Here is a 144,179-nt window from a genome sequence, read left to right as displayed (position 1 = left end):
AGGAGGGACTCAATATCCACAGCTGTAACTATGGGGAGGAACCCATGACAAAGCAGCTCATTAAACTTATGACCAGAAGAGGCCTGGTCCCGAGAGAGGGACCCTGTAACTGCAGAAACTGCAACCATGGCAAAGAATCCACATCTGAGATATTCACCAAGGAATGCATCCCACGTGAGGGATCCTGTATTAGCAGAAGCTGCAGTTGTTGGGAGCAATCCACACCAGAGAAGTTTGTTAAGGACTGTGTCCTGGGGGAGGAATGCCAGGAGTTGTCCTCATCCGAGAAGACAGAAGTGGAAGAGCCCATCTGTGAGAGACTGACCACATCTCCGACTCCCTGCCCCCCTGAGCCGTTGAGGGAGGAGGAGGTAGAGATATTGGAAGCACATAGCTGAGCCCAGGAAGAAAGGAGATGTAGTGATCTCTCAGAGGACGAATCCTGACATTCCTCCCCTGCTCCAATATGGGGTCCCTCCCATAGGACACAGTCCTTAACAAACATCTCTGGTGTGGGTTCTTTGCAGCAGCTACAGTTTCTGCCAATACAGGGTCCCTCCCATGGGACGCAATCCTTAATGAATGTCTGGCATGGATCCTTCTCCATGGTTGCAGCCTCTGCAAATAAAGGGTCCCTCCTTCTGGCCATGGCCTCTTCTGGGCATAATTTTAATGAGCTTCTTTGACATGGGTTCCTCCCCACAGTTACAGCTTCTGTGAATATGGGGTCCCTTCCACAGGACACGGCCTACTCTGGCCATAGTTACTGCTTCTGGCACAGGGTCTTTAATGAAGAGAACCACTGCCCCTGGTGCAGGGTCTGCTTTAGCAAAATGAGTTTCTGCCCTTGATGTGGGGTCTTTAGCAAAATGCAAACAAATCTGTGCTTCACCAGTCCTCTCTATAGAATGCAGGGGCATCTTTGCTCCAGCACACCTCCTTCTCTCTTTCCTCAATGACCTTGGAGTCCGTATGGTTGCTTCTCTCTCTTCCCACTCCTTGCACCACCACCAGCAAGAAAAGAAGAAGAGACAGAAGAAGAAACAGGAAGAACCCTCCTCTTCCAGCTTCTTCTTAAAAAGTGATTGTGGAGGCGTCTAATTGGCTCAACCTTAGAAGTGGGTCTGGCTCAGAGCTGGGGAGAGTTTCAAGCAACTTCTTACAGGAGCCATCTTTACAGCCCCTTCCCCCTTACCAGAAACAGCTGTCATGTCAAACTATGACACATAGCATCCTGTAAAACATCATTTCCCTGTTGTCTACAGCTATCCTGATAATTAAGACAGTATGAAATGTTTGCCCTTTTAAATGGGTCTGTGATTTCATCCCATTCTCTAAGTAAGGATATACTGATCAGTATGATGCCCCAGGAAACAGGTTGACTTGCAGAGTTAGGAACTGAGATGCAAGCAGTTGCACTGGTTAAATTATGCATTTTTCCAAATCCTTGTACCAGACTCAAGACCAAATTTCCATTATTTTCATTGCTCACTTGTTATAATGGCGCAAGTAATGGTCATCCAAAGACGGAGAGAAGCTAGGACATGCGCATACAAAGACACACACGGGCAACATAGTAACCAGCAAGGTTGACTCGAAGCCACCCTTCATTTGCTAGCTACTTCCTTATATGCTGCTTCTGCCCATGTGATCACCCGGGGCTCGATTGATTAACCTGCAACATCTGGCCCCAATAAAGGAGCTGCCACTATCTTGCCAACAATTTCATTGCCAAATGATAACCCATCTTTTAAGCCCAAATGACTTGGAATGTTTTCAATATAATAGGCAGTTCAACATTCATTTATCCGATGCCAGAGCCATACAAATAAGTTATACACATTCTGATTAGAGATTTCTTTCATCAATGCTCGCTCTAATCAAGTGATGGCATCAACCACATATAGGGAATCAGAGATGATGTTTAATGGGACATCAGGCCATTTCACAAAAGCTGTAACCACGGCCATTAACTCCAACAGTTGAACTGAGTTGCCTGGGGAGTGAACAGTTAGGTTTTGCCATTGCCCCTTCTCCCACCAAAACACTCCTGCTTTGGCTTGTATCTTACTTGCATCAGTAAAAGCAGTTAGGCCTTTAATGGGTACTGTTGATCTTATTGGCCAGTCTTCCATTTGAAATTTAACAGAAAACAATTTATGGGTGAGATAATGATTATTTATAGCCCTCGGGTATGACAAGAAGGCCCATTGTAATTCATCAGATTGTTGCAGCGCCTAGTTCAAAAATTCATCTGTTATAGGAATGAAAATGGCATCTGCCTCAATCCCTGCTACTTCCAGCAGACATTTTCTGGTCTTTACTATTATTTTTGCAATTGCCTCTATTCTAGTTGTTATTGCTTTTTGCAAGTTATATGGTAAAAATATCCATTCCAAAATCTTCAATGGACAAGTCAGGATCATATCGGTGACTGTGGTTACTGACAATCTTGTTTCCTATCTTTTCTATTGCTTGTATTTGCGGTCGAGACAGTTTTTGCGCACTGTCAGCCTCTAACAACCCTTTTAACAAAGACATTAGGGGCACAAGATCCGCATTTGTGATACCGCATATTGTTCATACCCATTGAATATCACCTATTAGCTTTTGGAAATCTGTTAAATTAGCAATTTCTGTTTCAATTCATAGGGGTTGGAAGGGACCTTTAGAGAACATCTAGTCCAACACCCCTGCAGAAGCAGGGTCCCCTAGATCAGGTCGCATAGGAACATGTCCAGGCGGGTCTTGAAGACCTCCAAGGAAAGAGACTCCACAACCCCTCTGGGCAGACTGTTCCACTGCTCCATCACTCTCACAGTGAAATAGTTTTTTGTTATATTTAAGTGGAACTTTTTGTGTTCCAGCTTCATCCCATTACCCCTTGTCCTGTTGCTAGCTACTATAGAAAAAAGGGATGTCCCAATAGTCTCCCCTCAATTTCCTCTTCTCCAGACTAAACAGCCCCAGTTCCTGCAGCCTTTCCTTGTATGAAAGATGTTCCATTCCCCTGATCATCTTGGTGGTCCTGCGCTGGACTCTCTCCAGAAGTTCCCTGTCCCTCTTGAGCTGAGGAGTCCAGAACTGGACACAGGACTCCAGATGAGGCCTCACCAGGGCACAGTAGAGGGGGAGCAGAACCTCCCTTGACCTGCTGGCCACACTCTTCTCGATGCATCCCAAGATGCCATTGGCCTTCTTGGCCACGAGGGAACATTGCTGGCTCATGTTCAGTTTATTATCAATCAGGACTCCCAGGTCTCTCTCTGCAGAGCTGCTCTTCAGCAGTTCAACCCCCAGCCTGTACTGGTGCATGGGGTTGTTCCTTCCCAGATGCAGGACTCTGCCCTTTTCCTTGTTGAACCTCATGAGGTTCCTCTCTGCCCAACTCTCAAGCTGGTCAAGATCCTGCTGAATGGCAGCACAGTCTTCTGGTGAATCAGCCAGTCCTCCCAGTTTGGTGTCATCAGCAAACTTGCTGAGGGTATACTCTGTCCCCTCATCCAGGTCATTGATGAAGATGTTGAACAAGACTGGCCCCAGAATTGCCATCTTCTGAGGATAAATGTGCACACTGGTGATAATATTACCTAAATATTTCCAAGAGGCATGCATTTGTAACTTTTTTGGCGCGATCACTAATCCAGAGATGCTCAACTGTCACTTCACTTCTTGTAGAATCTGATGCTGGTCCAGGTCTTTTCCTGCAATTAGGATATCATCCATATAATAGTAAAATAAAACATGAGGGTATTTTTTGCGCAGAGGTGCCAGTGCCCAGACAACATACACTTGACAAATAGATGGCAAGTTCTTCATTCCCTGAGGTAAATTCTTCCATTGGTACCGTTTTGCCGGCTGTTATTTGTTAATGGATGGTACTGTAAAAGCAAAGTTTTCACTGTCGTTGTCATGTAAAGGAATTGTGAAAAAACAATCCTTTAGGTCAATCACCAATAGGGGCCATTCTTTTGGAACTATTGCAGGAGAGGGTAATCCTGCCTGTAAAACACCCATATCCCGTGTTACTGCATTAAAAACTCTTAAATCGTGTAACAGTTGCCATTTCCCTGATTTTTTAAGCGATAGTAAAAATTAGTGTATTCCATGGACCAGTGGATGGCTTAATATGACCTTTTTCTAGTTGTTCATTTACTAATTCATGAATCTGGGTGAGCTTTTCTTTACTGAGTAGCCATTGATCAATCCAAACTGGTTTATCTGTGAGCCAGACTAACTTCAGGATTTGTCGCCCATCAATGGCCGCCATTAAAAATTTTCATTTGAGAAACAGAAGCCCACTTGGCTTAAGGCATCTCTACCTAAAAGTATTCATCACATAGGGTCTAATTTGTACATGTCTATTCTCTTAGTCCTGTATCCATACCAAAATCAGGTCTCTGCTAATTTTTGTCATCTGTGTGCCTCCTACTCCAACAACAGGGGTCTCTAAATTCTCTAAAGGCCAGCTTTTCGGCCAATAGGATAACAGAACAACGGTTATATCTGCTCCCATATCCAGTAACACATTGTACCCAACCATTTGTTCACCTTTTGAATGTTGGAATACAACCGTCTGAGTGGGCTTTGCCTGCGAAAGTGTCATTGCAAGTCTTACCTCAGGTACTCCAGTGGATCCAAAACCACCACTCTTGAACACCTGTGAGTGGAACTTTAGCCTTGAAGGGAACTAACTGAGCTATCCTAGTTCCTTTAGGTATATAAACTGGTGGCTGCCAAACTTTAACCATTATTCCAATGTTTCCTCGATAATCTGCATCAATAACACCTAGGAGCACGGAAATCCCTTGTCGAGAGGCGGATGACTGTCCTAAAAGCAGAGCCCTTAAACCATAACCAAGAGGTCCATGAGCATTGGATGGGATAACCGTTATATCCGTATTGTGGATGGTTACATCTACTGCTGTCTCCACATCTACTCCTATGTTCCCTGCAGTGGCTGATCTGAGGCCATCCAGGCAACCACTGGTAACGAAGGGTGTTTCTGTGTCATCGCGCTTGCCCTTTTTGTGCTCGTTGTTCCGTTTCCCTTAGGTGTGTTTTTTTGGCCTCTGATTTCCTTTGTCCTGTCAAACTAATGGTTTCAATGCCGTTGCCATCGCTTCATCTAAATGTGCTGATGATCCTACCCGAGAGCAGGCTTCTATCATGTCAACCAAAGTTGCCGTCCTCAGGAGAGCCTGCAGGATCATGGTTAGCGTTAGCAACTGCCAAGTGTAATCCCATTTCCGCTTTTACTTCGGCTGACATATTTGGTATACAATCCAGAGCTGCTCTTAAACAGTCTAAAAAAATCATAAAAGGTTCATTGGGCTTCTGTATAATTGTTGTGTACGGAGGAACTGGCACCCCTCATGTCAGGGACAGTCTTAAACGCTTGACGAGCCAGTGTCTGTGTTTGTTGTAAAATAGCTTCATACAGTCGGGCTTGTACCTGAGGGTCAGAAAATTGTCCTTTTCCTAACATCATATCCACTGTGACAACTCATCGCAGATCTCCCTGCTGTAACTCTAGATTTTCTACTATTGCCACATCGACTCTTTTTTCCCATTCAGACTTCCATAGTAATACATGAGTGGGCTTCAGGAAGGTTTCTGCTAGTTTCCGGCAGTCAAATGGAGTCATTAACCTGCTGGTAAAAATATGATCTAATAACGTTTGAATGTATGGATTGGTCAAGCCATATTCCATCACAGCTTTCTGGCCTTCCCTAATCAACTTCCAACCCAAAGGTGCCCATTGTCATAGCGCAGGATTATTATGTACTGTTATTACTGGAAAGACTTGCGGAATTAATTCTCCTTCATTACTGCATCATGTGTGAGGCCTCTCCATTTCTTAGCTGGATCATAGTCATCCGGCCAGGGGTCTCTGACCACCTGTGGGGGTGAAACTTTAACCTCCAGTTTAGTTAATTCAACAGTTGATTAGCTGTTGCTTTTGGCTTTTCTATCAGTTCCTCCAAGTGGGCCAAAGTCCATTTCATTTCTTCTCCGTGCCTTATTAATTCTTCCTGTAACAACTGTATTTGTTGATCTTCCCCTTTACTAGATGTTGGAAGTGATGATGGAAGAGGAATACACTCAGGGATTGATGAGCTCAGGGGCAATGGCAGATCTGTAGTATCGTGGGCAAAGCATAACTTTCGTCCTCTGCCAGGTACTCTTTCAGGCATGGCAGCAGGATGGGACAGTGCAGGACAGGGAAGGGTAGGTGGGAGGAGAAACAATGCACGCATTCGGCTCCTGAGACAGTGACCTAGGGGGTTCTGGGAGGGGTGTGTGCTCACATCCATACTCTCCTCCTCTAGAGGAGGAGCCAAGGCACTATAAACTCACCACCTCCGAAGATTCTCTTTGCATCTACTGGGAATGCAGATGCCATAGCATTTTCTGTGTTCACGGCAACAATCATAGCCCACTCAGCTTGTAGCTGTTATAGAATGGATGATACCAGTTTACACAGGCCAACAGCACCATTCAATGTGTCTCGTAGATTTTTGCCAATTTCCCATTTCATATACTTCCTGTGGGGAGGTAAAGAAACCTACATCCTGTCCCCATCTTACAAGTCTTAGCAAAATTTCTCTTTTGAATCCTTTTTCAGCAAGGATATGCTGGAGGGTGTTAATAGGATTTTCCTCTTTGCTTATTGCCCTTCCCATTATACCAGTTTAGTCAGCTGACTTGCCTTTTCAGACAGGAATCCAGGCGATTTTCTGCCAAGGGTTCTTAATCCAACAAATGCGGCTGATTACATCAGGGTCACCAAGTGTTGTAGCACTGCCAGCTATATTCATTCAAAGATGCAGAGAAGCCAGGTAATGCACGTATAGAGACATACACAGGCAACATAATGCCACCAGCAAAGTCAACTCAGTGTCATCCTTCATTTGCTAGCTACTTCCTTATATGCTACTTCTGCCCATGTTATCACCCAGGTCTCAATTGATTAACTTGCAGCACCTGTTTCTGATAATTGGAAGTAGTTTGCCAGCTGCATTAACTTGTCCCTACCATCTTTATTCAAGCTGGCTGGTCCAAGTCATACTTGTACCTACATCTGAGGGCATCCAGGCAGCCATTGGTGTGAAAGGTTGTTTTTGTGTCATTGCGCTCAGCCTTTTTGCACTCATCAATCCGTTTCCCTTGTTGTGAGTGACCACTGGAGAATGGCACTCAGTGGCTCCATGTCCAAACTTGCCACAGTTATAGCAATTACCTTTGAATCTGCCATTGGACCTCGATATTTTGGTTGAGCTATTTGTCCATACCAATGGTCTAGAACAACATTGGTTTTTCACATGTCCCAATTTTCCGCAATTGAAACATTTTGGCTCCTAATGTCCTCTGACTTGTTGAACTAATGGTTTTAACACCGTTGCCATAGCTTCAGACAGATGTCCTGCTTTGTATTCTGATGATCCTACTTGAGAGCAGGCCTCTATCATATCTACTAAGGTTGCAGTGTACGGGAGAGTCTGCAGGACCCTTTTGCAATCAGGATCAGCATTAGTGACTGCTAAGTGCAATCCCAATTCAGATTTTACTTTGGCCTACATACCTGGTACGCAATTCAGTGCTGTTCTTAAACAGTCCAAGAATGTCATGAAAGGTTCATCGTACTTTTGTATGATGGTAGTCTACGGGGGAACTGGCACCCCCATGTAAGGGACAGCCTTAAATGCCTGCCGAGTCAATGTTTGTGTTTGTCGTAAAATGGCTTCATGTAGATGAGCCTGTACTTGGGGGTCAGCAAATTGTCCTTTGCCCAACATCATGTCAGCAGTGACAACTCTTTGTGGATCCCTCTGCTGTAACTCTAGATTTTCTACTACTATAATGTCCACTCTTTTCTCCCATTCAGATTGCCATAGTAATACCTGAGTGGGCTTCAAGAAGGTTTCCGCTAGCTTCTGGCAGTCAAACAGGGTCATTAATCCACCGGTAAAGATATGGTCTAATAATGTTTGAACTTATGGGTTGGTCACACCATATTGCATCACCATCTTTTGCCCTTTCCTGAACAACTTCCAATCCCGAGGCACCCACTGTCGTTGTGCAGGGTTGTCAGCTACTGGTATCACTGGGAAGGCTTGTGGAATAAATTCACCTTCTATCACCGCATCGTGAATAAGGCCTCGCCACTTAGTCGGATCATTGTCACCCGGCTGGGGGTCTCTGACTATTGGTGGAGGCAAAACCTTAACATCAAGGTTCGATTACTTCGTGAAGCCGGTTGAGTAATTGGTTAGCTGTTGCTTTTGGCTTTTCTATCAGTTCCTCCAAGTGGGCCAAAGTCCGTTTCATATCTTCTCCGTGCCTTATTAATTCTTCCTGTAACAACTTTCTTTGTTGATCTTCCCCTTCACTAGATGTTGGAGGTGATGATGGAAGAGGAGTATACTCAGGGACTGATGATCTTAGGGGCAATGGCAGATCCATAGTGTCATTAGCAAAGCATACCTTCCGTTCGCTGCCAGGTGCTCCCTCAGGCATGACATCAGAACAGGACGGTGCAGGACAGGGGAGTATGGGCAGGAGGGGAGGAGAAACAATATGCATGTTCGACTCCCGGATCAGTGGCCCTGATACTTGTCCCCATACCATTGCTGGTGTTTCTGGTGGTGGCCTAGGGGGTCCTGGGGGTGAGTGGGGGGGTGGGCTCACTTCCATACTTTCCTCCTCTAGAGGTGGAGCTGATGGAATTACAAAGTTATCACCTCCAAAGAATCTCCTGGTATTTTCCACTACAGGTGGAGCTGATGGTACTATAAAGTCACTATCTCCAAAAAAATCTCTTAGCATCTACTGGGAACGCAGATGGTGTGGTATACTCTGTGGTTGTATTGACCGCTGCATGGATGGTCGTAGCCTGTTTGTCCTGCAGTTTCTTTAAGATAGTATTATTGTACATAATTCAATGGAGTCCCATAAAGTACTCCCTAATCTTTCCCAATATTCTAACTCAAGTATATTCTGTGGGGAGGAGAAAAAGCCTGTGTCCTGCCCCCATTTCACCAGCCTCTGCAGTGTCTCTTTGTTGTAATTTAATCCTCTCTCAGAGGGGATATGCTGCAGGATGTCCATAGGAGACATTTCTTCTCTGCTTAAAGCATTTCCCATCTCAGTTGCTCACTTTTCAGATGTTTCCGTCACAGTGATCCTAGCGTTTCTTCCGAAAGGTTTGATCCAATAAGTTTGGCGTATCATGTCGGGGGTCACCAAGTGTTGTAAGGGCACAAGTAATGCTCATCCAAAGATGTAGAGAAGTTAAGACATGCCCATACAAAGATGCACACAGGAAACGTAGTAACCAGCAAGGTTGATGCAAAGTCACCCTTCATTTGCTAGCTACTTCCTTATGTGCTTCTGCCCATATGATCACCCAGGGCTCAATTGATTAATCTGCAGCATCTGTTTCTGATAATTGGAAGCAGCTTGCCAGCTGTATTAACTTGTCTCTACCATCTTTATTCAAACTGAGGATGTATCTAGCTGGTCCAAGTCATATTCGTATCCACACTCACTTCTATCTGAACATGTCCTAGCAATACCAGTGATACCAGAGTCCAGATCATTAATGTCCCCATGTTAGAATCATAGAATGGTAGAGGTTGGAAGGGACCTTTAGAGATCATCTAGTCCAACCCCCCTGCAGAAGCAGATTCACCTAGATCAGGTCGCATAAGAACATGTCCAGGCAGGTTTTGAAGACCTCCAAGGAAGGAGACTCCACAACCCCCCCAGGCAGCCTGTTCCACTGCTCCGTCACTCTCACAGTGAAATAGTTTTTTCTTATATTTAAGTGGAACTTTTTGTGTTCCAGCTTCATCCCATTACCCCTTGTCCTGTTACTATCTACTATAGAAAAGAGGGATGTCCCAACCTCCTGACACTCACCCTTTAGATATTTATAAATGTTAATAAGATCACGTTAGTTTTAGATGCAGTGGTCCGCTTGGTTTGACTGTCCATTCTGGAGGGTGAGATGGCTTGATCCTGCTGTAGTGAACTCATGGAGTTATGTCTTTGAGTTTTACTGCAGTGTACATTATAAGAAGGGTCTAGAATTGTCATTTCCTTCAGAGGTTCATCATTCAAAGTCTTCAGGTAGACCTAGTCTCCAGGGTGATATGGATGTGTCACAACATCCAGAGTCAATGATGTACTCAAAACTACATACCTGTGAAGAGAGAACAAAACTTTCCCAAAGATATGACATATTCTTAAAATACTGATTTCCTAACACAACCTGATGTTTACCATATAAAATCTCAAATGGACTAATTAATTGAAATTCTGTTTGACCAACCTGATAGCCTTCTATGAATGCATAACCAGCTGGCTAGATGAGGGGAGAGCAGTGGATGTCATCTACCTTGACTTCAGCAAGGCTTTTGACACTGTCTCCCATAACATCCTCATCAGAAAGCTCAGACAATGTGGATTGGATGAGTGGACAGTGAGGTGGATGGAGAGCTGACTGAATGACAGAGCCCAGAGGGTGGGGATCAATGGCACAGGATCAAGTTGGAGGCCTGTGTCCAGTGGAGTTCCACAGGGATCGGTTCAGGTGCCAGTCTTGTTCAACATCTTCATCTACGACCTGGATGAGGGGACAGAGTGTACCCTCAGCAAGTTTGCTGATGACACCAAACTGAGAGGACTGGCTGATTCCCCAGAAGGCTGTGCTGCCATTCAGCGGGATCTCGACCGGCTTGAGAGTTAGGCAGAGAGTTCAACAAGGACAAGTGCAGAGTCCTGCACCTGGAAAGGAACAACCCCATGCACCAGTACAGGCTGGGGGTTGAACTGCTGAAGAGCAGCTCTGCAGAGATAGACGTGGGAGTTCTGATTGATTGATAACAAACTAAACATGAGCCATCAGTGTGCCCTCGTGGCCAAGAAGGCCAATGGCATCCTGGGATGCATCAAGAAGAGTGTGGCCAGCAGGCCAAGGGAGGTTCTTCTCCCCCTCTACTCTGCCCTGGTGAGGCCTCATCTGGAGTCCTGTGTCCAGTTCTGGGCTCCTCAGCTCAAGAGGGACAGAGAACTGTCAGAGAGAGCACCACCGGAGTGGCTCAAGGACAATCCGCACATTAGTTCTCAAAGCATGATTTCTTCACTGTTACCAGGCCGTGGCCTCTTTCAGACAGAAATTCCTCCACAGAGAAAGTGCTGGGATGAGTCCAGCGCAGAGATACCAAGATGATCAGGGGACTGGAACATCTTTCATACGAGGAAAGACTGTGGGAACTGGGACTGTTTAGTCTAGAAAAGAGAAGACAGAGGGAGGATCTTATTAACATTTATAAATATCTAAAAGGTGGGTGTCAGGAGGTTGGGACATCCCTTTTTTCTATAGTAGCTAGCAACAGGACAAGGGGTAATGGGATGAAGTTGGAACAGAAAGAGTTCCACTTAAATACAAGAAAAAAATATTTTACTGTGAGGGTGACGGAGCAGTGGAACAGGCTGCCCAGGGGGGTTGTGGAGTCTCCTTCCTTGGAGAGACCCTTTATCACTATGGCCGGAAGAGGCCGTGTCCTGAGGAAGGGACCCAATATCCACAGCTGTAACTGTGGGGAGGAACCCACGACAAAGCAGCTCATTAAACTTATGCCCAGAAGAGGCCTTGTCCCGAGAGAGGGACCCTGCAACTGCAGAAACTGCAACCGCGGTGAAGAATCCACGCCAGAGATATTCACCAAGGACTGCGTCACGTGTGAGGGAACCTGTATTGGCAGAAGCCGCAGCTGTTGGGAACAACCCACACCAGAGAAGTTTGTTAAGGACTGTGTTCCGGGGGAGGAACCCCGTGTTGGAGCAGGGGAAGAATGACAGGAGTCGTCCTCTTCTGAGAAGACAGAAGCGGCAGAGCCCATCTGTGAGAGACTGACCACATTCCCCCATTCCCTGCCCCCCTGATCCGTTGAGGGGGGAGGAGGTAGAGATATCGGGAGCAGTAAGCTGGGCACTGGAACAGGCTGCCCAAGGAGGATGTAGGATCTCCTTCCTTGAATGTCTTCAAGACCCGCCTGAGTGCGTTCCTATGTGACCTGATCTAGGTGGACCTGTTTTAGCAGGGGAGTTGGACTAGATGATCTCTAACAGTCCCTTCAAACCCTACCATTGTATGATTCTATGAATAGCAAGAAGAATCAAGCCTTCAAGCAGTGTGGCTAACCACCCCTTTAATGACCTATACCTTTAATTGTGTATACCTTGGAGAATTTGATTTAGCCAGTTATTCTTAGCTGCGTTCCTAATTGCCATATGTCATGGTTTGACATGACAGCCTTTTCTGGTATGGGGGAAGGGGCTGCAAAGATGGCTTCTGCAAGAAGTTGCTCACAACTCTCCCCAGCTCAGAAAAGGCTCACTTCTGGGGCTGAGCCAATTAGACGCCTCCACGATCACTTTTTAAGAAGAAGCCGGAAGGGGAGGTGTCTTCCTCCATCTTCTTTCTTTCTTCTGCCCCTTTTTCTTTTCTTCTGGCTGGTGGTGGTGCAAGGAGTAGGAACGGTGAGAGAAACAACCATGCGGACTCCAAGGTCAGTGATGAAAGGGAGGAGGTGTGCTGTAGCAGAGACTCCCCTGCATTCTATGGAGAGAACTGGTGAAGCTGAGATTTATTTTCATTTCTTTAAAGACCCCGAGCCAGGGACAGTGATTTTGGCCGGAGGAGGCCTTGTCCCGAAGGAGGGGCTCTTTATCACTATGGCCGGAGGAGGCCTTGTCCCGAAGGAGGGGACCTTGCAAGTGCAGAAACTGCAACCGCGGTGAAGAATCCACGTCAGAGATATTCACCAAGGACTGTGTCCCGTGGAAGGGAACCTGTATCGGCAGAAGCCGCAGCTGCTGGGAACAACCCACACCAGAGAAGTTTGTTAAGGACTGTGTTCCGGGGGAGGAACCCCGTGTTGGAGCAGGGGAAGAATGCCAGGAGTCGTCCTCATCTGAGAAGACAGAAGCGGCAGAGCCCATCTGTGAGAGACTGACCACATCCCCCGTTCCCTGCCCCCCTGATCCGTTGAGGGGGGAGGAGGTAGAGATATCGGGAGCAGTGAGCTGGGCCCGGGAAGAAAGGAGGGATGGGGGAGGGAGATCTTAAAGTGCTGGTTGTAATTTTCTCATCATCCTACTCCCTTTTTGCTTTTATTCTGTTCTGTTTCTTGTAGAATAAACTTTCCTACTTTCCTCTCTAAGTCGAGTACTAGAGTCTGTTTTGCCCAGAACCATAATTGGCAGTGAGCCCTCCCTGCCCTTGTCTCAATCCACAACAATCTTGCTTATCTTTTTACTCCCATTTCGCTGGGTCCTCCGCCATCTTAACGAGGGTAGGGGTGAATGGGGGCATCGAGCGAGAGACTGTCGTGGTGCTGTTGTGCTAGCTGGGCCAAACCACGACACCATACTATCTTCTGCTATTTTTCTCATTTCATCTAGTTGTTTTTGCAAGTCATCAGTTATGCTTGGGATGTGAATGCAACAATGTTCCCAATCCAATTTTAGGAAGCCACAAACCCCATGTTCTTTGACCAAGAATAAATCTAAAGTCAGTCCATTCTGTAAAATCATTTTTGTATTGACCCGAACATGTTTATTACTTATTTGGAATCCCTTTTATGTAGCTCTTGAAAGTGTCTCTACCTGCCAGGTCAGATTTTTTTATTAATATTCTGTTTTCCAAGACCATTAGGCCTGATAACAGGAACCTTTTTTTGCTTAGGACTCTTTTTCCATGTAGGACAGAGTCCAAAATCCTCAAGTTATTTATCTAGTCAGTGAGCTTAAGTGCAGATGAGTAGTCCAATTCCTGTCTGAGGTTACCCATGCTGAATATCCTGGTGATGGAATTTCCTGTGTGCAGTTGAATTTGGAGTTTGGTGGCTTACAACTGTTTAATAGAGACAATGTGAAATTCAAGACTGATATATTACTGGTCTTGATCATGGTTGGGCACATCCAGTTAGACTTGCAATTTATCTATCACCTGCTTTCCCCAATGTATTTCCAAAATCTCTCTAATGTCCTAAGTTTTCTTCTGAGATTTGAACATTCAAGGGGAGTAGTCACATTTTCAATGTGATTCTGGGTAACGCAGAGCTCTGATAGTCCTGTTGACTTTACTCCTGATGCTGCCAGAGTAAAATGTCAGAAACCTGCATTTAATGTGCTTGATCTAGGTTGACCTGCAGGGGGGTTGGACTAGATGATCTCTAAAGGTCCCTTCCAACCCTAGCATTCTATGATTCTATGTGGGTGGACAGTGCAGCCTCAAAGCTTTACCAAACATCATTCTATTCTCTCCTGGTCTCCATGGTGTAGCATCTTGTACAACATCACTACCCTGTTGTCTATACCTGTCTTGATCATCAAGATAGCATGAAATGTTTTCCCTTTTAAATGCTTCTCTGATTTCTTCCCACTCCCTAACTCAGGATATACTGACCAATATGATGGTTGACCTGCAGAGTTAGGGATTGAGATCCAAGCAGTTATTGCTGGTCTCGGGCCAGCCAGGATCGGGGCGACGTGCTGAAACATACCAAACCCACACCAGTTTGCTGAAGGGGGAGCATTGCCAAGAGCAAGTGCTACCATACTGTATGCAAGCCCTCAATTTATTGTCAAAGTTACCTAATATCTGGTTTTGATTTTACATCCTGGCTTACATACAGGCTTTTCCTGTTTTCCACTCTCACGCTGCTGCTTCTCACACTCGCAATGGGGCATTCTGTAACATTACCTCATTTGCCAACAATCAGTCTCATACTCTGAAGGTCGGTTTACATTTTTTTTGCCAATTACCAGTTCTTTGTTCCCACAGTCATGCTAGTTAAATTATGCATTTTTACAAATAGTTGTACCAGACTCAAGATCAAATTTTCATCATTGCTTATTTCTGTCTGAGCATGTCCTGCTGATACCAGGGTGCAGATCGCTAATGTTCCCGTGTTAATCTTAGATATAACAGTCTGCTCAATTTGACTGTCCATTCTGGAGGGTGAGCTGGCTTGATCCTATTGTAGTGAATCTACAATGTTATGCCTTCAAGTTTTACCGTGGAGAACACTGTGAGCAGGATCTGGGATGGTCCTTTCCACTTTTCCTTCAGGGGTTTTTTGTTCCAAGTTCTCAGGTAGACCCAGTCTCTGGGCCGATTTGGTTGAATCGCAATGTCCAGAGTCAGTGGTGTACTCAACACTCTGAAGAGAGGACAAAACTTTCTCCAAATATATGACATATTCTCTTAAGATACTGGTTTCCTAACATTCCTGTGTTCATAATTGCTCCTATGACCTGATAAGGTTTACCATATAAAATCTCAAATGGACTTATTTTCTCCTTGAACCTTGACTGAAGAAGTACTCACAATAGCGCTAAAGGAAGTGCTTCTGGCCACTTAGTCTGGGCTTCCCGATAAATTTTACTCATTTGTCTATGAAGACTGATTCATCCTTTCTACTTTCCTGCTTGACTGAGATCTCTATGGAGTGTGCAAATCCCATTTTATGCCTATGGTCCTGGCAATACACTGAACTACTTTTGTCACAAAGTGAGGACCCCTATCTGATGAGAACCCTATTGGAGCTCCAAATCGGGGTACTATTTATTTGAGTAGAATTTTTGCCACTTTCCTAGCTTTGTTGATGCAACACGGGAAGGCCTCTGGCTATCTTGAAAAGGTATCTACAAGTCCCAAAAGATACTTGTACCCATTTTACCGTGATAATGCTAAAAAAATATTATTTACTCTTAATGGAGGTCTTCGAGGCAAATAGGGGTTATTTTGGAGGCATATTTCTCACTTCTTCACAATGCTTTTGGATATCCCTGTCATTCTTACGCTCAGGACCTGAACTTTTAAGGGTTCAATTATTGTCTCAATTCTCCAATGAGTTTCTCTATGCTTCTTGTTGATCAGTTCCCAAATGATATCTTGAGAGACTATTACTTGATTTAGGGAGGTAATCCACCATCTCTCCTGGTTCTTTTGGGCTTTTAGAAGTTCAGCTAATTTATCATCTTCTGGACTGTATTTTGGTGATAGCCTTATCTCCTGGTATATTTCTGGCATTATTAATAGCATCTGTCCTCTGCCTGCTTCCTTGGCATTCTTATCTGCCAGCTTATTTCCAATATTTACCAGAGTATCTCCAAGTTGGTGTGCTTTGCAATGCATTTTTGTCACTTGTTTTTGCAGGTTGATCTTTTGTGTAATAGCTCCTGTATCAGGGACCTGTATTTAACAGGTGAGAGTTCAAAAATCCTCTTTCTTTCCAAATGGCCCCATGAACATGCATGACCCTGAAAACAAATTTTGAATTAGTACAAATGCTATTTTCCCTTCTGAAAGCTCCAAGGCCTTCAGCAAGGCTATTAACTCTGCCTTTTGTGCTAATGTATTTGTAGGTAGGGCTTTAGCTTCTATAACCACAGGTTGTGTTACTACAACGTATCCAGATTTCCGTTCTCTTCTTTCCATAAAGCTATTACCATAAACAAATAAGTCAAATTCAGCATTTTTTAATGGAGCATCTTTCAGGTCTACTCAGCTGGAATACACTTGTTGTATAGATTGCATAAAGTCATGTACAAACTCCTCTTCCTCAGGATCTGTAGTGAGGAAAGGAGGAGGATTTAATGTTGTTGCTACTTTCAATTCAACATCATCCTATTCCAGTAAAACAGCTTGATATTTTAAGATTAGACTTGGAGATAACCAATGACCACCCTTCTGTTCCAACATGATGATAACTGCACGTGGTACAAACACATTCAATTTTTGCCTGAGTGTCAATATCTGGTCTTTTTGAATCAGGAGTAGAGTGGCAGCCACATTCCTGAGGCAGGCTGGCCATCTCTTACTAACATTGTTTGGAGAAATATCCTACTTGTCTTTTCCAGGTTCCTAACTTCTGAGTAAGCACTCCCAGGGCAATTAATAATTTTTCACGTACAAACAGTTCAAATGGTATCTCTGAAGTTGGAAGCCCTAAAGCTGGAGCTCTCAACAAAGCCTGTTTCAATTTCGAGAAAGCATCTCTACATTCCTGAGTCCATCCATACTAAAAGATCATCTCCCTGCATGCTTTGTACAGCGGTTTGGCTGTCAGACCAAAATTCATGATCCACGGGCGACACCATCTGGCCATTCCGAGGAATTCTCAGAGTTCTTGTTTTGAGGCTGTCTCGGGGATTTGGCAGATTGCTTCCTTCCTTTCGGTTCCCAGGCTGCACTGTCCCTGAGAATTGTAAATCCCAGGTAGGTAACCTCTGGCAGAGTAATCTGGACTTTCTTTGGTGACACCTTATAACGTGCTTGTCCTAAAAAGTTATAAAGGTCAATTTTCATGTTTTTAATAGTTTCCTTATTATCGACTGCTACTAGTATATCATCCAAATACTGCAACAGTGTGATCTTTTCAGTATTTTTTTCTGTTCCTATAATCCCTTGGCCAACCAATTCTGAAAAATTGCATGGATGTTTTTGAACCCTTGTGGAAACACAGTCCAGCATAATTGCATTTTTCTGCCAGTTCTAGGATTCTCCCATTCAAAAGCAAACAATTCTTGGCTATTGGTTTCAGGTAGGCTGCAGAAAAATGCATCTTTTAAATCTAGCAATGTGAACCATTAGTGAGTTTCTTGTAAAGTCATTAGGAGAACGTAAGGGTTAGCTACTGCTGGGTGAATATCTTGTACCATTTGATTGATAGATCTTAGATCCTGCACCAATCAATATTCCGCACTGATATAATTGGAGTTTTATGCTCTGGTTGACATTCTCGCAATAGACCAAAATCTAGAAATTTCTCAGTGACTGGTAGCAACCCATTCTTGGCCTCTAACTTAATTGGCTATTACTTTTGTCTTATCAGTCTGATGCCTGGTTTCAGTTTGTTTGTTACCGGTTGTGCTGCCCATGATTGCTCATGAGTTCCTGCAGGGCAGACAAGGGGAGTCTATGCTTTTTCCACTTCTCGGATCCCAGGTGATTCTTCTTCATCCTGCAACATAAACACTTGGGCCTTCAGGGATGAATCTTCAGGTATATGCACTTGACTTTTCCCTTTGTCCAAGGTAATTTCCACTTTGGGCTCAATAAGTACATCTCTCCCTAGTGAGGGCACAGAACAATCATATATATGTGTTGTGATTTGGCCCTGCTAGCAAAGAATCACCATGACAGTCTCTTGCTCGGTGCCTCCATTCACCCTCACCCTCATTAGGATGGCAGAGGCCCCAGCAAAATGGGAGTAAAAAGATAAGCAAGGTTGTTGTGGATTGAGACAAGGGCAGGGAGGGCTCGCTGCCAATTATGGTTCCGGGCAAAACAGACTCCACTACTCGACTTAGAGAGGAAAGTAGGAAAGTTTATTCTACAAGAAACAAAACGGGATAAAAGCAAAAAGGGAGTAGGATGATTGAGAAAATTACAACCAGTACTTTAAGATCTCCCTACCCCATCCCTCCTTTCTTCCCAGGCCCAACTCACTGCTCCCCATATCTCTACCTCCTCCCCCCTCATCGGCTCAGGAGGGCGGGGAATGGGGGATGTGGTCAGTCTCTCACAGATGGGCTCTGCTGCTTCTGTCTTCTCAGATGAGGACGACTCCTAGCATTCTTCCCATGCCCCGATACAGGGTCCCTTTCCCGGGACACAGTCCTTAACGAACTTCTCTGATGTGAGTTGTTCCCAGCAACTGCGGCTTCTGCCGATACAGGGTCCCTCACATGGGACGCAGTCCTTGGTGAACATCTCTGGCGTGGATTCTTTGCCACGATTGGAGTTTCTGCAGTTATAAAATCCCTCTCTCGGTACACAGCCTCCTCAGGCCCTGTGCCAGGGACAGTGACTATGGCCATTAATGAAGTGAATCTCTGCCCCTGGCTCGGGGTTCTTAGCAGAATGAGTCGCTGCCCCTGACACAGGGTCATTATCAAAATAAGTCTCTACCGCTGATGCAGGGTCTTTAAAGAAATGAAAATAAATCTCAGCTTCACCAGTCCTCTCCGTAAAATGCAGGGGAGTCTCTGCTCCAGTACACCTCCTCCTCTCTTTTTTCACTGACCTTGGAGTCCGCATGGTTGTTTCTCTCACTGTTCCTACTCCTTGCACCACCACCAGCCGTAGAAGAAGGGACAGAAGAAGGAAGAAACATGAAGAAGAAGGAGGAAGAAGCCTCCTCTTTTGGCTTCTTCTTAAAAAGTGATCGTGGAGGCGTCTAATTGGCTCAGCCCCAGAAGAGGGTCTGGCTCAGAGCTGGGGAGAGTTTCAAGCAACTTCTTACAGGAGCCATCTTTACAGCCCCTTCTCCTCTACCAGAAAAGGCTGTCATGTCAAACCATGACAATAAGAAATTGATGAGTTAACACCCACTTTTCAATTCCAAATTTAATAGAAAGGTCTGTCCTCCTTTCTCCCTGTGGCACCAATAATACTTTGTTTACTTAAACTACCTTTACAAGTATTTAACACTGAATATGTAGCTCCAGTATCTACTCAAAATCTTAAGTTCTCATTCCCCAACTTTATTGTTACCAGGGACTCCGTTGGGGATGTTTTTGAGTCTTCCTCCTGTCCCTTTCAGTTGATATCTGATATCCCTACATTAACTAGGTTAACATCTGATTCCAGATCCACCTTTTCATTCACTTTTCCAGTGTCTTCCTTTCCTACAAAAAGCACCCCGATTAGGATCTATAGGGGTATGTTTTAAGAAGTTAACCCCTAGTCTTCATCTTACTCCATTACATTCTCATTTACTGGATTCTCCTTTGGGACCATCATCTCAACATTTCCAGCATCTGCACTGTCCTTAACGTGTATTCATCACCTTCTTTGTAACAACTCATTTTCTTTCCATTAACACTCTCTTCATTCCATCAGCAACGTACACAACACCATCCTTTGTAAGGACTTTTTTTTTTTTTCTAAAGCAGTACATAAGCAAATGGTATCCCTTAATCTTCGGATGTCTTGCTTAGTAAATAGCAAATCATTTACACATTGTACATGTACAGTACAGCTCAGTACCTCTCATCTCCAAAGTTCTCAGGTGAACTCAGCTGATGCCAGCAATTGGATGTTCAGAGACAAGAGGCTGATGTCTACAAACACTGACAATTCATTATCAAAATTTTGGAGTTTTGTTCCTCCTTAATATCAACAAAGCCTCTTGCAGTCTTCCCCCTTGGCTGCTGGGGTGTTCCTCTAGTCTCTGTATACATTTATATCTCTGTTCAATTTACTCTTACCTCGTTGCAAACTTTAATCACATATATCAGATTTCTAACAATTGTTTGTCAAATTATGTCTATGGTTGTTTATTATAATCCCAATTAGAGTCATCTTAAGGCCAAACTGATTTTTTTTTTATTATTATTATTTTTAATATTATTTTTTTCCCCTGTCCATAGGGTTAATTCCCCATTCCTGTCAATTATTTTCTCTTTCTCTCTGGACAGAATAACTTTCAATTACATTGACTCAAGATTATATCTTGAACAACTATATAGAAAATAATTTCACACAGCGACCCACATTTTTCTTTAACCTGGACATTGGTTCCTTCACACATATAACACTAGAAGGAGGAGTTAAAACATTTAATACACACTCACACACTGGCTGCAAAATATTTTACAGCTAGTGTGTATCTGTGAAAGCAATGAGGACAGCAGAGGGGAGGGTGGTGAAGAGATTGACTCTGCAGGCACCTTCAATTAAATTACAATTACTGTAGCTAAAATTCCTCCTCGAGGTTCTTCTATTTTTCTTGACCATCACCTTTATGGTGGTTATATGTCCAATTCTTCCATTAAATACCATCAATTCATTTGCTGAGGTTTTTCGTGTTTTGAAAGTTTACCCTCACTCTTTTAAGTGCTGGACAGTCTTTTTTTTACACGCAAAACAGCATTAATTGCAATCTAGTATTATCTATTTACTCATCTTCTTGTTTAGCACATATATTTCAATGAGATGTTTAAAATCTACCAGGCTACTTTTCTACTGGCAACATCACTAGGCCGCCCGCACAGATCACTTAGCCCAACCCCGCTGAGGGGACAAGATCACTACATACACAGTATGGATGATGCTTTATTCCAACTAATTGTTGACACCATGTACTTTTATCTGCTAACACAAGCACCTCCTTTCACTCCACCCTCTGTCCACCTCTTCTGTACCCTCCACCTCTCATGTTACAACCCAAGATCTTCCGGACGCCTACACCATCTTCCCCCTCCCTGTGTTCGATGACTCCAGCATCCTGTGGCATGGGCTAATACATAACGTGTCTGCCCAGCACACGTGCTAGCTGAGCCAACTGCGGGAAGATATAAACAGGTGTTGGTCGTGTTCCACTTCACTGCCCAATCTCACCAATAGTTGAGTGACCTCAGCTGGATCTGTGTCACGGTGAGCGCTCCAAAGAACGCGTCAATCTGCAGAAGAGACTCAGTGGGACCGTTAGACTCATATCTCTGGTCGTATTTGTTTTGCCAGGACCCACTGCTGGGTTCCCTCCTTTTCTACACAAGCACACCCTCGGCCCAGACATCTAAGCTTCCACCCTGACTCCCATTCCCCAGTGTCGATTTGCCGTAATTTGACTGCTGGTAATTTATCTACTGTTACCGGTTCTTGCTCCCTAAAGTGTGCTTGCGCCGGTATGGGTCCTGATCCTTGAACAATGTGGTTAAGGACGTACAGACAGCGCATTAAAATATTGTGTTGCCTATTGGGGGTAATTCTATGTCCCATGCTCTCCCCCTCCCTAAGACGGTTGAGCTGTACTTTTAGAGTAGCGTGAGCGCATTCAACGACCGCCTGTCCCTGGCTATTGTGAGGGATACGGTGTACCAATTTGATCTGCCAGGTTTGACAGAATTCCTGTGTCACATGGGAGATGTAACAAGGCCCATTGTCAGTTTTAATTTGTTCAGGACATCCTAAGACGGCTATACATTGTAGTCAGTGCCTGATCCCGTGGCGTGCTGTGGCTCGATGCATGGGGGTAGCTAGTATGTAGCCACTGCAGGTGTCAATGGTGACATGGAGATGATGGTTGAGATGAAAGGGCTCATGAGTTGTGACATCTGTTTGCCAGATCTGATTCGGGAGCAATCCTCGGGAATTAACTTTGGCTTCCCATGGTAGCGCCGAAGCACATTGAGGGCAAGCAGCAACTATCTGCTTTGCCACTTGGAGAGGGATCTTGGTCTGATGATGTAGAGCCCACATTCCACAATGCAAAAAGGCATGTAGCTGTCTGGCTGCTGGGAAATCCTCTTGGGTGGAGATAGGCCATACATGCGTCGCTGCTTCATCTGCCTTTTGGTTACCTTTGGTGAAAGCCCCTGGAACATTGGTGTGACTGTTGATGTGTATAATAGAACAGGGCACAGCACGAATTTGTAAGGCATTCAATATGAGGTCTGCTATACTGGTAGAGGCACAAATGGTTCGTGCACATTGTCGAACTAGTTCAGCGACGAATCTTGAGTCGGTGACGATACTGAGTGGCGTTGAATGCCGTGCCTCCAGGGCAAGGGCGACAGCCTTGGCCTCTAAATATTGCACCGATTTTGTGGCGTCAGTATGCAAGATTTTCTCCCATCTGTCTCCCTGTTTCTCCCATCTGTCTCCACTGCCGCTGTGTTGGTCTTTGATGAGGCATCTGTAAACGTGTGTCTTTACAGTCCCATGCAGCTCCTTCACAACCTTTATTTCTAGGGGAGCCCATTCATATCTGCCTCCATCGGTCACTGAATCATAGAATCCTGGAATCACAGATTGTTAGAATGTTAGGGGTTGGAAGGGACCCCCAGAGATCACCCAGTTCAACTCCCCCTCCACACCCCCACAGAAGCAGGTTCACCCAGACCAGGCCACACAGGAACATGCCCAGGTGGGTCCTGATGACCTCCAAGGAAGGAGACTCCACAACCCCTCTGGGCAGCCTGCTCCACTGCTCCGTCACCCTCACAGTAAAACCGCTTGGTTTGGGGTTTTTTTGTTTTTTGATGGGGTTTTTTTTTTTTAGGTCATAACTCAAATTTTACTAACAAGCATCAGACTTTTATAATCAGCAGCAAAGCTAACATGTTTACACTACTTCTAATTGGTCCTTTCTCTAAAAGCAAGCTGCACTTTTCTGCGATAAGCCTTGGGGTTTCACATACTGATTCAGCCTTCTCCTTGCTTGAGCTTGTTATCATGTAGACATTCTTTCTTCTTCTTTTCTCACAGAGCGGCTCAAGGACAATCCGCACATTAGTTCTCAAAGCATGGGTTGTTCACTGTTACCAGGCCGTGGCCTCTTTCAGGCAGAAATTCCTCCACAATTCCCCCTTTTTCTTTTTAAGCAACCCATGCCTGGTCAGCTTCTTTTTATACACTGAAAAAAAAAGCACAGGTGACAAACAAAATTATTACACTTGTGCTAAAAGTAAAAATCTATAGCAGCTCTATTTTGCAAGGTCTAATACTACTTACAGCACTAATTAAGCCTTCCGATGTTATTGGGTTTTGATTAGTTTGTTTGCTAAGCTAGCATCCTAATTTGAATAGCTGAGTTAATAAAGCAGATACTTATACATGTCCAGGATGGAATCCACATTCTGTCTAAAATTTTTTGGTATTGCCAGTAAAATTAAACATAACAGAAAAATGTATCTTTATAGATCCCAATAATTCTAACTCCTGTGGCTCTGTTGTCATTGTTGGTAACCATGAAATGATCAAATCCCAGTTGTCAACTTTGCCATTACCCTTACCAATGAGTCCAAAACACAAATCACTTTTTATAAACCTTCTTCACCCTTTACCCTGGAATTGTAAATCCCAGGTAGGTAACCTCTGGCAGAGTAATCTGGACTCTCTTTGGTGACACCTTATAACCCACTGTGGTGGCTTGGCCCAGGTGCCCACCAAGTTGTTCTATCATTCCTCCTCCTGAACTGGACAGGGGAGAGAGAAATGTAACAAAAGTCTCATTAGTTAAGGCAGGGAGATCACGTGGCAATTACCATCATGGGTAAAACAGAATCAACTTGGGTAGAAATGGCTTGATCTATTAACAAATAATCAAAACAGTAGGGAAATGATAAACAAAAACCAATTCTTAAAACAGCTCCTCCCAACCTTCCCTTCTTCCTGGATTTGTACCTCCTCCCCCCCCAGCGGTGCAGGCAGACAGGGAATGGGGATTACAGTTAGTTCATTACAAATGGACTTTGCTACTGCTTCCTTTCAGGTGGAGGCCTCCTCACACTTCCCACTGCTACAGTGTGAGGTCCCTTCCACAGGAGATAGTCTTCTGCGAACTGTCCCAACATGGGTCTCATACATGGGGAAAACAGTTCTTCAGTAACAAACTGCTCCAGTGTGGGTCCCCCATGGGACCACAAGTCCTGACAGCAAACCTGCTTTGGTGTGGGTTCCTCTCTCTCCATGGGTTTGCAGGCCCTGCTAGGAACTTGCTCCAGCGTGGGACTCGTGATCACAGTCTCCTTCAGGCATCCACCCTCTCCAGTGTGGAGTCCTCCATGGGCTGCTAGTGGATCTCTGCTCCACCTTGGACCTACATAGACTGCAGGGGTACAGCCTGCCTCACCATGGTCTTCAACACAGGCAGTCTCTCTTCCAGTGCCAGAGCACCTCCTCCCCCCTCCTTCTCCACTGACCTTGGTGTCTGCAGAGATGTTCTCACATTCTCACTCCCTTCTGCTGCTGCTGCTGCTGCAGTTTAGCATTTGCACAGCAACTTCTTCTCCTTCTCAAATACATTATTCACAGAGGCATTACCTCAGTTGCTAATTGGCTTGACCCCGGTCAGCAGTGGGTCCATCTTAGAATTGACTGGCACTGGCCCTATTAGCTACAGGGGAAGCTTCTAGCAGCTCTTTGTTTAAAGAAGCCACCCCTGTAGTCCTCTACTACTGAAACCTAGCCACACAAACCCACTACACCTGATAGTCTCAAAAAGTTCAAAAGGTCAATTTTCATTAGTATGTCATCCACATATTAGCAATGTGACCTTTTTCCATGATCCTTTTTCCATTCCTCTAATTCCTTGGTCAGCTAATTCCCAAAAATTGTAGAGTTATTTTTGAACCCTCGTGGCAACACAGTCCAGCATAATTGCATTTTTCTGCCAGTTCTAGGATTCTCCCATTCAAAAGCAAACAGTTCTTGGCTATTGGTTTCAAGTTGGATGCAGAAAAATGCATCTTTTAGATCTAGCAATGTGAACCATTGGTGAGTTTCTCGTAAAGTCATTAGGAGAGTGTGAGAGTTGGCCACCACTAGGTGAACAACCTGTACAATTTGATTGATAGCTCTTAGATCTTGTACTAATTGACATTCCTCTGAATGGAGTTTTCTCACTGGTGAAATTGGAGAATTATACTCTGGTTGACACTCTCGCAATAGACCAAAATCTACAAATTTCTCAATGACTGGTAACAACCCCTTCTTAGCCTCTATGTTAATTGGGTACTGTTTTTGCTTTACCAGTCTGGCACCTAGTTTCAGATGAATTGTTACCAGTTGTGCTGCCAGTGATTGCCCAGGAGTTTCCGCAGCCCAGGCAAGGGGAGTCATCACTTTTTCCACTTCTTCTGGGATCCCGGATGATTTTTCCTCATCCTGCAACATAAACACTTGGGCCTCTACGGCCTTATCTTCAGGTATATGTACTTGATTTTTTCCTTTGTCAAAAGTAATTTGTTCGTTGAGCTTACTAAGTATACCTCTCCCTACTAATAGCACAGGGCAATCAGGCATATAGAGAAATTGATGGGTTAACACCTGCTTCCCAATTCCAAATTTCATAGATTGAAAGAAAGGACTGATCTCCTTTCTCCCTGTAACATCAATAAAAGACACTCTTTGTTTGCTTAGACTACCTTTACAAGTATTTAGAACCGAATATGTAGTTTCAGTATCTACTAAAAAATTTACATTATCCTTCCTCTACTTTATTTTAACCAGGGGATCCATTTGGGATGTTTTCAAGTCTTTCCCCAGTCCCCTTCAGTCAGAATCCTCCAGGGTAAGCATATCAGTGGCCTGCCATGGCATCCTTCCAAATTTTCTCTGCTGCAGCTGCAGGCATTCATTTTCCAATGTCCTCTCTGTTTACAAATTGAACACTGATCTTTTTCTAAAAAGCAGCATGCTCCCTGGAGCTCAAGGGTACAGGTTTCCAGATCCCTGGCACTTAAATCCATGAACAATTGCTGTTAGCAGCCTGTGTTCCCTAGATTTTTCTATTCTTCATTTTTCTTCTTCTACCTTTTTCTGGTTGTTATACACCCTCCAAGCATTCTCCAATAAGTTGTCTGGGGATCGAGCATTGTCTCACAATTTTTTTCAGTTTCTTTTTAATGTCTGAATTAGATTGTCCTATAAAAATATGGGCCAGTGAAATTGTATCGGCCTCATTTTCCAGATTTGATGCCTTGAAGAAGCCAGTCAGGACTCAGTAGCCAATGTGACTATTAAGCAGGTATTATTTATTGCAGTGCTGGGGAACACGGGGGATTTCTCCACCAAATGTGCCCACCCCAGCCTTTTGATTTTCAGCTTATATTTACAGAAAACATGAATATTCATCATTTTTTCAGGAAAAGGCCCGTCCATAGTCCTGTCTTGGTCCACCCAAGTTACACCTCTGTCAGGTTTCTTTCCATGTCCTCTTGCTTCCTTCAGTGGTCATTAGGGATTGCTGTTGGATTAAGATCCAAACATTCCTTGCAATGTATCTTTTACTCCTGGGTCCTTGGATAGGATGAAAACTGGCCTAAAAGCTCTGTCATCCCAGATAACAGTTTTATTTAGGGCTAGGCAGGCCTTGTAATTATCAGTGGTATACAATATCCAAATGTTCAAGTGTAAAACTAATGTAATAGCTTCACTATAATAATTTTGTTTAGGTACATACCAGTCTTGAAACTATCAGCGCTACGCAATAGTTATGTTACAAGAAATAGTTGTGTCTCTCCAATAGCTCTGTTTGTGGGTTTACAAGACTAGCAGTTTCATAAAACTATATGTGTGATTTTCTAACTAATATTGTAAGTTTTAATAAGCAAGCTTCCATAACCCAAACTTATCTACCTATGAATCAGATTCAAATCAGTATACTTTCAGGCAGTTTCTATTAACCTCTCATAAAAAGAGGAAGGATCTTCTCCTTTCCCTTGAATGACTTGATAAAATTTTGACCAATTTTGGGGTTTTGGGATGGCATGTCTAACCCCATGCAGTACCAATCTCTGATATTCTGTCAACAGTAACCCATGGGCCAAGTTATTAGGGTCCCAGTTCAGATTATTAGATGGAAAATGAATCTCTGTTCTCCCAGCCTGTGCATCCTGCACATGTACTCGCTCTTCCATTTTTCTGGCCATTTTCAAAATAAGTCTTTTCTCCTCATAAGTCACTAAATTACCTAAAATTACCTGTATATCCTTCCAGTCGGGATTGTGGTTCTCTATTACAGTATGCATTACTTTAGCAACCTTTTCAGGGTCTTCTCAATAAGCCCCTGCCATCTCATTCCATATCCTTATATCTGACGCTGAAAAAAGAACTTTTACTCAAACAGGTCCGTCTATTCCCACAGCCTGCCTAAGAGGAGCCTGAATATTCTGAACTATTCCACATCTTGTTCTCCTCGCTGTGGGGCTAGAATCTTCACTCCCTTCAACTTCTTCATCCCCCAAACCATTATCCTGAGCTGCAGCTGCAGCCCCCAACTCCTCTCAACCTCTGCAACCTCTTCCTGGCGCCCCTCCAGTCTTTCCTGATCGTCCTGCGCTGTATCTCCGCCTGACTCCTCTCGCTCGGCATTCCCCGCCTGCATCCTCTGCAACTCGTCCCAGGGGTAACCCGGCGGGAGGGGCTCGACTAGGAAGCAGCTCTCCCGCGGGGGCTCTGCTCCGGGGCCGGACCCCTCACTCTCCTCCTCACTGTTTATCACATTCCGTGTCCTCACACAGTGACTTACCCGTCTGCGCTCCCAGATTTTCCACCTCCGCGCTCTTCTGAGCCTCCTGATCACTACAAACTCTCTCCTCTGTCTGTGCTTTCCGCCACTCCCCACGGAGGGTTCCTGTGCAGAGAACCAAAGCTGTTTCTCCTCTGCTGCCTTAGTCCGAGTCCTTTTAACCTCCCCCCACGCTTTAAGATGCTGATCCAAACCCTTGGTCCCTGCTAAGGTAGCCTGTAACATCTCCTCCTCCACTGCCGTCAAATTCTGGACACTTAATAACTTTGTGGCTGCCCGTACCGCACACCGCCTCTGCATCCATAGGATGCACCTGGGCATGCATTGAACCCGCACGCCCACATCAGGCGCTATCGCCTTAAGTACCTTAATCACTTGTTTCAACTGTGCCATGGCCGTGGACGTCCTGCGTTCCGCCGATCATGTTAGGGTCACCATATGTTGCTGCTACTGACAACATCACCGGGCCGCCCGCAGGGTCTGGTTGAAGCTGTGAAGGTTGAGGGCAGCCTTGGCTGCAGCGACCATGAGATGGTGGAGTTCATGGTCTTGTGTGGTAGAAACAGAATACCAAGCAGGATCATAACTCTGGACTTCAGCAGGGCCAACTTTGGCCTTTTCAAGCAATTGCTAGGGGATGTCGCTTGGGACAGGGTACTAGAAGGTAAAGGTGCCCAAGATATTTGGTCTATATTCAAGGATCCTTTTTACCAAGCTCAGCATCAGAGTAGGAAATCCAGCAATGGAGCCAGGAGATCCGCATGGTTAAATAGGGAACTGTTGGGCAAATTCAAGTGGAAGAAGAGTCTATAGATCATGGAAGGAAGGGATGGCCACTTGGGATAAATATATGACTGTCGTCAGAAGATGTAGGGAGGCAACTAGGAAAGCTAAAGTCTCGTTGGAGATTTGCCTTGCAAGGGAGGTCAAGGACAAGAAAACAGGCTCCTTGAACTACATTGGGGACAAAACTAACACTAGAGGCAATGTAGGCCCACTGTTGAATAAGGCGGGTGCCCTCATTCAGGGTGACAGAGGATACAGAGAAGGCAGAGTTACTGAATGCCGCCTTTGCCTCTGTCTATACTGCTGGAGACTGTCCTCAGGAGCCTCACACTCTGGAGGAAGTCAGGTTAAAGGAGGAGTTTTGTTTGGTTGATGAGAACTGGGTTAAGGATCAGTTGAGCAATCTGGATGTACATAAATCCATGGTCCCCAATGGGATGCACACGCAGGTGCTGAGAGAGCTGGTGGAAGTTATTTCTAGACCACCCTCTGTCATCTTTAGTAAGTCACGGAGAACAGGAGAGATGTCTGAGGACTGGAGGAAAGCAAATATCACTCCAGTCTTCAAAAAGGGCAAGAAAGGTAACTACATACTAGTCAGCCTCACCTCCATCCCTGGGAAAGTGATCAAATAACTTATCCTAGGTACTGTCTTCAGGCATGTAAAAGATAAGAGGGTCATTAAGAACAGTCAACATGGCTTTTACCAAAGGGAAGTCATGTTTGGCCAACCTGATAGCCTTTTATGAAGATGTAACTAGGTGGAGAGATGGTGGTAGTGCAGTGGAAGTGGTTTATCTCGATTTCAGTAAAGCATTTGACACCATCTCCCACAGCATCCTCATAGCAAAACTGAGAACGTGTGGGCTGCATGATCAGGTAGTGAGGTGATTTGTTAACTGGTTGAAGGAAAGAAGGCAAAGAGTTGTATTGTTCAATATATTCATTAATGACCTTGATGAGGGAACAGAGTACACTGTCAACAAGTTTGGTGACGATACTAAATGGGAGTGAGTGGCTGATGCCAGAAGGCTGTGCTGCTATTCAACAAGACCTGGACAGCCTGGAGAGTTGGATGGGGAGAAATCTAATGAAGTTCACCAACGGCAAGTGTAGAGTCTTGCATCTGGGAAAGAGTAACCCCATGTACCAGTACAAGTTGGGGAATGACCTGTTAGAGAGTAGTATAAGGGAAAGGCAGTCCTGGTGGACAGCAGGATGACCATGAGCCAGCAATGTGCCCTCGTGGCTAAGAAGGCCAATGGCATCCTGGGGTGTATTAGAAGGACTATGGTCAGTAGGTCAAGAGAGATTCACCTCCCCCTCTACTCTGCCCTCATGAGACCACATCTGGAATATTGTGTGTAGTTCTGGGCCCCTCAGTTCAAGAAAGATAGGGAGCTGCTGGAGAGAGTTCAGCACAGGGCCACAAAGATGATGGAGTGGAGCATCTCCCTTATGATGAAAGGCTGAGGGAGCCTTTCACTTTTGTGAATCCCCCTACCCAGTTGCAATCCCAGAGTGACTCACCCCGTGATAGATTGCCCAATGATTTGCACTGCTGGGATAATGATGTCCCCGTAGTAATGTACAAATCTCCCAACCTACCAGTATTCAGGTACCAATTTTTAATATAATTGATGTCATAAAACCAATTCCCAGATTTATTGCTGTCCAAATAACTCATCCAACCAGGGAATCAGGTGTCCCCAAAAATCCTCCAGTACGCTCTAGATTCTTTACAATTCCACAGATCCAATGAGGCTTCAGAAAGCTCATCTCATCTGGAACACTAAATTCTGTTATGAAAATCTGTAACAGGAAAACACTCTCCAAAACAGGTTTTATAGTTTAGAAAGCCAACATTAGTTTATTGCAGTGCTGGGTGCATGGGGGGCTAGCTCCTCCTAGCATGCACACTGAAAAATGAAAGTACACTCCTTATACACTTTACAGAAAAATGAACTACCCACTTACCTGTTAAGCATTCAACACAAGGTGACATTTAATATGATTTGGGGGAGAGTTGAGGAACATAGTAATATATGTTTATCATGTACTCCTTTTAGCTCATTATCATTTTTAGGGTTGTCAATGGGGTGTTAAATGTAATATTAATCTCACGGTTAATAAGCAGTGATCTCACTTTGGGCACTATGGCCTTGCTGAAACTGTTTTGGAGCAATTGTCTTGCTGCTTTAAGGCTCCCTTAAGGCTCCCTCCCTCGGCCGCTTGTCAGGCTGATATTGAAGGCCTCCTGCTGGAAGGTGTCTGCACAACAGATAAGCAGGTACTGACACTTTTAGTTTTAACTCTTTGTTTGCAATTCTCTCATCATTCATCACTCAACTCAAAATTCAAATCATGCTTGTATGAAATAGGAAATGAAGATAGAGTTTTGGGGTCTGTAAACGAGTGAGGAATCTCTAGTCTGGTATCATTACGACCGCCGACAGACGGCAGTGGAGGAGGGGCAGCAGCATCTATGGGCTCGCCTGCGCAGTAGCGAATAGTGAGGGAATGGGTGGAGGATTACTTCCTGCCCTCCTGTCGCAGTTCAGACTTTGTAGTGCGCTTGCGTGTTGGCGGAAGGGAGGAAGGTGGTGTTCGGCCCTGTGTTTTGAACGTCTCGATGGGGGTAGCTCACTATTTGGCAGGAAGGTAACGAGGCCTCTAGCATGGTTGTGAAGCTCGTTGTACGGAGGTAAAGATCCAAATGTGGCAGAGACGAACAGGAGGCAGTAGTGGCGACAAACGAGACAAGAGGAGCAGCTGTCCCTATTGTTGCTGCGGAGAATCTGAGTGGCCTAGTGAGACAGGAGGACTGCTGTGGCTGCAGTCTTAACGCTCTTAGGCCGTCCCCCTGGCACTCCGAGGCGCCCTTCCCCCCAGCAGGTGAGTAGCGAATGCGAGGGATGGGATGGGATGGGATTAGAGGGGGAAGTGCAGACCTGTCGCACCGCCCTTGGCCTGGTTTAGCTTAGCCTAGCCTAGTACTAGGCAGAGCCAGAGGGAGTCGCTGTGGGATGATCTTGGAGCCGCTGCTTCTAGTTTTTCCTTCTCTGAGGCTGATGATATTTATATATTACGGTGTTCCATCTCTTTTATCCTTTCTTCTTCGCCGCTCGCCTCAGCGGCCCTCTCGGAAGCCGTAGAAGACGGGCGAGAGGCGGGCCCTCGGGCTTGTGTTGTCGTTTCTATCTTCCCTTCTTGCGTAGAGCCTCGGCTCCTTGGTAACCCCTGCTTTTCTGGGATCCGGGGGACTGCTGCCTGCCTTTGGCACGGGCACTCACGATATCTACCCCCTCATACGCACACATCTCCTTTGCTGGAGGGGAGGGATCGCAGCTGCACAGTCCCCTCTACTTTCTGTGAAGCTATTGTACTGTGGGCTGGGGCCCGCCGAGGGGTTCCCAGTAGTTAAGCCTCTCTGTCGATAGTGCGCGTTGAGGGAGATAATGCCTCTGCCCTGTCATCCGTCCGCACCCCGCATGAGAAAACGAGGCGAAGGGGTTTGGAGGGGGGTGGTGGGGCTCGGCCGCGCTAGGGAAATTGCTAACGCGCCGGGCTGTCAGCGCTGGGATTGCACACACCACTGCTGCTGCCTGGGATAACCAGAGTGCGTATGTCTGCACGCGCTTGGCTCGCGCTTTGCTGGATTCCTTTGTCTGCTGCTGCTGCCGCCGCTTTCCCCTCCTCTCCTTTCTTTCCCCCTCCTTTTTCTCCTCTCTCCCCGACTCAAAACGCTGCTGCAGCTGCAGGTTTGTAAAGATTGGACCAACACACACAACATGGCTGACGTTAGCCCCGCTCCTTCACCAGGCTCTCCTCTTTCTTCCTCTATCTCAGCTGCTTAGTCTCTCCTTCATTTAGGCTTTTGATTTTTTTACTCCTTTATCTCCCATAAACCCCAAGCAAAGAAAAAACTCACCCTCCTTATTGCACGCATGGCGGGATTTCAAGGGTAAGGATTCTCACTTTGGAGGCTTTCTTCTTTCATTTTGCTGTTTACAACAAAATGAAATTTAAAATCAGAGGGAGTTCGGGAACCTAGCAAGGCCTGGAGGGAGGGAGGGGGAGAAATGGCTCAGCCCTGCAGAAAGGCTTGATTGGAATGTGCATATCTGGGGAAGGGGGCTGGTGCACCAAAGTGCTGGCAGAGATGAAATACTGTATTATGCTTGCAAAATGATCTAGTGCCATTTTTAGGATGTAGCTCAGTATGAGATATCAACTCGGCACAGTCTTTTTAATAAAGACTTGAACTAGTTAGATTAGGCGTGATTTAGTGAAAAAAACCCACAAAACAAAACCAACATACTATAGATTTTTTTGAGGGAGGGGGTTGGTCTTGACATCAAGTTGATCCTTGTCAGCATCTTAAATAGCTCAGAGATCACAGATTATAAAACTGGAATTAACACTTGATAGGTCTCTTCATGTTGCTAGTTTTCTGTCACAGATTAATTTGCCATTGTGTTGACAATAGCACAAATGGAAGGGCTTATTTTTGTTAAAAGAAGTGTTCTTTCTTAAAGGAAAAGGTATGGCATTGTAAACAGAAGTGCAATACTGAACTACAGAACAGCATGTTTCTGACCTCTCCTAACACAAAACAAATGTTCAGTTCAGCATCTCCCAACCACAGTTATTCAGGGTACCCCTTTCTGGCTATTTGATGAAAATAGCTTGTATTTTATTGCCTTCCCCCCCTTTTTTTAAGATGTAAAGCGAAAATAATATTTTAATTTCTTGGGCATATCTAAAATGATCTGCAGGAGAATAGTGTATCTAGGTTTTAACTTAAGGAATGATCAGGGTGAAAAGGATGTGATGCTTTCTGTTGCTTTTTAAACAGGTGTGTTACTGTAACTCAGTAAATGTTTCATTTTTCAAATATCTTTTAAAACATAGTCTTCAAAGTATGTACACATTGATAGCCTTGACTTCTATTGGAGCAGTGCCCTAAAGTAATGTCCTAACTCTTTTCTTTGGTTACTTTGCTTTGGAAAATTCTAGTGGAGAAGTACTGGCATAACATAATCATAGTTTTTATTGAGATAGAAGTAGTTACTGCATTTTAATGCTAGAATTAAGTATCATGTCTTAATAATTGATTTAATTTTTTTTCTCCTACTTTTCCCATTCCCATTAACAAATGTTGATTAACTGGAGGAAAAAAATAAATTATAGTATTGAGTTGACCACAATGTAAAACTTGAGTGGAGTCATCCAAATGGCATTGTTGAATGTGTAGTCATGTTATGGCTCCAAAGCCAACTGTAATACTTCTAGATGAAAAAGTCTGAGTGAAGTCTGTAGCTTGATACGTCAGTGGATTTGTGCAGCATTCAGTTACTCTTAACTATTGTGAACTAATAAAAAATTAGTAAAATGCAAATTAGTTAATCTATGAATGGTGAAAAATGGGCCTCGGATCACTAAAGTAATTTTCAAGTAATGGTGAAATTATTTGAATAATATACAGTACTTAGTACTGTTTTCACCACGTGACAGTGGTTGAATTTAACTTTCTGTCTTAATCTAAAATGTGAATTTGGTGATGGCATGCAGAATTCAGGGAGGCAAATTTATTTGGCTATCAGAGAGGCTGAGGAGTGTTTCTGTGATTGGAGATTGCTTTTTTTATATTTCTTTTGTGTAATGTACCTTGGAAAACTGCTGTAAATACATGTAATGTTGAGATCTTGTTTGACTTGCTGACTTGGAAACTTTATAGCAGGTTGTGGAACCATTACAAATTGTATTTGTTAACTGTGGTGACTGTATTAGATTTAAATTTTACCTAATTGCATTTTAGTATTGGTAATTATTTCAAGGTGGTTGAGATGTGTTGTTTAATTATCTTTTCTGAGGTAATTTTCTTTGAGATTTATCTATAAGAGTTGCTGACAGTATACTGTAAACACAAGTAGGATTTTATAGTATTTTTTATATGGTTAGATTTTAGTGTCCTTTTTTTTTTATATTATTGTTGAATGCTCTTATGTGCTGTTCAAGGTCTGCACCTCCAAATAGTGATGAGAGCAGATCTTAAAATTAGAGTAGCCCTATGGATTTCAACAATACTTAATATGCAGATGAGCTGATCAAGTTTAGATCTTCAGTTGCAGGTGGTAATTTGAAATGAAGAGAACTTTATCTCTCTGTTCACTGATAATATTCCAGTTGTTTTTATATTGATGACTTAGTATCCATTTATAGTGAGAACACTTTTATCATCATCACCTGAGGGGTGACCTCATTAATGTTTACAAATATGTAAAGGATGAGTGTCAGGAGGATGGAACCAGGCTCTTCTCAAATGATAGTCAATGATAGTGTTGACAGATCCGGAATCCGAAAAATTTATCTACACAGGAATGCAGATAACCAGGCACTTCTTTATTATGCAGCGCTGGAAAATATGGGAGATAGCTCCTCCATAGCTGCTTCGTTGTTAGTTACCATTTTCAGGGTTTTTATAGAGCTCAAACAAAAGAATCACATTTGCCAACAAAAGCATGCATAAAATGTCCATCTCTTAATTTTGCCCTTTACCTTGATTGGTTCCTAACTAAATTTCCATAAAATTTCCAAAATCACAGTGACTGGTCAAAAAAAATATCAGTCCGTTTGTTTTAGTAACAACTAAGGTAACAGTTAAGGTAACCTAACGAATACATATACCAGGGTCTTGTGGTTAAGGTAACCTAACAAATACATTTACCAGGGTCTCCTGGCTAAGGTAACAGGTCCCTATCAGGAATTCAAATGAATACTTACTTAAACAATAGATGTTTGAGTTATTTGCAAGTGCTTAACTAATTGATTGAAATATTGCTAGGTGATTAACAAGTGCTTAACAAGTACTTGACTACTTATTGCGATGATAAGTTGTTAACTGAAATAATTGTGTATCTGCAACAATAGGACAAGGGGCAATGGTATAATCTGGAACACGAGAGATTCCAAAGAAATACAAGGAATTATTTTTTTACTATGAGGATGACAGAGCACTGGAACAGGCTGCCCAGATGGGTTATTGAATCTCTTTCTCTGGAGACATTCAAAACCCACCTGGACAAGTCCCTGTGTGACCTACTCTAGGTGGTCCTGCTCGGGTAGGGGAGTTGGACTAGATGATCTTTTGAGGTCCCTTCCAACCCTTAAGATTCTGTGATTCTGTTATCACAATCAATTGTTGAGTCCACTTGCCATCTTTGAAGTAATCTATTTTCACTGTTACTCCTGGCATAGCAGTGTGCAAATCCTTTTTTTTTTTTTTTACTATGTTGTAGCCCATAGTCCCTTTGTACTAACAGTGACAGCTACTTTAATTGAAATGCCTTGGATTCAGACTCTGCAGTTCTGCTTCCTGGGAGTGGTCAGTAGCGCATGATAACCTGGCTAGTCTTAATGTTCCTTTTTGGAGTTTTTTTATTTGTTTGATTTAGCATCAAGAGTTCTGGGGAACTTGTCTCCTGAAGTTTAAGAATGCTTGAACCTACAAGTTTGGAAATGCTTTAGGATGAAAGTGCTCCTGTTTTCAGTCTTCCTGGTGGTTCAGAGTATAGTGGTTTGACATAATAGCCGTTTCTGGTAAGGGGGAAGGGGCTGTAAAGATGGCTCCTGTAAGAAATTGCTGGAAACTCTCCCCAGCTCTGAGACAGACCCACTTCTGGGAGTGAGCCAATGAGATGCCTCCACAATCACTTCTTAAGAAGAAGCTGAAAGAGGAGGATTCTTCTTGTTTCTTCTGTCCCTCCTTTTCTGGCTGATGGTGGTACACGGAGAAGCAATCATGTGGACACCAAGGTCAGTGAGGAAAGAGAGGAGGAGGTGTGCTGGAGCCGAGACTCCCCTGCATTCTACAGAAAGGACTGGTGAAGCTGAGATTTGTTTGCATTTCATTAAAGACCCAGCACCAGGGGCAGAGACTCATTCTGCTAAAGAAGACCCCAAATCAGGGGCAGTGACTCACTTCATTAAAGATACCGTGGCAGGGGCAGTGACTATGGCCAGAGGAGGAGGCCTCCCCTGTGGAAGGCATCCAATATTCACAGAAGCTGCAACCGTGGTGAAGAATCCATGCCAGAGATATTCATTAAGGCCTGTGTCCTGTGTGAGGAACCCTGTATTTGCAGAAGCCATAGCTGCTGGGAAGAACCCACACCAGAGAAGTTTAAGGACTGTGTCCTATGGGAGGGACTCCGTATTGGAGCAGGGGAAGAATGCCAGGTGTTGTCCTCCTCTGAGAAGAGAGAAGTGGCTGAGACCATCTGTGAGAGACTGACCACATACCCTATTCCCTACCCCTCTGAGCCATTGAAGGGGGAGGAGGTAGAGATATCTGGAGCAGTGAACTGAGCCTGGGAAGAAAGGAGGGATGAGGGAGGGAGATCTTAAAGTGCTGGTTGTAATTTTCTCAATCATCCTACTCCCTTTTTGCTTTTTTTTTTTGTTCTGTTTCTTGTAGGTAGTAGAATAAACTTTCCTTATTTTCCTCTCTAAGTCAAGTAGTGGAGTCTGTTTTGCCCGGAACTGTAATTGGCTGCGAGCCCTCCCTGCCCTTGTCTCAATCCATGATGTCCTTGGTTATCTTTTTCCTCCCATCTCCCTGGGGCCTCTGCCATCCTAAAGAGGGTGGGGGTGGATGGGGGGGCACTGAGTGAGAGACTGTCATGGTGGTTCTTTTCTAGCTGGGCCAAACCACGAAAAGAGGTAGTCCTGAATCCCAAGTTCCCTATGTAACTTTGGGTGTAGCTTAAGATGACAATTCCCTTTGAATGTGTATCTCAAAGGCTTTTTAATTCTATCCACTGCGTTACTGGTTGGGTTTTTTGTTGGTTTTTTTTGTTTGATTTTCACAGATTACTATTAGGTCAGAGCAAGTAACGAAAATAGGGAACGTGGGTAACTATTTTGTCTTAAGATGACTATGCTGATAAGGTTGTAAAGTATAACATTACTAGCAAACTGATGTCTATCTCTGGTGCTGCTTCTTAAGGTGATATTACTTTGCCTAGATGTTGTCAGTCAATTGTAAAATGAAGAAGTATGCTTGACTTTTTCGGTAATGTTTATTGACTTCTTCTAAAGCCTACTAAGCTGCCATTGTGCTGATTTCTATCTACACCTTAACCTGACCCCACCCTTTCAAAAAATAGATATTTTTTTTTCCTGAACCCATACTACTTACAGTTAAATGCAAAAATGAACTTTACTAGATCATGACCTCTTATTGAAGAACCACAACCAAAAGATGTATTGAATATCAGACTTTTGGTCTGATATGCGTTAAGATCAACTATTTCTGTTGCCAAAATTATTTTCCTAGTTGAGTATGTATTTTCTCTATGAATTTTTTTTTTTTTCCCTAGCATGTTCAAAGAAGGTAGCTTACCTCCACCATATAATTTCATGCTTGTTATTGAGATGTTTAAATCTGGACATTCCCAGCAGTGTAGAAGAAAGCAATGTTCTGGAATAATTCTCTTGTGATGTTTTGTATTGGGCATAATTGGCAAGGTTGGGGAGGAGCAGGACAGGGCTGCAGGATGGCCTGTGGGAAAAAGTTTTTGACTGCTCTGTAATGGTTACAGTTGTTTCTAGCCAGCTCAGCAGCAACTCCATTGCAGGCTGAAGATGGGCCAAGTGGTGAACTTTGTGACATCTCTGAACATGAAACTAAGAAAAGGCAGTAAATGCTGAAAAAAAGGAAGAAAAGTAATAGCACCACAGCAGAGGAAAGATGAGACAGAAGACCATGCTGAAACAGGAGGAGAGAAGGAGCGTGAGTGGTGGGAAGGAGCTTGAGCAGAGGCAGAGAGGTTTGACTAAAGGGACTGTTGATTCCCTGCACCTGGAAAGGAACAACCCCACACACCAGTACAGGCTGGGGGTTGAACTGCTGGAGAGCAGCTCTGCAGAGAGAGACCTGGGAGTCCTGATTGATAATAAGCTAAACATGAGCCAGTAATGTGCCCTCGTGGCCAAGAAGGCCAATGGCATCCTGGGATGCATCAAGAAGAGTGTGGCCAGCAAGTCGAGGGAGTTTCTTCTCCCTCTCTACTCTTCCCTGGTGAGACCTCATCTGGAGTCCTGTGTCCAGTTCTGGGTTCCTCAGCTCAAGAGGGACAAGGAAGTGCTGGAGAGAGTCCAGCGCAGGGCCACCAAGATGATCAGGGGACTGGAAGGTCTTTCATATGAGGAAAGGCTGTGGGAACTGGGGCTGTTTAGTCTGGAGGAGATTGAGGGGAGATCTTATTAACATTTATAAATATCTATAGGGTGGGTGTCAGGAGGTTGGGACATCCCTTTTTTCTATAGTAGATAGTAACAGGACAAGGGGTAATGGGGTGAAGCTGGAACACAAAAAGTTCCACTTAAATATAAGAAAAAACTATTTCACTGTGAGGGTGACAGAGCAGTGGAACAGACTGCCCAGAGGGGTTGTGGAGTCTCCTTCCTTAGAGGTCTTTAAGACCCGCCTGGACGTGTTCCTATGCCACCTGATCTAGGTGACCCTGCTTCTGCAGGGGTGTTGGACTAGATGATCTCTAAAGGTTCCTTCCAACTCCTACCATTCTATGATTCTGTGACTGTTATCAATAGAGGAACTACCACATACTGAATCTAAACTCATGATCTGCCTGTTGCCCCATCTAGGAGATTGTTTTATGTATGGTGATAGTGTTGGAGAATGAACAGGGGAAAGGAGAGATTTTGCAGAGGCAAGAGATGATGAGGCCAATTGAAAAATGGCTGAATAGCTGGTCCCAGAGGATGGTGATCAGTGGCACAAAGTCTAATTGGAGGTCAGTACTGGGTTCAGTACTGATTGACATCTTCATTCTTGACTTGGGTGAAGGGGCAGGAGTGACTGAGAGGGTTGTGCTCCCAACCCAGAGGGACCTGAGCAGGCAGGAGAAATGAGCTGACAGGAACCTCCTGCAGTTAACCAAGGGGAAGCATACAGTCCTACACCTGGGGAGGAATAACCTCATACCCCAGTACATGTTGGAGGCCACTCATCTGGAAAGTAACTTTAAAGAAAAGGACCCTGGGGGTCCTGGTGGACACAGAGTTGAACATGAGTCAGCAATGTGGCCTTGTGGCAAAGAAGGCTAATGATAACCTGGGCTGCGTTAGGCAAAGCATTGTCAACAGGTCAAGGGAGATGATCCTTCCCTTGTATTCAGCACTGGTGAGGCCACACCTGGAGTATCATATCCAGTTCTGGGCTCCCCAGTACAAGAGAGACACAGACATACTGGAGAGAGTCCAGTGAAGGGCCACAAAGATGATTAAGGGACAGGAGAATCTCACATCTGAGGAAAGGCTGAGAGAGCTGAGAATGTTTAGCATAGAGAGTAGGAGGCTCAGGGGGAATCTTATTAATGTATCTAAATACTCGAAGAGAGGCTGTAATGAAGATAGACCTAAGCTCTTTCCAGTAGTGCCTTGTGACAGGACAGGAAGTAATGGGCACGAAGTGAAACATCAGAGGTTCCATCTGAACATCAGGAAACCCTTCTTTACTGTAAGGGTGACTGAGCACTGAAACAGGTTGCCCAGAGAGATGATGGAGTCTCCCTCCTTGGAGATATTCAGAAATCTATCTGGACATAGAACTGGGCAACTGGCTCTAGGTGACCCTGTTTGAGCAGGGATATTGAACCAGATGACCTCCAGAGGTCTCTTCAAACCTTAACCATTGTGTGATTTTTGTGATTTATGAGAGTGAGCATATTTATTTGTTTGTTTCAGTAACAGAATTTATAACTGGAAGTTTTTAATTGACAGTTAAATTGATTGAATTCCTTCAAAATCACTAAACTTTTTTCCCACTATACATATATGGTTTTTTTCTGTCCTTTTTCAAATGCTATATCAAACATAATGTATACTAAAATTCAGTACAGTGCTTAGATCTGTAGTATGCTTTGATAACTACCTTAAGGTATTAAATATTTGAGGCATGTGTTTTGCTTGTCTGTAGAGACAATTACTCAAAGCCTATACATAGGCAGTCCTTCCAGTTATATAATCTTTCTTTTGAAGTGCAAGAACATAATTTTACTTTTTTTCTCTGCTGAATTCTCACATCTGTAAATTACTTCTAGGTGTTAGTAAATGCTATCAAATGGTGCTCTAGTTCACAAGGGGAGTGTTGTTTTCCCGAGATGCTAGGTATCTTTCTGAAAAAAACCACCCTGGGGTGGGGGTGTGAGCATTGAATACAGTGTGAATTCTTGAGCTACAGATTTTTTTTGACAGTATAGTTAATAAAAATTCCTTGGCTTAAACCATTTTTGCTAATTTCTGAGCAAAAACTGTTCATACACTCACAAACTTATGCAGGTGTTCTCTGAAAGTACATTTTTCCTTAGTCCAGTAAATAACTTTTCACCAAATAACTTGAAACATTTGTTTGTCCTCTTAAATAGTTCAAGATCCCCTGCTTCTCATTTATTTTCATGGATATGCAAATATGTATTAGTTTCAGAGACAGTTCTTTGTGTATTTCTTCTCCACGTTTTAAAAAGCACCAGCAGTATCCTGATCACTATTCTCTGCTTTTTCCTCTCCTTCTGGGAAGGTCTATTGGTTTTACAACTTTACACACCTCCCCTCCCTTTTTTTACTTATGTGGGATGTTTCTTGTTTTCAAATAAAAATCTGAAAGACCTGTACATAAACAGAAAATAACATATGGTGTTATGATGCTGAGGGGTTTAATCTTTTGTAGGGGGGGGGAAACTAAATCCACAACACAACAGTATAGTAGGCAGGTTAAGTTCTCATTTGCCCTTGCTGATGACTTCAGTATTGACTACAACATTTCAATTATGATTATTGCAGCGCTATGATTTCTACAGCTCTACTACTGTTCTACAAGCAACACTTCACTTTAAAGAACTATTTTTTCACTGACTCTTCAAATTTAAAAATATAGAGAGTAGTTAGCTGTAGTTAGAGCTCCTAACATAGTACTGAATTTTCTCAGTGCCTTGCTGTTACTACATTTTATAACTTTGACAGTTACTAATAATCTCTTTAGGCTGAGATTTGCATTAACAACATAGACAGTGAGTAAACAGTTACTTGAATACATTACATGTAAACTGCTTTAATTAAGATAAAATGACTGGTTTCTTAATTGTGCAAAGACAATGAAATGTGCCACTGATTTTAATTCTCTAATCTAGTGAGAATTGATAACCTCTTTGTCTTTTGGTTGGGGGCTTATGATCAATGTATTTATTGGTGGTGTCTGTGTGTATCACTATGCAAAATGCATTCCTCCTCCTTCCCCTTCCCCCCCATCCTTAGATGATTGTCATGATTTTGCCCAGCCAGCAATGAATCACCACAGTCTCTTGCTCACTTCCCCCCATCCACCCCCACCCTCTTTAGGATGGCAGAGGCCCCAGTGAAATGGGAGTAAAAAGATAACCAAGGACATTGTGGCTCGAGACAAGGGCAGGGAGGGCTCGCTGCTAATTACAGTTCCATGCAAAACAGACTCCACTACTTAGAGAGGAAAATAAGGAAAGTTTATTCTATTACCTACAAGAAACAGAACAAAAAGAGAGCAGGATGATTGAGAAAATTGCAACCAGCACTTTTAGATCTCCCTCCCCTATCTCTCCTTTCTTCCCAGGCTCAGTTCACTGCTCCTGATATTTCTACCTCATGCTCCCTCAACGGCTCGGGTGGTAGGGAATGGAGGATGTGGTCAGTCTCTCACAGATGGGCTCTGCTGCTTCTCTGTTCTCAGAGGAGGATGACTCCTGGCATTCTTCCTCTGCTCCAATACAGGGACCCTCCCATGGGACACAGTCGTTAATGAATATCTCTGGTATGGGTTCTTCCCAGCAGCTGAGGCTTCTGCAAATACGGGGTCCCTCCCATGGGACACAGCCTCCTCTGGGCATAGTCACTACCCTTGGCATGTGATCTTTTACGAAGTGCAAACAAATCTCTGCTTCACTAGTCCTCTTCACAGGATGCAGGGGGGTCTCTGCTCCAACACACCTCCTCCTCTCTTCCCTCACTTACCTTGGGGTCCACATGGTTGCTTCTCTTCCAACTCCTTGTATCACCATTAGCCCGAAAAGAAGGAAGAAGAAACAAGTAGAACCCTCCTTTTCTGTCTGCTGCTTAAAAAGTGATCGTGGATGCACCTAATTGGCTCAGCCCCAGATTTGGGTCTGACTCAGAGCTGGGGAGAGTTTTGAGGAACTTCTTACAGCAGCCATCTTTACAGCTCCTTCCCCATTACCAGAAACAGCTCCACACAAAACCATGGCAATGATTTAAGAAAGAGAATTAAGGTTTTTTTTCAGTCAACATTTGGGTAGTCTAGAGACCCAAGTTAATGCCTGTAATATAAGCTCAATACTTTTTGCCATAATTGTAGTTACTGTGGTGTTAATTATGGGAGAAGTTTAGGCACGTGTGTCTCAAATCAATGAATAAACAGATTTATAGAACAGCTTTTCATCTTTTTGTTTGGATACAGAGCTAATGTTGCAATTCTTCTTTCTAAACTGGTCCCTCCATTAAATCTTTTGTGGCTTTTTATATTTTTAGGTGACAACTTCTTATTTTTCATCATCCTTATTGGCTGTTTAATTTTCAAGTGCTATGAATAATAGCTTGTTATAAGAATTTTGAATCCTTATGAATTTTATTGACTTTCAAAATTGATTGTTGTAGCATGAATATGAATTAATAATGTATAATAAACCATTTCTTGTATCTTCTGACAGATTTCTATCCCTCTTCTCTAACTTGGTGGCCTGCCACTGCTGACCTTTAAAGACAAATAGTGATTATGTTTCAATATGTTGCGAGTTAGTTATAAAACAGTTGCAGTAATTGAGTGTAGACCTTAAGAATCAGGGGTTCCTAAAGCATGAACTGTGTCACCTCTGAATGCTGGAAAGACATTGTTCTTTATTGTTCTTCATGAATGAAAATGTAGAAGCCTGCTGCATTAGAAAAAAATTTGTTTCAAGTATATCAGCAAGACATTTGCTCTTACAAAAATAAATAACCTCATACATTTTCAGACTTTAAGAGTCCAATACACTGAGAAGATGTCACTGAAAAACTGAACTAAAAATAAGTTTAGCTTAGGGAAATATTTCAGTGACACTTAAAAACTTATGTCCTATGTCCTTGTTACTTTTTGGCTCACCAGTGGCCTTTAGACTATAAGCTTCATAGTAGCCTGTCAAATGGCAGATCTATTTTTTTCCCTTCACTTTATAATATCAAACTTAATATTGCCTTGAACTTGGCAGGTATGTGTATATTGGTGTTTGCGAACCTGGATAGTTGAGAACTGTTTGAAAAATGCCATTTGACACTCAAAACTTCAAGATTTTGACGTGCAATGATTAATTAAAATAAGACTTCTAGCTAAGTGGTAGTAACTTAGTATTTAGCTGTCATCTTTAACAGCAAGGACATGGATGTTTGCACTGGGCTTTTTCTTTTAGAACAATTGGATAAGTTTTGATTTTTTGAATTGTATTTCCCAGACTTAGGTAACTAAATTAGATAATTAAATTCTGTCTTCACAGAAAGGCTAATGACCTTAATATCATGTATGTGGAGACTTATAGAGAATAGAAAATATAAAAATAGATATACCTTCCTCTATTTTCCAGATATGTCTTCATTACCATTAATCAAACCAACCTGTGTAAATTACAACTACAATAAATTATTTGGGTCAATCTCATTTGTAAGAGAATAAGGAATAACAAAGTACTTGCATCATACTACTTGAAGTTCACTTGTATCTGCTCATGATGGGTACACCTTGACTGGTTGCCAGGTACTCACTAAGCCATTCTAATCACTCCCCCTTGTCAACAGGATGGGGGGAGAAAATAAGGTAAAAAAAACTCTTGGGATTAGATAAAGACAATTTGATGAAGATAAGCAAAGACTGTGCACAGGAACAGAAAAACGAAAAGGTTTATTTTCTACTTCCCATCAGCAGGCAATGTTCAGCTACTTCCTGGGAAGTCCTGTCTAAATAATTTGATATCCTTCTATGATAAGGTCACCTGCCTAGCGCCTGAAGGAAAGGTGGTGGATGTAGGTTTTCTGGATTTTAGTGAGGCTTTTGATATGGTCCCTCATGGCATCCTTCTGGACAAGTTTTTCAACTATGGGATGAATGGGTTCATGGTGCCCTGGCTGAATGGCAGGACTCAAAGGGTGATAGTGAATGGGACTGCATTTGCATGGCAACCAGTCACCAGCAGTGTTCTTCAGGGCTCAGGTCTAGAGCTCATTCCAATCGATATTTTTATCAATGGTATAGATGCAGGAGTTGAATGTTCCCTTAACAAATCTGCAGAGGATACTAAACTGAGAGGTGCTGTTGTTGCTCCTGAGGGATGAGAGGCCTTGCAGAGGGATCTAGGTAGATTGGAGCATTGGACAATCATCAATGGCATGAAATGGATTCTGCACCTGAGACAGAGTAACACTGGACACAAGTATAGACTATGAGAGGAGTGGCTGGAGAGCAGTCCTTCAGAAAGGATCTGGGGGTATTGGTTGACAGCAGGCTCAGTATGAGTCAGCAGTGTGCCCTGGCAGCCACGAGGGTACACTGCATTCTGGGGTGCATCAAACACAGTAACATAACCAACTGGTCAAAAGAAGTGATTATCCCTCTGTATTTAGTAATGGTATCACCTCACCTTGAGTACTGAGTGTACTTCTGGGCCCCACAATTTAAGAGGGATGTGAAGGTATTTAAATGTGTCTAGAGGAGGGCAACAAAGCTGGTGAAAGGGCAGGAAGGCATGTCCTATGAGGACCAGCTAAGGACTTTGAACTTGTCTAGTTTGGAGAGGAGGCAGCTGAGGGGTGACCTCATTGCTCTCTAGTTTCCTGAGGAGGGGAAGGGGAGAGGGAGGTGCTTGATCTCCCTGGTATCCAGTGATGGCACACATGGGAATGGCTCAAAGCTATGTCAGAAGAGGTTGGGGCTTGACATTAGGAAGCATTCATTTACCAAGAAGATGGTCAAACACTGGAACAGGCTTCATAGAGAGGTGGTTGATGCCCCAAACCTGTCAGTGTTTAAGAGGGATTTGGGCAATGCCCTTAATAACATGCTTTAACTTTTGGTCATCCCTGAATTGGTCAGACAATTGGACTAGATGATCATTGTAGATCCCTTACAACTGAAGAAGTACTTTTATTCTATTCTGCCTTTTTGTGCTATCTCTGGACTTTAAGCACCTATTATAGGGAAATAGTCTTTCACATACTTCTATTATACGGATAGGTGTATGTACAACTTATTGATGCAATTTTGAGGGTGAGTTTATTACAGCACTGGGTACGTGGGGGATCTCTCCTCCTAACATGCACACCAAGATACAAAAGAACTCTTGTTGCATACATCAAAGAAAATTTAATATTCATATTCCAAAAATTACCTGCCTACCTAGTAATGTTACAGTAAGTCAACAGAACAAAGACTCTCTAAAACTCATTTTGGAATTTTAGAAAGCAAGCATTCTTTATTTGCAGCACTTGATGCACAGGGGATAGCATGCATACTAAGTGACAAAAGCACACTCATTATATACATGAAGAAAATTAATATTCTTAAAGGTTTCTGGTGGTCATTTTGAGGTAGACTTTAACCCAGTTTGTCCATATATGGTCACAACTCAGAACTCACAACTCTGCAATTTCTGCTTTTGTAACTTAGCAGAACCAGGATGCTCAGTATTGACTGGTACCCAAATTACTTTTTAGCAGGCAGACTTGCTTATCTTGCTTCTGCAAAGTTTACACCAAGGGGTCTTTCCTTCCTTTCTTTGGATATTAACTTCCCAAAGGGGTACTTGCTTATCTATCAAAGGGGGGGTCTGTTTTTCTGACCCAGGTCTCAATTGATTAACTTGCAGCACCTGTTTCTGATAATTGGAAGTAGTTTGCCAGCTGCATTAACTTGTCCCTACCATCTTTATTCAAGCTGGCTGGTCCAAGTCATACTTGTACCTACATCTGAGGGCATCCAGGCAGCCATTGGTGTGAAAGGTTGTTTTTGTGTCATTGTGCTCAGCCTTTTTGCACTCATCAATCCGTTTCCCTTGTTGTGAGTGACCACTGGAGAATGGCACTCAGTGGCTCCATGTCCAAACTTGCCACAGTTATAGCAATTACCTTTGAATCTGCCATTGGACCTCGATATTTTGGTTGAGCTATTTGTCCATACCAATGGTCTAGAACAACATTGGTTTTTCACATGTCCCAATTTTCCGCAATTGAAACATTTTGGCTCCTAATGTCCTCTGACTTGTTGAACTAATGGTTTTAACACCGTTGCCATAGCTTCAGACAGATGTCCTGCTTTGTATTCTGATGATCCTACTTGAGAGCAGGCCTCTATCATATCTACTAAGGTTGCAGTGTACGGGAGAGTCTGCAGGACCCTTTTGCAATCAGGATCAGCATTAGTGACTGCTAAGTGCAATCCCAATTCAGATTTTACTTTGGCCTACATACCTGGTACGCAATTCAGTGCTGTTCTTAAACGGTCCAAGAATGTCATGAAAGGTTCATCGTACTTTTGTATGATGGTAGTCTACGGGGGAACTGGCACCCCCATGTAAGGGACAGCCTTAAATGCCTGCCGAGTCAATGTTTGTGTTTGTCGTAAAATGGCTTCATGTAGATGAGCCTGTACTTGGGGGTCAGCAAATTGTCCTTTGCCCAACATCATGTCAGCAGTGACAACTCTTTGTGGATCCCTCTGCTGTAACTCTAGATTTTCTACTACTATAATGTCCACTCTTTTCTCCCATTCAGATTGCCATAGTAATACCTGAGTGGGCTTCAAGAAGGTTTCCGCTAGCTTCTGGCAGTCAAACAGGGTCATTAATCCACCGGTAAAGATATGGTCTAATAATGTTTGAACTTATGGGTTGGTCACACCATATTGCATCACCATCTTTTGCCCTTTCCTGAACAACTTCCAATCCCGAGGCACCCACTGTCGTTGTGCAGGGTTGTCAGCTACTGGTATCACTGGGAAGGCTTGTGGAATAAATTCACCTTCTATCACCGCATCGTGAATAAGGCCTCGCCACTTAGTCGGATCATTGTCACCCGGCTGGGGGTCTCTGACTATTGGTGGAGGCAAAACCTTAACATCAAGGTTCGATTACTTCGTGAAGCCGGTTGAGTAATTGGTTAGCTGTTGCTTTTGGCTTTTCTATCAGTTCCTCCAAGTGGGCCAAAGTCCGTTTCATATCTTCTCCGTGCCTTATTAATTCTTCCTGTAACAACTTTCTTTGTTGATCTTCCCCTTCACTAGATGTTGGAGGTGATGATGGAAGAGGAGTATACTCAGGGACTGATGATCTTAGGGGCAATGGCAGATCCATAGTGTCATTAGCAAAGCATACCTTCCGTTCGCTGCCAGGTGCTCCCTCAGGCATGACATCAGAACAGGACGGTGCAGGACAGGGGAGTATGGGCAGGAGGGGAGGAGAAACAATATGCATGTTCGACTCCCGGATCAGTGGCCCTGATACTTGTCCCCATACCATTGCTGGTGTTTCTGGTGGTGGCCTAGGGGGTCCTGGGGGTGAGTGGGGGGGTGGGCTCACTTCCATACTTTCCTCCTCTAGAGGTGGAGCTGATGGAATTACAAAGTTATCACCTCCAAAGAATCTCCTGGTATTTTCCACTACAGGTGGAGCTGATGGTACTATAAAGTCACTATCTCCAAAAAAATCTCTTAGCATCTACTGGGAACGCAGATGGTGTGGTATACTCTGTGGTTGTATTGACCGCTGCATGGATGGTCGTAGCCTGTTTGTCCTGCAGTTTCTTTAAGATAGTATTATTGTACATAATTCAATGGAGTCCCATAAAGTACTCCCTAATCTTTCCCAATATTCTAACTCAAGTATATTCTGTGGGGAGGAGAAAAAGCCTGTGTCCTGCCCCCATTTCACCAGCCTCTGCAGTGTCTCTTTGTTGTAATTTAATCCTCTCTCAGAGGGGATATGCTGCAGGATGTCCATAGGAGACATTTCTTCTCTGCTTAAAGCATTTCCCATCTCAGTTGCTCACTTTTCAGATGTTTCCGTCACAGTGATCCTAGCATTTCTTCCGAAAGGTTTGATCCAATAAGTTTGGCGTATCATGTCGGGGGTCACCAAGTGTTGTAAGGGCACAAGTAATGCTCATCCAAAGATGTAGAGAAGTTAAGACATGCCCATACAAAGATGCACACAGGAAACGTAGTAACCAGCAAGGTTGACGCAAAGTCACCCTTCATTTGCTAGCTACTTCCTTATGTGCTTCTGCCCATATGATCACCCAGGGCTCAATTGATTAATCTGCAGCATCTGTTTCTGATAATTGGAAGCAGCTTGCCAGCTGTATTAACTTGTCTCTACCATCTTTATTCAAACTGAGGATGTATCTAGCTGGTCCAAGTCATATTCGTATCCACACTCACTTCTATCTGAACATGTCCTAGCAATACCAGTGATACCAGAGTCCAGATCATTAATGTCCCCATGTTAGAATCATAGAATGGTAGAGGTTGGAAGGGACCTTTAGAGATCATCTAGTCCAACCCCCCTGCAGAAGCAGATTCACCTAGATCAGGTCGCATAAGAACATGTCCAGGCAGGTTTTGAAGACCTCCAAGGAAGGAGACTCCACAACCCCCCCAGGCAGCCTGTTCCACTGCTCCGTCACTCTCACAGTGAAATAGTTTTTTCTTATATTTAAGTGGAACTTTTTGTGTTCCAGCTTCATCCCATTACCCCTTGTCCTGTTACTATCTACTATAGAAAAGAGGGATGTCCCAACCTCCTGACACTCACCCTTTAGATATTTATAAATGTTAATAAGATCACGTTAGTTTTAGATGCAGTGGTCCGCTTGGTTTGACTGTCCATTCTGGAGGGTGAGATGGCTTGATCCTGCTGTAGTGAACTCATGGAGTTATGTCTTTGAGTTTTACTGCAGTGTACATTATAAGAAGGGTCTAGAATTGTCATTTCCTTCAGAGGTTCATCATTCAAAGTCTTCAGGTAGACCTAGTCTCCAGGGTGATATGGATGTGTCACAACATCCAGAGTCAATGATGTACTCAAAACTACATACCTGTGAAGAGAGAACAAAACTTTCCCAAAGATATGACATATTCTTAAAATACTGATTTCCTAACACAACCTGATGTTTACCATATAAAATCTCAAATGGACTAATTAATTGAAATTCTGTTTGACCAACCTGATAGCCTTCTATGAATGCATAACCAGCTGGCTAGATGAGGGGAGAGCAGTGGATGTCATCTACCTTGACTTCAGCAAGGCTTTTGACACTGTCTCCCATAACATCCTCATCAGAAAGCTCAGACAATGTGGATTGGATGAGTGGACAGTGAGGTGGATGGAGAGCTGACTGAATGACAGAGCCCAGAGGGTGGGGATCAATGGCACAGGATCAAGTTGGAGGCCTGTGTCCAGTGGAGTTCCACAGGGATCGGTTCAGGTGCCAGTCTTGTTCAACATCTTCATCTACGACCTGGATGAGGGGACAGAGTGTACCCTCAGCAAGTTTGCTGATGACACCAAACTGAGAGGACTGGCTGATTCCCCAGAAGGCTGTGCTGCCATTCAGCGGGATCTCGACCGGCTTGAGAGTTAGGCAGAGAGTTCAACAAGGACAAGTGCAGAGTCCTGCACCTGGAAAGGAACAACCCCATGCACCAGTACAGGCTGGGGGTTGAACTGCTGAAGAGCAGCTCTGCAGAGATAGACGTGGGAGTTCTGATTGATTGATAACAAACTAAACATGAGCCATCAGTGTGCCCTCGTGGCCAAGAAGGCCAATGGCATCCTGGGATGCATCAAGAAGAGTGTGGCCAGCAGGCCAAGGGAGGTTCTTCTCCCCCTCTACTCTGCCCTGGTGAGGCCTCATCTGGAGTCCTGTGTCCAGTTCTGGGCTCCTCAGCTCAAGAGGGACAGAGAACTGTCAGAGAGAGCACCACCGGAGTGGCTCAAGGACAATCCGCACATTAGTTCTCAAAGCATGATTTCTTCACTGTTACCAGGCCGTGGCCTCTTTCAGACAGAAATTCCTCCACAGAGAAAGTGCTGGGATGAGTCCAGCGCAGAGATACCAAGATGATCAGGGGACTGGAACATCTTTCATACGAGGAAAGACTGTGGGAACTGGGACTGTTTAGTCTAGAAAAGAGAAGACAGAGGGAGGATCTTATTAACATTTATAAATATCTAAAAGGTGGGTGTCAGGAGGTTGGGACATCCCTTTTTTCTATAGTAGCTAGCAACAGGACAAGGGGTAATGGGATGAAGTTGGAACAGAAAGAGTTCCACTTAAATACAAGAAAAAAATATTTTACTGTGAGGGTGACGGAGCAGTGGAACAGGCTGCCCAGGGGGGTTGTGGAGTCTCCTTCCTTGGAGAGACCCTTTATCACTATGGCCGGAAGAGGCCGTGTCCTGAGGAAGGGACCCAATATCCACAGCTGTAACTGTGGGGAGGAACCCACGACAAAGCAGCTCATTAAACTTATGCCCAGAAGAGGCCTTGTCCCGAGAGAGGGACCCTGCAACTGCAGAAACTGCAACCGCGGTGAAGAATCCACGCCAGAGATATTCACCAAGGACTGCGTCACGTGTGAGGGAACCTGTATTGGCAGAAGCCGCAGCTGTTGGGAACAACCCACACCAGAGAAGTTTGTTAAGGACTGTGTTCCGGGGGAGGAACCCCGTGTTGGAGCAGGGGAAGAATGACAGGAGTCGTCCTCTTCTGAGAAGACAGAAGCGGCAGAGCCCATCTGTGAGAGACTGACCACATTCCCCCATTCCCTGCCCCCCTGATCCGTTGAGGGGGGAGGAGGTAGAGATATCGGGAGCAGTAAGCTGGGCACTGGAACAGGCTGCCCAAGGAGGATGTAGGATCTCCTTCCTTGAATGTCTTCAAGACCCGCCTGAGTGCGTTCCTATGTGACCTGATCTAGGTGGACCTGTTTTAGCAGGGGAGTTGGACTAGATGATCTCTAACAGTCCCTTCAAACCCTACCATTGTATGATTCTATGAATAGCAAGAAGAATCAAGCCTTCAAGCAGTGTGGCTAACCACCCCTTTAATGACCTATACCTTTAATTGTGTATACCTTGGAGAATTTGATTTAGCCAGTTATTCTTAGCTGCGTTCCTAATTGCCATATGTCATGGTTTGACATGACAGCCTTTTCTGGTATGGGGGAAGGGGCTGCAAAGATGGCTTCTGCAAGAAGTTGCTCACAACTCTCCCCAGCTCAGAAAAGGCTCACTTCTGGGGCTGAGCCAATTAGACGCCTCCACGATCACTTTTTAAGAAGAAGCCGGAAGGGGAGGTGTCTTCCTCCATCTTCTTTCTTTCTTCTGCCCCTTTTTCTTTTCTTCTGGCTGGTGGTGGTGCAAGGAGTAGGAACGGTGAGAGAAACAACCATGCGGACTCCAAGGTCAGTGATGAAAGGGAGGAGGTGTGCTGTAGCAGAGACTCCCCTGCATTCTATGGAGAGAACTGGTGAAGCTGAGATTTATTTTCATTTCTTTAAAGACCCCGAGCCAGGGACAGTGATTTTGGCCGGAGGAGGCCTTGTCCCGAAGGAGGGGCTCTTTATCACTATGGCCGGAGGAGGCCTTGTCCCGAAGGAGGGGACCTTGCAAGTGCAGAAACTGCAACCGCGGTGAAGAATCCACGTCAGAGATATTCACCAAGGACTGTGTCCCGTGGAAGGGAACCTGTATCGGCAGAAGCCGCAGCTGCTGGGAACAACCCACACCAGAGAAGTTTGTTAAGGACTGTGTTCCGGGGGAGGAACCCCGTGTTGGAGCAGGGGAAGAATGCCAGGAGTCGTCCTCATCTGAGAAGACAGAAGCGGCAGAGCCCATCTATGAGAGACTGACCACATCCCCCGTTCCCTGCCCCCCTGATCCGTTGAGGGGGGAGGAGGTAGAGATATCGGGAGCAGTGAGCTGGGCCCGGGAAGAAAGGAGGGATGGGGGAGGGAGATCTTAAAGTGCTGGTTGTAATTTTCTCATCATCCTACTCCCTTTTTGCTTTTATTCTGTTCTGTTTCTTGTAGAATAAACTTTCCTACTTTCCTCTCTAAGTCGAGTACTAGAGTCTGTTTTGCCCAGAACCATAATTGGCAGTGAGCCCTCCCTGCCCTTGTCTCAATCCACAACAATCTTGCTTATCTTTTTACTCCCATTTCGCTGGGTCCTCCGCCATCTTAACGAGGGTAGGGGTGAATGGGGGCATCGAGCGAGAGACTGTCGTGGTGCTGTTGTGCTAGCTGGGCCAAACCACGACACCATACTATCTTCTGCTATTTTTCTCATTTCATCTAGTTGTTTTTGCAAGTCATCAGTTATGCTTGGGATGTGAATGCAACAATGTTCCCAATCCAATTTTAGGAAGCCACAAACCCCATGTTCTTTGACCAAGAATAAATCTAAAGTCAGTCCATTCTGTAAAATCATTTTTGTATTGACCCGAACATGTTTATTACTTATTTGGAATCCCTTTTATGTAGCTCTTGAAAGTGTCTCTACCTGCCAGGTCAGATTTTTTTATTAATATTCTGTTTTCCAAGACCATTAGGCCTGATAACAGGAACCTTTTTTTGCTTAGGACTCTTTTTCCATGTAGGACAGAGTCCAAAATCCTCAAGTTATTTATCTAGTCAGTGAGCTTAAGTGCAGATGAGTAGTCCAATTCCTGTCTGAGGTTACCCATGCTGAATATCCTGGTGATGGAATTTCCTGTGTGCAGTTGAATTTGGAGTTTGGTGGCTTACAACTGTTTAATAGAGACAATGTGAAATTCAAGACTGATATATTACTGGTCTTGATCATGGTTGGGCACATCCAGTTAGACTTGCAATTTATCTATCACCTGCTTTCCCCAATGTATTTCCAAAATCTCTCTAATGTCCTAAGTTTTCTTCTGAGATTTGAACATTCAAGGGGAGTAGTCACATTTTCAATGTGATTCTGGGTAACGCAGAGCTCTGATAGTCCTGTTGACTTTACTCCTGATGCTGCCAGAGTAAAATGTCAGAAACCTGCATTTAATGTGCTTGATCTAGGTTGACCTGCAGGGGGGTTGGACTAGATGATCTCTAAAGGTCCCTTCCAACCCTAGCATTCTATGATTCTATGTGGGTGGACAGTGCAGCCTCAAAGCTTTACCAAACATCATTCTATTCTCTCCTGGTCTCCATGGTGTAGCATCTTGTACAACATCACTACCCTGTTGTCTATACCTGTCTTGATCATCAAGATAGCATGAAATGTTTTCCCTTTTAAATGCTTCTCTGATTTCTTCCCACTCCCTAACTCAGGATATACTGACCAATATGATGGTTGACCTGCAGAGTTAGGGATTGAGATCCAAGCAGTTATTGCTGGTCTCGGGCCAGCCAGGATCGGGGCGACGTGCTGAAACATACCAAACCCACACCAGTTTGCTGAAGGGGGAGCATTGCCAAGAGCAAGTGCTACCATACTGTATGCAAGCCCTCAATTTATTGTCAAAGTTACCTAATATCTGGTTTTGATTTTACATCCTGGCTTACATACAGGCTTTTCCTGTTTTCCACTCTCACGCTGCTGCTTCTCACACTCGCAATGGGGCATTCTGTAACATTACCTCATTTGCCAACAATCAGTCTCATACTCTGAAGGTCGGTTTACATTTTTTTTGCCAATTACCAGTTCTTTGTTCCCACAGTCATGCTAGTTAAATTATGCATTTTTACAAATAGTTGTACCAGACTCAAGATCAAATTTTCATCATTGCTTATTTCTGTCTGAGCATGTCCTGCTGATACCAGGGTGCAGATCGCTAATGTTCCCGTGTTAATCTTAGATATAACAGTCTGCTCAATTTGACTGTCCATTCTGGAGGGTGAGCTGGCTTGATCCTATTGTAGTGAATCTACAATGTTATGCCTTCAAGTTTTACCGTGGAGAACACTGTGAGCAGGATCTGGGATGGTCCTTTCCACTTTTCCTTCAGGGGTTTTTTGTTCCAAGTTCTCAGGTAGACCCAGTCTCTGGGCCGATTTGGTTGAATCGCAATGTCCAGAGTCAGTGGTGTACTCAACACTCTGAAGAGAGGACAAAACTTTCTCCAAATATATGACATATTCTCTTAAGATACTGGTTTCCTAACATTCCTGTGTTCATAATTGCTCCTATGACCTGATAAGGTTTACCATATAAAATCTCAAATGGACTTATTTTCTCCTTGAACCTTGACTGAAGAAGTACTCACAATAGCGCTAAAGGAAGTGCTTCTGGCCACTTAGTCTGGGCTTCCCGATAAATTTTACTCATTTGTCTATGAAGACTGATTCATCCTTTCTACTTTCCTGCTTGACTGAGATCTCTATGGAGTGTGCAAATCCCATTTTATGCCTATGGCCCTGGCAATACACTGAACTACTTTTGTCACAAAGTGAGGACCCCTATCTGATGAGAACCCTATTGGAGCTCCAAATCGGGGTACTATTTATTTGAGTAGAATTTTTGCCACTTTCCTAGCTTTGTTGATGCAACACGGGAAGGCCTCTGGCTATCTTGAAAAGGTATCTACAAGTCCCAAAAGATACTTGTACCCATTTTACCGTGATAATGCTAAAAAAATATTATTTACTCTTAATGGAGGTCTTCGAGGCAAATAGGGGTTATTTTGGAGGCATATTTCTCACTTCTTCACAATGCTTTTGGATATCCCTGTCATTCTTACGCTCAGGACCTGAACTTTTAAGGGTTCAATTATTGTCTCAATTCTCCAATGAGTTTCTCTATGCTTCTTGTTGATCAGTTCCCAAATGATATCTTGAGAGACTATTACTTGATTTAGGGAGGTAATCCACCATCTCTCCTGGTTCTTTTGGGCTTTTAGAAGTTCAGCTAATTTATCATCTTCTGGACTGTATTTTGGTGATAGCCTTATCTCCTGGTATATTTCTGGCATTATTAATAGCATCTGTCCTCTGCCTGCTTCCTTGGCATTCTTATCTGCCAGCTTATTTCCAATATTTACCAGAGTATCTCCAAGTTGGTGTGCTTTGCAATGCATTTTTGTCACTTGTTTTTGCAGGTTGATCTTTTGTGTAATAGCTCCTGTATCAGGGACCTGTATTTAACAGGTGAGAGTTCAAAAATCCTCTTTCTTTCCAAATGGCCCCATGAACATGCATGACCCTGAAAACAAATTTTGAATTAGTACAAATGCTATTTTCCCTTCTGAAAGCTCCAAGGCCTTCAGCAAGGCTATTAACTCTGCCTTTTGTGCTAATGTATTTGTAGGTAGGGCTTTAGCTTCTATAACCACAGGTTGTGTTACTACAACGTATCCAGATTTCCGTTCTCTTCTTTCCATAAAGCTATTACCATAAACAAATAAGTCAAATTCAGCATTTTTTAATGGAGCATCTTTCAGGTCTACTCAGCTGGAATACACTTGTTGTATAGATTGCATAAAGTCATGTACAAACTCCTCTTCCTCAGGATCTGTAGTGAGGAAAGGAGGAGGATTTAATGTTGTTGCTACTTTCAATTCAACATCATCCTATTCCAGTAAAACAGCTTGATATTTTAAGATTAGACTTGGAGATAACCAATGACCACCCTTCTGTTCCAACATGATGATAACTGCACGTGGTACAAACACATTCAATTTTTGCCTGAGTGTCAATATCTGGTCTTTTTGAATCAGGAGTAGAGTGGCAGCCACATTCCTGAGGCAGGCTGGCCATCTCTTACTAACATTGTTTGGAGAAATATCCTACTTGTCTTTTCCAGGTTCCTAACTTCTGAGTAAGCACTCCCAGGGCAATTAATAATTTTTCACGTACAAACAGTTCAAATGGTATCTCTGAAGTTGGAAGCCCTAAAGCTGGAGCTCTCAACAAAGCCTGTTTCAATTTCGAGAAAGCATCTCTACATTCCTGAGTCCATCCATACTAAAAGATCATCTCCCTGCATGCTTTGTACAGCGGTTTGGCTGTCAGACCAAAATTCATGATCCACGGGCGACACCATCTGGCCATTCCGAGGAATTCTCAGAGTTCTTGTTTTGAGGCTGTCTCGGGGATTTGGCAGATTGCTTCCTTCCTTTCGGTTCCCAGGCTGCACTGTCCCTGAGAATTGTAAATCCCAGGTAGGTAACCTCTGGCAGAGTAATCTGGACTTTCTTTGGTGACACCTTATAACGTGCTTGTCCTAAAAAGTTATAAAGGTCAATTTTCATGTTTTTAATAGTTTCCTTATTATCGACTGCTACTAGTATATCATCCAAATACTGCAACAGTGTGATCTTTTCAGTATTTTTTTCTGTTCCTATAATCCCTTGGCCAACCAATTCTGAAAAATTGCATGGATGTTTTTGAACCCTTGTGGAAACACAGTCCAGCATAATTGCATTTTTCTGCCAGTTCTAGGATTCTCCCATTCAAAAGCAAACAATTCTTGGCTATTGGTTTCAGGTAGGCTGCAGAAAAATGCATCTTTTAAATCTAGCAATGTGAACCATTAGTGAGTTTCTTGTAAAGTCATTAGGAGAACGTAAGGGTTAGCTACTGCTGGGTGGATATCTTGTACCATTTGATTGATAGATCTTAGATCCTGCACCAATCAATATTCCGCACTGATATAATTGGAGTTTTATGCTCTGGTTGACATTCTCGCAATAGACCAAAATCTAGAAATTTCTCAGTGACTGGTAGCAACCCATTCTTGGCCTCTAACTTAATTGGCTATTACTTTTGTCTTATCAGTCTGATGCCTGGTTTCAGTTTGTTTGTTACCGGTTGTGCTGCCCATGATTGCTCATGAGTTCCTGCAGGGCAGACAAGGGGAGTCTATGCTTTTTCCACTTCTCGGATCCCAGGTGATTCTTCTTCATCCTGCAACATAAACACTTGGGCCTTCAGGGATGAATCTTCAGGTATATGCACTTGACTTTTCCCTTTGTCCAAGGTAATTTCCACTTTGGGCTCAATAAGTACATCTCTCCCTAGTGAGGGCACAGAACAATCATATATATGTGTTGTGATTTGGCCCTGCTAGCAAAGAATCACCATGACAGTCTCTTGCTCGGTGCCTCCATTCACCCTCACCCTCATTAGGATGGCAGAGGCCCCAGCAAAATGGGAGTAAAAAGATAAGCAAGGTTGTTGTGGATTGAGACAAGGGCAGGGAGGGCTCGCTGCCAATTATGGTTCCGGGCAAAACAGACTCCACTACTCGACTTAGAGAGGAAAGTAGGAAAGTTTATTCTACAAGAAACAAAACGGGATAAAAGCAAAAAGGGAGTAGGATGATTGAGAAAATTACAACCAGTACTTTAAGATCTCCCTACCCCATCCCTCCTTTCTTCCCAGGCCCAACTCACTGCTCCCCATATCTCTACCTCCTCCCCCCTCATCGGCTCAGGAGGGCGGGGAATGGGGGATGTGGTCAGTCTCTCACAGATGGGCTCTGCTGCTTCTGTCTTCTCAGATGAGGACGACTCCTAGCATTCTTCCCATGCCCCGATACAGGGTCCCTTTCCCGGGACACAGTCCTTAACGAACTTCTCTGATGTGAGTTGTTCCCAGCAACTGCGGCTTCTGCCGATACAGGGTCCCTCACATGGGACGCAGTCCTTGGTGAACATCTCTGGCGTGGATTCTTTGCCACGATTGGAGTTTCTGCAGTTATAAAATCCCTCTCTCGGTACACAGCCTCCTCAGGCCCTGTGCCAGGGACAGTGACTATGGCCATTAATGAAGTGAATCTCTGCCCCTGGCTCGGGGTTCTTAGCAGAATGAGTCGCTGCCCCTGACACAGGGTCATTATCAAAATAAGTCTCTACCGCTGATGCAGGGTCTTTAAAGAAATGAAAATAAATCTCAGCTTCACCAGTCCTCTCCGTAAAATGCAGGGGAGTCTCTGCTCCAGTACACCTCCTCCTCTCTTTTTTCACTGACCTTGGAGTCCGCATGGTTGTTTCTCTCACTGTTCCTACTCCTTGCACCACCACCAGCCGTAGAAGAAGGGACAGAAGAAGGAAGAAACATGAAGAAGAAGGAGGAAGAAGCCTCCTCTTTTGGCTTCTTCTTAAAAAGTGATCGTGGAGGCGTCTAATTGGCTCAGCCCCAGAAGAGGGTCTGGCTCAGAGCTGGGGAGAGTTTCAAGCAACTTCTTACAGGAGCCATCTTTACAGCCCCTTCTCCTCTACCAGAAAAGGCTGTCATGTCAAACCATGACAATAAGAAATTGATGAGTTAACACCCACTTTTCAATTCCAAATTTAATAGAAAGGTCTGTCCTCCTTTCTCCCTGTGGCACCAATAATACTTTGTTTACTTAAACTACCTTTACAAGTATTTAACACTGAATATGTAGCTCCAGTATCTACTCAAAATCTTAAGTTCTCATTCCCCAACTTTATTGTTACCAGGGACTCCGTTGGGGATGTTTTTGAGTCTTCCTCCTGTCCCTTTCAGTTGATATCTGATATCCCTACATTAACTAGGTTAACATCTGATTCCAGATCCACCTTTTCATTCACTTTTCCAGTGTCTTCCTTTCCTACAAAAAGCACCCCGATTAGGATCTATAGGGGTATGTTTTAAGAAGTTAACCCCTAGTCTTCATCTTACTCCATTACATTCTCATTTACTGGATTCTCCTTTGGGACCATCATCTCAACATTTCCAGCATCTGCACTGTCCTTAACGTGTATTCATCACCTTCTTTGTAACAACTCATTTTCTTTCCATTAACACTCTCTTCATTCCATCAGCAACGTACACAACACCATCCTTTGTAAGGACTTTTTTTTTTTTTCTAAAGCAGTACATAAGCAAATGGTATCCCTTAATCTTCGGATGTCTTGCTTAGTAAATAGCAAATCATTTACACATTGTACATGTACAGTACAGCTCAGTACCTCTCATCTCCAAAGTTCTCAGGTGAACTCAGCTGATGCCAGCAATTGGATGTTCAGAGACAAGAGGCTGATGTCTACAAACACTGACAATTCATTATCAAAATTTTGGAGTTTTGTTCCTCCTTAATATCAACAAAGCCTCTTGCAGTCTTCCCCCTTGGCTGCTGGGGTGTTCCTCTAGTCTCTGTATACATTTATATCTCTGTTCAATTTACTCTTACCTCGTTGCAAACTTTAATCACATATATCAGATTTCTAACAATTGTTTGTCAAATTATGTCTATGGTTGTTTATTATAATCCCAATTAGAGTCATCTTAAGGCCAAACTGATTTTTTTTTAATTATTATTATTTTTAATATTATTTTTTTCCCCTGTCCATAGGGTTAATTCCCCATTCCTGTCAATTATTTTCTCTTTCTCTCTGGACAGAATAACTTTCAATTACATTGACTCAAGATTATATCTTGAACAACTATATAGAAAATAATTTCACACAGCGACCCACATTTTTCTTTAACCTGGACATTGGTTCCTTCACACATATAACACTAGAAGGAGGAGTTAAAACATTTAATACACACTCACACACTGGCTGCAAAATATTTTACAGCTAGTGTGTATCTGTGAAAGCAATGAGGACAGCAGAGGGGAGGGTGGTGAAGAGATTGACTCTGCAGGCACCTTCAATTAAATTACAATTACTGTAGCTAAAATTCCTCCTCGAGGTTCTTCTATTTTTCTTGACCATCACCTTTATGGTGGTTATATGTCCAATTCTTCCATTAAATACCATCAATTCATTTGCTGAGGTTTTTCGTGTTTTGAAAGTTTACCCTCACTCTTTTAAGTGCTGGACAGTCTTTTTTTTACACGCAAAACAGCATTAATTGCAATCTAGTATTATCTATTTACTCATCTTCTTGTTTAGCACATATATTTCAATGAGATGTTTAAAATCTACCAGGCTACTTTTCTACTGGCAACATCACTAGGCCGCCCGCACAGATCACTTAGCCCAACCCCGCTGAGGGGACAAGATCACTACATACACAGTATGGATGATGCTTTATTCCAACTAATTGTTGACACCATGTACTTTTATCTGCTAACACAAGCACCTCCTTTCACTCCACCCTCTGTCCACCTCTTCTGTACCCTCCACCTCTCATGTTACAACCCAAGATCTTCCGGACGCCTACACCATCTTCCCCCTCCCTGTGTTCGATGACTCCAGCATCCTGTGGCATGGGCTAATACATAACGTGTCTGCCCAGCACACGTGCTAGCTGAGCCAACTGCGGGAAGATATAAACAGGTGTTGGTCGTGTTCCACTTCACTGCCCAATCTCACCAATAGTTGAGTGACCTCAGCTGGATCTGTGTCACGGTGAGCGCTCCAAAGAACGCGTCAATCTGCAGAAGAGACTCAGTGGGACCGTTAGACTCATATCTCTGGTCGTATTTGTTTTGCCAGGACCCACTGCTGGGTTCCCTCCTTTTCTACACAAGCACACCCTCGGCCCAGACATCTAAGCTTCCACCCTGACTCCCATTCCCCAGTGTCGATTTGCCGTAATTTGACTGCTGGTAATTTATCTACTGTTACCGGTTCTTGCTCCCTAAAGTGTGCTTGCGCCGGTATGGGTCCTGATCCTTGAACAATGTGGTTAAGGACGTACAGACAGCGCATTAAAATATTGTGTTGCCTATTGGGGGTAATTCTATGTCCCATGCTCTCCCCCTCCCTAAGACGGTTGAGCTGTACTTTTAGAGTAGCGTGAGCGCATTCAACGACCGCCTGTCCCTGGCTATTGTGAGGGATACGGTGTACCAATTTGATCTGCCAGGTTTGACAGAATTCCTGTGTCACATGGGAGATGTAACAAGGCCCATTGTCAGTTTTAATTTGTTCAGGACATCCTAAGACGGCTATACATTGTAGTCAGTGCCTGATCCCGTGGCGTGCTGTGGCTCGATGCATGGGGGTAGCTAGTATGTAGCCACTGCAGGTGTCAATGGTGACATGGAGATGATGGTTGAGATGAAAGGGCTCATGAGTTGTGACATCTGTTTGCCAGATCTGATTCGGGAGCAATCCTCGGGAATTAACTTTGGCTTCCCATGGTAGCGCCGAAGCACATTGAGGGCAAGCAGCAACTATCTGCTTTGCCACTTGGAGAGGGATCTTGGTCTGATGATGTAGAGCCCACATTCCACAATGCAAAAAGGCATGTAGCTGTCTGGCTGCTGGGAAATCCTCTTGGGTGGAGATAGGCCATACATGCGTCGCTGCTTCATCTGCCTTTTGGTTACCTTTGGTGAAAGCCCCTGGAACATTGGTGTGACTGTTGATGTGTATAATAGAACAGGGCACAGCACGAATTTGTAAGGCATTCAATATGAGGTCTGCTATACTGGTAGAGGCACAAATGGTTCGTGCACATTGTCGAACTAGTTCAGCGACGAATCTTGAGTCGGTGACGATACTGAGTGGCGTTGAATGCCGTGCCTCCAGGGCAAGGGCGACAGCCTTGGCCTCTAAATATTGCACCGATTTTGTGGCGTCAGTATGCAAGATTTTCTCCCATCTGTCTCCCTGTTTCTCCCATCTGTCTCCACTGCCGCTGTGTTGGTCTTTGATGAGGCATCTGTAAACGTGTGTCTTTACAGTCCCATGCAGCTCCTTCACAACCTTTATTTCTAGGGGAGCCCATTCATATCTGCCTCCATCGGTCACTGAATCATAGAATCCTGGAATCACAGATTGTTAGAATGTTAGGGGTTGGAAGGGACCCCCAGAGATCACCCAGTTCAACTCCCCCTCCACACCCCCACAGAAGCAGGTTCACCCAGACCAGGCCACACAGGAACATGCCCAGGTGGGTCCTGATGACCTCCAAGGAAGGAGACTCCACAACCCCTCTGGGCAGCCTGCTCCACTGCTCCGTCACCCTCACAGTAAAACCGCTTGGTTTGGGGTTTTTTTGTTTTTTGATGGGGTTTTTTTTTTTTAGGTCATAACTCAAATTTTACTAACAAGCATCAGACTTTTATAATCAGCAGCAAAGCTAACATGTTTACACTACTTCTAATTGGTCCTTTCTCTAAAAGCAAGCTGCACTTTTCTGCGATAAGCCTTGGGGTTTCACATACTGATTCAGCCTTCTCCTTGCTTGAGCTTGTTATCATGTAGACATTCTTTCTTCTTCTTTTCTCACAGAGCGGCTCAAGGACAATCCGCACATTAGTTCTCAAAGCATGGGTTGTTCACTGTTACCAGGCCGTGGCCTCTTTCAGGCAGAAATTCCTCCACAATTCCCCCTTTTTCTTTTTAAGCAACCCATGCCTGGTCAGCTTCTTTTTATACACTGAAAAAAAAAGCACAGGTGACAAACAAAATTATTACACTTGTGCTAAAAGTAAAAATCTATAGCAGCTCTATTTTGCAAGGTCTAATACTACTTACAGCACTAATTAAGCCTTCCGATGTTATTGGGTTTTGATTAGTTTGTTTGCTAAGCTAGCATCCTAATTTGAATAGCTGAGTTAATAAAGCAGATACTTATACATGTCCAGGATGGAATCCACATTCTGTCTAAAATTTTTTGGTATTGCCAGTAAAATTAAACATAACAGAAAAATGTATCTTTATAGATCCCAATAATTCTAACTCCTGTGGCTCTGTTGTCATTGTTGGTAACCATGAAATGATCAAATCCCAGTTGTCAACTTTGCCATTACCCTTACCAATGAGTCCAAAACACAAATCACTTTTTATAAACCTTCTTCACCCTTTACCCTGGAATTGTAAATCCCAGGTAGGTAACCTCTGGCAGAGTAATCTGGACTCTCTTTGGTGACACCTTATAACCCACTGTGGTGGCTTGGCCCAGGTGCCCACCAAGTTGTTCTATCATTCCTCCTCCTGAACTGGACAGGGGAGAGAGAAATGTAACAAAAGTCTCATTAGTTAAGGCAGGGAGATCACGTGGCAATTACCATCATGGGTAAAACAGAATCAACTTGGGTAGAAATGGCTTGATCTATTAACAAATAATCAAAACAGTAGGGAAATGATAAACAAAAACCAATTCTTAAAACAGCTCCTCCCAACCTTCCCTTCTTCCTGGATTTGTACCTCCTCCCCCCCCAGCGGTGCAGGCAGACAGGGAATGGGGATTACAGTTAGTTCATTACAAATGGACTTTGCTACTGCTTCCTTTCAGGTGGAGGCCTCCTCACACTTCCCACTGCTACAGTGTGAGGTCCCTTCCACAGGAGATAGTCTTCTGCGAACTGTCCCAACATGGGTCTCATACATGGGGAAAACAGTTCTTCAGTAACAAACTGCTCCAGTGTGGGTCCCCCATGGGACCACAAGTCCTGACAGCAAACCTGCTTTGGTGTGGGTTCCTCTCTCTCCATGGGTTTGCAGGCCCTGCTAGGAACTTGCTCCAGCGTGGGACTCGTGATCACAGTCTCCTTCAGGCATCCACCCTCTCCAGTGTGGAGTCCTCCATGGGCTGCTAGTGGATCTCTGCTCCACCTTGGACCTACATAGACTGCAGGGGTACAGCCTGCCTCACCATGGTCTTCAACACAGGCAGTCTCTCTTCCAGTGCCAGAGCACCTCCTCCCCCCTCCTTCTCCACTGACCTTGGTGTCTGCAGAGATGTTCTCACATTCTCACTCCCTTCTGCTGCTGCTGCTGCTGCAGTTTAGCATTTGCACAGCAACTTCTTCTCCTTCTCAAATACATTATTCACAGAGGCATTACCTCAGTTGCTAATTGGCTTGACCCCGGTCAGCAGTGGGTCCATCTTAGAATTGACTGGCACTGGCCCTATTAGCTACAGGGGAAGCTTCTAGCAGCTCTTTGTTTAAAGAAGCCACCCCTGTAGTCCTCTACTACTGAAACCTAGCCACACAAACCCACTACACCTGATAGTCTCAAAAAGTTCAAAAGGTCAATTTTCATTAGTATGTCATCCACATATTAGCAATGTGACCTTTTTCCATGATCCTTTTTCCATTCCTCTAATTCCTTGGTCAGCTAATTCCCAAAAATTGTAGAGTTATTTTTGAACCCTCGTGGCAACACAGTCCAGCATAATTGCATTTTTCTGCCAGTTCTAGGATTCTCCCATTCAAAAGCAAACAGTTCTTGGCTATTGGTTTCAAGTTGGATGCAGAAAAATGCATCTTTTAGATCTAGCAATGTGAACCATTGGTGAGTTTCTCGTAAAGTCATTAGGAGAGTGTGAGAGTTGGCCACCACTAGGTGAACAACCTGTACAATTTGATTGATAGCTCTTAGATCTTGTACTAATTGACATTCCTCTGAATGGAGTTTTCTCACTGGTGAAATTGGAGAATTATACTCTGGTTGACACTCTCGCAATAGACCAAAATCTACAAATTTCTCAATGACTGGTAACAACCCCTTCTTAGCCTCTATGTTAATTGGGTACTGTTTTTGCTTTACCAGTCTGGCACCTAGTTTCAGATGAATTGTTACCAGTTGTGCTGCCAGTGATTGCCCAGGAGTTTCCGCAGCCCAGGCAAGGGGAGTCATCACTTTTTCCACTTCTTCTGGGATCCCGGATGATTTTTCCTCATCCTGCAACATAAACACTTGGGCCTCTACGGCCTTATCTTCAGGTATATGTACTTGATTTTTTCCTTTGTCAAAAGTAATTTGTTCGTTGAGCTTACTAAGTATACCTCTCCCTACTAATAGCACAGGGCAATCAGGCATATAGAGAAATTGATGGGTTAACACCTGCTTCCCAATTCCAAATTTCATAGATTGAAAGAAAGGACTGATCTCCTTTCTCCCTGTAACATCAATAAAAGACACTCTTTGTTTGCTTAGACTACCTTTACAAGTATTTAGAACCGAATATGTAGTTTCAGTATCTACTAAAAAATTTACATTATCCTTCCTCTACTTTATTTTAACCAGGGGATCCATTTGGGATGTTTTCAAGTCTTTCCCCAGTCCCCTTCAGTCAGAATCCTCCAGGGTAAGCATATCAGTGGCCTGCCATGGCATCCTTCCAAATTTTCTCTGCTGCAGCTGCAGGCATTCATTTTCCAATGTCCTCTCTGTTTACAAATTGAACACTGATCTTTTTCTAAAAAGCAGCATGCTCCCTGGAGCTCAAGGGTACAGGTTTCCAGATCCCTGGCACTTAAATCCATGAACAATTGCTGTTAGCAGCCTGTGTTCCCTAGATTTTTCTATTCTTCATTTTTCTTCTTCTACCTTTTTCTGGTTGTTATACACCCTCCAAGCATTCTCCAATAAGTTGTCTGGGGATCGAGCATTGTCTCACAATTTTTTTCAGTTTCTTTTTAATGTCTGAATTAGATTGTCCTATAAAAATATGGGCCAGTGAAATTGTATCGGCCTCATTTTCCAGATTTGATGCCTTGAAGAAGCCAGTCAGGACTCAGTAGCCAATGTGACTATTAAGCAGGTATTATTTATTGCAGTGCTGGGGAACACGGGGGATTTCTCCACCAAATGTGCCCACCCCAGCCTTTTGATTTTCAGCTTATATTTACAGAAAACATGAATATTCATCATTTTTTCAGGAAAAGGCCCGTCCATAGTCCTGTCTTGGTCCACCCAAGTTACACCTCTGTCAGGTTTCTTTCCATGTCCTCTTGCTTCCTTCAGTGGTCATTAGGGATTGCTGTTGGATTAAGATCCAAACATTCCTTGCAATGTATCTTTTACTCCTGGGTCCTTGGATAGGATGAAAACTGGCCTAAAAGCTCTGTCATCCCAGATAACAGTTTTATTTAGGGCTAGGCAGGCCTTGTAATTATCAGTGGTATACAATATCCAAATGTTCAAGTGTAAAACTAATGTAATAGCTTCACTATAATAATTTTGTTTAGGTACATACCAGTCTTGAAACTATCAGCGCTACGCAATAGTTATGTTACAAGAAATAGTTGTGTCTCTCCAATAGCTCTGTTTGTGGGTTTACAAGACTAGCAGTTTCATAAAACTATATGTGTGATTTTCTAACTAATATTGTAAGTTTTAATAAGCAAGCTTCCATAACCCAAACTTATCTACCTATGAATCAGATTCAAATCAGTATACTTTCAGGCAGTTTCTATTAACCTCTCATAAAAAGAGGAAGGATCTTCTCCTTTCCCTTGAATGACTTGATAAAATTTTGACCAATTTTGGGGTTTTGGGATGGCATGTCTAACCCCATGCAGTACCAATCTCTGATATTCTGTCAACAGTAACCCATGGGCCAAGTTATTAGGGTCCCAGTTCAGATTATTAGATGGAAAATGAATCTCTGTTCTCCCAGCCTGTGCATCCTGCACATGTACTCGCTCTTCCATTTTTCTGGCCATTTTCAAAATAAGTCTTTTCTCCTCATAAGTCACTAAATTACCTAAAATTACCTGTATATCCTTCCAGTCGGGATTGTGGTTCTCTATTACAGTATGCATTACTTTAGCAACCTTTTCAGGGTCTTCTCAATAAGCCCCTGCCATCTCATTCCATATCCTTATATCTGACGCTGAAAAAAGAACTTTTACTCAAACAGGTCCGTCTATTCCCACAGCCTGCCTAAGAGGAGCCTGAATATTCTGAACTATTCCACATCTTGTTCTCCTCGCTGTGGGGCTAGAATCTTCACTCCCTTCAACTTCTTCATCCCCCAAACCATTATCCTGAGCTGCAGCTGCAGCCCCCAACTCCTCTCAACCTCTGCAACCTCTTCCTGGCGCCCCTCCAGTCTTTCCTGATCGTCCTGCGCTGTATCTCCGCCTGACTCCTCTCGCTCGGCATTCCCCGCCTGCATCCTCTGCAACTCGTCCCAGGGGTAACCCAGCGGGAGGGGCTCGACTAGGAAGCAGCTCTCCCGCGGGGGCTCTGCTCCGGGGCCGGACCCCTCACTCTCCTCCTCACTGTTTATCACATTCCGTGTCCTCACACAGTGACTTACCCGTCTGCGCTCCCAGATTTTCCACCTCCGCGCTCTTCTGAGCCTCCTGATCACTACAAACTCTCTCCTCTGTCTGTGCTTTCCGCCACTCCCCACGGAGGGTTCCTGTGCAGAGAACCAAAGCTGTTTCTCCTCTGCTGCCTTAGTCCGAGTCCTTTTAACCTCCCCCCACGCTTTAAGATGCTGATCCAAACCCTTGGTCCCTGCTAAGGTAGCCTGTAACATCTCCTCCTCCACTGCCGTCAAATTCTGGACACTTAATAACTTTGTGGCTGCCCGTACCGCACACCGCCTCTGCATCCATAGGATGCACCTGGGCATGCATTGAACCCGCACGCCCACATCAGGCGCTATCGCCTTAAGTACCTTAATCACTTGTTTCAACTGTGCCATGGCCGTGGACGTCCTGCGTTCCGCCGATCATGTTAGGGTCACCATATGTTGCTGCTACTGACAACATCACCGGGCCGCCCGCAGGGTCTGGTTGAAGCTGTGAAGGTTGAGGGCAGCCTTGGCTGCAGCGACCATGAGATGGTGGAGTTCATGGTCTTGTGTGGTAGAAACAGAATACCAAGCAGGATCATAACTCTGGACTTCAGCAGGGCCAACTTTGGCCTTTTCAAGCAATTGCTAGGGGATGTCACTTGGGACAGGGTACTAGAAGGTAAAGGTGCCCAAGATATTTGGTCTATATTCAAGGATCCTTTTTACCAAGCTCAGCATCAGAGTAGGAAATCAAGCAATGGAGCCAGGAGATCCGCATGGTTAAATAGGGAACTGTTGGGCAAATTCAAGTGGAAGAAGAGTCTATAGATCATGGAAGGAAGGGATGGCCACTTGGGATAAATATATGACTGTCGTCAGAAGATGTAGGGAGGCAACTAGGAAAGCTAAAGTCTCGTTGGAGATTTGCCTTGCAAGGGAGGTCAAGGACAAGAAAACAGGCTCCTTGAACTACATTGGGGACAAAACTAACACTAGAGGCAATGTAGGCCCACTGTTGAATAAGGCGGGTGCCCTCATTCAGGGTGACAGAGGATACAGAGAAGGCAGAGTTACTGAATGCCGCCTTTGCCTCTGTCTATACTGCTGGAGACTGTCCTCAGGAGCCTCACACTCTGGAGGAAGTCAGGTTAAAGGAGGAGTTTTGTTTGGTTGATGAGAACTGGGTTAAGGATCAGTTGAGCAATCTGGATGTACATAAATCCATGGTCCCCAATGGGATGCACACGCAGGTGCTGAGAGAGCTGGTGGAAGTTATTTCTAGACCACCCTCTGTCATCTTTAGTAAGTCACGGAGAACAGGAGAGATGTCTGAGGACTGGAGGAAAGCAAATATCACTCCAGTCTTCAAAAAGGGCAAGAAAGGTAACTACATACTAGTCAGCCTCACCTCCATCCCTGGGAAAGTGATCAAATAACTTATCCTAGGTACTGTCTTCAGGCATGTAAAAGATAAGAGGGTCATTAAGAACAGTCAACATGGCTTTTACCAAAGGGAAGTCATGTTTGGCCAACCTGATAGCCTTTTATGAAGATGTAACTAGGTGGAGAGATGGTGGTAGTGCAGTGGAAGTGGTTTATCTCGATTTCAGTAAAGCATTTGACACCATCTCCCACAGCATCCTCATAGCAAAACTGAGAACGTGTGGGCTGCATGATCAGGTAGTGAGGTGATTTGTTAACTGGTTGAAGGAAAGAAGGCAAAGAGTTGTATTGTTCAATATATTCATTAATGACCTTGATGAGGGAACAGAGTACACTGTCAACAAGTTTGGTGACGATACTAAATGGGAGTGAGTGGCTGATGCCAGAAGGCTGTGCTGCTATTCAACAAGACCTGGACAGCCTGGAGAGTTGGATGGGGAGAAATCTAATGAAGTTCACCAACGGCAAGTGTAGAGTCTTGCATCTGGGAAAGAGTAACCCCATGTACCAGTACAAGTTGGGGAATGACCTGTTAGAGAGTAGTATAAGGGAAAGGCAGTCCTGGTGGACAGCAGGATGACCATGAGCCAGCAATGTGCCCTCGTGGCTAAGAAGGCCAATGGCATCCTGGGGTGTATTAGAAGGACTATGGTCAGTAGGTCAAGAGAGATTCACCTCCCCCTCTACTCTGCCCTCATGAGACCACATCTGGAATATTGTGTGTAGTTCTGGGCCCCTCAGTTCAAGAAAGATAGGGAGCTGCTGGAGAGAGTTCAGCACAGGGCCACAAAGATGATGGAGTGGAGCATCTCCCTTATGATGAAAGGCTGAGGGAGCTGGGGCTCTTTAGCTTGGAGAAGAGGAGACTGAGGGATGACCTCGTTAATGTTTACAAATATGTAAAGGGTGGGTGTCAGGAGGATGGAGCCAGGCTCTTCTCAATGATAGGATAAGGAGCAATGGGGATAGGCTAGAAAGTAAGAGGTTTTTTTACCCATCTAATTCTCTCCCCAATCCTGTGGGGGAGAGTGATTGTGTGCCCGTGTGGTAATTAGTTGCCAACTGGGATTAAACCACAGCCATCCTTTTTGGCACCCAACATGGGTATTGAAGGGTTTGAGATAATAGCAGATTGACCATAGCATTTTAGAAGGGATTTATGTTTGTTAACAGCTTTCAGTTTGCTGTGCTCTGCAGTGATTAATAGCATTTTACTGGGATATTTGTTATTGAAACACTGACCTTGAGCTTCATCTGGTATTGGGATTCCACAGGGGTCACTTTGGGGGCCAGTCTTATTCAACATCTTCATCAACGATCTAGGAGAAGTGACAGAGCATACCCTCAGGAAGTTTGCCAATGACACCAAACTGAGAGAACTAGCTGAGACTGTGCTGCCATTCATCAAGAACTGGACAGGCTTGAGAGTTGGGCAGAGAGGAACCTCATGAGGTTCAACAAGGGCAAGTGCAGAGTCCTGTACTTGGGAAGGAACAACCTCATGCACCAATACAGACTGGGGGTTGACCTGCTGGAGAGCAGCTCTACAGAGAGAGACCTGGGAGTCTTGGTTGATAAAAATCTAAGTATTGTGCCAGGTACCATCTCATGGAGACAATTAACAATTATACTTCTTCCTCTGACAGTTTTTTTTTTTTCTTTAGGAAATACAGAATGGCATGTTCATCACCACCACTTTCTGTGATATTTTCTCCTTCATTACAATAACTTCTCAGTATCTTGAATATCCTTGGGTGTTTAAACACTTATATTGGTTTTTCTCTTGGAATATTGCTTTGGTTTTGTCTAAGGTTAAAAAGCAATTTAGGAATATGACCAAAGCTCTGCAACAGTATGGTTGTGTGTAGTATGGCATGTGGGAGAATACAGGCAGGTATCTAGAGAGCTTCTCACCTCCAGTGGTCTGGGACTTCATTCCTGAACACCTACAGGATCCTGATGAAGTGATAGAATGCTTGAAAAAAAATCCAAACAAACCATGAAGTGGCTATTCCAAAGATGCACAGCTTTACACACTGTGCTGTGGCCTGGCCAATATCTGCCAAATGCTGTTCAACATTAGGCAGCACCCTCGGGGAAGCGGGGGGAAGGGAACAGACAGGCACTGTGTCTAAACCAGACAGTATATCAGTTGCCCTTGTAAGTAAAAAGGAACAATGGGAGTAGAAGTCAGCATGTTCCAAAGGGATGAAGAAACTTCTCCTAAGAGGGTGCAGGAGAAAGAATTGGAAAAGACAGCCTGTTCTACAGCAGAGCAGTCACAAGAACAGGAGGAAGAAGAGATAAATATCATAAATGAGACAGAAGCCACCTAATCCCTATCCCTAAGTGAGCTGTGAGATGGCCAAAAATATTTTAGCCATCAAACAGGCAAGCTAATTCTAATCTGGTTACTCTGATGCTGCAATATTAGGGACAGTAGTAAGGAATTAGAAGGTAATGAAGTCTGGCAGCTGAAATACCTTGCTAAGGATAAGGTCATTGACAAATGACAATAGTCTTTGGTCGTGACTCCTGTCAAGCGTGAAGGACAGATATCCCTTCAAGGAAGAACTTGCAAATTCCTGAAGGAAGTGGACCACCACTGAGGGAGGTATTTAGTATCTGAGAGATTTGGCTGTGGCGGAGGTGATCTATGACAATCAGATATCCAAAGACCTGAATGAAATCCAGTGCACGTTTTCCATGTGATGAAAGTTTATACAAAATGCACCGATGTCATACACCAACACCCTGACAATAATGAACTGGGCAGACACAGAGGCACCAACTAGAGATGATCTGGCCAGACAACTCTCAGAATATGAAGAAAATCTCACTTCTTCCATGTGGGCCTGCGTCTCAGCTGTGAAGGAACCAACTCAAAAAACATCCGAGCAGGCCACAAAGGGTAGGTCTTCCTCACACACTTCAACCAAGGCCTCAGGTATTGAATCAGCCTTTTTCTGTTCAAGGGAAAGGGTACCAGTGGTACACACCGTGTACAACCCTGTGGTTCTTCCCACGTGACCAGGGGAGGACATGAGGAAGTGGGACGGTGAACCTACCTGGAGACTAGAAGCTCAGGTAGAGGAACTAAAGAGAAAAATAACAGACAAAAGACATACATCCAAGAAAATGACTACTCCAGTGTCTGTGGGGCAGAGTAGAAGGACTGGTTGTACTTTTGACCCTGATTAAAGAACTTTTATTTTGCAATTACAAAAATCAAGTAAAGAAGACTCTGACAAGGAATAAAGGGCCCTTATCTTTGGCAAGGTGGAGGTAAGGGACAAGCTGTTTTAGTGGGAACTGTGTGGATTTGATGTCCTGGAACATCAGCCCCCCAGGAGTATGGAACTCTAGTAGACACTGATGCACAGTGTACTTTAATACTCATCAGGTTACAAAGGGGCAGGATCCATCTGTATTTCCAGAGTGACAATGCTAGAGTTCCAATATGAACTGGAGTCAGAGGCTGACAAGTGGTGTGCTACAATTGACATTGCCAATGTATTTTTCTCAATTCCTTTGGCAACAAAATGCAGGCCATAATTTGCTTTCACTTAGAGGAGTGTCCAGTACACCTGGAATCAACTGACCCAGGGGTAGAAACACAGTTGTAACGTTTGCCATGGACTGATCCAGACTGCACTAGAACAGGATGAAGCTCCAGAACATCTACAATACATTGCCATCATTGTGCAAGGCACCACAGTGGAGGAAGTGTTTGAGAAAAGTAGAATAATCCAGATTGTTCTGAAAGCAGGAGATCCATTTTTTACGAATAAAATGACAAGATGGGCATCATCAGATCCCAATGGATGTGATCAACAAAATTGTAGCTATGTCTCTGCTGACTAGTAAAAAAGAAAGACAAGCTTTCTTAGAATCATAGAATCATTTCAGCTGGAAGAGATATCAAGTCCAACCTTTGTCCTAGCCCTGTCAACCACTAGACCATTTCCCTAAGTACGACTTCTCTTAAACACCTCCAGGGATGGTGACTCCACAAAGGAGAAGTTCCAACGCCTGACAGTCCTTGCAGTAAAGAAATTCCTCCTAATATCCAGCCTGAACCTCCCCTGGTGCAACTTCAGGCTGTTTCCTCTTGTTCTATTGTTTGTTGCTAGGGAGGACAGACTGACCCCCACCTCGCTACAGCTTCCTTTCAGGCAGTTGTAAAGAGCGATAAGCTCTCCCCTGAGCCTTCTTTTCTCCAGGCTAAACAGCCCCAGATTCCTCAGCTGTTCCTCATATGAGACGTGCTCCAAATCCTTTATTGTGGATTTTTGGATAATGCATATTCAAGGTTACAGTCTGATTGTAAGCCTTTTCTATCAAGTCACACAGAAAAATGATGACTTTGAATGGGGCCCAGAGCAGCAGAAGCAAGCCTTTAAACAAATTAAATAGGAGATATTTCGTGCAGTAGCATTTGGGTTAGTCTGGACAGGACAAGATGTGAACAACGCCACAGCTAGGGATAACAGCCACACCTGGAGCCTCTGGCAGAAAGTATCTGGAGAGACTCAAGGTCAATCTCTAGGATTTTGGAGCTTGGGATAAAGAGAACCTGAAGCCTGTTGCACTCCAACTGAAAAAGAAAGATTAGCACCATATGAAGATTTTTAACTGTCTCAGGAATAGTTGGTATTGAAGCGCAGCTCCTTTTGGTATCTTGATTGCCAGTACTGGGCTGGATGTTTAAAGGGAGGGTCCCCTCTATGCATCATGCAACTGATGCTACATGGAGTGAGTTATGCTTATAACCCAACAGGCTTGAATGGTACATCTCAGTCATCCAGGAATTTTGGAAGTGATCACGAACTGGCCAGTGGGAAGAAACTGTGGAGTGTCACCAGAGGAGGTGACTCATGCTGAAGAGGACCCATTGTATAATAAGTTACCAGAAAATGAAAAGCGATATGCCCTGTTTCCAGATGGGGTCCTAATGCATTGTGGGAAAACGTCAGAGGTGGAAGACTGCTGTACCAAGTCCCCTATGACAAGTTGCAGAAACTGTTAAAGGAAAAGGTGAATCCAAGTCGGTTTGCAGTGCTGAAACCCTTCCAGCTGGCTTCAGATATTGCTGAATGAAATGTCCAGTGCTTTATTCACCATACTGACTCATGGATGGTGCCAAATGTTCTGTGGATGTGGCTACAGCAATGGAAGTGGAGCAACTGGCAGAGAAGAGATAAACCCATCTGGACTGCCTCATTGTGTCAAGATATTGCTGCCTGACTAGAGAAGCTAATTGTGAAAGTATGTCACATAGATGCTCATGTACTAAAGTCAGGCCACTGAAGAACATCAGTACAACCAGCAGGGGGATGAGGCTGCCAAGATTGAAGTGGCCCAGGTGGATTTCAACTGGCAACATAAGGGTGAATTATTTATGGTCTATGGGTCCATGACACCTCAGGCCATCAAAGGATCGATGCCACATACAGATGGGCTCTTAATCAAGGGGTGGACCTGACTACAGACACTATCGCACAGGTTATTCATGAATGTGAAACATGCTGCAATTAAGAAAGGCAAGTGGTTGAAGCCCCTGTGGTAAAATGTAAATATGGGGAGGCCTGGTAGATAGACTATATTATGCTCCCACCAATCCACCAAGACAAGTGTCGTGCTTAAAATGGTGGAAGCAATCACTGAATGGCTGGAAACATATCCTGCGCCTCATGCCACCACCCGGAACACTCGCCTGGGCCTTGAAAAGCAAGTCCTATGGTGACACAGCACCCCAGAAAGGATCAAGTCTAACAATAGGACTCATTTCTAAAACAGCCTTATAGACAGCTGGGCCAAAGTGCATGGTATTGAATGGGTACATCACATTCTTTATCATGCACCAGCCTCTGAGAAAATTGAGCAATATAATGATCTGTGAAAGACTACACTATGAGAGCAATGGGAGCTGGGAACTTCAAATATTAGGATACACGTTTAGCAAAAGCTACCTGGTTAGTTGTGGTAGTTTGAGCCTGACTGGATGCCAGGTGCCCACCACACCGCTTTACCCCCCACCTCCCGAGAAGCAAGCCAGGGAAGGGGAGAAAAAAAAAGATGGGAATCTCGTGGGTTGAGATAAAAGCAGTTTAATAAATAAGCAGCAAAGCCGCGCGCGTGGGAAGCAAAGCAGAAGCAGATAAGCTGTTACTCTCTACTTCCCATCAGCAGCGATGTCCGGCCACCTCCCGAGAAGCAGGGCTTCAGTACGCGTAGCGGTTGCTTTGGGAAGGCCAGAAATGCATCTCGCCTCCCCTTCCTGCTCCTTTCCCCCAGTTTATATTACTGAGCTGACGTCATATGGTATGGAATATCTCCTTGGTCAGCCTGGGTCAGCTGTCCTGGCCATAGTCCCTCCCAAGATCATGCCCACTCACAGCTATTGGTGAAGGTGGGGGAAGGAATGCTGGAGGGACAGCCCCGATGTTGTGCAAGCGGTAGTCATAATATTGATATCAACAGTAAGCACAGCACTGCAGGACCTGCTGTGGAAAATCACTACCGTCCCAGACCCATTACAGTCTCCACCCCTTATTCCATACCATTTATGTCATGCTTAGACAAACCATCTTAACAATCCATATACATTCTTATATACTCTCATTAACCAGTACCCCCACTCTTCAACAGACAACCATCATTCTTGTATTCCCTCTTGCATCTTGCATCAAACAAACAAACAACATTCTTATATCTTTCATCCTCTGTAGATGTTCACTGGAGCAGGTCATAACTTCTGTCTCATCCATCAAGATGAATATCCAGGCCAGGGGAAACAGTATGTTCAGTGTTGGGCACCAGCACCGGCTTGGTTTGTCCACTTGTCCGGTTTTTCTTGCAAAGTTCATCTACAACAGATAACTCACATAACAGGTTATTTTTCCCCCAAGGTTAAGTCTCCTTGAGGTACACATCGAGTTTCCCCATCCTTTCTCATCACCCACCAAGTACAGCCAGGCCCTTGAGCAAAGACAATCCCACGAATGGGCTTGCCTTTTCCCATGGGAGGTGCAACCCATACTGCCTTCCCCAGCCATTTCCCTGGGTGCACTACGGGGACCTTATCTCCTCCCACAGTGTGTAGTGGTTTTGTTTGGGCAGGACCAGGACGGTTAGTTGAACCTCTGCTATTGACCAGCCAAGTGGCTTCTGCTAAATTTTTATCCCACTGCTTCCATGCCCCATTGCCCAGTGCTCTCAACATGGTCTTTAGTAACCCATTATATCTCTCAATCTTTCCAGAGGCTTGAGGGTGATAGGGGATGTGGTATATCCACTCAATGCCATGTTTCTTTGCCCAGGAGTTTATGAGATTATTTCGAAAATGAGTTCCATTATCTGATTCAATTCTTTCTGGAGTGCCGTGTCGCCACAAAACTTGCCTTTCAAGACCCAAGACAGTATTTCGGGCAGTGGCGTGGTTTACAGAGTATGTTTCCAACCAACCAGTAGTTGCTTCCACCATGGTGAGTATATACTGCTTGCCTTGATGTGTTCGTGGTAGTGGTCCAACATAGTCAATTTGCCAGGCCTCACCATACTGAAAACCCAGCCATCGGCCTCTGTTCCAGGGAGACTTGATTCGTGTGGCTCGCTTGATTGCGGCACATGTTTCACATTCATGGGTGACCTGTGTGATGGCTTCCATGGTCAAGTCCACCCCTCGATCACGAGCCCATCTATATGTTGCATCTCTTCCCAGATGTCCTGATGTTTCATGGGCCCATCGAGCTATAAATAGCTCACCTTTACGCTCCCAGTCTAGATCTACCTGAGCTAGTTCAATTTTAGCAGCTTTATCTACCTGTTGGTTATTCCATTGTTCTTCATTGGCACGGCTTTTTGGCACATGAGCATCTACATGACGTACCTTCAGAGTCATATTTTCCACCCGAGCAGCAATGTCTTGCCATAATGCAGCAGCCCAGATGGGTTTACCCTTGCGCTGCCAGTTGGTCTTCTTCCATTGCTGTAGCCATCCCCATAGAGCATTAGCCACCATCCAGGAGTCAGTGTAAAGATAGAGTACTGGCCACTTCTCTCGTTCTGCAATCTTTAGAGCTAGTTGGATAGCCTTCACTTCAGCAAACTGACTTGACTCACCTTCTCCTTCAGTGGCCTCAACAACTCGTCGTGTGGGACTCCACACAGCAGCTTTCCACTTAGGATGATTTCCTACCACGCAGCAGGATCCATCAGTAAACAAAGCATAATGCCTCTCATCTTCTGACAGTTCATTATATGGTGGTGCCTCTTGGGCGCGAGCTACTTCCTCAGGCAATGCTCCAAAATCTCTGCCTTCTGGCCAGTCCATGATTTCTTCCAGGATTCCTGGGCGATTAGATTTCCCCAGCCGAGATCGTTGTGTAATCAACGCCATCCACTTACTCCATGTAGCGCTGGTTGCATGATGTATAGAAGGGGTTTTCCCTTTGAACATCCAGTGTAACACAGGCAGACGTGGTGCCAAGAGGAGATGAGCTTCTGTGCCAATGACTTCTGAAGCAGCTCGAAGTCCCTCATATGCTGCTAGTATTTCTTTTTCAGTTGGGGTGTAGTGGGCTTCCGATCCTCGATATCCTCGGCTCCAAAACCCTAATGGTCGACCTCGGGTTTCTCCAGATGTTTTCTGCCAGAGGCTCCAGGTGAGACCATGCTCTCCAGCGGCAGTGTAGAGGATATTCTGCACATCTGGTCCTGTACGGATGGGCCCAAGGGCGACTGCACGAGCTATTTCCTGTTTAATTTGTTGAAAAGCTTGTTGTTGCTCAAGGCCCCACTCAAAACAGTTCTTCTTTCTGGTTACTCTAAAGAGAGGGCTCACAAGCTGACTATAACCTGGGATATGCATCCTCCAGAATCCCACAAGGCCCAGGAAAGCTTGTGTTTCTTTCTTATTAGTCGGTTGAGACATAGTAGCTATTTTATTCACAACATCCATAGGCACATGCCGACGCCCATCTTGCCATTTTATGCCCAAAAACTGTATCTCTTGTGCAGGTCCCTTTACTTTGTTTCTTTTTATAGCAAAACCAGCTTTCAGGAGAATCTGTATTATTCTTTTCCCTTTCTCAAACACTTCTTCTGCCTTGTTGCCCCATACAATTATGTCATCAATGTACTGTAAATGTTCAGGGGCATCACCCGTTTCCAGCACAGTTTGGATTAGACCATGGCAAATAGTAGGACTATGTTTCCACCCCTGGGGCAATCGATTCCAGGTATATTGGACACCTCTCCATGTGAAGGCAAATTGTGGCCTGCACTCTGCTGCCAATGGAATTGAGAAGAATGCATTAGCGATGTCAATTGTAGCATACCACTTGGCTGCTTTTGACTCCAGTTCATACTGGAGCTCTAACATGTCTGGTACAGCAGCACTCAGTGGTGGTGTCACTTCGTTCAGGCCACGATAGTCTACTGTTAACCTCCACCCTCCATCAGATTTTTTCACAGGCCATATGGGACTATTAAATGGAGAATGAGTTTTGCTAATTACTCCTTGAGCCTCCAGTTGATGAATCAACTCACGGATGGGAGCCAGGGAATCTCGGTTCGTGCGATATTGCCTCCGGTGCACTGTCCTGGTAGCAATTGGTACCTGTTGCTCTTGAACTTGCAGCAATCCCACAACAAAAGGGTCTTCTGAGAGGCCAGGTAAATTAGAGAGTTGTTTGATTTTCTCTGCATCTACAGTGGCTATACCAAAAGCCCATCGATACCCCTTGGGGTCTTTGAAGTACCCTCTCCTGAGGTAGTCTATGCCAAGAATACAAGGGGCCTCTCGACCAGTCACAATGGGGTGTTTTTTCCATTTGTCCCCTGTTAAGCTCACTTCAGCCTCTAATACAGATAATTCTTCACATCCCCCTGTCACTCCAGAGATCCAGACAGAATCTGTGCCTCTATACCTTGATGGCATTAATGTACACTGTGCCCCTGTGTCTACTAAGGCTTTATACCTTTGTGGGTTTGATGTGCCAGGCCATCGAACCCACACAGTCCAGTAGATTCGGTCAGCCCTTTCCTCCTCCTGGCTGGAGGCAGGGACCCTCTATTTCTGTTCTTCATCAGAGTATTCGCTATCTGATCCTTGCAATTGCAGACCTGAAGTCTCCTCATTGGCTTCGAAGGAAGTAGTTGCAATTCTTCTATGTCTTGGAGATTGTTGATTGTCCTCTTTTGGTTTGGCAGCCACTCTGCTGACAGCTCTCCTGGGCGGTCCTTTTCTAACAGCTGTCTTCCCCCTTAGTTCACGTACACGCGCTTCTAGCTTAAAAGTGGGTTCACCATCCCACTTCCTCATATCCTCTCCTTGGCCACGCAAAAAGAGCCAGAGTTCATTTCGCGGTGTACTCCTGCGTCTGGGACTTCCCTTTCCCCTGGTCGGGACAGTGGATGACTGAGTTCTTGAGGCAGATCTAACAATCAGGCCATCATCCCACACTGATGAGGAGGTGCAGAGGCTCTCTTCATAGTTCTGTAACCAAGAAGATACCCTCTCCACTGTTGGTATGTCCATGTCTGGATGATACACCATTGCCAGGATATTAGAATATGTAGCTGGGGCACTCTGGATCACTTTTCTCAACATGGCCCGTGTACACTGGACATCGTCTGGATCTGTTGAGGCCTCGACATTATCCAGATCACCATAGATGACTTCCAACACAGCTAATTCCCTTAGATATTGGATCCCTTCATCAGCTCTAGTCCTCTTTCCTCGGGCATTTACAAGGTCTTCCTTGAATGGGTATCTTGCCCGTACACTTGAGAGGAGTCGTTTCCAGAGACTACAAACTGAGGTTTTCTTTCCAATGCCTTTATCAATTCCCCGGTCCCTAGCAAGAGATCCTAGCTGTTGGGCTTCTCTGCCTTCCAATTGTTGACTGTCAGCCCCATTATCCCAGCATCGGAGCAGCCAGGCACCAATCCGCTCACCTGGCTGGCGACTGTAATCTTTTCGCATATCTCTAAGTTCTGTTGAGGTGAGGGACCGAGTAGTTTCCATTTCCTTTTCGATTTCTTTCACTTCTCCTGATCTCCTTACCGAAGGACCAGTTTCTTCTTCTAGCCTTTCCTCTTCCTCCTCGTCTGCCCTTACTAATCGATGATATGGACTTGACCTCCTTATCCACTGCTTCTTTTTCACTACTGGGGCAACCACTGTGGTTGTTGTTTGGTTCCCTGACTCAACCATGGTAGTCTCAGGTATAGTTTGAATTTCCACCTCGGCCATAGTTCTCTGAGAGGGCTGGACTGCGACTGACTCAACTATGTTGGTCTCAGGTACCGTTTGAGTTTCCATTTCAATCACAGTTCTCTGAGAGGGCTGGACTGCGACTGACTCAACTATGTTGGTCTCAGGTACCGTTTGTGTTTCCATTTCAATCATAGTTCTCTGAGAGGACTGGAATGCAGCTCGGTAGGCAGAGGCTAGGCCCCAGTATAGTGCCTGAACCTGATGGGCCTCATTAGGGTAGGTAAGACACCCTTCTATCAGGTAGCGTGTCAGTAAAGCAGGGTTTTTTATCTGTTCAGATGTAAAATCCCAGATTACAGGAGGTGATAACCGTCCTAGGAATTTGCCTAAATTCATCCACATACCCTGCCACCCAGGGACTGGCCGCTTCAGGGGGCATTTTAACATGTTTCCATCACAAATTTGTACTCTCTGATACCCAGATGACTCCAGATTCCACAAGATATATAATATACCAACCATGTTAATTAGTAATATTAAAACTCTCGTATAAGGGTGACTAAGGACCTGGGAAGTCTGTGTAACAGAATTGTCTAGATCAGTCCGAGCTGAGGAGAAAGAGGTGCTTTGCCCCATGGCCTCCACAAGATAGCTCCCACAGCACACTAAATTCATCAGTAACAGAATGAGACTTGCTATTATTATTTGGGCCATCATGTTCCCAGGCCCTTTCATCCTCTTCACAAAATTATATAGCCAGCTTAGCAAAGCTATTAAGGTTAAAGCACAGCCGAGAGTCAATGTTAGGAGCATCGTGTTCCCAAACATTAGAAAGTGTAAGATAAGCTGCATAGCAGCAAGGCTCCGTGACCAGCACAGGAACTTTGCTCTCATTGGTTTACTGTAATTGCAATGCAGTTAATGTAAATCTGCTATTATCTCGCCCCACGTTGGGCGCCAAAAGGGCTGTGGTAGTTTGAGCCTGGCTGGATGCCAGGTGCCCACCACACCGCTTTACCCCCCACCTCCCGAGAAGCAAGCCAGGGAAGGGGAGAAAAAAAAAGATGGGAATCTCGTGGGTTGAGATAAAAGCAGTTTAATAAATAAGCAGCAAAGCCGCGCGCGCGGGAAGCAAAGCAGAAGCAGATAAGCTGTTACTCTCTACTTCCCATCAGCAGCGATGTCCGGCCACCTCCCGAGAAGCAGGGCTTCAGTACGCGTAGCGGTTGCTTTGGGAAGGCCAGAAATGCATCTCGCCTCCCCTTCCTGCTCCTTTCCCCCAGTTTATATTACTGAGCTGACGTCATATGGTATGGAATATCTCCTTGGTCAGCCTGGGTCAGCTGTCCTGGCCATAGTCCCTCCCAAGATCATGCCCACTCACAGCTATTGGTGAAGGTGGGGGAAGGAATGCTGGAGGGACAGCCCCGATGTTGTGCAAGCGGTAGTCATAATATTGATATCAACAGTAAGCACAGCACTGCAGGACCTGCTGTGGAAAATCACTACCGTCCCAGACCCACTACATTAGTCAACGCTAGAAGATCTGTCAGTTGACCTGGCCCTGCCCAATTAATATACCTGTGTACTGTGGAAAGAGATAAGATCCCTATAGTACATATATGGAACTTGTTGGGAGAAACAATCTGGGTTATTCCTTCCTCAGAAAGGTAAACCTATTTGTGGGATTGTTTTTGCTCAAGGACCTGAGTGCACTTTGTGGGTAATGAGGAAGGATGGGAGACTACATTGTGTCCCTCAAGGTGATTTAATCTCAGGTGAAAATAATCCATGATTTGAGTTCCATAATGGCAATGTTACATGACACTGGCATGTCACCACTGCTTTGACTGATATTATAGCAGGAACCTCTTGCTGCTAGTCAAGCTAGAGGCAGTTCATGATCACTCTCTACAACTACCTGAAAAGAGGTTTTAGCAAGGTAAGAGTCAGTCTCTTCTCCCAAGTAATGAATGATAGGACGAGAGGAAATGGTGTCAAGTTGTGCCAGGGGAGGTTTAGATTGGAGATTAGGAAGAACTTTTTCACTGAGAGGGTTGTTAAGCACTGGAACAGGCTTCCCAGGGAGGTGGTGGAGTCACCATACCTGGAGATATTTAAGATGCATAGATGAGATGTTGAGTTGCACAGTTTATGCCCACCGGGGCTTGATGATCTTAAAGGTCTTTTCAAACCTAAATGATTCTATGGTCCTAACAGGAGGAATTCATTGCCACATTAAACCTTATGGCCTAGTCCAAAGGGACTGGTGTGGGGAATGTAATGGCAATGCTTTTTTTATTGTTGTAACCCACGATTTGAGTTGTGTGTTTAAGGAATTGCTGTAGCAGGAGCCACCTGAACCAATGGAGGACAAATCTTACAAGAAGCAGTGCAAGCGTAGCAGTAACCTAACCTGAGCTGGCTTTGGTACCCAATAACTTCATACAGTGCACCACCTCTCCTATCCTGAGTGACCACCATAACAGATGCATTCCAAAATCACGGAATAAATGAACTCAATGAATATTTTATGGACAATTTAAAGGAAGGCGGTCAATAGAATAAGGGAATGATATCTGCGTATATATCAAAGGACGGGAAGGGGATGGTAGTGAGGATGTACCGGATAGCGTGTGACCTGAGCATGATGTAAATGGTGTGGAATAAGGCGTGGAGAATGTGCTGGTTTTGGCTGGGATAGAGTTTAATTTCTTCGTAGTAGCTGGTATGAGGCTATGTTTTGGCTTTGTGTCAAAAAGAGTGTTGATAATACAGGGATGTTTTAGTTACTGCTGAGCAGTGGTTATGAAAAGTTAAGGCCTTTTCTGCTTCTCACACCACCCCACCAGCAAATAGGCTGGGGGTGCACAAGAAGTTGGGAGGGGACACAGCTGGGTCAGCTGACTTCATTTGATCAAAGGAATATTCCATACTATATGACATCATGCTCAGCAATTAAACTATGTGGGAGGTTGGCAGCTCAGGGGGCAGCTGCTTGCGGACTAGCTGGACATCAGTCAGGTGGTAGTAGGCAGTTGTTTTTATTTGTATCACTTGCCTTTCTTGGCTTTTATTTCTCTCTTTTTTTTCTTTTCATTGTGAATTATTATAATTATTTTATTTTGATCATTAAGCCATTTTTATCTTAACCCATAATTATTCTCACTTTACCTTTCTGGTTCTCTCCCCCATCCTGCTTGAGGGGAAATGAGAGAATGTCTATGTCGTGCTTAGTTGTCAGCTGAGGTTAAACCACAACAGTCCCACTCAAAATTGTTCTTCATTTGGGTTACTCAAGAGGGCTCACAAGATGACTATAACCTGGAATATGCATTTTCCAGAATCCCACAAGGCCTAGGAAAACTTATGTTTCCTTCTTGTTACTTGGTAGGGACGTAGTTGATCTCTTATTGATCCACAGAGATGTGACAATGTCCATCCTGCCATTTTACTCCTAAGAACTGTATTTTCTGTGCAGATCCCTTGATGTTGCTTCTTTTTATGGCAAAACTAGCTTTGAGAAGCATCTGAATTACTCTTTCTCCCTTCTCAGACACTTTTTCTGCTTTGCTGTCCCACACAATGTCATTAATATATTGTAGATGTTCAGGGGCATCACCTTGTTTTAGTGCTGTTTGGATTAGTCCATGATAAATGGTAGGACTGTGCTTCTACCCCTGGGGCAGTTGATTCTGGGTGTGTTGGATGCCCTTCCAGGTGAAAGTAAACTGTAGCCTTCAGTCTGCTGCCAAAGAAATTGAGAAAAAAACACATTGGCATTTTCAGTTGTATCATACTACTTGTCAGCCTTTGACTACAGTTCATATTGGAGCTCTAACATGTCTGGTACAGCAGCGCTAAGTGGTGGTGCAAATTTGTTCAGGACACAGTAGTTTACCTCCATCAGACTTTTGCACTGGCCATATGATACTATTAAAGGGTGAATGAATCTTGGTGATCACTCCTTGGTTCTTCAATTGATGAATCATCTTATCGATGGAAGCCAAGGCATATTGGTTGATGTGATATTATCGCCCATGCACTGTCGTGGTAGCAATTGACACCTGCTGTTCTTGGACATGTAGCAACCCCATAACAGGGGGGATCCTCTAAGAGACCAGGCAAGATAGACAGATGTTTAACTTTCTATGTGTTTGTGGTGGCTTCACCAAAAGCCCACTGGTATGGTTTTGGGTCCTTGAAGTACTCAGGGCCTTCAGGCTAGTCAGAACAGAACTGACTTTTCCCACTTGTCTCCTGTGCACTGATGTCTACCAAAGCCTTGTACTTCAGTTGGTCCAATGTTCCAGGCCATCAAATCTACATAGTCCACTATACCCAGTCATCCTTTTCCTCCTCCTTGTTGAAGGCAGGGACCCTCTGTTCCTGGTCAGAGTATTCAACATCTGACCCTTGTAGTGTCAGACCAGAATTCCCCTCACCAGAATCAAGGAAGGTGATCTCAGTCCTCCTTCTGTGTCTGGGAGATTGCTGATTACCTTCTTGCATCTCAGCAGCAACTAACCTGACAGTGGTCTTGGATTTCCCCTTCTTAGCACCAGTCTTCCTCCTCAGTTCACGTACACGAGCTTCCAGGTTAAAGGTGGGTTCACCATTCCACTTCCTCGTGTCACACGGGAAGTACCTGTTGTATTTTAAGTAACTAAGCACCACAGAGCTGCTACTCATTCCCCTGTCCCATGGGGATGGGAGAGAGAATTGGAAGGGTAAATGTGAGAAAATTCAGGGGTTAAGATAAAGACAGTTTAATAATTTTTAAAATAAAAATTTTAAAAGAAGAAAAAAAAAATTAATAAGAGGAAAAACTCCTAGACACAAACACAAGAAAAACATGTGATATAAATAAAACCAAACCACAATTCCTACCACCAACTGAGCAATGCCTGGCTAGTCCCCCAGCAACGGCAGCCCTGGACAACCTTCACCCCTAGTTTTATTGCTGAGTACAATGTCATATGGTATGGAATATCCCTTTGGTCAGTGGGGGGCATCTCTCCCAGCTGTGTCCCCTCCTGATTCCTTGTGCACTCCCATCCTACTTGTTGGTGGGGCAATGGGAAAAGCAGAAATACTTATGATGCTGCGTAAGCACTTCACAGAATCTTAAGGGTTGGAAGAGACCTCGAAAGATCATCTAGTCCAACTCCCCTGCCAGAGCAGGACCACCTAGAGTAGGGCACACAGGAACTTGTCCAGGTGGGTTTTGAATGTCTCCAGAGAAGGAGACTCAACAATGCATCTGGACAGCCCGTTCTAGTGCTCCGTCATGCTCACAGTGAAAAAAATTCTTCCTTGTGTTTCTTTCGAACCTCTTGTGTTCCAATTTATAGCCATTGCCCCTTGTCCTATCATTGAGAAGAGCCTGGCTCCATCCTCCTGACACCCACCCTTTACATATTTGTAAACATTAATGAGATCACTCCTCAGTCTCCTCTTCTCCAAGCTAAAGAGCCCCAGCTCCCTCAGCCTGTTGTCATAAGGGAGATGCTCCGCTCCCTTCACAATCTTGGTGGCCCTGTGCTGAACTCTCTCCAGCAGTTCCCTGTCTTTCTTGAACTGAGGGGCCCAGAACTGGACACAATATTCCAGATGCGGTCTCAGAAGGGCAGAATAGAGGAGGAGGTGAACCTCTCTCAACACCCCAGTATGCCATTGGCTTTCTTGGCCACAAGGGCACATTGCTGGCTCATGGTCATCCTGCTGTCCACCAGGACCCCTAGGTCCCTTTCCCCTATACTACTCTCTAACAGGTCATTCCCCAACCATGGGGTTGTTCTTTCCCAGATGCAAGATTCTATCCTTGCCCTTGTTGAATTTTATTAGATTTCTCCCCATCCAACTCTCCAGCCTGTCCAGGTCTCATTGAATAGCAGCACAGCCTTCTGGTGTGTCAGCCACTCCCCCCAGTGGAAGTCAGCAACCTTGCTGATAGTGCCCTCTGTTCCCTCATCAAGATCATTAATGAATATATTGAACAGTACTGGTCCCAGTACCAACCCCTGAGGGACTCCACGAGATGCAGGCCTCCAACTAGACCCTGTCCCATTGATCACCACTCTCTGCCTTCTTTCCTTCAACCAGTTAACAATCCACCTCACTACCTGATCATCCAGTCTTTACATTCTCAGTTTTGCTGTGAGGATGCTGTGGAAGATAGTGTCAAGTGCTTTAGTGAAATCGAGATAAACCACTTCCACTGCACTACCACCATCTATCCACCTAGTTACATCTTCATAAAAGGCTATCAGGTTGGTCAAACATGACTTCCCTTTGGTAAAAGCCATGTTGACTGCTCCTAATGACCTTCTTGTCCTTTAAATGCCTGGAGACAGCCCCCAGGATATGTTGTTCCATCATCTTCCCAGGGATGGAGATGAGGATGACTGGTCTGTAGTTACCCAGGTTGTCCTTCTTGCCCTTTTTGAAGACTGGAGTGACATTTGCTTTCCTCCAGTCCTCAGGCACCTCTCCTGTTCTCCATGATGTACTAAAGGCAATGGAGAATGGTCTAGCAATGACTTCTGCCAGATCCCTTAGCACCTGCGGGTGCATCCCATTGGGGCCCTGTTCCTATTTTCCTGCTGGGAGGGGGAGGAGTGAGTGAGTGGCTGCTCCTCGTCCTTTGTTCCTGCCTGGGCTTAAACCATGACAGAAGCCTAAAGAGAGTGGAAGAAAGGACAGGTAGCCTGGGAGGAATATCGAGAAATTGTCTGAACACACAGGGATCAGGTTAGGAAACCTAAAGCTTACTTAAATCTTGCCAGGGTGTAGTGGGTCTGGGATGGCAGTGATTTTCCACAGCAGCTCCTGCAGTGCTGTGCTTACTGTTGATATCAATATTATGACTACTGCTCGCACAGCATCAGGGCTGTCCCTCCAGCATTCCTTCCCCCACCTTCACCAATAGCTGTGGGTGGGCATGATCTTGGGAGGGACTATGGCCAGGACAGCTGACCCAGGCTGACCAAGGAGATATTCCATACCATATGACGTCAGCTCAGTAATATAAACTGGGGGAGAGGAGCAGGAAGGGGAGGCGAGATTCATTTCTGGCCTTCCAAAAGCAACCGCTACGCGTACTGAAGCCCTGCTTCTCGGGAGGTGGCTGGACATCGCTGCTGATGGGAAGTAGAGAGTAACAGCTTTATCTGCTTTTGCTTTGCTTCCCGCGCGCGCGGCTTTGCTGCTTCTTTATTAAACTGCTTTTATCTCAACCCACGAGACTCCCATCTTATTTTCTCCCCTTCCCTGACTTGCTGAGGAGGTGGGGGATAAAGCGGTGTGGTGGGCACCTGGCATCCAGCCAGGCTCAAACTACCACACAGGGACATCAAAGGTAACAAGAAAAGCTTCTATAGGTATGTTGGTGATAAAAGGAAGACTAGGGAAAGTGAGCCCTCTCCAGAAGGAAAGGGACACCTGGTTACCCAGGACATGGAGAAGGCTGAGACTGTCAATGACTTTATTGCCTGTCTTCATTGACAAATGCTCCAGCCACACTGCCTAAGTCTCAGAAGGCAAATGCAGGGTCTGTGAGAATGAAGAACCGCCCACCGTAGGAGATCAGTTTTGAGACCATCTAAGGAATTTGAACATGCACAAGTCCATGGGACCTGATGAGATCCCTCTGTGGGTCCAGATGAAGTGGCTAACTCCAGGCATATTCTAATTCAATGCCACCTCCCCTCAGAGGCACAATCTTCTCTGGGCAGTCACCCCCTCTGTCATGGGGTCCTCCATGAGCTGCTAGCAGATCTCAGCTTCACCGTTGCCCTCCATGGGTTGCAGGGCCACAACCTGCTGTCTCACCACGGGATGTAGGAAGATCTCTGCTCCAGCACACCTCCTCCTCTCTTCCCTTGCTGATCTTAGGGTCCACATGGTTACTTCTCTCTCATCCCACTCTTTCCACCACCTCCCAGAAAAATAAACCTCTTCTTCCGGCTTCTTCTCCTCAAAAAGTAATTGTGGAGATGCCCAGTTGTCTCAGCCCCAGAGGTGTTTCTGACTCAGAGCTGGGGAAAGTTTCGAGAAACTTCTTACAGGAGCAACCATTACAGCCCTTTCCCCATTACCAGAAACTACTCCACACTAACCGAACACATCCCCTGTTCTTTTCTCCTTCACAGTAACTTCTTCCCCTTCTCAAATAACATAGAATCATTATGGTTGGAAATGACCTTTAAGATTATCAAGTATGACCACTAACATAACACCACCAAGCTCATCACTAAACTAAACCATATCCCTATGCACCTCATCGGGGCATCTTTTAAATATCTCTAGGAATGGTGACTCCACCACCTCCCTGGGCAGCCCGTTCCAATGCCCTCTTGGTGAAAAAGTTCTTCCTAATGTCCAATCTAAACCTCCCCTGTCACAACTTGAGCCCATTTCCTTTTGTCTTGTCATTCATTACTGGAGAGAAGAGACTGACCCCCCACCTCACTACAACTCCCTTTCAGGAAGTTGTAGAGAGGATCATATATCTTCCCAGTGCCCTCAGACACTCCTCATAAGATCTATTTGCTAGACCCTTGTGGTGGTTTAGCTCTGGCAGCGTGCCAGGTGCCCACCAAGTCATAATATCACTCCCTCTCCTAAACTGGACAGAAGAGAGAGAGAAATATAACAAGTGGTTTGTCAAGATGAGGGCAGGGAGATCACTCAGCAATTAGTATCACAGGCACTGTTTTGAGTTTGAGTCTGTTTACTCAGGGAGAAAAAGGTTTGATTTATTAATAAACTATAAAAACAGGGAGATGAGAAATAAAACCGAATCTTAAAACACCTCCCCCCCACCACTCCCTCTTCCTGGGACTCTCCTTCCTGCGAACAGTTCATTATAGATGGACTCTGCCGCTACTTCTTCTCAGATGGAGGGCTCATCACACTTCCCACTGCTACAGTGTGGGTTCCCTCCCCACGGGAGACAGTCCCTCACGAGCTTCTCCAGCGTGGATCCTTCCCGTGGGCTACAGTTCCTCACAAACTGCTCCAGCATGGGGCCTCCCACAGGGGCATCTCCTCACACACTGCCCCAACATGGGTCATCCACCGGGAGAACAGTCCTTCAGGTACCGACTGCTCCAGCATGACTCCCTTACAGGACCACAAGTCCTGACAGCAAACCTGCTCTCTGGCATGGGCTCCTCTCTCCCCACAGGCTCCCAGGTGCTTTTCCCAGGTTATTGGCCACCTGGGCACACTGCTGGCTCACGTTCAGCTGGCTGTGGATTAACACTACCAGGTCCTTTTCTTGTCATTGAAGGAGATCAGATTGATCAAACAGGACCTGCCCTTCATAAAGTCATGTTGACTGGACCTGAACCCTTGGTTATCCTGTATGTTCCTAGCTGATTCACCAGAATGCTGTGCTGCCCTGTGAGGTCTCAACCAGCTTGAGAGTTGGCCAGAGAGTAAATTCATGAGGTTCAACAAGGGCAAGTACAGAGTCCTTCATCTTGGGAGCAACAACCCCAAGCACCAGTATAGGCTGGGAGTTGACCTGCTGGAGAGCAGCTCTGTGGAGAGAGACCTGGGAGTCCTGGTTGATAATAAACTAAACATGAGCCAGCATTGTGCCTTTTTGGTCAAGAAAGCCAATGGCATTCTGGGGTACATCAAGAAGAATGTGTCCAGCAGGTTGAGAGAGGTTCTCCTTCCCTTCTATGCTGCCCTGGTGAGGCCTCATCTGGAGTCCTGTGTCCAGTTCTGGGCTCCCCAGCTCAAGAACAGGACAGGGAACTTCTGGAGAGTCCAGTGGAGGGCCACCAAGATGATCAGGGGACTGGAACATCTTTCTTACTAGGAAAGGTGGTGGGAACAGGGGCTGTTTAGTGTAGATAGGAAGAGACTGTGGAGGGAATCTCATTAATATTTACAAATATCTAAATGGTGGATGGGTTGGGGCATCTCTTTTTTCTGTTGTATCCAGTGACAGGACAAGGGGTAATGGGATGAAGCTGGAACACAAAAAGTTCCATTTAAACATAAAGAAAAACTATTTCACGGTGAGGGAGCACTGGAACAGGCTGCCCAGGGAGGTTGTGGAGTCTCCTTCTGAGGAGATTTTCAAGAGCCGCCTGGATACGTTCCTGTGTAACCTGATCTAGGTGAACCTGCTCCAGCAGGGGGATTGGATTGATGATCTCTAAAGGTCCCTTCCAACCCATACCATTGTGTTATTCTGTGATTCTATATGTGCTACAGTATTAGTAGATAAGGGGAGAGCAACTGACATCATCTACCTGGACTTGTACAAGGCATTTGACGCTGTCCCTGAGGAGATCCTTATCTTTAAATTGGAGAGATATGGATTTGAAAAATGGACCACTTGGTGGATAAGGAATTTGCTAGATGGTTGCACTGAAAGAGTCGTCATCAATTACTTGATGTCCAAGTTGAGACCGGTGACAAATCGCGTTCCTCAGGGGTCACTATTGGGGCTGGCACCATTTAACATCTTTGTTGGCAGCATGAATTGAGTGCACCCTCAGCAAGTTTGTCGACGTCACCAATCTGTGTGGTGCGGTCGACGTGCTGGAGGGAAGGAATGATATCCAGAGGGACCTTGACGGGCTTGAAATGTGGGCTTGTGCAAACCTCATGAGGTTCCACAAGGCCAAGTGCAAGGTCCTGCACCTGGGTTGGGGAAATCCCAAGCACAAATGCAGATTTGGCAGTGAGTAGATTGAGATTCCATTTCCTAAAGGGGATCTACAAGAAAGCGGAAGAGGGACTTTTACCAGGACAAGGAGAAATGTCTATAAACTGAAAGATGGTTGATTTAAATTGGATATTAGGAAGAAGTTCTTCACTGTAAGGATGGTGAGGCACTGGAACAAGTTGCCCAAAGAGGGCTACCCCATCTGTGAAAGTGATTAAGGCCAGGTTGGACGAGGCTTTGAGCAACCTGTCCTATTGAAAGGTGTCCCTGCCCATGGAGAGTGGGTTGGAAGTAGATGGTACCTTCCAGCCTAAATCATTTTATGATTCTATGAAAATGTTTCAATTGTTGAATCAGTTCTTCACTTCTATAGACTTGTGTCTTTAGGTTCAGAGAGCACAGTGAAATGCTGCTTTAAGTGTTAGCAAATGTATTGTGAGTTTAAAAGTATTAGGAAGCCTTTTTCCTTCTACGAGGTATGTTTTTGTTGCTGTAGTAGTGATTGGGGACCGATCATTCCAATAAAATACTTACTAACTGATAGAAAGCCCAAACTTGTCTTCTGTTTCATTTTTCTTTGTAAATATAGCTACTTAACAAACAATGAAACTAAAATGTCTATACAGTATTTTACAATTTCAGTTTGCTATTGTGACTGATCAATAAACCACTATAATGGAAGAAGGCTCGGTGGAGATGGGCAAGGGCAATGTTTCCATGAAGCTCAGAGAATAATGCGGGGTGTGATTAGTCACAGCTGATGCAAAGAAAAATGACTTTTAGATAAACAGCTATCCCAGTTGAGTGGATCAACTGGTGGTGTAAATCTTTCTCTCTGAGTTCATTAAAAGAGTGTGACCATGGGGAGAGTATTTTGTTCAGTCCAACATTGAGTATAAAAACTAGACAACTAAAAGAAGAATTTTGAATAGAGCAACAGGCTTGAGCTAGGTTTAACCCATGTATTCCTTCTCTGTGATTGGGGTTTCCCAGCATCATGACGTTGAGCATATTATAGAGATCACTAATGGGGATCACATTGGTGGTGTGATTGAACTATGTATTGCAACTGCTATATTTTTATAAGTGTCAATTACACTTGTATTGTGATTTCAGTATATTGATGGATCACTCTGCTAAATGAGAAATCCCATGTAATATCAACTGTCTTCAAAAAAGTAAATTTGATATTAAACATCATGCCTACTATGCATGGAATATATAAAAAAAACCAGGTCAGAGATCATTTGACTCTGGCAGTTATGGATTGGAAATCTGAAAAAAAGCCCCACATTTAATACATAGAAATGTTATGAAATATTTTCAACTTCCTGGATGACAAGTCTACAGTTTACTGGAAAAGCCTATTTTACAGAATCACAGAATGGTACGGTTGGAAGGGACCTTTAAAGATCATCCAGTCCAACCCCCTTGCAGAAGCAGGTCCACCTAGATCAAGTCGCACAGGAATGCATACAGGCAGGTCTTGAAGATCTCCAAGGAAGGAGACTCCACAACCTCCCTGGGCAGCCTGTTCCACTGCTCCCTCACCCTCACAGTAAAAGTTTTTCCTTATGTTTAAATGGAACTTTTTGTATTCCAGCTTCATCCCATTACCCCTTGTCCTATTGCTAGATACAATGGAAAAAAGGGATGCCCCAACCTCCTGACATCCACCATTTAGATATTTGTAAATATTAATGAGATCCCCCCTAAGTCTTCTCTTCTCTAGACTAAATAGCCCCAGTTCCCGCAGCATTTCCGATTAAGGAAGATGCTCCAGTCCCCTGATCATCCTGGTGGCCCTGTGCTGGACTCTCTCCAGAAGTTCTCTGTCCCTCTTGAGCTGAGGAGCCCAGAACTGGACACAGTACTCCAGATGAGGCCTCACCAGGGCAGAGTAGAGGGGGAGGAGAACCTCCCTTGACCTGCTGGGTACACTCTTCCTGATTTAAATTCAGTGCTGATGTTTTTCATGTGTATGTGGTTGGGGTTTCTTTGTTATTTTTATAATATAAGAATATAATGCTAGATTACAGTTGATTTCCTCTAAAGCATAATCTCTCATCTCATATGGAGGAAAAAACCATAAATTTCTTTTGCATTTGTACACAGTCTTTGTGAGACTGAATACAGAAGTGTATTTTAAACTCTAGTGAACAATTTTTGATGTCTGATATAAAAAAAGTTCTTGTGTTCTAGTAAAGTAGTTAGGCAAGCTAATTGCTTCCTATTGTTTCTTCAAATGTGTTTTAAACCTTGAGTATTGTTCCTCTGGTATTGTTCAGATACGAACAAACAGATAAGTTTCTTTAAATGGATATTTAAGTTTAATTTCACAAATTCTTATTGCTTTGTGACTGAATGTCTAAAAAGTTATTTCTTCCATATATAGCACAGATCTTTCAAAAAACTACAAGTTGCCAAATATTTGCTTAAACTAGAAACACCAGAAACTAGAATTCCATTTTATTTGTGTGTCTATTGCTCTCTATTACTGGGAATATTCCTCTACATTGATCTGATATTCCTAGGAGTTAGTGGATGTGATTCATGGAAGAACTGTTAGTAGACTGTAGATGTAGATGTAAGTAGATGTAGATGTAGATGTTAGCAGATTGAGAGTAAATGTAAATGCAAGTTTCAGCATAGCACTTACGCTATACCTCAAGGCATATCCTTATATATTCAGTTGTTCAGTAAGGCATGAACATGAAGTACACATTTTCCCACAGCTGATTCACTAGTTAGGGACATTTCTCTGTTTTTTACCCTTTTGTAAAAAACCCCAAAACATAACAAACATAAAACAACACAGAGTGGTACAATGATGAAGAGTCCGACCAGCCCTTTAAGACCACCTTCTCCCCACTCCTCCCCTCTTCCCGGACTCAGAGTCCTGATCCCGGTGCTTTTACCTCCTCCTCCCCTGAACCGTCCAGGGGGACAGGGAGTGGGGGTTTCAGTCAGTCTCTTCCTGATAGCTTCTCATTCTTCTCTATACTAAGTAAAGTTGGTTTTTTTAAATGAAGTTTTTCTATGTGTATCTGTCTATGGTTGACTTTGAGCTGATACAGAACTTTCATTGAGAATATGAGGAAAAGTACGAGCCTTAATATTTGGCTGTCTTCTTGCTTACCCACCCTCTGTTTACTGAAGGCATCCAGAATAACAGAATATGAAGAGATTTCTCATTGAGCATGACAGAAAAAATATTTTGTTTCACTTCAATGTTTATTTTAACCACCTCTCAAATCAGAGTATACTTTCTGGTTTGTTTTTCAGAGTGCTATAATTGAAACTGCTTCTCCTATATTTGAGGAAGAACAAATCGGTGATTGGATGGTTAATTAGTAAGTAGCTGTTGTATTACGAGAGCAAGAAGATATTTTGGGAGCTGGGAAGAAACGGATTTTCACCCTAGTCTAGCAGCTTTGCTGCTCACTTAAACACAGATGAATGAAGACCCCATTTGGAAAATCGCCAGGTCAGCGGTCCAGAGCTGATGCAGGTGAGGTGTTACTGAATTTGAGGGGTTTGTTTTTTGTTTTTTAGTGGATAAAAAAAGTGTACTTATTTTATAGTTTTTTCTTATGTACTCATGGCTTTATGAAGCTGTTAGTGTTTTTTTGTGGTTTTAGGGTTTTTTTTAAGAATTATTGCTTTCATTATAGAAACTGAATTTTAAAGGATATACATAAATTTAATTAAGCTGTACAGACTTAAATATAAGAAATTATACTGGTTTTCACTGGGATAGAGTTAAATTTATTCATAGTATCTTGTATGGTCCTATGTTCTGGATTTGGCAGTAGGATGGGGAGGAGAACTTAAAACAAGTAAAACTCATGGATTGAGATAAGAACAGCTTAATAATTGAAATAAATATAATAATAATATAATAATATTAATAGTAATGAAAAGGAAGATAGTAAGAGAGTGAAATAAAACCCAGGAACCAAGAAAGACAAGTGATGCACAATGCAACTACTTACTACCCACTGACCAATGCTCAGCCAGTCCCCAAGCAGCGATCTGCCCTTTCCTGGACAACTCCCACCATTTATATACTGGGCATGATGTCCTCTGGTATGGAATATTCCTTTGGCTAGTTTGGGTCAACTATCCTGGCTGTGTCCCCTGACAACTTCTTGTGCCACTCCAACCTTCTTGCTGGCAGGACATGAAAAGCTAAAAAATCCTTGACTTAGTATAAACACTACTTATCAACAACTGAAAACATCAGTGTGTTATCAACATTATTCTCATACTAAATCCAAAATACAGCACTATACCAGCTACCAAGAAGAAAATTAACTCAGACAAAATCAAGACAATACCATAGACTACCATATTAAGGGGAAAATTTCTCTTTTGCGCATCTCAGAAGTGATGGAAAATAAGCAGTAATGTATTCACCATATATTTATAACTTGCTGTGAATTTGTAAAGCTTTTATATAAATTTATCAGACAGTAATTGTGAAAGAGCATCTCTAAAACACTTCAGAAGGGTTTTTCTAAATCTACGCAGTTTCTTATTGCTACACTGTGTTTTTTGTAAATTGAAATAATTACTCAAAGTATTTTTAAGAATTCTTTATTTGCAGAGACTCTAAATATGAATAAGTAACCACTTAGCCTTTTATGACTGGTTAGGCTAATTCAAAGTTATGCATCTCAATAGACTAATGAGTCTCAGTAAATCTTCTGCACTCTGTAGTAAGAATTATCAGTAATGACACAACAAAAAAATCAAGTTACCAGTCAGGAATTGTTCTGTATGCTGGTATTTGGTCTTGTATAAACTAAGCCAGACTGTTAACTGTGCATTCTGTTTGGACTAATGTGGAGGACAGGGACTAGAAATTGTCAATTACACATTAAGAATTCTACAGTCCAGCATTTTGTTGAAAGTGAATGCTGTTTGTTCATTCCTCTGTTTAATTATTTGGGATTTAGTTGAATTTATCTTAGTAAGGTAACTTTGTTTGTAGTTTTTTTCTCTTCTGGAATTACTTCATGTTCTTTGGCATGGGGAAATGATGTCCTTCCTGTTCTGTACTGTAAACCTCACTAGTGACCTGCACAGTGAAAAACTTTGTACACAAATGGTACAGCACATCATTTAACCTTGACCATCGTTTATTGGCGCTTTACAAAAAAATCTCATGAAACCAAATCAGTTTCATATAAAATTGAGAAAGCTCAATTAAGTTTTAAAATATCCAAGTGATAGCTCATTATGGTGCTTTAAAATACACAAATCATTCAGAAGGGAACCAATTGATATTGGAAGATTTATTTGAAACCTTTTTGTTTCAAACACAGACTTTCAAAGCTATTTTTAATTGTGACTAGCTTGCATTAATGTTACTCATTTGAAACATCTAGTGATTTCAAAGACAGATAATTCCTGAAAGTATTTTTAATAGATAGTTTTAAAGACAAAACCCAGTGCACAGTTTTAGACATTTGCTTCAATAACATTTGCTTTAATTCATCCAACTGAGTCATCATTCTGGAGGAGACTGCGGAGTGATCTCATTAATACAAGTATTTAAAAGGTGCATGTCAAGAGGATGGTGCAGCACTTTTTTTCTGCAATGTCCGGTGATAGGACATGGGGTAATGAAAAAAAACTGGAACACAAAAAGTTCCACTTATACTTAAGGAAAAACTTTTACTGTGAGGGTGACAGAGCATTGGAACAGGCTGCCCGGGAAGGTTATGGAGTCTGCTTTTCTGGAGGTTTTCAAAACCTGCCTGGATGCGTTCCTGTGTAACCTAATCTAGGTGCACCTGCAGGGGGTTTGGACTAGATGATCTCTAGAGGTCTCTTCCAATCCCTACCATTCTGTGATTCTGTGATAATGTTAACTGAGGAGTCCTTAATTTATCCTGAAGTATGATTAATGTAATATCACTTTCTTTTTTGATACACATCTCCAAGTTGTATATGTTTGATCAGTCTCAAGTCTTGATATATTTGTTGTCTACTCTTAGATGCTGCCAGTTTCCAACATCTGTATATAGATTCTTGAAAATGTATATATATATATATATATATACTGACTTTACTGTTGTTGCTTCTTTGGTTGATCATATTTTATGGGCTGTGGATAGTTGGCCTTTATTGCTTCTTGAAAAAAAACCCCTTTTTTTGGTGATGGAATTATCTCCTGTATGTTTCCTAATTAATTAATGCTTAAAATGCAATGAAATGTTTTGGTAGAGTGAGGAATTAATTTTACCACTCTTCTCCTGGTCCAGTTTCCCAAACTCTTTACAATTTGCATTGGGCAATATTGGATGTGAATAAACATGTATAATTCTGAAAGAGACATCAGATCAAGAATAATTCTCATGTGATTAAATGGTGTTTCCACAGCAGATTCTGAAATATTTTCAAAAGTCCAGCTTTTGCTTCCTGTCATAAAGACAGGGGATATTCCAGAAATAAGAAGCTGTGGTATGTTTTGAAGAGTTCATCTAATTTTGATGCACTGAATGAATGCATAGTGATCATGAAATAATTGAGTTCTCAATACTCAGAGAAGCAAGGAGGGGGATCAGCAGAACTGCTACCTTAGATTTCCGGAGGGCAGACTTTGACATGTTTAGGAAGTTGGTAGCCAGTGTCCCTTGGGAGGCAGTCCTGAAGGGCAAAGGAGTCCAGGAATGCAGGACATTCTTCAGGAAGGAAATCTTAAAGGTGCAGGATCAAGCTGTTCTCATGTGCAAGATGAGCCGGGAGGGCAGAAGACCATCCTGGCTGAACAGGGAGCTTCTGCTGGAGCTCAGGAGGAAAAAGAGAATTACAGCCCAGGAGAACTACAAGGATGTTGTGAGATCTTGTAGGGAGAAAATTGGGACCAAGGCTCAACTAGAAGTTAAGCTAGCCACTACTGTACAAGAAAATAAGAAAAGTTTCTACAAATATATTAGCAACAAAAGGAGGGCTAGAGGGAATCTTCACCCTTTGATGGATGAAGGGGGAAACTTAGGGAACAAGGATGAGGAAAAGGCTGAGGTACTTAATGCCTTCTTTGCCTCATTCTTCAATAGTAAAATCAGCTCTTCTCTGGGCACCCATCTACCTGAGTCAAAAGACAGAGATCAGGGACAGAATGAGGCCTCTATAGTCCAAAGGGAAAAATGTGCAACCTGCTACACCACCTTGATGCACACAAGTCAATGAGACCGGATGGGATCAACACAAGGGTGCTGAGGGAGTTGGCAGAAGTGCTCGCTGAACCACTCTCCATCATCTATCAGCAATCCTGGCTCACCAGGGAGATCTCAGAGGACTGGAGGATGGCAAATGTTACCCCCATCTACAAGAAGGGCTGAAAGTAAGATCCTGAGAACTACAGAACTGTCAGCCTGACCTCAGGGCCGGGAAAGGTTATAGAACAGATTATACTAAATGCCATCCTGAGGCACATACAGGATAACCAAGTGTTCAGTCCCAATCAGCGTGGTTTTATAAGGGCAGGTCCTTTTTGATCAATCTGATCTCCTTCGATGACAAGACGACCCTCTTAGTGGATGAGGGAAAGGCTATGGATGTGGTCTTCATTGAGGCCTTCGACACAGTCTCCCACAGCATCCTTCTGGAGAAACTGGCTGTCCATGGCTTGGGTGGACATACTCTGAGATGGGTGGAAAACTGGCTGAATGGCCAGGCCCAGAGAGTTGTAGTGAATGGAGTTAAATCCAGTTGGCAGCCAGTCACCAGTGGTGTTCCCGGGGCTCTGTGGTGGGGCCTGGTTTTTTAACATCTTTATCAATGATCTGGATGAGGGGATCAAGTGCACCCTCAGTAAGTGTGTTGATGACACCAAGTTGGGCGGGAGTATAGACCTACTTGAAGACAAGAAGGCTCTTCAGAGGGACTTGGACAGGCTGGATCGATGGGCCAAGGCCAATTATATGAGGTTCAACAAGGCAGAGTGCCAGGTCCTGCACTTGGGCCACAACAACCCCAGACAACACTACGAGCCTGGGACAGAGTGGCTGGAAAGTTGTCTGGCAGAAAAAGACCTGGGAGTGTTAAGCGACAGCCAGCTGAATATGAGCCAGCAGTGTGCCCAGGTGGCCAAGGCAGCCAATGGCATCCTGGCTTGTATCAGAAATAATTTGGCCAGCAGGGCCAAAGAAGTGATTGTCCCCTTGTACTCAGCACTGGTGAGGCCACACCTCGAATACTGTGTCCAGTTCTGAACCCCTCAGTGCAAGAAGAACTTTGAGATACTGGAGCGTGTGCAAAGACAGGCAATGAAGCTGGCAAAGTGTCTGGAGAACAAGTCTTATGAGGAGTGGCTGAGGGAGCCGGGGATGTTTAGCCTAGAGAAGAGGAGGCTGAGAGGAGATATGATCACTCTCTACCACTACCTGAAGGGGAGTTGTAGTGAGGTGGAAATCGGTCTTTTCTCTCCAGTAATGAATGATAGGACACCAGGAAATGGGCTCAAGTTGGGCCAAGGGAGATTTAGATTAGACATTAGGAAGTTTTTCACTGAGAGGTAATAAGAATTTGAATAAAGCATTCAAAATTATTATAACAAGCTATTATTCATAGCACTTGAAAATTAATCTAAGCAGCCAATAAGGATAATGAAAAATAAGAAGCTGACACCTAAAAATATAAAAGGCCACAAAAATTAAATGGAGGGACCAATTTAGAAAAAGGAATTGCACAACATTAGCTCTGTATCCAGCCAAAAAGATGACAAGCTGTTCTATAAATCTGTTTATTCATTGAGACACACATGTCTAAACTTCTCCCATAATTAACACCACAGTAACTACAATAACAGCAAAAAGTATTGAGCTTATTACAGGCATTAACTTGGGTCTCTAGACTACCCAAATGCTGACTGAAAAAAATCTTAATCCTCTTGCTTAAATCATTGTCATGGTTTTGTGTGGAGCTGTTTCTGGTAATGGGGAAGAGGCTGTAAGGATGGCTGTAAGAAGTTGCTCAAAACTTTCCCCAGCTGTGAGCCAGACCCATAGCTGGGGCTGAGCCAATTAGGCACCTCCACGATCACTTTTTAAGAAGAAGAAGCCAGAAGAGGAGGATTCTTCCTATTCCTTCTCGTGCTGTCCTTCCTTCTTTTCTGGCTGGTAGTGGTACAAGGAGTTGGAAGAGAGAGAGAGAAGCAACCATGTGGACCCCAAGATCAGTGAGGGAAGAGAGGAGGAGGTGTGCTGGAGCAGAGACACCCCCCCCTCCCCCCCCCCCCCCGCATCCTGCGTAGAGGACTGGTGAAGCAGAGATTGATTTGCACTTCGTAAAAGACCCTGTGCCAGGGGCAGTGACTATGCCCAGATGAGACTGTGTCCCGTGGGAGGGACTCCTTATTTGCAGAAGCCATAGCTGTTGGGAATAACCCATGCCAGAGAAGTTAATTAAGGACTGTGTCCCGTGGGAGGGATGCTGTATTGGAGCAGGGGAAGAATGTGAGGAGTTGTCCTCCTGTTGTGGTTTTGCCCATCCAGCAATGAAGCACCACAATCGTCTCTTGCTCACTGCCTCTCATCCACCCCACTCTCGTTAGGATGGCAGAGGCCCCAGCAAGATGGGAGGAAAAAAAGATAACCAAGGTTTTTGTGGATTGAAACAAGGACAGGGAGGGCTCAGTACCAATTACAGTTCCGGGCAAAACAGACTCCACTACTCGACTTAGAGAGAAAAGTAAGGAAAGTTTATTCTACTACCTACAAGAAACAGAACAAAAAAAAAAAAAAGCAACAAGAGAGTAGGATGATGAGAAAAATACAACCAGCACTTTAAAATCTCCCTCCTTCATCCCTCCTTTCTTCCTGGGCTCAGCTCACTGCTCCTGATATCTCTACCTCCTCCCACCTCAATGGCTCAGGGGGTTAGGGAATGGGGTATGTGGTCAGTCTCTCACAGATGGTCTCTGCTACTTCTCTCTTTTCAGATGAGGACGAGTCCTTGCATGCTTCCCCTGCTCTGATATGGGGTCCCTCCCATGGGACACAGTTCTTAACGAACTTCTCTGGTGTGGGTTCTTCCCACAGTTATAGCTTCTGTGAATATGGGGTCCCTCGCATAGGATGTGGCCTCTTCTGGCCATAGTCACTGCCCATGGTGTGGGGTCTTTAGCAAAATGCAAACAAATCTCTGCTTTACCAGTCCACATGGTTGCTTCTCTTTCTCTTCCAACTCCTTACACCACCACCACCTGGAAAAGAAAGAAGGGACAGAAGAAGGAAGGAAGAGGAAGAGCCCTCCTCTTCTGGCTTCTTCTTAAAAAGTGATCTTGGTGGCGTCTAATTGGCTCAGCCCCAGAAGTGGGTGTGGCTCAGAGCTAGGGAGAGTTTTGAGTAACTTCTTATAGGAGCCATCTTTACAGCCCCTTCCCCTTTATCAGAAACGGCTGTCCTGTCAAACCATGACACCTCCTCTGAGAAAAGAGAAGCATCAGAGACAATCTGTGAGAGACTGACCACATCCCCCATTCCTACCTCCCCAGACTTTGAGGTGGGAGGAGGTAGAGATATTGGGAGTAGTGTGCTGAGCCTGGGAAGAAAGGAGGGATGGGGAAGGGAGATTTTAAAGTGCCGGTTGTATTTTTCTCATCATCCTTCTCTCTTTTTACTTTTTCTTCTGTTTTGTTTCTTGTAGGTAGTAGAATAATCTTTCCTGTTTTCCTCTCTAAGTCGAGTAGTGGAGTCTATTTTGCCCGGAACCGTAATTGGCAGTGAGCCCTCCCTGCCCTTGTCTCGATCCACAACATCCTTGATATTTTTTTTTCCTCTCATTTCTATGGGGCCTCCGCGGTCCTTAGGAGAGTGGGGGTGGATGGGGGGGCTGTGAGCAAGAGACTGTCGTGATGCTTCATTGCTAGATGGGCAAAACCCCAACAAGGTCCTTTTTTGTTAGTAACTATTCCTTTGTGTTGGTGATGGTGGTCACCATCTTTTTACCACTAATATATGGTGCTTGCATGGTGCACATCTAATTGCTTGTCTAATTATTAATTTTGGAACATAGATTGGAGCACTGGGCTATGATTAATGGGATGAAGTTTAACAAGTCAAAATACTGGATTCTGTACCTAAGATGGAGTAATTCTGGGCACAAGTATAATTTCGGAGAAGAGTGGATGGAGAGCAGCCCCGCAGAAAGGATCTGCTGGTTTACAGCAGGCTCAATAGGATTTAGCAGTGTACCCTGGCAGCCAAGAGGACAAACTGCATCCTGGGTTGCATCAAACTCAACATAACCAACTAGTCAAAAGAGGTGATTATTTCTCTGTATTCAGCATTGATGAGGCTTCAGCTTGATTATTGTGTGCAGTTCTGAGCCCCACAGTTTAAGGAGGATGTGAAGGTCCTTGAGTGCATCAAGAGGAGGACAACAAAGCTGGTGAAGGGGCTGGAAGGCATATCCTATGTGGAGCAGCTAAGGACTTTATTATGCTTGTCTAGTTTCATAGAATCATAGAATGGTAGGGTTGAAAGGGACCTTTAAGATCATCTAGTCCAACATCCCTGCAGAATCAGGTTCACCTAGATCAGATTGCATAGGAACATGTCCAGGCGGGTCTTGAAGACCTTCAAGGAATGAGACTCCACAACCCCTCTGGGCAGCCTATTCCAGTGCTCCGTCACCCTCACAGTGAAGTAGTTTTTTCTTATATTTAAGTGGAACTTTTTGTGTTCCAGCTTCATTTCATTACCCCTTGTCCTGTTGCTAGCTACTATAGAAAAAAGGGATGTCCCAACCTCCGGACATCTACCCTTTAGATATTTGTAAATATTAATAAGATCCTTCCTCAGTCTCCTCTTTTATAGACTAAACAGCCCCAGTTCTCGCAGCCTTTCCTCGTATGAAAGATGTTCCAGTCCCCTGATCATCTTGGTGGCCCTGCACTGGACTGTCTTCAGAAGTTCTCTGTCCCTCTTGAGCTGAGGAGCCCAGAACTGGACACAGGACTCCAGATGAGGCCTCACCAGGGCAGAGTAGAGAAGAACCTCCCTTGACCTGCTGGCCACACTCTTCTTGATGCATCCCAGGATGCTATTGGCCTTCTTGGCCACAAGGGATTTGGAGAAAGGAGACTGAGGGGTGACCTCATTTCTCCCTACAGGTTTCTGAGAAGGGGAAATGGAGAGGGAGGTGCTGATCTCTTCTCCCTGCTATTTAGTGATAAGACGTGTAGGAATGGTTCAAAGCTGTGCCAGGGGAGGGAGGGGGTTACGCTGGACATTAAGAGGCATTTTTTTATTGAGAGGGTAGTCAAACACTGGAATGGGCTTCCTTGAGAGGTGATTGATTCCCCAAGCCTGTCAGTGTTTAAGAGGCATTTGGACAGTGTCCTTAATAACATGATTTAAGTTTTGGTCAGCCCTGGATTGGTCAGGCAGTTGGACTAGATGATCGTTGTAGATCCCTTCCAATTGAAAAAATACTCCTCTCCTGTCCTCTCCTGTCCTCTCCTGTCCTCTCCTGTCCTATCCTGTCCTGTCCTATCCTTCCTTTTTGTGCCATCTCTGGACTTCAGTGTAAGCACCTATTATAGGGAAATAGTCTTTCATACGCTTCTGTTAGATAGGACTATGTACAAGTTATTGATGCAATTTTCCACTTTTCCACTAGAGTGGGGCCTCGAAGGAGTATGGAGGTCTCATTTTATCTTTAAGATCTTTGACACTCCCTGTACCACCTCAACTATAAATTGAGGTCCATTGTCCGATTATATCCCTTCTGGATTACCAAAGATAGCAATTATTTCTTTTAACATTACCTTTACCACTTCTTTTGCTCTATTGGTATGACACAGGAAAGCGTCAGGCCATCCTGACAAAGTATCAGCCATTATCAGTAAATTTTTATATCCATTATACTTTGGTAATTTGGAAAAATCCATTTGCCAGTATTTTCCAGGCATAAGACCTCTTTTTACCTCTCACCTTGCAATGTCTCTAATTCATGTGTTGCACCCTTGAGTTGCTTACTTGTTCCAGGTTGGGAGAGCACTCGCGGAGTCCCTGAACAATAGGTCGGTGCACACCGGAGTACAAAGAGCGGCTTCTCCCCATCAGCAGCCAGCAAGTTGATCTGAGCAAGGCTTCATACCAGTTCCATCTGGGTCGCCAAAACTGTTGTCCAAAAAGTGAATTCGTTACCCAGTGTGCAACTCGCCAATAATCACACACTCAGGAGAGACATTATTTATTTCAGGTTTGCACACGCCCAGGTGCTTGGTGATAATTCCACAAATCAAGCACACTCAACACCAGTTTCTGCACTATATTTTTATACAAAAGTTACAGGGTTATCCACTCACATTTACAATGATTGGTTAGTAATTTGCATACAATAATAATAATGCTGTGTCATTCTAAATGTGTATTATGCATGGTCTAAGAGGGTCTTTGGTGGTTTCTGGTGATTGTTAATGAGTCGGTGGTCTCCATCTCTCCCTGCCAGAATTGCCCTTTACCTTGTTTCTTCATAGTTTGGCAGACATAGACAGTTCATCTCGGTCTCTTGACTCTACTTTCCATTAATCCTACCCAGGTTTCTGCTTTTGACATGTATATACAATAATGAATTGCTTAAAGCTTAATCATTGTTCTTACAGCGTTTCTAACAAGATTGTCCTCATTCTTTTGACATTTTTACATCAACCTGACAGCAAGAAAGGGTAGTCTCCTCTCAAACTCTTAGTTCAGTGTTGTAAATATTTGTTGTTTGGTACATGTCATTTTGTGCATGGAGATTGTGTATCGATAGCCAAGAAATTTTGGACATAAGTGAATTTGAGAGAAAAGACATCTGGATGTAGAGTCCTATAAAAAAAAAGAGGTGCCTGCTGTGAGCAATTACTAAACAGGGCAAATACTCATTCTGAGTAGCTTACATAGCTTCTCCTTTGTGGTTTTTGCAGCTTTTCTAATAGATGTTCCTTCTGTGTTCCTGTAAAGTTCTTTTTGGTAGAGAACCTTTTTGATATTGTATGTAAACATACTTTATTGTTCAATAATTCCATCATTTACATTATAGGTCATGCAGGAGTCTCTGCAAGCATGATGAAGAAAAGAACTTCCCACAAGTAAGTTGCTAATATCTTTACTAAAGTATAGTTCTCAATAACTGGAAGTACCATTCAATAAATGCATCTGTATTGTTCCGTTCATTTTGCTCTTGAAAATCACGTGGAGTGGTATTCAGACAGTGTATGTGTGTAGAGTCAGACTTTAATTCTATAGGGAGGACAGTGGGAAAGAATGCACCACTGTTAGAGTTCTAAACATCATTTTGAATGTTACTCTGAGACAAATTATCCTGTCAATACAATTCTGTAATTTACTCTGTAATTTGGAGACAAGAGATTACAAGCTGGAAAATGGGTACATGTACTCTAGGATTCATTACAGCTTTAGTTTTTGAAAAAGATTTTTCATCTTTAAAAAAAATAAAGAACATACTGAAGTACTTGTATAAGGTGGCTGCTATTTATGTGAAGGATACTTGCTTATCCTATACTTTCATGGCATGTATTATTCTCTCTATTACACTTTGAAATAGTAGCAGCTAAATACTGCTATGACTAAATGTGAGAAGATAAAGGTAATAGCTTAGACACGATTGACCTTACTGTCTAACAGCTAGATGTTGCATCTGGCTGCATCTCTGGTGGATGAATTCTAAAATAAGCTGGAGAAAGGTGAAATTTATTAAAATGCTACTAGTTATATTTTAAGTATGAAGTCCTATAGTGGTAATATACAACATACATCAATCCAAAGCAATATCTTCTGTGATTAACATTTGAATTAGTATTAAGTATTTTCTAGACACAACACAATGTAAAACTACTCTAATTCCTTTCACCAACTCTTCACTATTCAGTCTTGTCTATCTCCTTGCAAGGCAAAAATAAACATTTACTTGTCTAGAGACAGGTAGAGTTAAAATTTAATTTCTCTTGTTCTTTTTCAACCGCTCAGAGAAAGGAGTGTATGATGGGAAGACTATCAGAGGTGGGTTGCCTTTTGTACTTGAGGGTGGCTAGATTTGTCTTTATTGTTGTATTGATATACACTTATTTAAATACCTAAATAGGTTGTATATTTTTTAGCATAAAGGCTTTTATGGGGCATATTAATTCATGATCCTAAGTCACATGTTCCTATGAGACTTGATCTAGGTGGACCTGCTTCTGCAGGGGGGTTGGACTAGAAGATCTCTAAAGGTCCCTTCCAACCCCTACCATTCTATGATTCCATGATTTTGAGGCATTTAAGTGCCCAAATGAGTTTTATGTTAATCTAGCCTAGTTTAATTCTTCAAGAATTGCTTGGTAAAGTTTTTATTTTATTTTATACTTTGTGTGCTTTTCACTGACTTCTCTGAGAGTGACAGAGACTAGTATAGAGTTGTTTTTATTTGATATTCATTGCTTACATTTTTAAATGAATAGTAAGTAGGGCTGTAGACATGTTTATAATAAACAAGTGGGACATGAATCACTATTTTAAAATGTATGCTGATACTACTATGAGATGTTACAACAGACCATGAATTAGTAATGCATACTTTGTCATTGATTTAGTTATGATGACTTTTACATTCCTCATTTAAAGAGGAACAAGTCTACTGCCACTTGAAGGCCGTAGGGGAGATTCTGAAATAGGTTCAGAAGCTCATGTGGACGGGAAGAACCTGTTGTAGCGGTGCAAGCTATATTCATTCAAAGATGTAGAGGAGCTAGGTAATGCACATGCAGAGACATACACAGGCAACATAGGAAATGGTAAAATAAGCTATGTGGATTAGTCTTCTGAAGTCTTCTTAACTAAAAAGGTGGTTAACAATGTACTCTTTTGGAAGGAGGTCCCATGGTTATAGGTCAGCTGTAAATGGGCAGTTCTTCTGAGTGCTCTGTCAGTGTCAATGGGTAGTGATGATCTCTGTGAATATGAAGCCAAGTCTATTTGTGTCAGATCAGTTAGTGGTCTCTCTTCTTAGTGCATAAGGAAAGAGTGTACAAAACAGTGTAAATATAGAATCTTCCTTATGCTCTCCAGGTTTCTCATAGTTGGCAGTTCAGGGACTATGAGGAAAAGATTGTATCTGCAGTTTAACTAGCACTGTACTTATGCCTTGTGAATTTCTGATCACACTTTAAACTAACTTGTTTTGGTGGGTTGTACTTGGCTATGGGCCAAACTCCTACCCTCCACACTCCTTATCCTCATTGGGGCATAGGGACAAAATAGGATGAGAAAGCTTATGTGTCAAGATAAAGACAGAGAGATTGCTTACCAGTTACTGTCACAAGCAAACCAGGCTTGACTTGGGGGAAAATTAATTTATTGCTTTCCTGGTTTCAGCTAGGATAGAGTGAATTTTCTTCCTAGTAGCTGGTACGTGACTCTGTTTTGGATTTGTGCTGAGAACAGTGTTGATAACACAGGGATGTTTTAGTTATTGCTGAGCAGTGCTTACATAGAACAATAGTAACAAAAACTTTTCTAGATTTTGGGAAGGAAAATGTGTTACCTATTAGAACAAAAGTGTTTTTCTTAAATACTATGAATTATTTTAGGGGAAATTTTATCAGAAGAGGTGGGTGGCAATCATATATGGCTAGTCATCCACAGTTTCTTGCAAAATCTGCCAATCCATATTTTTGTTCTGTTTTGTCTAAAATCCAAATATTTGAAACCTTAAAAAAACTGTACCAGCCAAGATGATTATTCTTTCTTCAGGAACCTCCAAATTCATAAAGGGAAGATCAAGAACTCTGAAAAGCACAGAGATGATCTAATTCCTACAAAACAATAGTGGTCTAACTGTTATATCCATCAATTGTTGCATTCCTAGTAAATTCTTCCTCCATTTTACACAGAAAGCAAAAAATGAAGAATAGATAAAACATTATAAAATCTCATCTTTCTTCTGATGAAAGCAAAGTTAGTCATCCCTTTTCTGTCCTTGGTCTTACTTTTTTTGCAGTTCCACAAATGGAAAAAAATAGCTGGCCTCTGGTTACCTTGTTTGCTTGGGTACGGGAAGGAATTAGTTTGGATTTTTTTTTGTACATCTACATTTCCAGTGCTATTGTGAAGGCCACTCAGCTTTAGCGTATATGAGTATATTCAGATGTTTCTGTGCAAGTTCCTGAAGTTCAGAGAAGTGTTTTAATTTGTTGGTTGTATCTAATACAAAAGTATAAAATTTATTTTGTGTTGTCTTAATTTAGTATCTTATCTCTGTCATGATTTTGCCCAGCCAGCAATGAAGCACCATGACAGTCTCTCGCTCGGTGCACCCCATTCACCCCCACCCTCGTAGGATGGCAGAGGTCCCAGTGAAATGGGAGGAAAAAAGATGAGCAAGGTTGTTGTTGATTCAGACAAGGGCAGAGAGGGCTCACTGTCAATTACGGTTCTGGGCAAAACAGACTCCACTACTTGACTTAGAGAGAAAAGTAAGGAAACTTTATTCTACGACCTACAAGAAACAGAACAGAACAAAAAGCAACAAGATAGTAGGACGATGAGAAAAATACAACCAGCACTTTAAGAACTCCCTTCCCCATCCCCGCTTTCATTCCAGGACCAGCTCACTGCTCCTGATATCTCTACCTCCTCCCACCTCAATGGCTCAGGGGGTTAGGGAATGGGGTATGTGGTCAGTCTCTCACAGATGGTCTCTGCCACTTCTCTCTTCTCAGATGAGGACAAGTCCTTGCATTCTTTCCCTGCTCCGATACAGGGTCTCTCCCATGGAACACAGTTCTTAATGAACTTCTCTGGTGTGGGTTGTTCCCAGCAGCTACAGCTTCTGCCAATACAGGGTCCCTCACATGGGACGCAGTCCTTAATGAACATCTCTGGCGTGGATTCTTCCCCACAGTTGCAACTTCTTCAGATACAGGGTCCCCCCCTCGGGACATGGCCACTTCTGGGCATAATTTTAATGAGCTTCTTTGTCATGGGTTCCTCCCCACAGTTATAGCTTCTGTGAATATGGAGTCCCTCACATGGAACATGGCCTTCTCTGGCCATAGTCACTGCCCCTGGCTCGAGGTCTTTAATGAAGAGAATCACTGAAGTGAGTCACTGCCCCTGATGTGGGGTCTTTGATGAAATGCAAACAAATCTCAGCTTCACTAGTCTTCTCCCGCAGGATGCATGGGAGTCTGATCCAGCACACCTCCTCCTCTTTTTTCTCACAGACCTTGGAGTCCGCATGGTTGCTTCTCTCTCTCCTCCCACTCCTTGCACCACCACCAGCCCGAAAAGAAGAAGAGACAGAAGAAGGAAGAAACAGGAACAAGCCTTTTCTTCTTAAAAAGTGATCGTGGAGGCGTCTAATTGGCTCAGCCCCAGAAGTGTGTCTGGCTCAGAGCTGGGGAGAGTTTCAAGCGACTTCTTACAGAAGTCATCTTTGCAGTCCCTTCCCCATTACCAGAAACAGCTTCATGTCAAACCATGGCACTCTCTAATACATAAATAAGACTGCAACCTGAAAGGTTATCATGGAGCTCTTCTAGAATATTTTATGAAAGTTTAAATGTTCAGAAATTTTACTGAACTGTAATATGTCTGAAGGTTTCCACAGTTCTCTTTTGTGTAGAAGGAATGATTCTTTCTCTTGATGGTTTGGAAATCTTCTCTGAAAATTTTAAATAGCAAGATCAGATAGTTGGAATAATGCAAATTTGCCTAAAATTATTTGTTGTGAGTTCTTGCTTTCTGTTGAGTTTGCATTAGCTTCAAGTAACTATTAGCCAATCTTTTACCATTCTTTTTGAAAATTGAAAATGAATTGTCCCACATATTGGATTGTTTTGCTCCTTAGAATTAATGAACCATATTTCCCTGCTACCTGTAGGAGGATGAGAGGTATCCCTCCAATCAACTGCTGCTATTGAAAGCTTGTGAGGGCAAAAGAGATAAGTTCTTCCTATTGAAATTCATTGTGGTTTGGGTTTTTTTTTTTTCCTATGTTGAGGTATACTGACAGACACTTTAATATGTATTGATTTTTCAGGTGTTCTGCACAGAAATGTCTTTCTCAAAGTTTATCATTATCTCATCATTATTATTAAGTTTTATTGTATTTTAATTTCATACAGATTGGTCACATTGGTAGCAAAAATTTTTCTAGATTTTGGGAAGGAAAATATGTTACCTATTAGAACAAAAGTGGTTTTTTTAAATACGATGAGTTATTTCAGGGGAAATTTTATCAGAAGAGGTGGGTGGCAATCATATATGGTTAGTCATCCACAGTTTCTTGCAAAATCTGCCAATCCATATTTTTGTTGCTGTTTTGTCTAAAATCCAAATGTTTTAAACCTAATTTTTTTAAATGCTTGTGTTTATCACAGTTGCTGAGACAAGCAGCTCCAGTGCTGGCACAATCCGCAGCAGAGCACTCTAGCATGGTGTACAGGGGTCTTTCCTGAAGCAGGGGAACCTCAGGGGGAGTGGAGAGAGCCACCAGGAGCCTGCAGCTCACGTGACAGCTGTGGACAAACCTGGGTAGGGCCAGGAGCAATGGTGGCCAACACCACCATCACCCCCCCACCATGTATAAAAGAAGCCCCTAGGAAGCATGACCCAACAGGGTGTGGCGTTTCATTAAGGGCATGGCATGGCACAGCAGCTTGCACAGAAGGGCATACAGGTGGTGTAGCTCTGCCAGCTTTACCAGGGAGTAATGGTATCCACCTGACAGGCCATGGCCTCTCTTAAGCTCTGCACCTGCTACAGCTGATACATCTTCCCAGACAGAGCTCTGGTGGGAACATACTGCCACCCTGGTGTCAGGTTGCAGGGTGTGCCCTACTCTTATGCCAGTATTGGATGGCAGTAGTCAGCACTCCTGTGGGAGGTGCACCCAGGTAGAGGAACTCCTCCACTTAGTGGCAGAGCTCCAGGAGGAGGCGAGTAGGTTGAGGAGTATCAGGGCATCTAAGAGAGAGAGAGAGAGAGACTACTGGGAGTGCACCCTACCTTCCCTGGGACAGGCCCATCAGGTAGACAAGAAACATGATATGGAAGGTTCTCTGTCCTCTCTCCACCTGACTGAATGTGGTGACTTAAGGGATGGGGGGCAATGGCAAAAATTCCCTGCTCGATGCAACAGGTGCGTCTCCTCTGTGACTACCCCAACTTCTCAGATGCCTTTGCATAATAGGTATGAGGCTCTGCAAGTAGAACTGAAAAATGATGAGGCCAATGCTTCATCTAGCTTGGAGGTGTCGCCAAGCTTAAGTCAGCCTATGTACTGTGTCAAAACTGCTTCCAGAAAGAAAAAAAAAAAAAAAAGATGAGTTATTATCATAGGAGACTCTCTCTTGAGTGGAACAGAAGGACCAATATGTAGATGGGACTCACTTCTTACGGAAGTCTGCTGCCTTCTTGGAGCCAGGGTCAAAGATATGAAGAGAAAGCTTTCTACCCTGCTGTGACCCTCGGAATATTATCCATTATTGATTTTTCAGGTAGGCAGCAATGAAATTGCAACAAGAAGTCCAAGGGCAATCAAGAGAGACTTCAGGGCCTTGGGCCAACTGGTTAAAGGATCAGGAGCACAAGCGGTGTTCTCCTCTATCCTTCCAGTTGCAGGGAGATGAGCCAGCAGAACAATACCTGACTCTGAGCCTGGTGTCCCCAGCAAAATTTGAGGTTTGGTCTACACGACACCAGGCCTGCTGGCGACAGATGGAATACACCTGTCTCAAAGCGGGTGAAAGGATCCTTTTGCAGGAGTTAGCAGGGCTCATTGAAAGAGCTTTAAATTAGACTTTTGCCACGAAGTTTTCGGCTCTTGGCCTAAAAACCAGACTCAAAGTCTGAAACCAGGCTCGAAGCCTGAAAAATGAACCAGACTCGAAGTCTGAAAACCAGGCTTGAAGCCTGAAACCAGGCTCGAAGCCTGAAAAATGAACCAGACTCGAAGCCTGAAAAACCAGACTCGAAGCCTGAAAAACCAGGCTCGAAGCCTGAAAAATAAACCAGACTCGAAGTCTGAAAACCAGGCTCGAAGTCTGAAAAAACAGCTCTAAGCCTACTTCATGCGGCAATCAACCCAGGGTCCGATTCTCAGCTGGGTGGGAAGAAATCAGTCCTACTCAATGTGAGTGATAGCAGAAATCTTCTTCTTTATTGAGAGCAGGCTCTAACTTATATACACAGCAGCTTCAAAGCTAGCTCAGCAACAGCAGCTAATAGATTACATTTTCTTGTTCATCCTACTTGCGGTTTCTGTGATAAGCAAGCTCCCTCACATTTTCCCATCTTGTTTTTCCCCAAAGTTGTTTACCACTTTTAGCTGAAAATAGTCCAACCTTGAGGGAACAGAAAGCGGCCTGCTGTCTGCGCTGACTACGTGACAGCAACTACTTTAACCATGGCTCTGACTCTGGTCTTGATTGTGCATTAAATTCACATAACTAGAACTCAGGCTGCCTTGCCCCAACGGGCCTAACATTATACCCCGGGATCCATGTCCATTCTCCCTTAACCATTCCTCCACAGACTTTAATGGGATGAAGGGCATTAAACCATGCTCGTTAGAGATAAGCCTGGGGGTGGCATGCCAATGCTTGATGGACGATGTGCTAGTGAGGTCCTTTGGTCTGCCATCTCAGTGGAGGTAGGGCATAGAGATCCATGCGGCAGCAAAGACACGGGGGTTATTGATGTGTTAGAAACCACAGAAGTGCCTGAGAAGAGTCACAAAGGAATTAGGGCTTCTTCGCTCAAAAAAGGTGGCAAGATCAATAGCCCAGCTGAAGTACATATGCATCAATGCACACAGCATGGGCAACAAACAGCAGGAGCTGGAAGCTGCTGTGCAGCTGGAAAACTATGATATAGTTGGAAGCACAAAAACATGGTGAGTTAACTCGCATGACTGGAGAACTGCAATGGATGTCTATAAAATCTTCTGAAGGGATAGGCAAGGATGGAGAAGCAGTGAAGTAGCCCTGTATGTTAGGGAGCTGTAGTGGGTTGACCTTGGCCAGATGCCTACAAAAGCTGCTATATCACTCTCCCTCCTAAGGGGGGACAGGGGAGAGAAAATACAAAAACTTCTCAGAGTCCAAGATAAGGACAGGGAGATCACTCAGCAATTACTGTCATGAGCAAACCAGACTCAACATGGGGAAATTAATTTATTGCCAATCAGAAGTGAGAAGGGTAACAAGAAATGAAAACTAAATCTTGAAACACCTTCCTCACTCCACACTTTCTTCCTAGGTCTCTACCTCTTCCCCTAACAGCAGCACAGGGAATGGGAGTTGAAGTGAATTCATCACACGTTATCTCTACCACTTCATAGAATCATACAATGCTAAGGCTTGGAAGGAACCTTTAGAGATCATCTAGTCCAACACCCCTGCAGAAGCAGGGTCACCTAGATCAGGTCACATAGGAACACGTCCAGGCGGGTCTTGAAGACCTCCAAAGAAGGAGACTCCACAACCCCTCTGGGCAGCCTGTTACACTGCTCCATCACCCTCACAGTAAAATAGTTTTTTCTTATATTTAAATGGAATTTTTTGTGATCCAGCTTCATCCCATTACCCCTTGTCCTGTTGCTAGCTACTATATATACTTCTTTCTTCTCAGGGGGAGGACTCCTCATACTTCCCCTGCTCCAGTGTGAGGTCCCTCTCACAGGAGACAGTCCTCCACAAACTCCTCCAATATGGGTCTCCACCATGGCCAGCAGAACTCCAGTCACATCCTGCTACAATGCCACCTCCCCTCAGAGGCACAATCTTCTCTGGGCACAGTCACCCCCTCTGGCAGCTCTCCATGAACTGCCAGCAGATCTCAGCTTCACCGTTGCCCTCCATGGGTTGCAGGGCCACAGCCTGCTGTCTCACTACAGGATGTAGGAAGACCTCTGCTCCAGCTCACCTCCTCTCTTCCCTTGCTGATCTTAGGGTCCACATGGTCACTTCTCTCTCGTCCCACTCCTTCCACCACCTCCCAGAAAAATAAACCTCTTCTTCCGGCTTCTTCTCCTCAAAAAGTGATCATGGAGGTGCCCAGTTGTCTCAGCCCCAGAGGTGTTTCTGACTCAGAGCTGGGGAAAGTTTCGAGAAACTTCTTACAGGAGCAACCATTACAGCCCTTTCCCCATTACCAGAAACTACTCCACACTAACTGAACACATCCCCTGCCGTTTTCCCCATCATTATGGTTGGAAATGACCTTTAAGATTATCAAGTACGACCACTAACATAACACCACCAAGCTCATCACTGAACTAAATCATATCCCTCAGCACTCCATCAGGGCATCTTTTAAATATCTCTAGCTATGGTGACTCCACAACAGAATCACAGAATCTTAAAGCTTGGAAGGGACCTTGAAAGATCATCTAGTCCAAACCCCCTGCCAGAGCAAGACCACCTAGAGTAGGTCACACAGGAACTCCTCCAGGTGGGTTTTGAATGTCCAAGAGAAGGAGACTCCACAACTCATCTGGGCAGCCTGTTCCAGTGCTCTGTCACATTCACAGTGAAGATGTTTTTCCTTATGTTTCTTTGGAACCAGCTTGTACCCATTGCCCCTTGTCCTATCATTGGACATCATGGAGATGAGCCTGGCTCCATCCTCCTGACACCCACCCTTTACATATTTGTAATCATTAATGTGCTCACCCCTCAGTCTCCTCCAAGCTAAAGAGCCCCAGGTCCCTCAGCCTTTCATCATAAGGGAAATGTTCCACTCCCTTAATCATCTTTGTGGCCCTGTGCTGAACTCTCTCCAGCAGCTCCCTGTCTTTCTTGAACTGAGGGTCCCAGAACTGCACACAATATTCCAGATGCGGTCTCGTGAGGGCAGAGTAGAGGAGGAGGAGAACCTCTCTTGACCTACTAACCACAGCCCAGGATGCCATTGGCTTTCTTGGCCACAAGGGCACATTGCTGGCTCATGGTCATCCCGCTGTCCACCAGGACCCCCAGGTCCTTTTCCCCTGTACTACTCTCTAAGAGTTCATTCCCTAACCTATACTGGTACATGGGGTTATTCTTTCCCAGATGCAAGACTCTACACTTGCCCTTGTTGAATTTCATTAGATTTCTCCCCTCTCAACTCTACAGCCTGTTCAGGTCTTTTTAAATGGCAGCAGAGCCTTTGGATGTCAGCCACTCCCCCCAGATTAGTATCATCAGCAAACTTCCTGACAGTGCACTCATCAACGTCATTAATGAATATATTGAACAGTATTTGTCCCAGCACTGACCCCCAAGGCACCCCACTAGATACAGGCCTCCAACTAGATCCTGCCCCATTGATCACCACTCTCTGCCTTCTTTCCTTCAATCAGTTAACAATCCACCTCACTACCTGATCATCCAGTCCACACCTTCTCAGTTTTGCTGTGAGGATGCTGTGGGAGACTGTCAAATTCTTTACTGAAATCGAGATAAATCACATCCACTGCACTACCACCATCTATCGGCATGGTTACATCTTCATAAAAGGCTATCAGGTTGGTCAAACATGACTTCCCTTTGGTAAAGCCATGTTGACTGCTCCTAATAACCTTCTTGTCCTTTAAATACCTGGAGACAGCACCCAGGATAAGATATTCTGTCTCATGGATGGAGGTGAGACTGAGTGATCTGTGGTTACCCGGCTCCTCCTTCTTACCCTTTTTGAAGACTGGAGTGACATTTGTTTTTCTCGAGTCCTCAGGCACCTCTCCTATTCCCTGTGACTTACTAAAGACGATGGACAGTGGTCTAGGAATGACTTCTGCCAGTCCCCTCAGCACCCGCGGGTGCATCCCATCGGGGCCCATGGATTTATGTACATCTAGATTGCTCAACGAATCCTTAACCCAGTTCTCATCAACCAAACAAAACTCCTCCTTTAACCTGACTTCCTCCAGAGTCTGGGCCTCTTGAGGGCAGTCTCCAGCAGTATATACAGAAGTAAAGAAAGCATTCAGTAACTCTGCCTTCTCTGTATCCTCTGTCACCAGGGTACCCGCCTCATTCAACAGTGGGCTAATACATTGCCTCTAGTGTTAGTTTTGTCCCCAATGTAGTTCAAGGAGCCCGTTTTCTTGTCCTTGACCTCCCTTGCAAGGCAAAACTCCAACGAGTCTTTAGCTTTCCTAGTTGCCTCCCTACATCCTCTGACGACAGTCTTATATTCATCCCAAGTGGCCATTCCTTCCTTCCATGATCTATAGACTCTCTTTTTCCACTTGAATTTGCCCAACAGTTCCCTATTTAACCATGCAGATTCCCAGGCTCCCTTTCTTGATTTCATACCTGCTGGGATGCTCTGATGCTGAGCTTGGTAAAAGTGATTCTTGAATATAGACCAAATATCTTGGGCCCCTTTACCTTCTACTACCCTGTCCCAAGTGACATCCCCTAGCAATTGCTTGAAAAGGCTAAAGTTGGCCCTGCTGAAGTCCAGAGTTATGATCCTGCTTGGTATTCTGTTTCTACCACACAAGACCATGAACTCCACCATCTCATGGTCGCTGCAGCCAAGGCTGCCATCAGTCTTCACGGCTTCAACCAGACCCTGCTTGTTCATGAGTATAAGATCCAGTAGTGCTGCTCTCCTAGTTGGCACATCTACCATTTGCATCAAGAAGTTATCATCGATGCACTGAAGGAACCTCCTGGGATGTAAGTGGCTAGCCATGTAGGCCTTCCAGCTAATGTCTGGGTAGTTGAAATCCCCCATGAGAACCAGGGCCTATGATTTTGAGACTACTCCCAGCTGCCTGTAGAAGGCCTCATCAACCTCCCCATCTTGATCAGGTGTCCTGTAATAGATACTAACAGCAGTGTCACACATGCTAGCCTGCCTCTTAATTCTAACCCACAAACTCTCAACTTGTCCCTCACCTGGACAGAATTCAGTACGTTCCAGTTGCTTTTTCACATAAAGGACAACTCCACTGCCTCACCTTTTTGGCCTGTGTTTCCTAAAAAGGACATAGCCATCCATGACCACATTCCAGTCATGTGAGCTGTCCCACCATGTCTCTGAAATAGCCACCAGATCATAGTCCCTTGCCCGTACATAGACTTCCAGCTCCTCCTGTTTATTCCCCGTGCTTTGTGCATCGGTGTACAGACATTTCAAGAAGGAAGCCAGTCGTAGAATTCACCCCCAACACTGGCTTGCCACCCTTGGACTCAACTGTAATGGGCCTGGATTTATCCCCTTCCCTCTTCAAAACTAGTTTAAAGCCCTTTCTATGAGCCCCACTAACTCATTCGCAAGGATCCTTCTCCCCCTTTGAGACAGATGGAGTTCATCTCTCACCAGACCGGCCATTATGAAAATTGTATTGGTGGCACCAGTCTCTGAGCCACCTGACAATCAGTTGTGCTTTCCTTATTAATTCAGTATTCCTCTCTGCCATGAAAGCAATGGAGGAGAACACTACTTATGCTACTTAGCCATCTAGCATTCCCCCCAGTGCCCTGAATTCCTTTTTAATAGCTTTTGAACTTCTCTCTGTAACCTTGTCAGTACCAACCTGCATTACCAACAGTGGGTAGTAGTCAGTTGGCCACACTGGATGAGTGAGATTCCTGGCAACATCTCTAACCAGGAAGGCAGCAGACCTCTCTGTGAGATGGATCCAGTCAACATATGGGGCCTTCAGTTCCCTTCAGAAAGGAATCACCTTACTACTATAACCCTCCCTGGGCAGCCTGTTCCAATGCTGAATAACCCTTTCAGTGAACAATTTCTTCCTAATTTCCAATCTAAACCTCTCCTGGCACAACTTGAGTCCATTTCCTCTTGTCCTATCATTACTGGAGAGAAGAGACTGACTCCTCCCATCTCACTACAACTGCCTTTCAGGTAGTTGTAGAGAGGATCATAGAATCTTAGAATGGTAGGATTAGAAGGGACCTTTAGAGATCATCTAGTCCAACCCCTATATCTCCTCTCAGCCTTCTCTTCTCTAGGCTAAACATCACCAGCACCCTCAGTCTCTCCTCATAAGACTTTTTCTCCAGGCCCTTCACCAGGTTTGTTTCCCATGTCTGGACAGGCTTCTTGTACTGAGTGTCTCAGAACTGAACACAGTATTCAAGGTGCAGCCTCACCAGCACCAAGTACAAGGGGACAATTATTTCTTTGGTCCTGCTGGTCACACTATTTCTGATACAAGCCAGGATGCCATTGGCTGTCTTGGCCACCTGGCCACAATGTTGTCTCATACACAGCTGACTGTTGATTAACACTCCCTGGTCCTTTTTTTCCGGACAACTTTCCAGCCACTGTGCCCCAAGCCTGTAGCATTGCCTGGTGTTGTTTTCGCCCAAGTGCAGAACCCGGCACTCTGCCTTGTTGACCCCCATACAACTGTCCTCAGCTCACCGCTCCAGCCTGTCCAGGTCCCTCTGAAGAGCCTCCTTATCCTCAAGCAGATCTATGCACCCACCCATCTTGGTGTCATTAGCAAACTTACTGAGAGTGCACTCAATCTCCTCATTGAGGTAATTGATAAAGATGTTAAATAGAACAGACCCCACCACTGAGCCCTGGGGAACATCACTGGTGACTGGCTGCAAACTGGATTTAACTCCATTCACCACCACTCTCTGGGCCTGACTATCCAGACGGTTTTCCATCCATCGTAGAGTGGTTCTATCCAAGCCATGGGCAGCCAATTTCTACAGGTGAATGCTATGGGAGACTGTGTCAAAGGCCAGGAAGACCACATCCACAGCCTTTCCCCTATTCACTAAGCGGGTCATCTTGTCATCGAAGGAGATCAGATTGATCAAACAGGATCTGCCTTTCATAAAGCCATGTTGACTGGGACTGAATCCTTGGTTATCCTGTATGTTCCTCACAATGGCTCCATAACTTTTCCCAGCACCGAGGTCAGGCTGACAATCCTGTACTTCCCAGGATCCTCCTTGCAGCCCTTCTTGTAGATGGGTGTTACATTAGCCATCCTCCTGTCCAGTGGGACCTTTCTGGTGAGCCGGGACTGCTATATGATGATGGAGGGTGGCTTGGCGAGCACTTCTGCCATCTCCCTCAGCACCCTGGGGTGGATCCCATCTGGCCTGATGGACTTGTGTGACTCAAGATGGAGCAGTAGGTCACATACCTTTTCCCCCTGAACTAAGGGGACTTAATTCTGTCCCCCATCCCTGTCTTCTGGTTCAGGGGGCTGGATGCCTCCTGATATGTTAATCACAGAGGTGTTACCAGCATTGCTAATTGGCTCAGCCTTGGCCAGCAGTGAGTCTGTCTTGCAGCCAGGTGGCATTGGCTGTATTGGACATAGCAGAAGCTTCCATCAGCTTCTCATAAAAGCCACCCCTTTAGCTCCTCCACTATCAAAACCTTGTTTCGCAAGCCCAATACAGGAGTGTTTTAACTGTCTAGAGCTTGACGATGGTGATGTAAATATTGAGTGTTTATGCGTAAGTGTCTGGGAAAAGCACACAAGGCACATGTCATGGTGGGAATGTTATTGACTACACAACCAGAATGCAGAGACAGATGAAATGCTATAAGCAGTGGGGCAACTCACAGTTGTTAGCCCTTGTTGTCATGTGGGATGTCAACTTACCAAATATCTGCTGGAAATATAATACAGTGGAGAGGAAAGTCTAGGAGATTCCTGAAGTGGATGGAAGGTAAATTTCTGACACAGTTGGTGAGTGAGCTATCTAGGGAAGTTCTTAGTGGCTAGCAGGACCAGGTAAGTAGTAACTAAGCACCATGGAGCTACTTACCCCCACCCTTCCCCACCGTGCAAGGGGGAGGACAACTGGAGAGGTGGGGGGGGAAGGTAAAACTCGTGGATTGAGATAGAATCATAGAATAGTAGGGTTGGAAGGGACCTTTAGAGATCATCTAGTCCAACCCCGTGCAGAAGCAGGTCAACCTAGATCAGGTCGCATAGGAACATGTCCAGGCGGGTCTTTAAGACCTCCAAGGAAGGAGACTCCACAACCTCCCTGGGCAGCCTGTTCCACTGCTCCATCACCCTCACAGTAAAATAGTTTTTTCTTATATTTAAATGGAACTTTTTGTGTTCCAGCTTCATCCCATTACCCCTTGTCCTGTTGCTAGATACCATAGAAAAAAGGGATGTCCCAACCTCCTGACACCCACCATTTAGATATTTGTAAATATTAATAAGATCCTCCCTCAGTTGTCTCTTCTCTAGACTAAACAGCCCCAGGTCCCTCAGCCTTTCCTCATATGAAAGATGTTACAGTCCCCTGATCATCTTGGTGGCCCTGTGCTGGACTCTCTCCAGAAGTTCTCTGTCCCTCTTGAGCTGAGGAGCCCAGAACTGGACACAGTACTACAGATGATAAAATAAAATAATAATAATATATATTAATTATAGTAATGAGAAGAGAGAATTTCTCACCACTTGCTGACCAATGCCCAAGCAGTGATCCTCTGCTCCCTGCCACCTCCCTCCTGTTTATTTAATGAGCATGATGTTCTATGGTATGGAATATTGGCTAGTTTGTTTCAGCTGCCCTGGCCATGCTTCCTTCCAGCTTCTTGTGCACCCCTAGCCTGCTCACTGGCAGGGCAGTGTGAGAAGCAGAAAAGATCTTTACACTGTATAGGCACTGCTCAACAATAACCAAAACATTTCTGTGTCATCAACATTCTCTTGGATGTGAATCCATAACATAACCCCGTAGCAGCTACTAGAAAGAAAATTACATGTATCCCAGCCAAAACCAGGAATCCCAGCCAAAGCAGGACAAGCACGTTTCACATACATGGATAATCTGTGCAATAGCATCCAAAGTCAAGTCCACCTCTCAATCACCTCTTAATCTTGATCCCTTCTCTATGTTGCATCTTTTCCCTGATGGTCTGAGGCATCATGGGCCTATCAAGTTGTAAATAATTCACACTTATGTTGCCAATCCAGATCTACCTGGGTTACTCTGATCTTGGCAGCCTGATCCCCCTACTAGTTGTGTTGATGTTCTTCAGTGGCCTGATTCTTGGGTACATGGGATTCTACATGGAGCACTTTCACAACGACGTTTTCTAGTCAGGTGGCAGAATCTTGACAGAATGTGTAGCTGAGATGGATTTGCCTCTCTGATGACAGTTGCTCTGCTTCCATTGCTGCAACCACCCCCATGGAGCATTTCCCACTGTCCATGAGTCAGTATAGAGATGAAGTACTGGCCATTTTTCTCATTCAGCAACGTCTAAAGCAAGCTGGATAGCTTTCACCTCTGCAAACTAACGCAATTCACCTTCTCCTTCAGCAGTTTCTGTGACTTGTACTAGGGGCCTCCATGCAGCCACCTTCCACCTCTGATGCTTTCCCACAATGCAACAGGACCCATCAGTAAACAGGGCATATTACTTCTCATCTTCTGGCAGCTTATTTTACAGTGTGACCTCTTCAGCATGCATTATAGAATCACAGAATGGTAGGGGTTAGAAGGGACCTTTAGAGATCATCTAGTCCAACACCCCTGCAGAAGCAGGTTCACCTAGATCAGATCACATAGGAACATGTCCAGGCGGGTCTTGAAGATCTCCAAGGAAGGAGACTCCACAACCCCTCTGGGCAGCCTGTTCCACTGCTCCATCACCCTCACAGTAAAATAGTTTTTTCTTATGTTTAAGTGGAACTTTTTGTGTTCCAGCTTCATCCTATTACCCCTTGTCCTGTTGCTAGCTACAATAGAAAAAAGGGTTGCCCCAACCTCCTGACACCTACCATTTAGATATTTGTAAATGTTTATATGATCTCCCCTCAGTTGTCTCTTCTCTAGACTAAACAGCCGCAGTTCCCTCGGCCTTTCCTCGTATGAAAGACGTTCCAGTCCTCTGATCATCTTGGTGGCCCTGTGCTGGACTGTCTTCAGAAGTTCTCTGTCCCTCTTGAGTTGAGGAGCCCAGAACTGGACACAGGACTCCAGATGAGGCCTCACCAGGGCAGAGTAGAGGAGGAACAGAACCTCCCTTGACCTGCTGGCCACACTCTTCTTGATGCATCCCAGGATGCCATTTACCTTCTTGGCCACGAGGGCACATTGCTGGCTCATGTTTAGTTTATTATCAATCAGGACTCCCAGGTCTCTCTCTGCAGAGTTGCTCTCCAGCAGGTCAATCCCTAGCCTGTACTGGTGCATGGGATTGTTCCTCCCCAGGTGCAGAACTCTGCACTTGTCCTTGTTGAACATCATGAGATTCCTCTCTGCCCAACTCTCAAGCAGGTTGAGATCCTGCTGAATGTCAGCACAGCCTCTGGGGAATCAGCCAGTCCTCCCAGTTTGGTGTCATCCACAAATTTGCTGAGGGTACATTCTGTCCCCTCATCCAGGTCATAGATGTAGATGTTGAACAAGACTGGCCCCAGAACCGTTCCCTGTGGAACTCCACTGGCCACAGGCCTCCAACTCGATTCTGTGGTTTTTTGGTGTTTGATTTGTGTTCATCAGCAGTTGCCTGCATTATGTTTGTGTCTTTCCTTGGGACTTCAGTTTGAGCTGCTGCACCATCACCCTGCCAAAAGCCTCTGCAAATACATGGGTCTGTCACTGGCTCCCTAGTGCATGGCTATGACATGTCTCTAAGGCAGTGGGAAACAGTAACCTAATGTATATCTGCCTCATTTCCCCTATATATCAGAGGCAGAAATGTTTCAAGATGCCTGAGTGTGTCAGGGCAAAGGTACTATGCTGCTAAATAATAGTAATGCTAATAGACCCAAGGTAGTCAATATCCCTGCACAGCACCATGCTGTGATAAGTAGACTTGGCCTTTAGGTTTTCTTTAGGTTTAGGTCAACTCCTGGTTGTATATACTTCCCCAGCCACAGCTGAAAAGGAAAGGGACACAGGAACATGATCCCCCTGGCAAGGCAACATCACTGTGTGCCAGCAATGTGCCCTCGTGGCCAAGAAGGCCAATGGCATCCAGGGATGCATCAAGAAGAGTGTGGCCAGCAGGTTGAGGGAGGTTCTGCTCCCCCTCTACTCTGCCCTGGTGAGGCCTCATCTGGAGTACTGTGTCCAGTTCTGGGCTCCTCAGCTCAAGAGGGACAGAGAACTTCTGGAGAGAGTCCAGCGCAGGGCTACCAAGATGATCAGGGGACTGGAACGTCTTTCATACAAGGAAAGGCCGAGGGAACTGCGGCTGTTTAGTCTAGAAAAGAGGAGACTGACGGGAGATCTTATTGACATTTACAAATATCTAAATGATGGGTGTCGGGAGTTTGGGGCATCCCTTTTTTTCTATTGTAGCTAGCGACAGGACAAGGGGTAATGAGATGAAGCTGGAACACAAAAAGTTCCATTTAAACATAAGAAAAAACTATTTTACTGTGAAGGTGATGGAGCACTGGAACAGGCTGTCCAGAGGGGTTGTAGAGTCTCCTTCCTTGGAGGTCTTCAAGACCCGCCTGGACATGTTCCTATCCGACCTGATCTAGGTGAACCTGCTTCTGCAGGGGGATTGGACTAGATGATCTCTAAAGGTCCCTTCCAATCCTACCATGCTGTGATTCTGTCATTCTGTCATTCAGCCAGTTCTCGATCCACCTCACTGTTCACTCATCCAAGCCACACTGCTTGAACTTTCTGATGAGGATGTTGTAGGAGACGGTGTCAAAATCCTTGCTGAAGTCAATCAAGGTAGATGACATCCACTGCTCTCCCCTCATCTAGCCAGCCAGTTATGCCCTTGTAGAAGGCTATCAGGTTGGACAAACAGGATTTCCCCTTGGTGAATCCGTTTTGACTCCCCCTGATAACCATCTTTTCATTCATATGTTTAGTGACAACATTCAGGATGAGTTGTTCCGTCACCTTTCCAGGGATGGAGGTGAGGCTGACCGGCCTGTAGTTTCCTGGATCATCCTTTCTGTTTTTGAAGACTGCAGTGACATTGACCTTTCTCCAGTCCTCAGGCACCTCGCCTGTTCTCCATTATTGTTCAAAAATGATAGAGAGAGGCTTACCAACCACATCAGCCAGTTCCCTCAGCACTCTAGGATGCATCCCATCAGGACCCATTGACTTATTACTGTTAAGCTTGGCCAACAAGTCTTTAACCTCTTCCTCTTCCACCCAGGGCAAGTCCTCTGTTGTCCGGGCCATCCTACTATTCTCGTTGGACTGAGTTTCTCGAGGGCCAGCCTTGGCTGTAAAGACTGAAGCAAAGAAGACATTCAGTAGTTTGGCCTTCTCTGCATCCCCGGTCACCAGGGCACCCTCTGTGTTCAGAAGCAGGCCCACATTCCCCCTCATCTTTCACTTCTGATGTACCTTAAAAACGCCTTATTACTTTCCTTAACTTTCATGGCTAGATTTAATTCTTGAAGGGCTTTAACTTCCTGGTTCATTCACTTATTCACTCCTTCCCCCAACCCCACCATGGGATTGGGAGGACAACTGAAGGAAAAAAGGTAAAAAATTTGTGGATTGCGATAAGGACAGTTTAATAGGACAATACAAGGAGAGAGGTATTAACAACAGCAATACTAATAAAAGAGTATACAAGGCAAATCATTCACAAAGCAATTGCTCAGCACCTGGAACCTGATGCCCTGACCGCTCCCGAGCTGTAATCCTCCCCCCACTTCCTGACCTGCTTCCCCAGTTATATACTGAGCATGAGGTCATATGGTATTGAATATCCCCTTGGCTAGTTTGGGTCAGCTCTCCTGACTGTCTCCTCCCAACTTCTTCTGAAAATTAACTCTATCCCATCCAAATACAGGACACAAGTCTTATGAGTAGCAACTGAAAGAGCTGGGGTTGTTTAGTCTGGAGAAAAGGAAGACTGGGGAGACCTTATCACTCTCTACAAACATCTGAAAGGAGGTTCTACTAAGACGGATGTCCATCTCTTCTCCCATGTAACGTGATAGGACAAGAGGAAACAGCCTCAAATTGTGCCAGGGGAGGTTTAGATTAAATATTAGGAAAAAAATCTTCACTGAAAGTGTTGTCAAGCATTGTAACAGGCTGCCCAGAGAAGTGGTGGAGTCACCATTCCTGGAGGTATTTAAAAGCCATGTAGATGTGATGCTTAGGGACATGGTTTAGTAGTGGACTTGACAGCGTTACATTAAGGGTTGGACTTGATGATCTTAAGGGTCTTTTCCAACCTAAATGATTTTTTTAATTGAAATTATAATTGAAATATCTAATGTCTAGGGGTTTGAAATGTTATCCCATTCTTTAAGAACAACCCTTCGTCAAATTTTGAAGATAATTCTAATAAAACAGAAGGGAAATGTCAGAGAGAGCACCACCGGAGAAATGACAGACACCAATATGGTTAGGTCATAACTCAAATTTTACTAACAAGCATCAGACTTTTATAATCAGCAGCACAGCTAGCATGTTTACACTACTTCTAATTGGTCCTTTCTCTAAAAGCCAACTATGCTTTCTGCAATAAGCCTTGCGGTTTCACATACTGCTTCAGCCTCCTCCTTGCTCGAGCTTATTATCATGTAGGCATTCTTTCTTCTTCTTTTCTCACAGTCGGGAATGGCTCAAGGACAATCACACATTAGTTTTCAAAGCATGAGTTGTTCACTGTTACCAGGCTGTGGCCTCTTTCAGACAAAAATTCCTCCACAGGGAAACATTTTGGGTTTTCTTATTATGGCATCTGCAAAGGTTATGTACATATGTGTTACTCTGCTTATCAGAGAAACAACATACTATTGATATAAAAAGATATTTGAGAATGTTCCCTTTATCTTATATGGAAGTATACTGGTAGTTATTATTAGACATCCATTTTTAAAAACAGTAATAAGTAGGATTCTAGAAACTACCAGCCAGTCAACCTCACCTCCATGCCTAGTAAGATCATGGAGCAGATCTGCCTTGAAGACATGTCGAAACATATAGAAGTCAGGGAGGTGATTAGAGACAGATAACATGACTTCACCAAGGGCAAATCACGCCTGACTTATCTAGTGTCCTTCTGCAATGGAGGGACTGCATCAGTGGACAAGGAAAGAGCAATTGATGTCCTTTACCTAGACGTCTTTAAGGCCTTTGATATGGTCCTCCACAACATTCTTACCTCTAAATTGAAGTGAGATGGATTTGATGGATGGACTACTAGATGAATAAGGAATTGACTAATGGCTGCATTCAAAGTCAACTGCTCAGTGTCCAAGTGGAAACCAGTTATGAGTGATGTTCCTCAAGGGTCTGTACAGGGACTGGTACCATTCAATATCTTCATCACTGTAACATAGTTGGATTAAGTGCACTCTCAGCAAGTTTGCAGATCATACCAAGCTGAGTGGTGCAGTTGATTCACTAAAGGGAAGGGATGCCATCCAGGGGGACCTTGACAGGCTTGAGTAGTGGGCTCGTGTGAGCCTCATGCGGTTCAACAAGGCCAAGTGCAAGGTCCTGCATCTGGGTCAGGGCAACCCCCGGTATCAATACAGACTGTGGGATGAATGGATTGAGAGCAGCCCTGCAGAGAAGGACTTGGGGATACTGATGGACTAAAAATTGAACATGAGCTGACAATGTGCACATGCAGCCCAGAAAGCCAACCATATCCTGGGCTGCATCAAAAGAAGTGTGGCCAACAGGATGAGGGAGATGATTCTCCTCTATTCCACTTTTGTGAGATCCTGCGTGGAGTACTGTATCTAGCTCTGGGGCGCCCAGTACAAGAAAGACATAGTCCTGTTAGAGCAAGTCCAGAGGAGGACCATAAAAATGATCAGAGGACTGGAACACCTCTCCTATGAGGAAAGGCTGGGAGAGTTGGGATTGTCCAGCTTGGAGAAGTGAAAGCTTGGCGGAGATATTGCAGCCTTTCAATACTTAAAGGGGGCTTAATGAAAGACAGAAATAGACTTTTTACTAGGACCTGTAGCAACAGGACAAGGGGCAATGGTTTTAAACTGAAAGAGGACAGATTTAGATTGGACATAAGGAAGAAATTCTTTTTGATGAGGATGGTGAGACACTAGAGCATGTTGCCTAGAGAAGTTGTGGATGCCCCATCATTGGAAGTGTTCAAAGTCAGGTTGGATGGAGCTTTGAGCAACCTGATTTGATAAAAGATGTCCCTGCTGATGGAACTAGATAATCTTTAAAGGCTGACCATTCTACAGCTCCATTATTTGTACTTAGTTAGAAACCTACGTTTTCTTTCTTATTACATGTTCAGATGCAAGCAAAAATAGTTTTGCTTTGGCAATTTATTAATTTGAAAATCAGATTTCTTGTTATATGAACCACTGAGAATGAGAATAAGTGGCTGTCTAATAGTACAGCCTTCAGACAAAGAAAAACTTGAACTGCAGATATACCTAGCTGCTGCTTGATTAGTAACTGCATTTATAATGCTTTTTGTTCTCTCTGAGGTGATTTAGAAGATGGATGGACCATTTAAAACCTTTTACTTTTACCAATTGATATTTTTTACAATTTAAACTTAATTATGTAGTCTTTTTTCCATTATATTTTTAAATGACTGAAGCTTTTCACTTAATTGTGCAAATTTCAATGTTATGATTATGCTTTATAGACAGAAAGTAAAATTGTATGGTTAAACATGAACAGTATTATTTTACCTTTTTCACCTTAACTTTTTAGCATCGGTAGCAGTTGCTTTTTTCTGTGAGGATGCCTTAATATGAAATTAAGATTCATTAAAACTAAATAAATTAATTGCATGCAAAACAAACTCATTTTCATTATGCACAAGAACCAGGTCTCTCATCTCATTTCTTCATAATAAAATATTGCTGGGACTATTATAATTTTTTAAAAAGTAAAACTTGAGCAAGAACTAGTATTTGAATTTGTTCAAGTTTCTGTGGAAAATTAGTATAAACTTTGCAGGGGAGTGCCTTTTAACTGGAAGAGGTTAGCATTTCTATAATACTTCTGACTTTTGACAACACAGATTATTAATGCAGACTGACCTCATTGATAAGGTTAAATCATCACGAAAGTTAAATTTTACAAAAGATACTGTGGAACTCTGCTAAAAGTTTAATGGATAATGAACATCTGGAGGTGGGATATACTGCTGAAGGAATTGTATATCTTGTTTTTAGTAGTTATGATTACATCTTCAATGTTACTATTTTCATATGCTGTTTTTATTATTATTTAAGACCAATTATGGGACTTTACTGACATTGTGTCTTTTAATTCTCTGTCATACATGGGCTGTTCTGTGAGCTTTCATTGTTCCTGGAGACATTTCTCTTTGGTCACTGTCACTAATCTAAGGATAGATGTTGTTTTCTGCAACTGGTTTTTTTTTTAGATGTTACTTTTAAGCATACTAGTGATGTGTATATTTTATTGCCATTTAAATGAAGTGTACTATAATTGGTAACTAATCCAGAAATGTGTTTTCGAATTAGGTAACATTCTTGAGAATTTTGATTAGACTATCCGCTAAATATCCTTTTATGAGTGAATATGCATATTGTAACATGCTAAAATAAAGATAATATGCATTTATCACCAATGTACTGTCATAATGTTCATATTTTTCTTCATATGTTGTATTCACAACTGTTAGTTACTAGGGTTTTTTAACTGAATAGAATGAAACTTGTGTAACACTTTTAGTGAGTTGAAATTGTCAAATAGCTTATATGACTCTTTATCAGAGCAACTGATATCCACCAGAAGGAATCTTTCCATGCAAGTTGGATTAAAAAGCTGAGGAAGGGGGAAAAGTATATTTAATTTATTATCTGCTTTAAAGAGCATTCCTTCTATTGCTGTGACCTTTGCATATCAATTTTCTTCTGTTGTACTAAAAAGGAATATTAGAAGAATATTGTTGCTGTCACGTCTTTAAAAGCATTTGAAGTCAAAGATATCTCTAAGTGCAGAGGGAAGCAAAATTTCCTTCAGGTGACAACACAGGTTAGGGAAAATAAATGCTTTGAAGAATTTTAGTCAACCACCACTAATGTTTCTACTGATGACTTCTTCCTGGGGTAAGGGAATTATGTTTACTATTCTACAGAGAGCAACAAAGTATCAAAAGTATAATACTGTTAGATAATATTACTCTTTGAGACCAATTTAGGGATTTAACAACTTTACTTTTGATACTCAGTGTAGCAATTGCTAAAATAGTTCTTTTGGCTTAAGCAAACTGGTTTCAGAAACTACTATTATGAAAGCAAAATGTTGAAAGTGTTCCACTACATTACAGTGTGGGATTTTTTCTTTTTCCAGTACAATGTAATGTGCTTTATACCCTAATTTTAATAAGGTGCACTAAGCTGTACATATTAGAATTTAATGTATCTTTAATTATATATAATACTATATTGCCTTCTTGAAGCATACAGCCCTTGTCCAGAATAGAATTTTGAGTATGTACTTGTTTAATGTTATGTTTGTATCTGTGTACAGAAAGCATAGAAACAATGTTGGAACAAGCAAACCTATTTCTCAGCCACGAAGAAACATTGTAGGCTGCAGAATACAGCATGGCTGGAAAGAAGGGAGTGGACCTGTAACACAGTGGAAGGGCACAGTTCTTGATCAAGTTCCTGTAAATCCCTCTCTCTATCTTATAAAATATGATGGATTTGATTGTGTATATGGACTAGAACTGCACAAAGATGAAAGAGTTTCAGCACTTGAAGTCCTTCCAGACAGAGTTGGTAAGAGGTTTTTTCCTATATGCACATATGTTGTCAGAATATAATTTTATTAAATTTCTTCTCATCCCATGGCAGATAATCTGAACACTCTGATTAATTTTTCTTATTTTCACAAAGATTTGATGATACCAGAGAGCATAATGCTGTCCTTTGACTTTAAATGGTATGCAGTAAATTCAGATTTTTTTCTTGTTTAGAGTCTTAACCATAACAAGATTATGTATATGTAACATTGATATTTCTATTAAAATTTAAACTCTGAGCTAGCTGAGAAATACCCTGACTATGTTGTCTTGTGTGTGTTTGACAATAATTAGATGTTTGCTTGGGTTTTTTTTTTCATATTCTTTCCCTAGATACTAATACAAATGAAGGGAAAAAAAGCATTTAAGTGAAATAACTTGACTAGTAACAAGGCTTTATTGATTTTCATAATTAGCACTGAATTGTTAAACTGCAGATTTTTCAAAACTGAAAAGTTCAAAGTTGGCCCTAGTACTTACTTATTTCTGAATGGAATAAGTTCTTGTTTTTCCTGAATGCAAAGAGATCAGTAGCAGTGTCTAGAATGGAGTTAGGAGGTACCAACCTAAATGCCTTCATTAATAAGTTCATACAGATGCTCAGTAATTTGACATCTCTTCCTCCCCTCCCCCCACAATACAAATATTTAAAAAACAGACACTCTTCTGTGGCCTATATTGATCTCCCTTTACCTTGCACTATGACAGTTTGATTAAGTGGGAGTGGGGGTGGAGGTGGGGGGGTTGTACAATGATGGAAAATATCAATAAGTGTTAATATGTTAATTCAAGTTCTGCAGTTCTTTGGTCTTAACTCTCTGGAATGGACAATATTTGTTTTGTATGTGAATTGACTAACTTTCAAACAAATTTTTTAATGAATCTGGATAAAGATTATTTTTTATAAAGACTTATTTCTGTACTTTTGAATGGACATACTTAAGAACTGCTACCATTTCAGCTTCATCTCGAATTAGTGATGCCCACCTGGCAGATACAATGATTGGCAAAGCTGTGGAACATATGTTTGAGACAGAAGATGGCTCAAAAGATGAATGGAGGGGGATGATCTTGGCTCGAGCTCCTATTATGAACACATGGTTTTATATTACCTATGAGAAAGATCCTGTCTTGTACATGTACCAACTCTTAGATGACTATAAAGAAGGTGACCTTCGCATTATGCCTGATTCTAGTAAGTAGACCAGTTATTTTTTTTTTCTTCTGGAAAGTAACATCTCTCTTTGTATTACTGTTTGGCTTATGGTTTATGTATGGAAAAGAGAGTTGACAAACAAGGATTTTTTAAAGTATCAAAACTAACAAAGATTACAGCATAACAGAAAATACATCTATGTTAACTTCTGAAATATTTTACTTGAATGAATGGTGAAATCTGCAATAAATACTGGAAAATCCTTTTCCATAATAATTCCTAATTCTCAAAAATGTATACATACTATTGTGGAAGAGATTAAACTTAAATTTTTCTAGCAGAAACTGACAAACTAAAAACTTTCCCTTGTTATTGTCTTATAGAAGTGTCACAAATCAAGGAGTTGTATTTCTGAAGCAGTTCTTATAGGAATAATGCTTTGGAACTAACTAGAATAGTCACAATTATTTAGTTTGGATAGGCATCTTCAGTTTGGAAAGCTTTAGAATAGTTGCTTGGAGGAAAGAAGTACTAATTTTTTGAAAACTCATTTTATCTCATGTTTAAAAATAAACAGGAAACATTTTTCAGTAGAATCATAGAATGGTAGGGGTTGAAAAGGACCTTTAGAGATCATCTAGTCCAACCCCCCTGCAGAAGCAGGTTCACCTAGATCAGGTTGCATAGGAACATGTCCAGGCGGGTCTTGAAGACCTCCAAAGAAGGAGAATCCACAACCCCTCTGGGCAGCCTGTTCCACTGCTCCGTCACCCTCACAGTGAAATAGTTTTTTCTTATGTTTAAGTGGAACATTTTGTGTTCCAGCTTCATCCCATTACCCCTTGTCCTGTTGCTAGCTACTATAGAAAAAAGGGATGTCCCAACCTCCTGACATCCACCCTTTAGATATTTATAAATGTTAAATGTTAAATGTAGGTTAGGAGGGATATTTTTTCTTCCTTTCTTGAAGCGAAAGTTATTGTATTTATTTTCCTATAAATATAGAAGGATTTTCACAGAATCGGCTTATTCAAGAGATGAAAGTTCATCAAGAATATTGTGCTATCATTTCTCTCCTGCACCTCAAAAGCACTTCTCTGACAGAGAGGCAATTTTTGCATTAAAGTAAATTATTAATTAGATAACTAGTGTTTGCTATGCAATGCACTACAGAAATATTATTTAAAATTTATTGAGTTCCTGAGACTGTTTTCCTTCAGATCTAGCACTGATAACAAATCTTCTGATAGCTGAGTAAACAAGTGGAACTTATTCGCATAACCTCTGTAGTAATCCTGTATTTTTAGATTTTTTTCCAGACTAAGAAAAAAACAACAGATCTGTGGTTTGAAGAGAGTGAGCCACAAACGTTAAAGGAAAAAGCAACCTTCCTGTTCCTAAAGAAACAAGCAAGCTGTTTCAGAGTTGGCACCTTGTCGTGGTTTGGCCCAGCTAGCACAGAAGCACCACGACAGTCTCTCGCTCGGTGCAGAGGCCCCAGCGAAATGGGAGTAAAAAGATAAGCAAGGTTGTTGTGGATTAAGACAAGGACAGGGAGGACTCACTGCCAATTACGGTTCTGGGCAAAACAAGAGTCAAGTACTCGACTTAGAGAGGAAAGTAGGAAAGTTTATTCTACAAGAAACAGAATGGAATAAAAGCAAAAAGGGAGCAGGATGATGAGAAAATTACAACCAGCACTTTAAGATCTCCCTCCTCCATCCCTCCTTTCTTCCCGGGCCCAGCTCACTGCATCCAATATCTCTACCTCCTCCCCCCTCAACAGCTCAGGAGAGCAGGGAAAGAGGGTCTCACAGATGGGCTCTGCCGCTTCTGTCTTCTCAGATGAGGACGACTCCTGGCATTCTTCCCCTGCTCCAACATGGGGTTCCTCCCCTGGGACACAGTCCTTAACGAACCTCTCTGGTGTGGGTTGTTCGCAACAGCTGCGGCTTCTGCCGATACAGGGTCCCTCACACGGGACGCAGTCCTTGGTGAATATCTCTGGCATGGATTCTTTGCTACGGTTGCAGTTTCTGCAGTTATAGGGTCCCTATATTATTTTCATAGAATCATAGAATTATAGAATGGTAGGGGTTGGAAGGGACCTTTAGAGATCATCTAGTCCAACTCCCCTGCAGAAGCAGGTTCACCTAGATCAGGTCACATAGGAACATGTCCAGGTGGGTCTTGAAGACCTCCAAGGAAGGAGACTCCACAACCCCTCTGGGCAGCCTGTTCCACTGCTCCATCACTCTCACGGTGAAATAGTTTTTTCTTATGTTTAAGTGGAACTTTTTGTGTTCCAGCTTCATCCCATTACCCCTTGTCCTGTTGCTAGCTACCATCAAAAAGAGGGATGTCCCAACCTCCTGACACTCACCCTTTATATATTCATAAATGTTAATAAGATCACCTCTTAATCTCCTCTTCTCCAGACTAAACAGCCCCAGTTCCCGTGTTCTTGGTAGCCCTGCGCTGGACTCTCTCCAGCAGTTCCCTGTCCCTCTTGAGCTGAGGAGCTCAGAACTGGACACAGTACTCCTCTACTGCTGATGCGGGGTCTTTAAAGAAACGAAAATAAATCTCAGCTTCACCAGTTCTCTCCATAGAATGCAGGGGAGTCTCTGCTCCAGCACACCTCCTCCTCTCTTTCATCACTGATCTTGGAGTCCGCATGGTTGTTTCTCTCACTGTTCCTACTCCTTGCCCCACCGCCAGCCAGAAGAAGAAGGAAGAAAGATGAAGGAGTGTTAGGAATGATTAAGGGAGCATGGACATGGATCCCAGGGTATAATGTTAGGCCCGTTGGGGCAAGGCAGCCTGGGCTCTAGTTATATGGATTTGATGCACAATCAAGACCAGAGTCAGAGCCATGGTTAAAGCAGTTGCTGTCACATAGACAGCAGGCTGCTTTCTGTTCCTTCAAGGTGGGACTCTTTTTGGCTGAAAGTGGTAAACAACTTCAAGTTAAAACAAGATGGGAAAATATGAGGGAGCTTATCGCAGAAACCGCAAGTAGGATGAACATGAAAATGTAATCTATTAGCTGCTGTTGCTGAGCTAGCTTTGAAGCTTGCTGTGTATATAAGTTAGAGCCTGCTTTCAATAAAGTGAAGATTTCTGCTATCATTCACACTGAGTAGGACTGGATTTCTTCCCACCCAGCTGAGAATCGGACCCTACGCTGAGAGCCACATGAAGTAGACTTCGATCTGGTTTTTTAGGCTTCGAGCTGGTTTCATAGGCTTCGAGCTGTTTTTTTTAGGTTTCGAGCTGGTTTTTTTAGGCCAAGAGCTGAAAACTTCGTGGCAAAGGAGGAAGAAGCCTCCTCTTCCGGCTTCTTCTTAAAAAGTGATCGTGGAGACGTATAATTGGCTCAGCCCCAGAAGTGGGTCTGGCTCAGAGCTGGGGAGAGTTGCAAGCAACTTACAGGAGCCATCTTTACAGCCCCTTCCCCCTTACCGGAAAAGGCTGTCATGTCAAACCATGACACATCTCCAAATACCTTGCAATTCCTTTTTAAATTCTGCTTTGCTTTCTTCCGTCTTAGAAAAATATGCTAAAAGGATTATGCTTTTCATATTTATGAATTAAGTTTTTAACGCACTCTTTTTTTCCTGAGACTATCTACTACTTACCTCTAAGAGACTCCAAACTATGGGCTACCTTCACTGAATCTGGATATTTTACAGACAATGTGAATTGTGTCCTTACAGATACTTCTGGGATTTTGATAGAAAACCAAATAATATAGTTAGATTTCTGAACGATATCCATTCTAGTAGGAAATCAAAATCCCCTTTTAACAGCATTATTGATTAATGAGGTTGCACTTAGCTTGGATTTTGTTGCAATGGCATGTTTGCATTGACATTTTGGATAAAGTGTGTGGGGAGAGGGAGTTTTAGCACACCTGCCTTTCTGTTAAAGAGACTCAGTGCCTTATTCTGCTGGGGACTTAAATTCGGCTATCTACAAACATGTTCTGTAATTGATGCATAATCCTTCACATCAAAAGATTTACTTTTCTAACCAATCAAAGTGCTATGTTTTACTTCATAAAATTGAAGATGGTATTAACTAAAAAAAATAAAATTCTGTGACAGCTTTGTAGAAGCATGACAATAGTTACATGCTTGTCTGAATAACTCGACTTTTTTTAGATATACTCTGCATTTTAAACTTGTGATTGTTTCTTAATTATTAAAGGAGGTTCTGCCATTTTATATATTAGAAAAACTCCATAAATGTCTACCAAAGTACACTGTATTTTCATATTACAGATGATTCACCTCCTGCAGAACGGGAACCAGGTGAAGTTGTGGACAGCCTGGTAGGCAAACAAGTGGAATATGCCAAAGAAGATGGCTCAAAACGAACTGGCATGGTCATTCATCAAGTTGAAGCCAAACCATCTGTCTATTTCATCAAGTTTGATGATGATTTCCATATTTATGTCTATGATTTGGTGAAGACATCCTAGACATCATCACAAAGTTCTGCCAAATTTGTGGAACTATTAAATGTAAAATTTGTAGACACAAATACTTGACTGTTTTTTCAGTTAAATGAAAGCTTAAATGTCCCTGCGAACCCACAATCTCTGCCAGAAAAACTGTTTTGTTCTGAATAATACAAATTTATGTGAACATGACACATTTTCCATAAGAGAACTTCTTTTCTTGAAGGAAGTCTATATATTTGGGTGGGAGGGAGTTAAAAGCAAAGAACAACTGCAAATTCAAGCTGTATGAAGTCAATCTAGTATTGTAATCTAGATTTTTTCATAGATTTTAACTTTTTCTTCAACCCTGCACTTACCTGTTCAACTGCCATATGCAAGTGTAGTTTGCTATTTTCAATATGCCTTCTTTTGTAACATTAAATTTAATTTCTTGGCTATCAGCAGTCCTTGTTTTCTGGATTTGGACAGAGGTGACTCTTAAATAGTTTGTGCAGCAGTAAGGAGTGCCTAACCCAAGTAACATCAATCTACTGTGTTTCTACACTTTATTTGAAATTAAACCTTTTAAGAACTTGCAGTACATGGAAATACTTGTGTATTTTTGCTAGTCACAGGGCAGTAGGATATCAAGTGCTTGACTTATGCACCTTTCAGTGAAAAGGCTTTAAACTATAAAAATATATTTAATCTGTATAACCAGTTAATTAGAAAATGCAGGTTTAAGGCCTGTGTTTACAAGTTGTAGGAATCAGTAAAATACACACAACAAAGCTGCCTTTAATCCTAAATGTTGTATTCTGTTTTGTTATACATACCCAAGTGCTTGGTGCCACAAGTTTAACAATATATATGCTACTTAAGACTTTAGACTACACATTGTCAATCAGTAGTCTCTCATTTACGATCAGAACCTAGGAACACGAATGTTTCTGTGTGGACTTAGAAACCTAATAGTAGATAATCTTTTACATGGCAAATACAATCTTAGGGAGGTGGGGATGGGATCCTTTTACACTGAAGACCTCCTTTAGAGGAGAAGCATTTGTTGCCTTCTGCTCAGTCTGCTGTATTCCTTTGTTTTACTTTGTGTTTTGCTATTGTTTTTAACAATTTGGGTTCAAGAAGGCATCTTCTCAATGTATTCTTTTTCTGGCTTTTTCACATAAAGAGAGTCCAGACAAATTGACAGTTTAAATTATTGTTACCTTTTGTGCTGTACTTGCTTTGAGGTATGCTGTTAACATGAATTTCATTCTATGAACACTAGAGTTCTGAATGCCAGTGGTGTACTATCCAATGGGAGCTATAGACAGTCTCAGTGGTTCGGTCATCAGCATTAGATTGAGGATGTAAATAGCAGCCCACAACAGCAGAATCCTTTCACAGTTTTAATCTTACTAGATAGTTATAAATCAAGGTTAGGATATATAGTTTTTTTTAAGTGTAGCAGCTTTTAAAGCATCAGAATTACAACACGAATCAGCACATCAAAATTGTCATGTTAAAGCAGAGCTGTACAAGCTTCAAAGTACTGCTTCACAGAAATATAGTATGTGAATACAGTCAACACTATTGATGGAATAAAGGAATGCATAGATATCCAACCTTATGCTGTTAGTAGAAGGATGCAGGAGAGATATTGTTAATCAGAGATCAGAGGTCTGACTTCTATTGTGGGTATTTTGATATCAAAGACTCAGTGATTTAAGTCTTTTTCTGTACATTTTTTTGGCCTGATTTCATATATTAGCCTTAAGGCTTGTGCCTCTTTATGCTATTAAATGGTAATACTGCATAAATATGGTATCTTAATTCTTTGTCCCTTGCTACTATATTGCATTATGTCCTGTATTTCATCATGGGCAACTGAAGGCAGACTACTGTCTTTCAGTTCACAGCTGCTCAATACAGTCTTTAAGCACTAAGTAAATTTTCATTACGTTTTGAACAAAGTGAACAGATTTGCAACACAGTGCTTTCATCCTGCAGATCTGTTATGTGCTTTCTATTGACTCTTAAGAGTCCTGCATGTAAATCTCAAAGCTGAGCCTGGCTCCATGAGCCCAAGATGATATTTGTGGCACAAGAATGAGTGTACTGATTACACACAAAAGACATGAATTTTACTTTGTACTTAGTACTATGAATTTTGCGGTTTACATCTAAGGAATATAAGGTTCATTTTGAAATATTTCAGGTTTAGGTCTACTGGAACATTTTTAGCATTAGGCTTGCATTTATGGGTTTTATGCAAGTCACTCTAATATACCACATATTTTACTAATTAGTATATGTCAATTAGTATATTAGTCAAATTGTATGGGTTTTTTTGATGTCCCTGTTGTCTGTTGCATGGGGTTTTTTTGTCTTTTTTCTTAAGGTTGGGGAGGAATGTGCGTTTATGGTTTTGTGGTTGGTTTTTGTAATAGCTTAAACAACATTTTTGAGACTTGAGACTAATTCCACTCCCTGCCATCTGCTTTGGGCTTTATTTTAGGCTCATGTTTCAGATCTGCATGCAGTGCTTGCATTACCCTAGTAACTACATGTTGGTCCCTCATTCTAGGATTTCAATGTTACTTTCCAAATTTATTATAGGTCTTGCAATGGCATAAGCCATGGATATTTGTATAAAAGTTATTGGTCTCTCATTTACCTGCTGTAGTATTGATGTATATTGTGTGTGTGCATGATGTCAAGCTGCCACATAAAACTTTTTTAAAGGAAAAAAAACAACCTTAAATGCAGACCATCCTTTTTTGCATGCTTAGATAGTTAGAATGTTCAATGTAACAAAGTTGCATGCTATAATGCTTAGGTTTGGATTTTGTTCTGTTTTTATTTTGTATTCAGTTTTTTTGTGAAATTGCTTATTGTGCTGTTTGAATGATTGTTAGTAGGATTAAATGCACTGGTGAGGCAAACACAGTGCCAACAGAAGGTAATTTTCCAGTTGTATGTGTCATATGGCATTTGAAGGGACCATGTATTCTGTTAAAGAATAAATAAAATCACAATTGATAAGTAAAGCACTTTTTTTTTTTAATAACAAACCCTAAATTAAGTTGGGCTACATAAAGACTGAAAGACTTTGGGGAAAATCCTATTTATTTCAAAGGTATAAGCCTTCTTTAATTATTTTTACATGGAGGCTTTATCTTCAGATAGAATAGATTACAGATGCTTCAGGGAAAAAGAATTATGGTAAAAGCAGTTTCTGGTTCCTTGAAAATGCTGTACTTTTTGTATTTTACATCATTAGTGCAATTTGGATGGTTTTTGGTATGTGTATAGTTCAAAGGTCTTCGTGTTCACATTTTAAAATTAGGTAATGACTTCATCTTTAGAGCTTGATTTCATTATTTTTATTTTATTTCTCTGCATTTAGAAGTATGAACACTTTAAATCTGTTACTTAATTCTGTAAGTAATTTTTATAATTATGATGTAACTCTATCCTTAAAATGTTTAAAATAAATCCTTTATGTGCAACTCATGACTGTAAATTTTATTCTCATGAGCAAAAAGTATTGATGTGACTTCAGATTGTGAATAAGCAGTTTCTTCAGTATTTAAAGTCGAGCCATGAATGCTGGTATAATACTTTCCCCTATAAAATAAGTTTGCTTATGAAGTCAAATCTTTTTTTTTTTTTTTTTTTTTGCCAAATAAGATATGTCAATAAGATAGAATTTGACTGAGGTAAAACATATCGTGCAAACTGTATTTCACTAAAAGCAGAAAAATTCCTTCTCAGGGGTTTATGAAATTCTATGAGTGAGCCTCTTATTTCCAGAACACACTATAGCTCACACTGTTAGCAGTAGTTCAGCAACAGGGAACAGTGTTTGTCAGTGTTTAGCTGATACATTTGTCTGCTTTGAATTAATGTGCTTAACTAAAATTTGAATTTTATATTACTCACTAAATTTTAAAATAATAATAATTATAATAATTTATACAAACCTAGAGGTGGTGAACAGTGAAGAGATTAATACCACAATGTTGTGAATTTCCTTAAGACACATAAGTTCTTCACACTAATGCATGAACACTTAATTATTTTATGTTATTATAGGTAAATTACCAAGCCTGACTTTGAATACTGAAATAATGAGATTTTCCTTAGTGGATGAGTGGCTGATACCCCAGAGGATTGTGCTGCCATCCAGAGGCACCTGGACAGACAGGAGAAATGGACTGACAGGAACCTCATTTCCCAAGGGGAAATGCTAAGTCCTGCACCTGGGGTGGAACAACCTCAGGTACCAGTACAGATGGAATGTGACCAGCTGGACAGCAGCTTTGCAGAAAAGAACTCTGTATATGTGTTTTGAACGTGAACCTGCAACGTGCCCTTGTGGCAAAGAAGACTAATGGTATCCTGGGCTGTATTAGGATATTGTTGCCTCAAGGGAGGTGATCCTTCCCCTTTATTCAGCACTGGTGAGGCTACATCTGAAATATCGTATCCAGTTCTAGGCTCCCCAGTACAAATGAGACATTGACATACTGAAGAAAGTCCAGCAAAGGGACATGAAGATGATTAAAGGACTGCAGCATCTCTCCTATGAGGAGAAGCTGAGTGTCACCTGGCTCTATGGGACAAACAAGTTTTTTGTGGAACCTTGTCAGAATGATAACAACACTAAGTTGTAATTACAATTAACACTTTATTTTTTTAGCAGAATTTTATGATGAGCATAGAATCCTATGATCAGAGTAGTACCAGATTTTTAAAAAGCAGAATCAGTGTAGCACAACTTTATAAGTAGCATAGCACAGAATTTTATAGCACAGCTCTGTGGAGGAATTTCTAACTGATAGAGGCCACGGCCTGGTAACAGTGAACAACCCATGCTTTGAGAACTAATGTGCAGATTGTCCTTGAGCCGCTCTCGACTGTGAGAAAAGAAGAAAGAAGGTCTACATGATAACAAGCTCGAGCAAGGCAGAGGCTGAAGCAGTATGTAAAACCGCAAGGCTTATCGCAGAAAAGCACAGCTGGCTTTTAGAGAAAGGACCAATTAGAAGTAGTGTAAACATGCTAGCTGTGCTGCTGATTATAAAAGTCTGATGCTTGTTAGTAAAATTTGAGTTATGATCTAACCATATTGGTGTCCAATCCTTGTTTGTGTTTTAGACTCATTGGTGAAGGATTTTTTTTTTGATCGGGAGTAAAAAATGGATTTTGTCATACTGTTGATGCTTCAAATTATTGTGGTAAATGGTTTTAGGCAATTTCAACAACCCAAGCAAAACATGTGGGTTACACTGGCCAAAGCAATCAATCAGTCTACAATATGTTTATCAATGGCCACTCCAGATAATCCTTTTTCTACCTGTTTGGTGGGAGTTCCATTACATGTGGCACAATGGCCTGTACCAAATGCATTAAAAACAAATCCCTTAGTTAAGGGTAATGGCAAAGTTGACAACTGGGATTTGATCATTTCATGGTTGCCAACAATGACAACAGAGCCATAGGAGTTAAAATTATTGGGATCTATAAAGATGGATTTTTGTGTTAGGTTTAATTTTACCGGCAATACAAAAAATTTTTAGACAGAGTGTGGATCCCATCCTGGACGTGTATAAGAACACGACATCTTGGTGCAATTATACTTCACCAAAAAGATCCAGGTCTAGTCTTGTGCCTATATAGTTACCAAAGGGAATTTTTCTGATTTGTGGGGACCAGGCATGGCCTGAAATACCCTTGAGATCACAAGGGGGACCGTGCAGTTTGGGATGACTGACGATCTTGATGCCTAATCACACAATGATTTGGAAACATCATCGTCCAAAACAATTTGTGTGTGCATTTACTAGCAAATGTGATGACCATGTTACCCTTTGGTCTCCCTCAGCAATAATAGCAACTAGTATATTTGCTCCAGGTGTAGGAGTATCTGCTTCATTAACTCAGCTATGCAAATTAGGATGCTGGTTTAGCAAACAAAGTAATCAAACCTCAATAACATTAGAAGGCTTGATTAGTGATGTAAGTAGTATTAGACATGCAACCTTGCAAAATAGAGCTGCTATAGATTTTTTGCTTTTAGCACAAATGTAATAATTTTGTTTCTCAGTTGTGCTTTTTTTTTTTCAGTGTATCAAAGGAAGCTTATGCAAGATTGCTGACCAGGCATGGGTTGCTCAAAAAGAAAAAGGGGGAATTGTTTAGGAATTTCTAACTGATAGAGGCCACAGCCTGGTAACAGTGAACAACTCATGCTTTGAGAACTAATGTGTGAGAACTAATTGTCCTTGAGCAGCTCTCGACTGTGAGAAAAGAAGAATAAAGAATGCCTACATGATAACAAGCTCGAGCAAGGAGGAGGCTGAAGCAGTATGTGAAACCGCAAGGCTTATCGCAGAAAAGTGCATCTTGCTTTTCGAGAAAGGACCAATTAGAAGTAGTGTAAACATGTTAGCTTTGTTGCTGATTATAAAAATCTGATGCTTGTTAGTAAAATTTGAGTTATGACCTAACCATATTGGTGTCTGTCATTTCTCCGGTGGTGCTTTCTCCGACACAGCTCAGCTTATGGTTTCCATTCACCTGAACCTTCTGCATGGGTCCTTCCAACCTCAACCATTCTGTGATTTTTAGGATTGACAACTTAGGAAAAGTTACCAGTCTTCTAAGCATTCTTTTCAGGCTTTACTGTTCCCATTTTACTAGTATACTGCTCTGAATTCCTCAATTCCTCTTCCAAATTTGGAGTACAGCAGCAGTATATGTACAACATAATGTAGCTGAGGTCCCACCAGTGTCAATAAGTTGGTATATATGTAACAACTGTTCTACTTGGATGATAATTACTTTTTTCTGCTATACGTATCTTTTTCTTAAATCGTTGTGATTTACATAACTTTAGTTTACAGTATACAATACCTACATATTTACAATACCTACATATTTTGTCTTTCTTTTTTCTCCAATTAATCCTTAACTTTACTTATGAAAGTCAGACTGTTGAATACAAGTCCTTTTTTTAACATCTCCATGCTTTTTGGTGCCACACTGTTACTAAGGTCTCTACACCAGACTATCCTGTTCAAAGCTGACTCTGGTAATGAATACTGACATTATGCATTTTGCTTTGTGCAACCTTCTTTTGTTTTTTTCTTTAATGTGTTCCACCTAGACCTGTTATTTGAGAGGCATATTTCTGTTAATAAATTAAGACAATCATCACAACTTAAAGCACACTTTATTCTACAGTAAATGCACATACAAGTTATATCAGAGGAAATTTACATAGACAGTCACCATTTTGGGAAGAGAGAGGGCTGTTTTATTTTTTACAATGTTAGACAATTTGTGTGGACTGCTAATTTTTAATTCTGTGGAACTAAATATCTACATGTGGTATATACTCACCTATGAACTGGATTGTGATGTCTTCTTAAATTATCATTATGAACATTTTGATCTACAAATGAAGTCATGTTCTGGAAATGGATTTTTGTGTTCTCCATAAAAGTTCTAATTAATTGGGATTTACAGTACTCTTCAAAGACCTGCTTGGAGGAATCTCATGGGCTAGGACTCTAGAAGGTAGGGGTGCCCCAGAAAGCTGGCTAATTTTCAAGCACCACTTCCACCAAGCCCAAGATCAGTGTATCCCTATGAGTAAAATGTCAGGGTAAGGAGGTAAGAGGGCTGCACAGATGAGCAAGGAGCTTCTGGAAAATCTCAAATTGAAGAAGGAAGTCTATGGAACATGGAAAAAGTGCCAGGTCATTTGGGAAGAGTATAGGAATGCTGTCAGTGTATGCAGGGACAAAAGAAGGAATGCAAAAGTCCTTTTGAAATTAAATCTGACAAGGAATGTAAAGGACAAAAAGAAGGGCTTCTTCAAGCATATCAGCAGCAAAAGGAAGACTGAGGAGAATGTGAGCCTGCTGCTCAACAAGATGGGTGCTCTGCTGACAGAGGATACAGAGAAGGTGGAGCAACTAAATGCCTTCTTCAATTCAGTCTTTGCTGCTAAGGCCAGCCTTCAGGAATCCCCATCCCTGGAAAATAGAGAGAAGGTCCGGAGAAAGAAAGACCTTCCCTTGCTTGAGGAGGATTGGATTAGAGATCTACTAGGCAAGCTGACATCCACAAATCCATGGGTCCTGGTGGGATGTACATGCATGTAGTGAGGGAGCTGGCTAATGTTATTACTAAGCCACTCTCCATAATTTTTGAATTATCATTGTTGCATTAAAAGGGGACAGAGTGATTTGGCAGAAAATAAACCCCCTTGCTTTCTAACTCTCCTCACGGAGATGGGAGGTTAGGTGCGGCTAGGTTTAAATTCTGAGTGATACCCAATTTGCCACAATCAGTCCAGTCACGTTCACCTCCTGAGAACTATTACAACCCTGGATTCACTGATAGTGGACTGCACCTTCAGTCCAGTCATGCTCATGAACTATCATGGCTATACTCCAGGGTTTGGTCACATTCAGTGAGAAACTGTGAAAACTCGCTACTTAATGCAGTTTTATTCATGCAACAGATATACAAGTTCTTATGGATTGCCGGTGATAGTGACTGTATGCAGGAAAAAGCATGTGCAAAAATAGATATCTAAGCCATTCAGTGGGATCTCAACCAGCTTGAGAGTTGAGCAGAGAAGA

At 43.4% G+C, this 144,179-nt stretch overlaps 1 protein-coding gene across 3 annotated transcripts; it reads left to right on the top strand.

Annotated features, from left to right (window-relative positions):
- Positions 1-31,433: 31,433 nt before the first annotated feature.
- Positions 31,434-138,942, top strand: LOC133628578 (spindlin-Z-like). Of its 3 annotated transcripts, none has more exons than XM_062016954.1 (6): positions 31,434-31,739; positions 94,509-94,734; positions 105,270-105,318; positions 129,640-129,893; positions 130,878-131,111; positions 135,359-138,942. In XM_062016954.1, exons 2-6 carry the CDS (start codon positions 94,683-94,685, stop codon positions 135,556-135,558), a joined length of 789 nt encoding a protein of 262 aa, XP_061872938.1. In that variant the 5' UTR covers positions 31,434-31,739; positions 94,509-94,682; the 3' UTR covers positions 135,559-138,942. The 3 variants fall into 3 exon arrangements, with proteins under 3 accessions (XP_061872938.1, XP_061872940.1, XP_061872939.1); XM_062016955.1 differs by lacking the exon at positions 31,434-31,739 and adding an exon at positions 65,484-65,554; XM_062016956.1 differs by lacking the exon at positions 94,509-94,734.
- Positions 138,943-144,179: the final 5,237 nt, after the last annotated feature.

This window comes from Colius striatus, chromosome W, assembly GCF_028858725.1.
Source record: "Colius striatus isolate bColStr4 chromosome W, bColStr4.1.hap1, whole genome shotgun sequence".
Taxonomy (NCBI): Eukaryota; Metazoa; Chordata; class Aves; order Coliiformes; family Coliidae; genus Colius; species Colius striatus.
This window is presented reverse-complemented; position numbering and strand designations above follow the sequence as displayed.

Coding starts and splice junctions, on each gene's coding strand:
- LOC133628578 (XM_062016954.1), top strand. CDS start 94,683: ATGAAGACCCCATTTGGAAAATCGCCAGGTCAGCGGTCCAGAGCTGAT. Junction 105,319..129,639: donor AAGAAAAGAACTTCCCACAA/GTAAGTTGCTAA, acceptor ATCTGTGTACAG/AAAGCATAGAAACAATGTTG. Junction 129,894..130,877: donor AGTCCTTCCAGACAGAGTTG/GTAAGAGGTTTT, acceptor CTACCATTTCAG/CTTCATCTCGAATTAGTGAT.